At 25.3% G+C, this 134532-nt stretch overlaps 4 protein-coding genes across 4 annotated transcripts; 2 read left to right on the top strand and 2 right to left on the bottom strand.

The window, feature by feature from the left end:
• Positions 1 to 6631: 6631 nt before the first annotated feature.
• On the bottom strand, positions 6632 to 23341 carry LOC145830083 (nuclear pore complex protein Nup54-like). The gene is made up of 16 exons (XM_082937976.1): positions 23265 to 23341; positions 22648 to 22707; positions 18634 to 18678; positions 18173 to 18226; positions 17400 to 17459; positions 16259 to 16450; positions 12522 to 12578; positions 12078 to 12119; positions 11464 to 11654; positions 9600 to 9752; positions 9237 to 9480; positions 8675 to 8823; positions 7899 to 8006; positions 7699 to 7818; positions 7103 to 7235; positions 6632 to 7032 (listed from the first exon to the last, which is right to left on the bottom strand). Exons 1-16 carry the CDS (start codon positions 23296 to 23298, stop codon positions 6920 to 6922), a joined length of 1755 nt encoding a protein of 584 aa, XP_082794102.1. The 5' UTR covers positions 23299 to 23341; the 3' UTR covers positions 6632 to 6919.
• A 4082-nt stretch (positions 23342 to 27423) lies between these two features.
• LOC145837627 (uncharacterized) lies at positions 27424 to 66708 on the top strand. The gene is made up of 53 exons (XM_082945128.1): positions 27424 to 27447; positions 27682 to 27793; positions 36203 to 36366; positions 36524 to 36645; positions 38827 to 38978; positions 39061 to 39278; positions 39527 to 39671; positions 39748 to 39813; positions 39966 to 40101; positions 40242 to 40422; positions 40692 to 40827; positions 41015 to 41179; positions 41740 to 41822; positions 43064 to 43199; positions 44184 to 44330; positions 44896 to 45071; positions 45774 to 45951; positions 46019 to 46150; positions 46267 to 46420; positions 47841 to 47983; positions 48062 to 48205; positions 48616 to 48727; positions 48856 to 49040; positions 49901 to 50041; positions 51115 to 51278; positions 52710 to 52857; positions 52915 to 53054; positions 53121 to 53260; positions 53320 to 53414; positions 53665 to 53855; positions 54211 to 54330; positions 54622 to 54703; positions 54768 to 54882; positions 56074 to 56234; positions 56472 to 56609; positions 56954 to 57093; positions 57277 to 57386; positions 57518 to 57674; positions 57914 to 58093; positions 58326 to 58403; positions 58578 to 58689; positions 58857 to 59018; positions 59235 to 59417; positions 60069 to 60194; positions 61509 to 61717; positions 62890 to 63078; positions 63315 to 63495; positions 63621 to 63738; positions 63957 to 64105; positions 65048 to 65218; positions 65567 to 65746; positions 66499 to 66587; positions 66664 to 66708. The coding sequence occupies exons 1-53, from the start codon at positions 27424 to 27426 to the stop codon at positions 66706 to 66708; spliced, it is 7425 nt and encodes a 2474-aa protein (XP_082801254.1).
• A 2447-nt stretch (positions 66709 to 69155) lies between these two features.
• Positions 69156 to 93859, bottom strand: LOC145848462 (uncharacterized). The gene is made up of 19 exons (XM_082953931.1): positions 93771 to 93859; positions 93516 to 93555; positions 91626 to 91725; positions 90838 to 91017; positions 90009 to 90152; positions 89707 to 89836; positions 80357 to 80483; positions 76929 to 77158; positions 76495 to 76655; positions 75875 to 76055; positions 75665 to 75810; positions 75286 to 75452; positions 74813 to 74954; positions 73356 to 73490; positions 72612 to 72825; positions 72306 to 72435; positions 71248 to 71368; positions 70180 to 70318; positions 69156 to 69797 (listed from the first exon to the last, which is right to left on the bottom strand). Exons 1-19 carry the CDS (start codon positions 93775 to 93777, stop codon positions 69688 to 69690), a joined length of 2604 nt encoding a protein of 867 aa, XP_082810057.1. The 5' UTR covers positions 93778 to 93859; the 3' UTR covers positions 69156 to 69687.
• An 8406-nt stretch (positions 93860 to 102265) lies between these two features.
• LOC145845707 (aspartate aminotransferase, mitochondrial-like) lies at positions 102266 to 113693 on the top strand. The gene is made up of 11 exons (XM_082952803.1): positions 102266 to 102383; positions 103368 to 103533; positions 105240 to 105368; positions 105442 to 105501; positions 106591 to 106661; positions 108018 to 108105; positions 108185 to 108253; positions 108527 to 108713; positions 109238 to 109403; positions 112908 to 113058; positions 113278 to 113693. The coding sequence occupies exons 1-11, from the start codon at positions 102322 to 102324 to the stop codon at positions 113398 to 113400; spliced, it is 1272 nt and encodes a 423-aa protein (XP_082808929.1). The 5' UTR covers positions 102266 to 102321; the 3' UTR covers positions 113401 to 113693.
• The last annotated feature ends 20839 nt before the right edge of the window (positions 113694 to 134532 follow it).

Genomic DNA, 134532 nt, shown 5'->3' with positions numbered 1-134532 from the left:
TTAAAAAAAAATTATATACACAATAAAAAACACAGAAAAAAAACTATTTACAAAAATATTTACAAAAAACAAAGAAAAAGCTACTGACCGAGGGTAAGGGTTAGGGGTAACAGTAATAGTAAAATAAAATTAATAAAAAATTAAAGAATAAAATTAATAAAAAAATTATAAAAAAAAAATAAATAAATAAAAATTCAACTCGTGCAAAAGTGTCTTCATGCAAAAGTATCTTCGTGCAACTTTGTGCCCTATTGCAATTTTGTACGCTCGTGCAAACTTGAAAGCTACCCCAAAAGTGACGACACGTGCATAACTAAAGAATCGTATAAAAAATAAACTCTGTGCATATTTAATACCTAGCCAGGCTAAATTTGAGTAATTTATTTTTAAACATCTATGAAGTCTAAAAGAATAATAAACGTTAAAAAACAAAGTTACTACTTATTAGGTTTTTTTTACATGATTAGTTGCATTAAACCTATCTTTAAAAATAACACAACGTTAACTTAACGCAACAAAAAGTTAGCAACTTTAAAATCATTGACGAGGTTTTACGACTTTTAAAGGTAATTTTAGTAAACATTTTATTTTTAAGACTATTTTTATGCTTTTCCCCTTAAATTTTTATAGAAATCAAAAACAGTAGTAAATAAAACTTTTTCTACATATAGATTTAAATGCTGTATTAATTTATCGCATAGAACATGTTTCCCAAACTGAGCCAAGTGGCTCCCTTAGTGGCCATCACAGAAATTTAGAAAGCCATAAGCAGCAAGGGAGCCACGGGGGATCCATGAGGTTATAAATTGAAACATACAAATATTCTGGAGTTGACGATAAAGAGCAAAATAAAAAGTCTGTTTTTTTGATAAATCTTGTTTAAGGGGCAAAAGTTTTTTTTTAAATTTCTTTAAAGGGGGCCTTTTAAAAAAAAGTTTAGGAAACCCCGGTATAGAACCATCTATAAGTGTAAAATATTTTTTTAGAAACTTAACTAAGCTTGAATTTTTAAATAGCATTTTAAATACATATATACATTTTTTATTACAAAATACAAATAGCTTTTTAATTAAATAAAATGAGTTTTTATGTTAAAAAAAATATAAGTGGTTTTTTTTTTAAATCTTAAAGCTGTGTAACAAGTAATTCAAGTAATTCACACATTGTAAAGGTACTAAGCAAAAGTTGCTTCAAAAGTTTTCGGAATTTTTTTTCTATAAAAATGACCATTTTTAAATTGATAGAGTTTAGAATAAAATAAATCCCAGTTAAAATATTTAGTAGGGTGGAAAATTTATTGCTCAGTTCTGAAGATCTGAAAATTAAAAAAACAAAAGATATCTTGAATCAGCAATTTTGAAACAAGCATATAAAATATAGAAAATTTTGGTTCTATAAGATTTTGAAAAAATTAAAAGTTATCTGAAAGAAGTTTCAATTGAAAAAATATATAAAAGACAATAGTAAGAAGTTGAACAACTTGATAATGGTAAAATGTGATACTGTGGCTGAATATAATGTTTTTAACTTTTCTGAACGACTGTTAACAGAACAAGAAGTTTTGCTTCAAGTTTTCACTTCCTTTAAAATAATTGCATAAGAAAATGGTTTCTTTGGGATTTGAGTGTTTTACAAACACCTTTATATGTTAAAACCTAGATCTACAGATGAAAAAACTGCAACGAAAGTTAATTTGTTTTCTTTGGCTTATACTATTACAGTAAATCAAAACTTTAAAAAGTAACTCATTGAATTAAAAAATAAGAACTATAGTTAAAAATTTGAAAAATTTAAAAAAAATAATTGTTTTTGAAACTGACAAAGGTGATGTTTTTGTATTAATAAACAAAGCTGACTATTAAGAAAAAATAAATGTTATAATTATTGATTCTAAAAAATTTAAGATTTTAGATTTTTTGAACCAGTGTTACAACACACTTTTTACATATAGTTTAAAAAATCTATTAACAATAGTTTACAAAATTAGGGATACGGATGCAAACAATACTTTTATAGCGGTGTTTCACGTTAAAACTGTTTTTGATTATAAGCCTCTGGAAGAGGTCATTAAAATTGTTATTGTTACGTTGTATTAGATAAGTAAACCTACAATAAATAAGAACAACTTTAAAAAATGTTATAACTTTTAACTTGTAGCATTATTTCAGCTTTAATTTATTCCCAACAAGACGGGATAACCATGAAATTCCCCTTGGGGCCAATATTGACTAAAGTTTTTCTAGGCCATATCGAGTTAATTTGTTTTTTTTTTCTTTCAAAAATAAGTTACTGTATTTCAGGTATGATGATGATTGGTTTGTGTTGGTCAGAAGTGAGAAAATTATGGATAAATTTTTCAATATTTTAAATATTTTTAAATTCTAAACAGTTCTATCAATTTCACGATTGAAAAATAAAACAATAATGAAATTACTTTTTTAGATGTACAAGTTAAAAGAAAATAATAGATTTTTAACGTCCGTGTTTGTATAAAACCTTTAAACTTTTTTATTTTAATTTTTTCTATAACAGTATTTTAAAGAGACAAGCAAGTCTGATCAGAACTTTGTGTCACCGTGCACATAAAGTTTTTTTCCCTAAAGTTTTTTAAACTGTATTATATTAGTTTAAACAAACATGGATATCCTCAAGAGTTATTAAACAAAACAAATAATTTACACTAGAAAAATTTTGATAAAACCATTAGGACCTGAGAAATGTTTAGTTGTTTTAAAATTTCCGTTTATAACTAGTAATTCAGATATTTTAGAGAGGAAAATTAAACAATTATGATCAGAAAAACTTTATATGCAGCAAATTCAAGGGTTATTTTCGCGTCAAAACTACTAATAACATCAGGTGGTAAAGATCTGATATCCAACTTAATTAAAAGTATAGTAAATTACCAATTTAGCTGCTTTTGTAAAGTAGGCTATATCGGATTGACGATAAGAAAACCACTAAAAAAAATTATATAAAAGAGCATTCCAAAGAGTATAGAGAATTTTTGCTACATAAAAAAAAGGATTATATACCAGTTAAAGTTATAAATACTTCAAAACGTTTCTCTACTGGAAAAATTTAGTACAAAACCCTACGTGTGCAAATTTCTAAAGTTTTAACTGATTTAAAATAATTAAACATCATAATAACATTTTTGATTAATTAAACTGAAAGTTATTTGTACTTTGTTAAGGAAACCTGGATAATGTAAGCAAAAGTATTTAGCTTATAGTGTTCCGTCAATTTCCGTCCTTCTTATTTAATTTACAACTCTTGTTATTGTCATGATAATAATGTATAACTTTACCCTATATTTATTTTTTGTTGGTAAATTTAGTTAGATTTAATTGTTGCTGGTTCTTTTTGTATTTTAATGTTCTTTTGATTGATTTATGATCATTTAGTATTGCATAAGTTTAAAAATCTTAGCTGTTAATAGTTTTGTACTCTACTAATGAGAACTGCTGAAAATATTTTTAGTTTGCTGCATTCTGTTTTTTGTGAGTCTTGTTTTTTTTAATTGTATAGTAAATGGTCAGTAAAGTTTCAATATATTAAATCATAAGATATTTTAACAAATTATTTTTGTTTTGTATAACATGCTGATGTGTACTATGCTACATGTTTTAACAAAAATTACATAAAGTTAAAAGGATTTATAGTTTTAAACAAAAATATTAATTTACGTTTAGTTGCACAGTTAATGAATGAAGAAAAAAACTAAATAACTATGTGTAAATGTTATTAAATCATTTTGATAAAACAAAGGATACAGCTTACTTTTGGTATCAGTATGAAAACTTTTAAAATTGTTTGCTATTAAACAAAAAGCTGCTTTCTGTAATTTTATTAAATATTAGGAAAAACAAAAAGAAACAATAAGTTTAATTTTTAATTTAGTTATAATTTACTATATAAGAGACAATATTTCAGAAATCTTGGAACATTTATAACTCAAAATTTAATGAATTATCCCAGTAGTTAATTTAAAATAACATTAAAAGTTTTCATACTGACAAAAAAAGGAAGCTGTCTTCTTTGTTTCATCAAAATAATTTAAGAAATTTTACATTTAATTATTTAGTTTTGTCCTTCATACTTTAACTAATAGTAAAAAAATATTATTGTATAAAACTATTTATTTTATGTCATATTAGTTTAACAAACACGCTGCTGTTTTTTCCAGTGCAGAACCTAGTACACTAACATCTAAAATGACTTTTAAAATGTTTTTATATGAACGTTGTAAACTATTTTTAAATCATATACTTTGTACAACTTGATATTTACTACATAAAAGATAATTTTATGATAAGTGTAGTGTTAAAATCTTTTAACCTATTTAACGTGCACACTTTTTGAAGTAGTTTTTAGCAAACAGTCTAGCTATATATTACATGTAAACATTGTAACTGATTTCTCTTATAACAAATTTTCTAATACAACTAGGGGTAAAATAGTACAAATCGCAGACTGAATTGCGCCAGCACTGACCTTATAAATTTTTTTTATTCTTAAATTTGAGAGCAAATTCTCCTAAAGTTATTTCAAGGAAAATAGAAAGCTATGTACGATAAGCATATAAAGAAATGCTAAAATTATCAAATCAAATTGCACAGGGTTGCCAAAAGTTTTTTGGAAAACTTTTCCAGGTTTTCGTAATTGCTGGCAGATTTTTAAAAGTACAAGTTTTTGTCTATTACTAGTCTAAAATTAAGTGTAAGGGTAAAAACTGTTTTAAATAGTATAAAAATATTTAAAAGATACTGTACAAGTAATTTAAATGTGCTTGCAAAAAATTTTAAATACAGTGCTTATTCACTTATCCGGACACGTTGGGCAAGATTTTTCTTTAAACATGTCCGGATAACTAAAAATCCGAATAAGTAGAAAAAACCAATTTTATAATATAATAATATAGCTGCTGCATATAATGCAATGCATAAAAAAAGTGTTATGGTAAAAACAAATACATATTAGTTGTGAGTAACATATAATAATTTATAATAGCTAAAATTTAGGTTAACTAGTATATTCTAAGGTAGAAAAAAAACAGACTTACTAACACTCTGCAAAAATATACGTTTTTTGAGGGTCAACCAAGTAAAATTCATCATTTGTAATACCACCTGCACTAACTATTAATTTCAAATTAATTCTTGTTTAAAAGAAAATGTAAACTAAATTTATCCTTAAAAACAATAAACAATGTAAACCTATCGCTATCTCAAAAAAAAAAAAATTAACAAAAAAAAAAGACATAAAAAAAAACGAAAAACTTTGACTAAGTTTAATGTCAATTTGACGAAAAAATGTCACTCCTAACAAACTAGTTTTCATTGGAAGTTTTACTAAAATAAGAAAGAATAGACGTTTGTTTTATATTTATAGTTTTTTCACGTTTTCAGCAGATAATTTACGGAATTCAATAAGTTGTAAAACTTATTTTGGCTGACACTGATAATAAACTAAAAAATATTGTAATAAGTACACTAAATTTTTGATGACTAAATTAGTTTTGAAAAAAAGATAGAATGTAACCTTTAGTAGTATCATAACTCATAATAATTAACAAAATTGTAGAATTTATAAAATCACTTAAAATTTTCTTAAACCATGAAAGTTTAAATATTTGTATCATACCAAAATGTTATGTTTAATATTAAAAAAAATTTGAATTTTATACCGACCGAAACTGTCCGGATAAGTGAATAAGCACTGTAAAACAAAAAAAAAATTATACGATAGGTTTTTCATATATAATAAAAATTACATCTTTTTACTTGTAAAAACTAATAAAATTCCAGATATTCAGTGATTTCGGTTCAAAACTCTAGTTTTTTTTGCCTAAGTTGTCAAATTCCAGGTTTTTTGGCAAACCCTGATTGTGTTAAGCCGAAAAACTGCTGTTGGAAGTTAAAAAGTCTTAATTTTTAGGAATTGTACTTATTTACGAACTAGTTCTTGATGAATAAAAAATTGACTCAAATCTATGTATAATTTTTTTTTATGCAAAATAAATAAACCAGCTCTTAAGTTATAATTCAAATTTTTATCATTATTTTAAAGTTTAATACGTATTCAAAACAATATCAGATTGTGCTCTTCAGAGTTTAATATAAAAAAGTTAGAAAACAATGTTCATGTAAACTGATTTGTTTTGTTTTAAATTAAAAAAAATTATTTCTAAGTATTTTTAATAATTTTTTCAAGTATTAAATATTGGTGATGTGCGATTTTTAAACTTTTTTAAAACTACAACTTGCAATTAAAATAACAACAAAAAAGTAGAAATAATTCTGCGAGTGCTTTAAATTCAAAAACATAAGAACTTTTATAAAACAAGATTATCTTAGTTTCAGTTGCAGTAAGGCTAAGTATAAACTCATATTATTATATCAAAGGAAAAAAGTTAGACCAAATTAATTTCATTAGCAGTTATATTTATTTGCTGCAATGTAATAAGACAATCTTTTATACAACTTTAATTAAAGAAAACTATAAAATTAAAATTACTTTTCTGATGATTTTTAAATACTAAGTATACTGACAACCTAAAAATTACAATAGATGAAGTACACATAGAAAATTTAAAAAATTTAATAAATGTTTATAAAAAATTGACTATAAATAAAATTATTTTTTAATATTTAAAAGTACCCAGCTGCTATAAAACCTATATGTTATTCTAAATTAACAGTTTTCTTTAATAAAAACATTAGTCAATCAAAAAATAAGAATTATACAAAAACCAGTTTAATATTTAAGTCTTAGGTACAAAAAACATACTATAAGCATGATTTAAGCAAATACTTTAATCTGTTTTGAGTGTTTTTTAACTAATTGTCTTTAAATTAAGGCTAAAGTTAGCATACACAAGACATTTCCTACAAAAAACTCAAAAACAAATGAATTATCATCTGTTGTATGGGTAATTTTCATTTCTTATTGGCTCGCTTTTTAAATGTTTTTCAATGGTGTTGAGATCAACGAAATCTTGTTTTAAAATCGAAACTAAAGCATTCAGTCCTGTGAAGTATGTTCAGTTTATATACAAAAGATATTTAACAAACAAATATAAGCAAACCGTGTAACTAACCTTCCTGCTGTTTTTTGAGATGTGCACCGATGTCATTTAAAGTGTCGTTATCGAGAAGATTGTGTCCGTTCAACGAGGTGGTTTGTTGGTAGTGATGCATGCGAGTTTGCGACAACAACTCGTTTAACCGACCCTTTGAAGTTAATAGTTTATTTTTATATATTGCAATGTGTTTTAAATATTTACAGGCGACTTTAAAAATTTTAGAAAAGCTGCTTAGCTAAAAAACGATTAAACTTAAATTTAACTTGTAGGCATTGTAGGCACAAAGTCTAACATAAGTTGAAAGAAAATCAAATCCTATTATCACTAAATTAAAATATTTTACTTAAAAACGAAAAACATTTGAAAGTATCTTATTATAAACAAATATTTTAAATCACAATTTCTCAAGAAAAATTAAACGTTGGAATCTGTATAAGTAAACTTGTCTTGTATTTTCTTTACACAAAAGAAAAGAACAAAAACATACAGTAACAATTCATAATACAGTAACAATTCATAATATTAATCTTAAAATATCATTTCAAAAAATATATGTGACTAGAAAAAAAAATTAAATACTTGCCGAAACTAAAAATACTACTTTAACATACTTTGTACTGCATAGGATTATTAAGTTGTTTCATAATTTTATCCAAATTCACTCTCAAAACATCTTCTTCTGGTTGAATAGCAAGGCCACTTTTGCGCACAATTTCTTGCATGATCACTACCTAATTTGTAGATAATTTTTATTATATAAATATGCTACTCATAAAGTGTTACAATTCACCAAGTGTATAAAAGTTGTTACCTGCAACAGCCTGTGGGATAATTCGTGCAACTTTCTTCTGTACAGCTCTATTTTTGCTTGAGTGTTCGTCATTTCATTTCTAGCCTTTTCAAGTCCTTCGCTCATGATCTATTTAATAATAAAATTATTTAGGTGTTTTAAATTAACTTATAAACTTTTACAGTAATTTAACAAGCTTTTATTGTTTTAATAAGTAATGGGTTAATAGAATATAACTGTTCTTCATTTATTTTACTTCAAGTGTATTAATATAATATATAACTCTTATTATAAATCAAAATAGAGTTTTGGCAATCATTTCAATATTAGTGCTAACATTACCATAATAAATCAATCAACATTAGCATTTCATCAGTAATCTGCATAGTGTATATAATATCAATACTTTGATCTTTAACTACAATATTTGTAAATAGTCTACTTGAGTTTTTTTTTAATTGGTATTGAATATACATTGAAGAATTCTTTATAGCGTGTAAATCGCCGATTAATATATATATATAATGCTTACTTTATTGAATACGTTTAAATGACTAAACTAATTAAAAACAACGCCTTGAGTCAATGCTGAAAGAAGAAAAAATATAATAAGCACGTAACAAGATAACATAGATAATTAACTAAAAAGGATTTTTTTTTCTACAACAGACCTTAACAAGTATTACCAAAAGACAAAGTATTGGCAAAAAAATTAGAAACACTCAAATTATATATGCAAATCCCTAATCGTGAACACTTAACTCGTCTTGCGCAATTTTAAATACAAGTCAACTAACATCGAGTCTGGAGTGCTGCTGTTTGCTCATAATTTGTTGTAGCTTGAGTCGGCTGTTTAAATTGTTGAAACCAAGCATCGGCACACAAATCATATTCTCTGGATCTGGGTTGTCCTTTTTAGCTTGATCCCAAACTATCGGGTCTATACCTATTGATAGCAAGATGGTTTAGAAAAGCATGAGATACTTATGTGTTCACATAATAGCCTAACATTTAAGTTCGCTAAACAAGCGATTGATAACGGAACTTAAATAATCTGTAAACGTAACTTGCATAAAGTCGCATCTATTAAGAAGTTTTGTGTTAAATACAAAAAAAAAGTTGATTTAAAAAGAAAAAATTGAAATTTTAGAAAGCAAAGTACAGTAATTCCATTTATTAAGCAGATAAAACACGTTGTACTTTACAAAACATAATTAAATTAATTAAAAATTATGTAACATCTTAAATTTTTCGTCTAGTAAACCAGTTAAAACAAAATAAGGTAAACTCAGAAGGTGATAACTTTTATTTAGCTGATATTAGTATTAACATAAGCGAAGTCCCAAGTATAAAAATAACCTGCTGGTGGTTGCGCAAGAATTCGGTTTATTTGCTGAGAGGTCATTTTCAACTTGGGATTGACTTGTTCCACCATCAGCTGCTGCTCCAGTTGTTTCTTTATATTTTGTGACGTCAAAAATGCGTGAAGATCAGAAGACAGAACTCGCCTGCTGCTCACTCCAGTTACGCTTGAGTGCTCCACAACGAAAATGGTCAGTTCGCATTTGTCATTGGGAACCCCCTGAATTGATTGCAAGTTTACCTGTTCAAATTATAAAAAGTTGTTAAAAAGCAAAATTGTTTACTACTACACAGTTTATTAGTTTCAAAGATATCAATCTGACGATAAAATATAACATTTTTGTTACTATCTAATAAAACCTGAATGTTGTTTTGGCCACCGAGTATTTTGTGAATGGCTTGTTGAATATTCTTCTCACCGACCTTCGTCATTTCTTCTAATTTTTTCTTACAAACAAGAGCGACTAATCCCTGCTCATCTGATGACTGCGGCATTAAACTGTATCCAACTGCCTATAATTATACCTTTTAATAAAATTACTGATAAAACACAATATACTAAACAGTTTTATAAGGTGCTTAACATATAAATAAACACATATTTTAGTAAATTTTGCTTCTTTTCTCTTATAATCTTAACTTTTCGTAATATTTTTTGAATATTTTGCTTTATATAATTATTTGACAAATCTTGATAAAATGTCAAGATAGTAGCATCTCAACCCAACTTATTTTTTCTATTGAGGTTACTAACTTTTTGCTTACTTGAAGATAACAGAGTATACATTTACACGTATTACATATAATTTAATTTAACCATAAATGCTATAAAAAAAACTAATCATCTTAAAACTGTTAATACAATAATTGTATAAAAATTTAAAGTTGTTTACTGGGTGTCTGAAATGGATGATCGAAAAAACAAAAATTTCTGAACACAAAACAACCGCGATTGTGCAAACAATTATAACATATAGTTTATAAAAACACTTTGTATAAAGACTCGTCTTAACAGTATTATTTAATAAGACGCTATATTAAACAGGTTTGAAAATAGGTTTATATTTGAAAAGACAAATAAAAAAAGCGCATCAACAATTTGCAACCACTTAATTTTTTTTTAAAAAGAAGTACCATTTCGTTTCAAGAGTCAAACTTTTTTATTTCTTACATTAAAATAAGTTTAAAAAACCTTCAAAATGTTTAAGTTAGATATAAAGAAGTAAACAAACTTATCCCTTAATCACTAAAAAAATAGACTTAGGTACACCACAATTTTATATCAACCAATAAGTTTTAACTATAAAAAAAAAACTTTTACATAAAAAATCTACATAAAATACAAACTAAAACACCTAAAATATATATTTTACCTTTAAACTTTAAAACCAAAATTATACTGTTTTAAATGTATATAAGCCTGAAATTATATCTTAAAAAAACTAATTTATCGAATTGGAAAGTAGCCAAAAAAAATCGATTAAGGCCATAGGGAGGGGGTAGGCCATGTTTTTTTACAAGTTGATCTTATTTTATAGAGTTTTTACTAAGCTTCACGTTGCTTTTTACCGTTTTTAAAAATTCGAATTAGTTTTTGAGATATGACCGGCCAAAGTCGGGCCGCATAACAGGTTCCTTATGGGGAAGGAAAAACTAAAACGGCGAAAAAACACTAATGCATTCAAAATCTATCTCCTCCTTCATTTTTTAAGCAATCTTCTTTAAACTTTCACAGTCTATTCTTTATGCAATAACAAAAAAACGTTATTTGTGACTTTAAAAAATTTCAAGTAAAAATACTTTTTTTTGGAAAAAAAAAAAAATTGATAAAAAATCACTTTTTTTTTTGTCATCAAATTTTTATTTTTTAAAATTATTAAAATTCACAAATAACGACTTTTTCTCATAATGTAAGGAACATTTCCTGAAAATTTGAAGAAGATTCCTTGAAAATGAAGGAGAAGATAGATTTTAAAGCCCGTTTTTAAAAACTCGAGAAAAACGGCTTTAAAGTTACCCTTTATAAAGACAACCCTTTATATAACCGGTCATAAAAAAAAAAGTTACTTAATATTTTTAAAATCTAAAAAAAGCATCTGAAAGATTATGAAATTTACTATAATATAAGTCTATATGTTATTTTTGGTCAAAAAATGGCTTCTACCCCCCCCCCCCTATGGCCTTAATTATAACAAATGAAAACTTATAAAATGTATATACTAACTTTGAAACGACAGAAATATGAATCAGGTACAAATGTTACATGGCTGCCATCTTGCTTGTAAAAGCCACGGCCATTTCCCCAAAAGGCCTGCAGCTGATTCCATGAAGCAATTATCTTGTCCTTTTCTTTGTCATTGAAAAGAACTGGTGTACTAATTGCTTGCAGCGTTGAGTGAAGTTCTACTGCTTTATCTGATCACAAAAAACTTTTTTTTAATTCTTTAATAACAATATAATTATTAAAAATAAACTTTTAAAAGATAAGTTCAATAGCAAATCAACGTAATAAACCATATAAGAATAAAACTACAAAATTATGCTTTAAACTTTATTGAATAACTAACTTTTTGCAATAAGTTATAAATTATATAAGGTAACTTACACTATAAATTTTAGTATTACAATAAAAGATCCTTAAATTAAAAAAAATATATATGTTAAAAACTTTTTAATTTTTTATCAACTTACTGATTTACAGTTAGTTTATACCTAAAGCTAATAATACAATTAAGTATAATAGTTAAATTGATTAAGTAGCATCAAATAAGTATTTAAATAAAAACAAAAGATAAAATCAAACCATTTCTAGTTAAATTTGTGTTTATATTTACTTACCATTATTTTGTTGTTGGTTTGTAGTTGAAGTTTGACCAAAGCCTGGAAATGTAAAATAACTTTAATTTTACACTTACTTATTATCATTAGTAATACTTTCATCAAAACTAGTCATAATCTTTAAACACAAATAAATCAGTGTGGTTCAAGTTAAAAGGTATAAACGGATCCATAAGTCTTGACAAAAATTAGTGTTCAACACATTCAATTTAAAAATGTTTATATAAAACTTGAAAAACTGAAACTCTATTAGAACTTAGTCCATTTATTCTAGCAAATATATAAGAGCTTTTGAAATAAGGAATTTATACTGAAATAAACCATACTATACTACAATGTTTAGTTTTATAGAATAAAAAACTCATAAAAAAGAAGCAAGGGGTTCAAATTTAAGTCTGTTTTATTATTATTATAAAATCATTAAGTAACTAAATAAAAAACTACCTCCAGTTGTAGTTGTCGTATTTCCAAACAAACCACCAGAAGGCTTTGAGTTGAACACTAAAAATAAATACATTTTAGACACATTAAACCATTGTTACTAATTAAATAGCTTAAATTTTCCAATCAAAGTTTTTTCCACAAGGTATAAATACACCTGTTGCTTTAAATCATTTATTGAAAATTTTAAAAAGCTAAAAAATTGAACTACACTAAGAAATTTAATTCATAAACATTAAATACTTTTCGATATGTAATAATATATCTTGTTCTATAACAGGGGTCGGCAAACTGCGGCCCGCGGGCCAATTGCGGCCCGCGAAGGGTAAATCTGCGGCCCGCGAGCATGTTAATTTTTTGAATGGAATGCGGCCCGCGAAAAAAAAATTTGTGGCCCGCGAGTATGTAAATGTGGCCCGCTGAGCAAAAATATATTTCAAGTTAAATTTTTGGTAATTTGATTTAATTTGATTAGTTTGGTTTTAAGTCTCTTTATAATATTTGAAAATAATTAGAAGAAATTACTGCTTTAGTTTAAAAATGTGAAAAAGACAGGTTAGCATTCTAACAGGATATTTTTCTCAGTTTCATAATAACTTCTTTTTTACAACAGCAAGTAATTATCTGAAAAAAGAGTGCTTGGATTTAATAAGTTAGATATATAAAACCTATTTATTAAACAAACTAAATGCAAATGTTTTCCATTTTGTACAACAGTAATGCACAGTAATTAACTAAAGTGTCATTTCTTTATAGCTTAGATATTCTTTTTCAATATTTTTTATACCTTAATTTCGTTTATAGATTTTTTATTTGTAAGTGTTACATTTTAGGGTAAAAACATTTAGCATAACATAGTAATAAGAAATAAGGTTTATTTGATTTTAGTTTTGACACATTTTAATTCTTTAAAAGTTTTCTTTGCACTTTAAATTAATTTCTATGCACACCAACTTAAAAAGATGCTCATATTTCAAACCACTTTTTATTTAATACTTTAGTTAGTTAAAGTTTAGTTTATGCGTAATTTTCTAACATTGTTTTTGTACATGTAATATCTAAATTGTACACACACATTTAAAACAATATATATTTTTGTTAGTTATACATTTTAATTTTTCAAACATTTTTTTTTCTCAAACTTAGTTAATTTTTATGCCTTGCATATCAATACACACAACTGCTGTTTTTTGAAGCTACCTATTTAACATAAACTAGATTTAGGGATGGTAAGTTAATTAAGTTTGTACATTGTTAATCAAAATAGTTCAAGTTCAAGCAAATAAACAACTAAAAATTGCCAAACACTCAGACTATCACTATTTGAAGACTTTAAATCTCAGGCCAACTAAGTCACTTTTTAAGTTTTTGGCTATAACTATAATTTTGGTTTTGCTTTTTGTATACAAAAATATCAGGAATATTTTGTTGACTCAGACTGGCTTCTTTGCTTGAAAAAGTGCAGATTAAACTTATGATGTATGTTTTGCTCAATCAACAGTGTTAGTTTGAGCTATAATGTATGTTAAATTTTAAGTCTTGCAGCTAATAAAATTCAAAATAATATTTATATTGTTGTGTACATTTAAGTGTGAACAATCAGCCAAAAAACTTGAACCAGGAAAAGTTTTGAATTTGAAAATTTATGCTTAATAATTCTGAAAAAAAACTTTAATTTTAGAATTTTTGAAAAACCTGGAATTTCAAACAATTTTTACATGTAAAGAAATAAAATTTCGATTTGACACAAAAAACTTACCAAATAAATATCTTTCTATTGAAAAATATATAAAAGTAGCTTAACAGTATTTTCTAATATTATATATTTGTTAAGACATTTTATTCAACTTTAATTAAACTTTTAATAAAAATAAAAGAAGGAATTGTACTTCTAAAAACTTTGTTTTGGTGCATTGCACCTTTACTTGTAAAATTTCACCGTTTGTTGTGCATCGCTTTGAAACTAAACCAAGAAACTCTACTAAAATGTCAAAGTTAGTAAAAACATCTCTAATAAAAAATCTCAGATGAGCAATAGTTTTTTTTTATAAGTAGTCTCATGTTAACAGATTGATTAAAGTACTAATTTGATTTATGCGGCTATAACCTTAACGCATTTCCTAAACATGACTTCTAGTTGTCATTGAAGAAATAAACAAAAGCTTTTCATTACAGTACTGTTACAATAAATTCTTTAGAAAAGTTTTCAATTATAAACAGCATCTAATTTTAAGTAATAAGTTTTGCTACTTTATACCTTGCCTTTACAATTTTTCTGATCATTCTGTATTTACTGAAGATAATCATGTGCTTTGTTGGAGAACTGACTTTGGTGTTTTTTTTTTATCGTTTCTCGCAATAACTTCTAACTAACTTTTTTTTTTCTTGTAGCTCGTCTTATACTTTACAATTACTACTTTTAAATGCAATATTCTTATTTCAGATAAAGAATTGCTAAAATGCTTAATAAAAAACAAGTTTTTCTACTTTGCTAATGACTCAATAGAATTTTATACTTTTGTTAAATTTGTTTAAGAATCTTAATTTTCCATTCCAGTTGACTTATATATTTTTGGTATGTAATTTATATATTATTAATAACCTTCGTTATTTCTTTATGTTGTGAACTTTATTTTAACTGGGTTGCTACACAAACAGGCTATTTTAAAAGTTGAAAACTCAGGTGTGTGTGAAACTTTTATTTCAAACACTTTAAAGAAATCTTTCAATTCTCAGAATAGTTTTTATGACTGTAGTGTAGTTTACTAATTGTAATTTTTTCTTGTTTTCTTACATTTTGTGTACTTTTTGATAATGATGATATTTTAACTAGGTACTTAAGCTTAATTAACAACTATTTTTTAGCTTTTTCAACTTTTAATAAACTTAGGCTGGTTTGATACAACTCAGACATTTTTGCTTTTTAAGTGGCAACCATGTAAAATACTAATTACTAATAAGATATTTTATTGAAATTTTCGAGAATAAATTATGTTAAAGAGTTTGTTTTAGCTTTCTGGAATACAAACAGGTATTAATTTTATTAAGTTAACTAATTAATAAATTTTTTAATGAGTGTAAATTATTTAACACGCAAAAACTTTTTTTGAAGTAAATATTCTTAGAAATATGAAAAGAGGGTTGATAATATAACAAATGTATAAAAGTAACCCATAAATTGTCTTTAAAGTTAGGTTTTTATAGATAGTTAGGTTGTAAGTAAAAATACAAAAGTATTAACATTAAGTTTAAATTATTAAGTGCTTATAAAAGAACATAGTTTATTAACACTAAAGTATATTAGTCAATGTAAATTCTATTCTAATAGATATTAATTTAAATAGGCATTCCATGTATAGCTAAAAGTCATTTAAAATAATAAGGTGAAAAAAAACCTTTCTTTAATTGTGACTAAAACTAAAACCAAAACATTATTCAAATGTCACTAAAACTAAAACTGTGGCCCGCGAAGACTTTGGAAACTTGAAATTTGGCCCGCGACCACCAACTGCCTGCCGACCCCTGTTCTATAATAAAGAAGTTTCGCGTAATTTAATTACAGGCCTATTTTTTGTGTACTTCAACTATGCTTAACCACAATAGTTAAAAGTAAATGCTACACTACTACAAAACAATGCAAAGTTTCAAGAGTGAAAAAAATTGAGACACTAAAAGTCTAAATGCAAATAATTAAATCTACTTTATAGAAACCAAAATTTTTATATAAAATTATTACTAACTACTAGATCCAGTACCAAACAAGCTCGTGCTACCGGAACTAGAAGTTTTTGACCCAAACAGGCCTCCGGATGTTGAAGTTTGGCCAAATAGTCCAGTACCAGCCGTTGTACTCGACTTCTGTCCAAAAGCAGATGTGCCTCCAAATAAACCTCCACTTGATGCACTTGTTGTAGTGGTTTTCGCACCAAAACCTTAATAACATATTTGTTCTATGTAACAATAATATAAATATATAAAAGTATATAATTATATGTAAAAATTTAATTTAAGCAAACATATTTTTTTACATTGACTTCTTATTAAAAAAAAAAATTGTATGTAAATACTTTATTTATTTACTGCGTTTGGGTAGGCTGCAGTGATAAGATTTTTTCATTGATAAAAATATGCTAATGAGGTAAAAAGTAATAATACAGCAGTACATATATAACATCTAAACCCCTTTCTCTAACCAATTTTACTCATAGTTTTTACTCATATTGTTACTTATAGTTTTTACCTTTTCCCTAACAGAAGTAACGAAAAATTTAGCATGTAAAACGTAAAAAAAGATTTAATTAAAACTTAAAACTAAGTTAAGTAAAATTTTAGCAAATTAGAAGCGCCTAGAATTTGCAGCTGACAGACTGCGTTTTGCACATTAACTGCTCTACAGTATCTGTAAAAGATATTGTACTTGGTACAAACACAGTTGATTTGATTTTTCACTTTTTAATTTCTTCTTAATTTTTTTTTAGATTTCAAAAAAAATAAGATAGACTTCTAGTGAATTTTTAGATTTTTGAGAAAATTGACGATGAAAAACTGCAGTCTAAAGATTTAAATCAGAGATTTTTTAATATAACTAATTTCATAACCAAATAAAAATGTTCATAGTCTATAAAATGGTTTAGAAATTATACTTTCAGTTCTCATTTATGATCAAATAATAATTTCAATAAAAAAATTTCTTTATTCCCTATGCTCATAAAGTTTTTATTTTTTCTTAACAGGAAAATCCAAGAAACTTAAGAATTCAAACTAATTTACTTATCAAACTGACAAAAAGTTTTCTAATAACTTTTAGAATTTTCAAGGTAAAATTTCAAAGATTACTAGTATAAGTACAAACCTGGCATATTTCACAATAAGTTTTTTTACCTGTAGTATTTCCAAAAAGGCCTCCACTAGCTGTAGTTGTGGTTGTTTTTGCTCCAAAACCTTTTTTGAATCATTAATATTAGAATGCTGATTTAATTTTTAAAATAAAATTTAATTTAAAGTATGCAATAAAATATTTTACTAAAGTAATTAAAGCATGCTTACAGTAAAAAGAAATGACACTCATATTATATTTTTACAGGCTTTATTAAAATACTATATTCAAAATGGATAAAAAACACAAGTTAATAACCATTAAAAAAAATGAGCTTATTATAAATAAGAAGATTGCACCTAAATAACGGGTTTGACATTGAATTTGTTTCTTTAACAAGAAGTATTAAGTAATTTAATTGTAAATTAGTTATCTATGCTAAAATATTAGCATACAACATTTTGATGTAACAAATAAAAACTATTTCATACTTCAAAACTGTTGTGTCCGCATTTCAAGATTTTCTTTAATAAAGACAGATCTTAATAAATTTATTACGGATATTAAATTTTCTTAAATAATTAACTTGTTTTAATAAATTTCTTTAAAAAATATCGGGAAAATAAGTATCAAAACACTATATCCAAACTACTAAATAAGCACTTTATTATGGTATTTAGTTAAAATTATTTATATTTTTTTATGTTTTTGAAAACAACTTGAACTATATAACATGATTTTAGAAAATATTTTTTTCAACTCAGGCTTATTAAAATAATTTAATTTTTAGTACTTCAATTTATTCCAGAATAACATTAGATTAAATCAAAAATAAAACCTGTAGATCCAAACAGTCCACCAGTGGAAGATGCTGTACTTTTAGCTCCAAAGCCTAATTTTTCAAAGTAAAAATTTAATGTTAACCTATAGCTTTTAATTGCAAATCATCTTTAGCAAAAAAAAAAATTAATTCATAAAAACTTATATTTTAATTATTAAACTACTTACTAAAAGATAAAATCCTGTATTGAGATGCACATATAAGAGCATATATATTGAAAGTTCTAAATCAAAGTTTAAATACTTTGATTTAACTAAACTTTTTTTGTGAAAACTTTAAACAATATGTACTATTTGTAAATTTTCTAAAACTTAATAGTTTTAAGTAACTTAAAACAGGTTCTAACAACTTATTTTGTCTCAGAAACTTATATTTAATAAAAGTTCGAATTTTAAGTTAGATGTCAAATTATTAAAGTGATTTTTGATTAAAGACTAAAAAATAAATTAAAATAATACCTGAGGATCCAAATAAATTTGTTGTTGCAGCTGGTTTGGAAGAAGCTGCAATTTTAAAATAGATAAAACAGTAAAATATTTGAATTTACGTTCGTTAATATATATATTTTTTTTTTTTTTAAATAGCTGATAAAAGAGAAAAATACCTCACATGCACATTACTAAGTAAAACTTTGCATTTTTATGATTAGTGCATAGATTTTTAGAAAATTTTTAACTTAAACTATTATTTCTAAAATTGAACAAGTTGTTTTAGTTGTGTAACTTCAGGTTAAATTAGATTTTTTTTAATTAATATTTCTAGTTATATAAAACTTCAAATATTTATACTGATTGTTTAATGCAATCACAGATTTTGCACAATTTTACTTTTATAAAATAGAAAATTTAGCCATAAAACAAAATAAATAACAGAAAAAACAATAAATACAAAATTGTAAGAATAAAAAGTAGATAGTAATGGTTTGTATCTGTGTTAAATTAAGGGCATAGGGGACCCGACATTTTTTTACTAAAAATAACATTGGATTGAACATTGGATACGAAAGGTTGAAGTACAAACTACAAGCCAGTTTTTATAGAATTGACAAATATTAATTAACTTTTGAGATATTGTAGTTTTTATAAAAATTTTGCGATACAAACATATAGACTGCAAATCTATCTTCTCCTTCATTTTTTGAGCTAGAGACCTCAAACTTTCAGGAAACGTTCCTTTTATAGTTTAAAAGACTTTCAATGTTGGAATTTTAAAAATATTAAAAAATACAAATTTATTAAAAAAACAAAAAAAAAAGGTGTCTTTTTTTTTAATAAAAATTTTATTTTTCAAAATTATAAAATTCCTGCATTCAATTTTTTTTAAATTCAATAATACACTTTCTGTGAAAATTTGAAGAAGACTGCTTAAAAAATGAAGGAGGAGATAATTTTTTAGTTAAATGGTCTTTTTTTGCGTTTTTAGTTTGCACCTTCCATTAGGAACCTATTGAGGTCACCGACTTTGATTCATATCTCAAAAATTACTTTGAATTTTTTCAAGCGATTAAAAATGTCTGATGGCTCAGATAAAACTCTAAATAAAACTAACTTGTAAAAATCAAGGTGAACCCCCCTATGCTCTTAATATCTGTATTTCATAATTATTTTTTAAAACTTACTGTCTTGTAGTGCTAACAAAAATATTTCAGTTGTTTGTATAACAATTTAACAAATTAAAATAAAAAAAGGGTTTTAATATTTTTTTTCTACTTTATTTAAATATAAGCTAACTACATTTTTTGAAAGTGGTATTTATGTAATGGATAGCTATGCAAAAGGCAGGTTTTTCTGTTTTTATTAAAAAACTTATCAGAATTTCAAGATTTATAAAGTAACAGCCTTTCCTTACATTTTAAACATTAAGTTAAATCTGAAAAGTTATAAAGATTTTTATTTAGTTTAAAATTTTTTTTAAATCTATACACTTTTTTTTACATGTGTTATATAAACGTTTTTGAATTGCACTACTAAGTAGTTAAAGTATCAAAATAGTTAACAATTTTTCAACAATTTAATTTTCAATGTATTATTATACTTTATAAAAATAAAATCACATACAATATTACCAATATAAATGGTAAAGAGATCCATGACAAAAATAATACAGAATATGTAAAATAAATCTACGCTGAAAAATCATAAAATAATATATGAGATCAATGATAAGGTAATAAAACAGATAAATTGAAAGATAATAGTTTGTTATAATTACTTTATTAGAAAGTTTTCTTTTAATAAATTATAATATTATAACATACAGTGAACTTTTTATTTTAACAGCTGAAAATCTGAAATGTTAAAAGTTTATAGTTACAAATAAATAACATATTCAGACTTTACTTTTGCCTTGACTCATTTAACACAACATACTTACACGACCACACAAAAACTTTACAGATTATTATTACGGAACTAGTATTTTTTATATTATAACTGGTTATTAAAGCACCTTTAATTTATAAGGTTTATGGAATAAAACTGTCTTTGTAACTTGTCTATAACAGCATCAAATAAAAAAAATATATAATTTTAAAGTTTAACAAGATATTTTTCTAGTAAAAATTAAATTTTTATCTTAAATAGATTTTTAAGAGTTTGATCTAGTTCAATTATTCATTGTATTTTTCAATATTTTGTCAAGAACACACAAGAAAATTTATAATAACTTAAACATTAAGTTTGACATTTTAACTTTAATAAATAAATTTAGAAATGTTCTAGGTTTTAATAACAAATTAATAAATAAGAACGCATGTGCTACAAGAATTTGAATTAAATAGTTTTAATTTTTATTTCTGTAATCATTACTTACTTAACAACATACTTTTGATAACAATTTTTGATTATAGAGATGCTTTAAAACTTAAAAAAATAATAATAAAATAAATGCTTTCTATATCAAAATGACAGTTTATAAAAAAAGAATGTCTAACTTTTCTTTAAAAATTTAAGGTAAGTAATAACTAAAAAATTTTTTCATTAGTTTAATCATCTTGACTTGTTTAGCAATAAAAATTATTCTTCAAAATAACTGTACAACTTATTTTAAGACTTTAGTATATTTTTCAAATTTACCTTGACATTTTAACATAAAATGTCATAAATAACATAAAATGTCATAACAATACTTAACATAACTATTCATACTAAATATTAGTTTTTCTAATCAAGATAGATACTTAATTTATAATAAGAATAAGAGGTATAGATATTATCATGTATTATTAAACATCATCAACTTTACAAAACAAAAACTAACATGATAACTATTTAAAGAAATGCCTCCATTACTTTGTTTACATGTGATCCATCAAAATAACATTTATATAATCTCTGAACCTCCAGAGTTTGAATTTTTGTTTTGAAATTTTGTAAATTTTTAAAGGTAACTAAAAACTAGATATGTGTGATATTTGTAAAAGTTAAGAAGAAATTTCCAATTTTATAGTGATATTTCTAATTGATTCCATGAATAAGGTACAAGTAATATCATTAACTCTAATCTTTTGAATTCAAAATCTTTAAGTTTTACATCTAAAACTAAAATCAATTACTTAAGACAATTTTTACACATTTCCCTTTATTTTTTTATCATTGTAAAATTGATTTGATAAAAACATAAAAAATTCAAAATTAGCTTTTATAACAGGGTTTCCTAAACTTTTTTTCAAATGGCCCACTTAAAAGAAATTAAACGTCTATATATAATATAAATGATTATATAAATTAAACCCCCTCCAACAAGACTACTTAAAAAACTATCATTTAAAAACACATAGGACCTTTTTTTTTCTTTTCATCATTTTTGTAAATCAAGAATATCTAATGTAAGTTTAAAAATTTTATGATTGCCCAAAATTTTAAAAACTCCCCCTCCCCTATCCGCCCCTTTACTAGTTATTGCCCCCCGATTTACTAAAATTGCCCCCAAGAGGCAATACCGCCCAGTTTGGGAAACGCTGTTTTATAGTATAAACTCATTTCACAGTATAGATTATAAAAGCTAAGTTTAATTTTGCATTTTCTTTTTTTTTTTTTTAATCAATTTATTAATGATAAAAAAGTTAAAGGAGATGTGTTATTTTTTTGTTATCATTATAAAAATTTATTACAAAAAAAAATTTAAAATTAAACTTAGCTTTTATAGTATAAACTCATTGCTGATAATAACTAATGCTAGCTTAGTTTTAGCTTTCTGTTTAGTTTTGAGCCTGAATAATTTGTTCCTCTCAACTATTAGGGAAAAAAACAAAAATACTAATAGTACATGATAACTGTATCTTTATTATTTCTAAAAAATTAGATTCTAAAAGTTAAATATTCAAATAGTATGTCAAAAAATTTAACATTCAGAGTTAAAATCTAGTTCATGTACTATATAACTACTTATATATTTGTAAATTTGGTTTATAAAGACAAATTAAAGACATTAAAACAAATACTTAACAATTTAGTTTCAAAAATGTAACTCACATCCAAACAAAGAAGTTCCTCCACTACTAGTGGTTGCTGTTTTTCCAAAACTAAATGTATCTAAATTTTTTTAACAACTAAGCATAAGTTTATATTTTAAACTTATAAACAATTTTTGTAATTTTGAGATGAGCTAATGACAAACTTCATTAATTAAAAAAAAAAACACAAATAAGTCTTTTTAGTTTTATTTAATAATCTACGGCATTAAAAATTAAGCAAACTGTTTCCAAAACTATATTTAAAAAAAAATTCAATAACTTATCATTCACCATGCTTATTGAATGATGGCACCCAGCTTTGCTAAATATAGCCAAAAAAAACAGATAGTTTAAAATTTTTTAAAACAATTATAATTCTATTTAAACTTACACCTAAACTAGAAAACTAGTTATTTATTAAAGTATTTTTTTCTAAAAATATAATATTTACAGAAACAAAAAAATGCTTATTTAAAACTATCCAGTATTCAATCTTGATTAACTTTATTACAAAACCTATTTTTAGCTACTAACCATGCAAGAAAAAATATAACATTTTAATTTTTAATTGGTCTGATTTTTTCTTATGATAAAAAGTTTTAATTATAAAAATAACATAAAAAGTATATAACCAACTTCCTGAAGTAGACGAGGATCCAAATAATGACATGTTTTTTGGTTTATAAAATATAATTAGTTTAAACTATGAATCTGTTTTGAAAAGTTACCAAAATTATTTTCTTAAAATACTCTTTTTTCCAATTAATATCAATACTTGTTTCTAGAAAAATTTAAATGGAGAGTTCATTTATTTTTGTATTTTTTATTTCTTTTTCAATACTCACTGATAAAATCAGTATAAAAAATGCAATATCAAAGCATTTAACTTTTAAATCACTGAAACAAATCTTTATGGTAAAACTTGAAAATGAACTAAACAATTTTAGCAAAAGTTTAGTATATTTTGTTGCTTACATTAATTTTGAAACTTAATAATAAAAATGTTTAGGATATTTGTTAGTTTTATACTCATTAGCTTAAAATGTTAAACAATAAATCTGTTTCAAAGAACAAGAACTTGAAATGCAAAAATTTAAAAGATAAATTAGAAAAAATGAAGTTTATCATTATGAATAAACATTATTTAATACAACTAAAAAGTTTAAACTTGTTGTAAAAAAAGTTTGAACTTGCTAGAAAATACTTTTACTTTAAAGCAGATTCCTACTTATTTTTATAGCTCCATATTTATAACTATTTTTTTTTGTAAACCCTAAAAACTGACAATGTCATTTGGACTAATAAGGGCAAAAAATAGGTCCAATTTTTTTTTACAAAAAATTAATGACATAGGAGGTTAATCACCTTTTTCACAATTTAGTCTTATTCAACGAGTTTTAGATTAGCTACAAATTGATATTTACAAATTTTCAAAACTCAAAATAACTTTTAAGATGTAGCTGGTCAAAGTCAGAGACTACAATAGGTTCCTTATAGGAGGTGCAAACTAAAACAACAAATAACTAGAAATCACTAAAAATATATCTCCTCCTACGTTTCTTGAGATAACTACTTTAAACTTTTAGGAAATATTTCTTGCAGTATTTAAATAATTCTGTTGGAATAAAAAAAAAATTAAATAAAAAAATAAAATTTTATATAAAAATTAAACAAAAAATATGTTTTTTTTTTTGTTTTTTTTTTCTATATAAACTTTTATTTTTTAATTTTTTTTAATACTTTCAGACAGAATTTTCTAAATATTGCAAGGAACATTTCCTGAAAGTTTGAGGCATTTATCTCAAAAATTGTAGAAGATAGATTTTTAGTGAAATAGTCTTTTTTTGCTGTTTTAGTTTGCGCCTCCCATAAGGAACCTATTTAATAGTAATGTAAACTTTTTACCTGTTTAAGGCTTTGAAAATTAAGGAATTTTGTAAATTAGAACTGATAAATTCGAACATTTTGCCATTTTGACACAAAAAACTGACTTAGCCTGACCCATGGCACCCTGTTAATAAAAAGAAAAAATGTGAACGCTCACAACTAAGGTCAATGCATTGGTGTGGAAAAAGACCTTTTTATTATCAAGCTGCGCACTATTTGCTTGTAATTATTACTTTGAGATAACTTTAAAATAATAATGAAGAATATATAAAATAAAAACTTAAAAAGTAATTATATATACTAAAACAAATACTCAAGTTTAAAAACGGTAAGCACTCTATTTTAACCCATTACTTTCAATAATGACCATCAAAACAATAGTCTACCATGGACTCCACACGGTCTCCTCCCCAGGATTTAAATTTTTAAGATCATTTACATTCACATTTTTTTTTATTGCCCTTTCTACAAGAGCAACCACAAAAAATGTAACAAATAACTCAAAATTTAATAAGAGGGGAGAATTGGTAATGTCACTATAAATAAAATAGATAGTATAATCATAATACTGTAAAATCACCATGTTTTTTTAAAAGTACCTATAAATTTTTAGTACACTTAAACTATTTAGTCCTAGGACTTGGTGCACAAAAATCTTTTGGTTATTGAGCCGCGCACCACATGGATACCTTTTAACGTCTTGTCCAGAACATGTGCTTGTAGGTAGATAGAAATTAAAAATTATCAAGTATTTGCTTAATTTTTTTACTGATTTGTAAAAAATTCAGTTTAAATCAATAAAATCTAGTACTAGTAATTAATTTAATTTGTTTAAACTACATAAACCTACTTATTAGAGGTAAACGTTAATACAAATTTATTATTTTTTATTATTTTTTAAGTTTTACATCAAGTTAATACTAACCAGGGTTGCCACTCGCTTTTTCAAAAAAATTTCCAGGTTTTCCATATTTCTTCCAGGTTTTTAAAAGTAAACATTTTTAAGTCTATTTTTAGTTTTAAGCTAATTTCTATATAACCAGAAGTTTAAGATCATGAAAGAGAAGAAAAAGTTGGCAAATGCTAATCTTAACTCAATATGATCAATATATTGAGAAGATTTACATCAACGAGAACCTATCACAATTTAGTCGGGACCTTCTTTACTATACAAGAAGGTTCCAAAAGGCTAATGGCTGAAAGTTCTCTTGGTTGTCTGGTGGGGTTGTTTTGATGAGAGAGAAGGAAACAAGCAAGGCTGTCGTAGTTCATTGTGTAGAAGAGTTAAAAAAAATTCTAAAAGTGATTGTTAACTATCACTTAATTCTAAATATTAATATTTTTATGTACTTATTTATTTATTTTTATTTAAGTTTTTGTTGAGATTTTATTTAGTACTTTAAATGAGCTCATATAAGACAAAATTAGTTAAAACTGCTTTTGTTGAGATTTGTAGAGTTTGTAAAAATGATTTTAAACCTCCAAATTTTGAATCCATATATTGTGATGGATGTAAAAAATGGATACATTTAAATTGTTCTGGGCTATCTAAGCTTATTTAACTTCTATTCTTATAACAGTGATTTATTTAATTGTAAAAATTGTACAAATAATTTTAAGTTTGACATTGTTGGGAGTGAAGACTTTTGTAAAATTTGTTTTAAAAGATTTTCATCTAAAGATAAATGTGTGTATCGTGAAGATTGTTTTAAATGGATGCATTACAAATGTGACAGTATACCAAACAAGAGTCTTAATAAGATAAGTAAAAATGATTTACCTTTTTTTTGTAAAAATTGTGATTTGAACATGTCTGTTTGTTATAGATGTAGTTTAGCTTGTAAAGACTCAGAAAATTGTTCAACTTGTTTTTTATGTAATTTAAAATGTCATTTTGAATGTACAACTAGTAAAAATGTTCTGTACAAATTTAAAAGCAATAGTTTTAGATTTTATTGTGATCTATGTGAAAAATATGTTTTTTTATTTCAGAATGTTGATGATCTTGACTATGATTGCTTTGATAAACCTATTAAGATGAATATTAATAGAAGAGATATTGACCAATATTTAGACTTAAATTGTGTGAATTATAGAAAAGAAAACACTATTAGTGTTGTTTACATTAATATTAGAAGCATAAATGCAAATCTACATAAAATTGAGGAATTTTTTAATTTAGTGAAAAATCTACCTGATATAATCTGTGTTTGTGAAACTTGGTTGACTAGTCTGAGACCTTTTATGGGTAAACTGCATGGGTATGATTTTGTAAATAAGCTGTCTAATAGTAATCAATCTGGTGGTGTTGCATTTTTTGTAAGAGCTTGTCACTCTTACGAGGTTGTAGAAGAAGTGTCATTTAAACAGTGTGATGTAGATGATTTGTGGATCTCTATTAAACTTGGAAACAATAAACATCTTATACTTGGTAATGTGTACAGACACCTAAGCTCTACATTTAATACTTTTAAAGAAAATTTCGTTTAAGTTTTAGATATATTAAATGAAAAGAAAAAAGATTTTATAATTGGTGGTGATGTAAATATAAACTTATTTAATAGAGATCAGCGTACTTGTGACTATTTGAATTGTGTTTCTAGTGCTGGTGCTAAACAATTTGTTGATTCTCCAACTAGACTTTCTTCTGATTGCTCCTCTAGTTCTTTCATTGACCATGTTTATTCTAGTTTTGGGCGTGAGAAGCTAAATGTTAGTGTTGTAGATTATGATATATCTGACCATATGCCTGTTGCTTGTGAAATTAAATGTTTAATGAATAAAAATGAATTGTGTTATCAAAAATCAGTTCAAGATTTTAGTAAGTTTGATATTGGAGTTTTTTTAAATGATCTTAGAAGGAACTTGGGTAAATTGAAAATGAGTATTACAAAAGGTGAGGATATAAATGAGTGTTGGAATGAGTTTGAGAGTGTGTTTGGTAGCACAGTGTTTTATCATGCACCAATTAAAATTTTAAATAAAAAAGATCAAAAACTAAAAGCTAAACCTTGGATTCCATAGGGGATTATTGTTTCAATTTGAAAAAAATCTAATGTTTAAGTCTGCCATCAAAGATAAAACAAAAAATTCAATTACATTCAAAAAATATAGAAATATTCTGAATCAGGTTATTGAACAATCCAAAATACTTTACTTTCCACAGGTTGTAAACAAAGACAAAACAAACAGTAAAAAGTTGTGGAAAATAATTAACAATATTGTTGCTAACAAGCCTATCTCTCATTCAAAAATCAATGGTGTGCTTGATGTGCATGGTAATGTTGTTGTTGAACCAAAAAAATTGGTAATGTTATGAATAAAAATTTTGTGTCAATTGCTGATGATTTAATAAAAAAAAGAACACATGTTGCTTATGATTATGATGAGTTTTCAATATGCTCTATAAAAAATGGTTTTGTTTTTAAGAATATATCAGCAAGCAAAATTGAAAATTATATTAAAACAATGAACCCTAACAAGAGTTGAATGTCCCTATAATTTGTTTTGTGAAGCTTAGTGCAAAAAAAATTTCTCCCTACCTTTCTATGTTGTATAATAGTTGTGTTGAGTATGGTGTATTTCCTAATTCTCTTAAACATGCTGAGGTATGTAAATAATTATAGACCTATTTCTCTTTTGTCTCCTTTTTCTAAAATTTTTGAGTCATTGGTGAGAGACTGAGTGGTTATTTTCTGCCAAATGATTTACTGCACTGCAAACAATATGGGTTTAGAAAAAATAGTACGACTGAGTTAGCAGTAAATCAGATTGTTGAGGAACTAATTGAGGCTGGTGAAAAAAAAGGTAAATTGTTCTGTTTTCTCGGATCTTGCTAAAGCTTTTAATACTGTTAATCATCAAATTTTAATATCAAAACTTAAATGTTATAATATAAAATGCTCTATGTTAAATTTTATTGAAAGTTATTTAAAAGATAGAAGTCAGTCTACTGTTGTAAATAATGTTGTTTCTGAGCTAAAATTTGAATGTTGGGATACCTCAGGGTTCTTGTTTTGGTCCATTGACATATTTTCAGCTACAAATATTAAATTGAGATTGTTTGCAGACAATGCTTGTCTGAGTTATCAACATTGTGATATTGACCATGTTAATGCTGTTATAAATATGGAGTTGAAGAAAATTGATGAATGGCTGTGTAAAAATAGACTGTTTATTAATTATTCAAAGACTAAGTTTTTGCTGTTTAATAGAACTGCAAAAAAGAATGAATTTAGTGTTAAGGTAAATAGTTTTGTGATTGAGCAAAGTATAAATATTAAATACTTAGGTGTGGTATTAGACAATAATTTAAATTGGAAGGCACATTTGAAGTACCTTAAGTCTAAGCTTTCAAGAAGTTGTTTTATGATGTCAAAATAAAATAAAATGATGATTATTTGGATACAAGTACTTTGAAAATGGTGTTTTATAGTTTGTTTCATCCTCATATCCTGTATTGTATATCTGTTTGGGGTGGTGCTGCTAGTTGTCATTTGAAACCAATAGTTTGTATGAAAAAAAGAATTGTAAGATATGTTTGTCGCGTACCTAAACTGATTCCAACAAATTAATTGTTTTTAAAAACTGGTATTGTGAAATTTAATGAGGTGTTAAATTTGCAAGTTTGTAAGTTGATGCTGAATACTTTGAGAGGATTTGAGGTTGACCACAGTTGTTTTACTCCAGTAAGTATGGTTCATACACACTATACAAGACATTCAAAAATTAATAATTTAAAATCGAAGAAACTTTACATTTAGTGGAATTTAAGTTTTGCAATGACTGTTCTTTTTATTATTTATTATTTAAGCTTCATAACTAATTTATTGGACTTACAATGTATCAGTCTGATTCAACTGGCTTTGTTATAAATAATATTTGAAATTTTAAAAATGCTTTTTTGCTAAAATGTCCCACTTCTGCTTTGGTCCAGACTCCAGAACCTGACTATAAAAATCAAAATTGATAGTTTCAACTAATTTTTATAAACGATTTTTTATGTTCGTTATAGTTTAGTAGTTTATAATGATAAAAAGTATGATGACACATTTGATTTTCCTTTTAAAATTTTATGATATGGTTTGTATGAAAAAATAAAAATATACAAGATTGATCACATTTTTTCCTTCTTCCTTAAAAAATCTAAATAAATTAGTTTTAAAGCTTAAACAATAAATGTTAAAAAGAATAGTTACAACAAAACTTAAATTCCAATAAATGTTTAATAAAAAGACTCTTCGGTTTAAAACAATGACTAATTGATTTTTTTTAACATTAGTTAAAATTAAAATTTAAGACTCTTAATCGTAAAATTATAAGTTTTTAAGTTAAAGTTATTGATTTGAAAAATATTTGCTACAGCGAATTACTTTTGATTCGATCAATTACTTTCTTTAAACTTTTTTTCGCATCTCCGTTATATATTGAACTCATGTAAACGAAACTATTTTGAACTTTTTACGTTTTTACCTAATCCTTTGACTAATCGTTTGACAATATACTAGCTATAAAAAAAACAAATTATTTCTAATTTGATTTAGAAATTTTTTCCTAATTCATTTTTAAAGCAAAGCGTTATAATCGAAGATTTATTAATTATAGCTGTTTTAAAACTTCTAATCTGTTTAACATAACTAGTCAAACTCAATTTTTGTTAGCTAAGATCAACGATCTAAGTTTTTAAAAAGAAGCATTTAAAACCGCTAACTTACGTCATACACAATTCAGGTAACTTTGATCTTGCTTAAAATTATTTTTTACTTTTATATTTGAAATTCTATAATTACCCTTAATAAACTTTTTAAATTAATTTATTAATACAGAGGAAGTTTTTGTTTTACTTAAAAAATAAAAATTATTTATTTAACTTACTATACGTTTAAGGTCTTTTTTTACTAAAACGTTTGACTCTGTTTGACATAAAAAAAAGTTGCTATAAAGTAAACAAGTTTTTTCGAAAAATTATGATATGAATTTTAAAATAATAGTTAAAGAACTATGATTTAGTAATTTAAAACACAAAACTTTCACAATGTTAAAATTGATACAAATGTTTGTACAAGATAGTATAATAACATTTTTTAAGCCTACACTTAAAAATTAATTAGTTGAAACTAATAAGTAAAATGCTTAATAAATAAAGCAAAAGAAAAGTTAACTTTAACAAAGTGTTTGCAGGTTAGATAAGCAGTGAGTTTAAATTTTTAAGCACAAATTTGTTTAGCACCAGGGGTGCGTCTAGAATTTTTACAGTTGGTTGCACTTTTTTTGTTAAATAATAAAGTATTTTTTGTAATAGTTCTCAATTACACACTTTAGATTATTTTATAACTGTCTGAAATTTCTCAGGTACATAAAAATATATAAAGTTTAAATATTTTTAAAGTACAAGCAAAACAGAATGGAAAGTGTTGTTAAGTAATCCTGTTCTTTATTTTTCAATAAATTAATATAAATTTTAACTTAAGTCCTTTTATAATGACAAAGTAAAATTTTTGCCCTATATTGTGAAGCTATCATCAATAACAAAATATTTTAGACTAAAGAAACTAATAACCAAGAACTAATCAATACTATAAACTCAAAAAGTTTAGTCAAAAGACCTGGTGTACATACCTATTTGGATACCTTCTAATGTCTTGTCCAGGACTGAATCATTAGGTAATTAACTTGTCTTAATATATAAAAAAAATTTTTTTTAATTTGTTAATAAACTAATTATTCAAACAGTTCCAGTTAAAATAGTTTAGCTAAAAATCAAATTTAAATCAAAAACGAATTATATTTTTAAAAACAATCTAATAGCAGAGGTAAAAAATTATTTTAAATATTGATTAAAAAAAAAATAAAACTATGGTTTTTATAATTTATAAAACGTAAAAACAACATTTTATTTGGTCAAAAGTTTCCAAATTTAAAAATGAAACTCTTCAAGTTGTAAAGTCATTCAAAATTTTTTTTTTTTGATTGGCTAATTCTAAATAAAAAATTTCCCAACTCAAATCGTGCACATTTTTAATTATATTGTGTTAATACAACTTAAATAATTGTTTTTACAAAAAAGCTTATAAAAGTACGTCATTTTGGACGTAGTTCTGAAAAAAGCATGAACTAAACTTTACTAGATATCAAAAACTTAACATATAAATATAAATTCTTAGTAAAAAAATTAAAAATAAAACCATATTCAACAGTTTTTTATAAAGTTTAATACAGTTTTTTAGAGGTCGCACAGGAAACAGAAAACTAGTTAAAATACGCCCCTGTGAAGTACTATGAGGATAATACTTAAATAAAATTGAAAAAAAAAGTTTAGTTTACGATAATATTTCAGTTAAAATTAGTTTTATTATGATTTTTCTAAATATTGTTTTATATTTTTTAAGGTCTATTTTTCAATTAAATTTCTTACAACATCGTTTACAAAAAAAAATTTTTTCAAATCAGAAATTAAGCAATGTTTTCTTATAACTTGCAATTATAACGTACTGTAAATTAAAAAACTTGTAATATTTAAAGTTAACATAAACTAAAAATTCTCACTACTTAAAAATCACATCTAGATACAACTTTACAAAAAAAGTTGTTTTTCACTTTGTCTCTTGTTTCTAACACAAAAAAAAACAAAAGTGGAAGTCTAAAGAGCCTAAGCCTGAACTTAATTATAACCGAGACAAGCTTAGGTTAACAAAAATGTTTGATCTTAACACTTTGACTATCATACTTTGATATCGAATAGATATGATCAAGCTATCATGCTTGGTACAGTTAGAATTTAACAACTTTCATTTAAGAATCCTTTTCTGTGGAGTACAGATGCAACACGCACACAACTGCCTTCTATACGTTTTTAAATGATATTTTGTTTATGTTTTACTGTAGGGTTTTGTACTATAGCTTATGTTATCTTTAAGTAATTTTTGATAACTTTTTATAAATCTATTTGTGTTGCTTTTGGCTATGGACAAACATATAAACCAGGATTTCCCAAAGTGGCCCATATGGCTTCCTAGGGAGCCATTTCAGAAAATTAGGAGGCCATAAGCTGCAAAGCAGCCAAAGAAGGGCCGTGAGTAGTAAAGGGGCCACGAGGCTATAATTTAGAACTTACACTAGACATTCTCGAGTTGACGGTAAAGAGCAAAAAAAAAGTTGTTAGGCATAGATAAGGGTAGTTTTAATACTTATATTAAATATTATAGGAAAATTTCTAAGCTGTAAAGTGGGGGGCCAAATTTGAAACTCAGAATAGATAATTGAAATTGACGGTGAAGCAATTTGAGCAAAAAAAAAAGGTCTTAGGCAGATTTAACGTTTGTTTTTTTGAGAAATTTGTTGAAAATGGCCATAGCTTTTTTAATTTCTTCAAAGGGGGCCTTAAGAAAAAAAAATTGGGAAACCGTGATATATCCTAAGCTCATTTAGTAGTTAACATAAATATCTAATTTAGAAGAAAAAAATATGTTTAAAAAGCACAACATCTTTTAGGTGTTTGATTTTCTTGATCATGAATTATTTATTAACTGATTTTTTAAATAGAAATAAGCCAGGAAAACAATATGTTTATTAATTATTATTTAAAACTTTTTTAAATAACTAAGTTATTTTTTACTCGTTCATCACTACTTTTTTAGTTAAAAGAAAATGTTGATTATTGATTTGTGTTAATAAAACACGGTCGTTTAAGAAATACGTAGATAAGAGATGATCTATTTGTAGGACAAATAATAACAACATTTTAAAAAGTTTAAATAGATTGACTCATAATAGTTTCATCAAAATCTAGTAGATTGATGCTAGCATTTTGTTTAAAAGTTAGAATACTTAAAAAATTTAGTATAAGGGCTAGAGAATCTTAAATCATAAAACTTAGTTGATATGTTGTAAAAATAAAATGAAAATAGTAGAATCACTTTATTAAAAAGCTAAGTTTTCTTCATTATATTAGGGTATTAAAACTTTTTTAAACAAAAACTTAATAGACTTACTCTATTTATGTAAATTTAGGGTATACCAGTGCATAAAAAGAAAAGTGTAAAAATAAACAATATTTATAAAGTTGTTTATAAGTTATGTTTTTTTATTTTTACAACATATAGTTTTATTAAGGTTTTAGAATTTTAACAATAACTTAGTATTACTTTACTTGTAATATTTGTATTTCAATAGAATTTATTAAGATGTTTTTTTTTTTTAAATTTGTAAATATATTAGTCAACTGTATTTTTAAATTTAAGTTTTACTTCGATTTATTTTTATGTTTTTTCATAAGAAGTTGCGTCAGTATTTGAAACCCAGTTATTTTAAACTTCTGTGTTGCTTTCATTCAGCAACTAATTTAACGTTACAGTTGGGAATCTATCGATTAAGTATTAAGTTGTAAAAAGAAAATATGTTCTAAAAAAAAATATTTTAAAACAACTTTAAGTTATTTTTAAAATTTTACAAATACTTAAACTTTATTAGTAACTAATTGGAATTCAAGAAAGCCGTAAATCAGAGTCAGAACAAACAAGTAAATAAATAAAATTGTATACATACTTTTATAATTTTAGAAGTGTAACTTCAAAAATAAATATTTGCGATTAAGAAAAAGAAATCCAATAGAAAAAAATACTCTGCCGAAAGGAAAGATTTAAGGTAATTTTAAATTAATTTGTATTATATAACATTAAAAAGGTTTTTTAAAATTGAAATTCTTTCATATTTTTCTAACCAGTATGTTTTTTTTAATTCGCTAAACCTTGAATTTTGATTATGTAACTTTTACGAGTATATAAAAATAAAATTTTAATGCAATTTCTAATAACAAAGCTTTAAAAATGTGCATAGTCACAATGTGTTGCTTACACAGTAGTAATGTAAAAAGTTTTTAAAAATAAAAGCATATGATTCACTTTAAAACTAATTTTGTGTTGCTATGTTATTCCAAAACTTATACAACACAAAATTTTCTAAGGGTCTTTCTATACATCAGGTCCTTCGATAAACTTCGCAACCTTTAACGTTTTCAACAAACGAACCTATAAACCAGTTTACTTAATACAAACTATAATAAATTTTTTTTGATTAGTTTTATAAAAATGATTACAAATTTAAATTGTACTCGATAAAAAAATTACTTTGAGTATAACTACTTGTTGCAGTAAAATTTTGTTATTTTGTTATTGTCCTTGCAGTCTTTTTTCCAGTTTTTACCATGTTTTTTATTAAACTCAACAGATGATTTTTTAAATGATATTTTATAGTAAACTAAATATGTTCTAAAATAAAGTATTAAAACAAAATTTGATCAAAAAATGTGGTAAATAAACAATTTTGCTACGTTAAACTTTGTTTACATTTTTTATTTTAAATGTTTGCGTAAAAGTAAAGTTTACACTCATCAAAACAATTTTACTACATGAAACCACATGTGTGTAATATTTAACCAACTAATGCATAATTAGTTGAGCTTGTTTATGCAACAAGTAGCCTAAGTTAATCATAAATCAGGTAAAAACTTATATACAATATTGGTCACAAAAAAAAAACACACAATCGGTCACAAACATACTGCAGTGGTTGACTATTGTAAATAAAATAGTTCTGAATAATTCAAATGATTAGAATTTTTTACCACGTTGTTCTACTGATATTTTTTTCAGGTATTTTTATTTTGAATGGTTTTACCAAGTTTAAGTATTAATAAAACTTAAGAAACTTGTTTTTGTCATAATAATAACTTTCATACATAATTAAAATTCTTTAAAGCGCCGAGATTTCAAATAGTTAAAAACTATGTTGGTTGATGAAGAATGTTTTGACACTTGTATAAAAATTTTATAAAGGTTTTTCGAGTTAGAATCTAAATACTTTAAACTATTCTTTTATTAAATGTTTACTAAATGAACCATATGCCTAATGGAAAAACTATCATGAAGTTGTTTCTTCACATAACAAAAGTATTTTTGATAAAACTGTTTTGAAAATAAAAAAGTCTTAGAAGGTAGTAATACTATGAAGATATTTAAAATGTTTTTAACAAATTTATATCCAGTAAAACTAATTAAAAAAAAAAAAACATAAAAGTTAAGAAATTTTTTCAAATTTTTTTTTTAATACAAAATACATAGAAAAAATGCGAAATAAACTAACCCTCACCATCTATCTTAATCAATTTTAAAATATTAATTTAAACTTTTTGTAATACGCGTATAAAGTTTTAAATTACATAAAAGCATTTGTTACTCACATTAGAAAAAAAGACTACTATGTTTTACAGTAAAAAAAGTGTTTAAATGCATATAAATAAAAATAATAAACCTTTTTTTCTATGTTTTTTATGCTGAGACTTTAATAATCTTAAAACAAATGTATAGGTTTTCAACAATATAACATTTAAAAGTAAAACAAAAACTTAAAAAAGAAGTTATTTCGTAATTTATACTGTAACACCTAAACAAAAACAATTCACTATAGTAGTTTTCAAAAGTAGTTTTCAAAAGAATTAAGTTTGTTCTGTTTGATTTAACTGATTTATATTTTCTATACAGAAAAGATAAATCAGTTTTATCAAACAGAACAGAACAAACTTTACTAGAGTTAAATTAAGTATGTAGTACAAACATATAATGACAAAGATTACGATATTTGTTTAAAAAACAAACTTAATCTCATAAACAAGAATATTTATTGTTTTTTAGCAGTAGTAGTTAGAAGCGACTGTCCGGCGAATTGGGTACAAAATGGACAGTCATGTTACTACATTTCACAACAATTTAACTCCAAGCTTCCATGGCATGAAGCCCAGTCAGTTTGCCAACAACAAGGGGGAATGCTGATTGTAATTAATGATGATAATGAAAATGTCCGTATTCTAATTTGTTTGTAACAACAGAAACTTATAAAAAGCTTTGTCATAAACAGATTTTTTTGAAAGACTTTTTATTTAACTCGTGAACTTCTAAAATTTATTAACTAATTTTAGAAGGAAAATAGTAATTTAAAATGTATAAATCTTACAGAATTTTGTGTTTGATCAAATTAAGAATGATCAAGGAGTAGTACTAGCCACATGGATTGGTTTTCACGACCTCCAACAGCAAGATAGCTGGCAATGGGTTGATGGATCAGATAACACTTACACGTTAGTTTTTTTTTATAATAGTTTGTTACGTAATGCAAGTAAGATTTATCCTAAAGATAAGGAAACTTTTTCTTAGGATATTCTCTGTTGGAAAAAATACTTTTCAAGGCCTAAACTAACTTTCTTAAATAACCTCAATGTCACTTAAATCAATTAATGTAACTTGTCTAAAGCCTTAGTGAATTTTTAATTGGGTTGATTATACTAACAAAAAATATGATTGAAAAGAAGTATTTACAAAATATTAATTGTTTAATAAACAGATAAAACTAGCCTAAATATATTTTTAATTGTTATACGTGTTCTACAAGCTTATATAAAAAAATTAGTAAGATAAAGCTAAAAATAGACTAAAGTTAAACAAGAAAAGAAATACATTAAGATTAGTACAATTTATTTGTAGTAATAAGAGTTAACTACAATTTGTTTGTATTTCAAGAAATGGTAAATATCATAAAAGTATTTTTAGTTATTTTTTAACTTTTAAAGCGTTTTTTCGTCGATTTGTTATAATGTGCTCAATATGATCTTATCAGCTTTGATTAATTAAAATATACTTTTGATAAACTATAACATTTACTTCTACAAAGCTCTTAAATATCAACAAATAAAATTGTACTATTACTGATCATTAAAAATTGTAATGTTTACTTTAAGATTTTATTCCTTCCTTCATGTTTTACATATTATTAGTGATGAAATAAAATCTAAAAATTAGTATCCAGGTGTTTTCTATAAATCGAGATCCAGCCAGACTCGGTTCCTCATCGAGACAATTTCAAGTTTTCAAAATCATTTCTACTAACTTACATTCCTAATATCATTTGGTTTTTATCTGTAACATGTTCTATAAAATGATTAGATCTCAGACAAAAAAAATTCAGGTTTATTATTTTAAATCCAATAAACACTTTTTCAGAATAGTAGTTGCCAAACAGCAAAGCAATTTTTTTTTAACCGCAACGTATTTACCCGCAACGTATTTTTTAGTAATGCTTATATAATAAAGTTAGATTAAAACTTTGCTTTTAAAAAATTTAAAGTAAAATATACGAAATCATGATGAACTGAGAAAACTTACTTTAGTTACCTGGCTCGTAAATAACTTTTCTATTAGATGCGAATTTTACTTACTAAGGCTGTTGACGAGTGTTTTTAGCGTTAAATAAAATATACGAACGATAAAGTATTTAAGAGTAAAACAAACATTTTAACTTAAAATAGAACAAAAAAGTAGTTTGTCATGAAAAGAAGGAAGCTAAATCACTGTGAACTAAACAACATGCTTTTATTAGTCAAATTTTTTAAATTTGCCGTTGATTTACAACTTAATAGTTTGTTTTTGAATTTTTTAAAAACGCTTTTGTAACTTCTATAACAAATAAAAAATATTCATTTTTTTTATGATACTGTAGATTTATTAGTGCTTGGTTGTTTGAATAGTACTTGTATCTTTTTAAGGAACTTTTTGTTATAAATTTAGTGAGATTATTTCTTAAATTTTAGACATTTTGTTTCTACAGAATATATATAAATTCATTTTTTATCCAGTTAATCTGAATACGGTAGATCACTAATTATTACAAACATGTCATAATAATATATGCACTACAAATTTTAAACGAAAAAATATAAACACAGAACCACAGTATAGATATGTTTATTTATTTTATTTCTTTATCTAATTGTTTAAGTTTTAAGATTATGTAATTATTAAGTAACTTACATTTATCTAAATCTAACCAAACAACGTAATCTTCGTATACTAGTAACTTTAAGCTATAAGTTTTAAGTAGATTTTATTCAGTTTTTTGTTATAATTTTATTTATTTTCTTTTGTTTCAAGTTTAGCATAATGTATTCCTATATGTTATTATATAAATTTTTTACAGATTTTAAACAACTGAAGATCTCGTCTTCAAACGAGTGAAACATTGTTTTGTTTAATAAAATTTAAAATTTATACTAAACACAGAACCAATGAAAATGTGAGCAAACTAAACTTTAAAAGTTATTCTAAGCTTAACCTTTTTTAAAGCGTTTTAAGTTGACTGACGTGATGTAAAACAGGTTTTAGATTTTTAAACTCTTTAACAAGATTTCAAGTTTATTATTAAATAGTATTAACAAAAAAGACCTTAATACTAAACTTAGATTAAATACTATATTCAAAAACTGTAGAAACTGGGAACCAGGACAACCTGATAACTGGCAGGACGCACCTGCTGGTACTGAAGATTGTGCCGAGTTCTACGAAGGATACCCTGGAACTTGGAACGATCAGACCTGCGGTTACACGAGATTTTATGTCTGCGAACGAGACGTTAATGCAGGTATAATATAACCATAATATAGTTTTCTATTGCTTTCTAAAAACTGCAACTTGGCTTAAATTTAAATCAATTATTTCTACAGCGATATCAACTAACTGCAACGAAGCGGACGGTTGGGAGGAATTCAACGGAATGTGCTACAAGTTTTACTCGGACTCCCTTTCATGGACAGCTGCAAACAGTGCGTGCAAAGCTGCAAGCTCCGATCTTGTATCTGTTACTTCACAGCAAGAGCAGACTTTCGTAGCAAATAAGATAAACACTAACAACGCCAATTCATGGATTGGACTTTCGTCTGTGGTCAATAGTTACAATAGCTTGTTTATTCAATGTTTAATAAAAAAAAAAGATAAAAACAAAACGCTTTTCACTCTAAAACTATAAAGGATTCGAATAATTGATTCAAAGTTGTTTAGTATTTGTTTACTTAAACAGATAAAAAAGTTAAGTCACAAATACTTTTTTAATGATAAATATTTCGATAAAAAAACTTTAAAGGTAATACAAAAAAAATTGATCAGAAAACTAAATATAAAAATTATTTTCAGAATCACAATAGTAATCAGCTTTATTGGAGTAATAACTATGAGCAGTACAATGAAGGATCTTCATATAACAATTGGCTTGCAAACCAGCCTCAGTTGAGCCCAGATGCTACAAACTGCATAGAAGTTCAACCTTCAGCAGACCTAAGTATGTTAAATACTCTTAAATAAATATGTATATATACAGTTAATACAAATATTAAAACTAAAACTTATTTTTTTAGCTGGGCCATGGAACGTCAACAGATGTGGAAATTCAAACAATTTTATGTGTGAATCCCACTTTACAGGTAATTAAAACAACTGTATCGCTCAAAGTTTTACCAGACTTAAGACGCTTTTTTTTCGAAACACTGGAAATTAAAAAAAAAGTTTTGAGTTTAAAGTATTTGTTAGTATAAAATTTCTAACTGTGCTTTAAAATTCTTTATTTTTATAATAGGAACATGTGCTGATGGTTGGAGGCTGTTTATCGACAGGTGTTATTTTATTGCTGAAAACTCAGACCTTTTTATGAATTGGCCTGAAGCAAACCAGTTTTGTAAGGCTACAGGCGGTCAACTTCTTATGATAGACGGGTTAGACTATAAAGAAAAAACGATAATTCCTTAAGGATTAAAAGCATTCATATATATTTATTTTTTCTTTATTTAATAATAGTACATATTGTATACCGTACTAACTTTTTTAAATAGTACTCAAACAAGTATTATTTTAGAAATGAAGAAGCAGAGTACATTCAAACTAGACTACCATTCATGTCTGATGGAGGGGCTGACGGTATGTGGTTGGGCGTGTCTGACTCGGAATCTGACGGAGTTTTCAAGTGGTCTAATGGCATGTTGGACGAAGAAGTTCAGTATAAAAAATGGGGAACTAATCAGCCTCGCACAAGAGATGTTAGAAGTTACATATTATAAAAAACTAATACGAATGGTATACATTTAATTGACTAAAAAAAGCTTTACAGGTGTTGACTTTAAACGAAATAAGAGCTAATGGGATTAGTCTTTAAAAGTTTTATTCGTGTAAAATAGCTTAATATTTATTTAACATATTAACAAAGAAACTGTTGTTATTTGAAACAACGGTTTTTCTTCACAAAAAAAGAAAAACTTGACATGATTAGAAGTTTAAACTAAAATTATCAAATTTTGATTATTCCTAGGGAGCTTGGGATTGTGGTCAAATATATACGGGCGCAAAAAGTGGTATATGGGAAACAGCTGATTGTTTCAAGAGACAAGCTTTTGTTTGTGAAATTGAAACTGGTAAAAGTGTAACTCCAGTCGATCCTATTGCAGGTAAACTTTTTTTAGTATTTGTTCTCTTAAACTTTTAAATAAACCTTAGGATTGATTACAACTTTCAAGTTTTTAATTTTAGTTGATGTAAGTTCTATACAAAGCTTTTGTTTTACATCATGCATTAGTTTTTTCTTAAAAAGCTTTCAAGTTTTTAAAAACTTTAAGAAATATGTTTATGACACAGAGACACACGACGGATGTGATCCTGATTGGTTATGGTATAACGGTCACTGTTATTACTATGAGTACAGCACTCCACAAGCTTTTCAACAAGCCGAGAATACTTGTGTGCAAATGGGTGCACATTTGGTCAGCATTTTAAGCAATGAAGAAAATGCTTTTGTTTCAGGTTTTTTATTTTATAATAACTTTTTAACAACTACAGCTTGTATGAAAATTTTAGATTGCGTTGTTTTATAGTTTAAACTTGAAACAATTTTTAAATTGTACACATCTTATAGTTTTAAATAAACTGAAAACAATTTTAATTAGTATTTTTAATTTATTATAAATCAAAAACGACAAAACTTCGTATTTAAATTTTAATAAAATACTTTTATAACTTTTAGTACATTTTATTTTTGCTTTGGTTCCAAAGATATAATTTTATTAACACTAATGTAAACTTTTTTAGTTTTAATATTGACAGCCTAAAGCCATATTCTTAAAATATGTTATTTACAATAAATCGTTTTACTAACAATAAATGTTTGTCAGGCTTAGATGATATCAGATGCAATATTTAAATTATATAATGCATTTTAGATATCCTTTTATTTTAAAATGGTTTATAATTTATTAGATATATACATCTTTTAGATTTAAATTTAGTAATAAAAATGAAAACACCCTTTGTTGAGGATTTCATAAATTAGTTTTAAAACACTTAGTTTTATTAAAATATTAAAGGACATGCATCTGACTCTGCTTGGATCGGTCTTAACGATTTGGTTACTCCTGACAAGTTTCAGTGGACTGATGGATCACCCAAAGTAATACTTTTAACATTGAATTGTTAACATGTTTTGGCAATTTTTATTAAGAAATTTAGACACAAAATATCAGTCAATTTAAGAATATTGAAAAGAATAAAAATGCATTTTATTGTCTTGTGTTTTTGTAATTTTTTTTTGTTTATTTCAGTTTTAACGTACTTGTTCCGTATTTTTAATAGTGTTTTATTCTAATAATTTTCATTCTACAACTATACTTTAAACAAGTATAAGTTAAATCTTAGTTTTGTTTCGATTTATAATTGAACTCATAACAGAGAATTGATTTACATTTGTCCATTTATGACATCACAAATTAGACAAAGTTTTATAAGTACTACCATTTTTTATACAGTTTTGCCTTAAACAGCTACACAGTAGCAAATTAAATTTTCTAAATGTGTATGTAATCAATCTAAACTTTCTATGTTTTGTGAATTGACTGAAATGTATCTAAGTTTTTTCATATTAGACAATAAATACTTAATAAACTAATTAAACATTGATAATAGTTCAATTAAGTATAACTTAAATTAAAGTGTCAATTCACTTTATGTCTAATAAAACAAAAAAACTATATATACTAAATATAATAAATATTGTTTATTATATAATATCAGATTGTTATTTTTCAAAAACAAACTGAATTTTTATATCAGCAAACTGTTTTTTTTTGCTAAGTTTTTAAAATCTTCTATGATTTTTTCTGTGTAAAACCGCATAAAACAAGAGAATATAGAAATAATTTTATTTTATGCTTTAAAAAATACAACTGTAGCATTTTTGAGTATATTTAAATTTACGACAATATGTAAATAATTACTAAATTCAAACATGAAATAAATAAAAAACTATTGACCTAAGCAAGCTATTTAACTAAGTTAATATACTAATGTTGCTTAAATGAATGTTTTAAAATTCATAACATATCATACAAAACGTTGAAGAATTATATATGGTTTTTTTTTACTTTTTTTTTTCAAAAGTAAAAACGTTAAGTTTTTTCAAATATTTAATTTTAGTCAACATGTTTACTAATCGCTAACCATAACTAGTATACTTCGACTGTGTCTGATTGTTAAAAGTATATTTACTTATATTCAAAGAGTCAACTAGTTTGTTCAATATTTATTATCATATAAAACTATTAAGTATTTTTACATACTTTTTTGATTACGAATTTTTTTATCTAAATATTAAAAACAAAACAATAAATAGGTAAAAATAAAACTTTTAAACAGGCGTACACTGATTTTTACACTGGTGAGCCAAATGATTCTGGAGACTGCATTCAGTTTTGGATGGAAGCTGGGTTTGCATGGGACGATGCGAATTGTGCACTTCAAAAATCCTTTGTTTGTAAAAAGCCCGAACAAGGTAAACAATAAATAATCTAGATTTTTTTTGTGTTTATGAAAGCATTACTATTGAAAATATTAATTAATATCACGAAAATACATCGTGTGTATGTAAACATAAAGCACCTAAACAAATATATGTAGCTATTTTTCATTTTACTGTTTACACCAATTTGTTTACATACGAAATGTTGATAGGTATACTTTAATAAATAATTATTGATTAGCCCATTTAAATATTAAATAACTTAAAATTCTGCTTCTGAATAAAGAATTAAGATATTACCAAAAAGAGTTAAAAGCAGGGTTTTTACCAAAAATCACCATGAATTATAATTGAAAATAATACTAAATAATTCTTAAATTATTATGAAAGGTTTAGTATAGTTTTTTAGATCAATCAATGTTTTTCTCATTTATTTTTTGGATAGTGACAGTTTAACTGTAAAAGTTGTTTTTTCTTCGGATTTTTTTTTTGATTAAAACATTTGAATATAAAGAATTGTGTTATTTTTTTACTAAAATAGACAACGTTAAATCTAAATTTTCAACTTATTAAATAAATTTTAAATTCAATATCAATATGCAATTTATAAATGATAATTACTTAATCAAACTTTTATAAAGTTAAATATAAACAATAAAGTTTTATAAATAACATTCAGATATATTGTTATGCATACCATAAATTACGAAAGTTTATAAGTAAAGGTTTTTAATAAGTGATAAAAATGAGTACAAACGGTATTGATTACGAATACTCATACATATTTTGTTTTGTCTCACGTTGTTCTAACCTAAAATTAAACCTAAGACGCTTTTAGTTATAAACAGCCAAACAACATTACATGGTGAATATACAATTAGTTATTTAAAAAACATCTTTATTATTCATATTATAATTTTAATCCAACGATAAACAATTTATAATTACCTTTATTTATTTAAGAAAAACTAAATTGTTAAATTAAAAGTATTTCAAATGATTATAAAACATTTTTAGATTGCTCTCAGCAATTAGGCATGGAAGATTATACGATCCCTGACCAGCAGATAACAGCTTCCTCTATATACGGATCAGGGTTCCAGCCATATTTCGGTAGGTTAAATATGCCGAAAAGTTCTGGATCGAATGGTTGTTGGTCCCCAGGTTTGTTTAGATGTAAACTTGTTTGTCTGTGATTTCCAAAATGTGCACAAAAAAGTTTAAAGCAATAAAATGCACTATTCTTAACATTTGTTTTTTAATCTAACTTTTTATTTTTGAATAGTTTTAGCTATTTTTGCATGTATTGTTTATTGAAGGACAAAACAATAAGCGCTAAAAAATTTAGTCTAATGTCCTGGTACAAAAAATCCTTTCGGATAATGATTTACACACCTTGGGATACAGTTTGTTTTATTGTCCAGGACAACGATATATGAAAAACTGTAAAACTATCAGATAAAAAAAAAAACTAGTTTTACAATCTTTTGTACAAAGGAATTTCTACTTATACTTTGCTCTGTACAGTTTTAAAAATTCAGTAACTTCTTTATTTGTGATTGCGATTCTATAAGATCCTTTTAAAGAACGTTATTAAAAAACTGTAATAAAGATTGATTTTATCAAATATAATTTACAGTGATGTTTTATTCATAAAATGACTTTTTTTATCACATAAAATAATATTTTACCTGTAAAACTATTCTTATCTGTGTTTTGAAACTTGCAGCAACTGACAGTAATGAATACCTTCAAATTGAGCTGAACAGCAAGCAAACAGTGTCAGGAGTGACAACCCAGGGTAGACCGGCTGATAATCAGCAGTTTGTCAAATCATACTACATATCTGTTTCAGACGATGGTCAAGCTTTCACTGATATCGCTGGAAGCGACGGGACTAGAATGGTAAGTTGTTTAAGGACACTAAACTCTTATCAGTTTTCTAAAGATCTCAACGACACGAGTTCTTTTATGAAAAAGTTAAATTTAACATATATCTTTATACAACTTGTTGAATACTTTTAACTGAAGTTTCCGGAATTATTTTATTGCGCTCATGTGCTGTATATACTACACATACATGTATTTTATGTACGTGGGGCTTCTAGCTGATTAAAACTTGGCAAACATGCTTCCAACCACTACCGAAGAAATTTATACTAAAACGAGATCACATAACAAATTATCCATGTGAATCTTACATAATCTAACATAAACCATGTGAATCAAAATAAGAATATAAAAATAAAATTTTAAAGATTCTTACTTCTTAGTTTATTCTGTCAAAAACTTAAATATAAATATTTTGTTATATTTATGAAAAAACTATTAAAACTTTTATTTTTCATCTCAAAGTTTGTTGGAAATCTTGAAACATAGCCAATGATACTGGTAAACTTTAAACATATTTGTATACTAAATTAGTTATAAACGTTCGACCGAAATACTTCTTTTAAATTTATAAGATCAAAAGTTATATATAGAAAATGTTTGTCACAAGAAATTTTATTAAACACGATGCAAACTTATTTTACTTGTATGAAGTAAAAACTTAATTTTTATTTTTTAACTGAAATTCATTAAAAACACTTTGTTGTTTTGATTTAGATTTTTCAAGCCAACACTGACCACTTCACACCAATAACTAATCGACTTCCAAGTCCTGTAGTAACAAAGTTCGTAAGAATATACCCTCAAGACTATGAAGGCTACATTAGCATGAGAGTTGAACTTATTGGTTGTAGCAGTTCAGGGGGAGAAATACCTGACTCACCAACCGATTCTGGTAGTATTTTTCCCTTAAATTTCTTACCTCACCTAAAAAAAAACTAATAACTAATCATATGAAACAGCTTGTTGGTCTGTTGCTGTCGGAGATCGTCTCGATTGTGGATACTACGGTATCGGAGATCAGGAGTGCGTTAGCAAGGGTTGCTGTTGGGATACAACTGTCCCTGATGCGCCTTGGTGCTTTTATAAAAAAGGTTTATTTTAAAACAAAAATCAATAAAACTAGCAAAATATACTTAAATGTTTTTCTCTTTCTAATACAAGATAATTAAAAAAAAAAAATGTAAAATTTTATATTTATTTTTATAAGACGACTACGACCCTCGTTGCGGACCAGGTTTTATCTTTGATCCAGCTGGTTCATTTTATTGTTACCATTTCAACGAGTATGTTTATCGAAGCTGGGAAAATGCCATAACTTATTGTTACGATCTCGGTGCCCAACTTATCAGCATACATTCAAGGTATTTTATAGATTTATACTTTATTTGTGAGATCAGTAGTACTAAAACTTTTTAAAAGTAAAACAAAAATCTATGTGAAATGTTTGTAATATCAAAAGAATAAAACAGTTTTTTAAGTTTAATTTTTTTTACAGTTAAAAATATAATTAGTAGTTAATAATAAAAATAAAGGAACTTTGTTAAAGAGCATACGTTTATAGTAAAAACAATTTCACAGTGAGCATTTTGTTTAGCATGAAAATTTTTAACACATGCTAGTTTTTTTAACTATAAAACGTAAATCATTTAACTAGACAGAAGTTATAAACTTTAATAAGTACTTATTGATTAAAGTTTTATAAAGTAAAATGTAGATAAGTATCAGTTCCATTAGATAATCTAGCTTATGACAAAAAGCGTTTTTGTCGCAGAAAAGTTTAACAAATTTATAGCTGGCTAAGCGCCTGCCAGTTTACAGTTTTTTTATTAACTAAGGGAAGAAAACGTTTTAAGCCTACCCTAAATTATAAATTTAATATAACAGCTACTGTTAAGATTACCGCATTTACTCACTATGGTAAATGACACTTATATGTTTATTTTCTGTTGTGATAATTATTGCTAAAACGTTTAAAAGGTTTCAAAACCGAAGGCACATATTATTATTAAACTTCTTGATTATTTATTAAAATTACTTTTGATGTTAAGGTTATTTTTTCAATAAATGATGTTTTTTTTATTTATTTTTAGTCAAAAATGGAAACATATTTTTAAAAACTAAATTATGCAGTATTATAAAACAAATTGCATAAAATATAATAATATTTAATGAAAAAAAGGCTAAGTATGCTAAATAAGATATTTAAATTAAAAACTATTTAGTTTATAAAAAATTATTACATTATTTTTCAATATAATAATTTATAGTTGAATATACTAAACACTTTTGTAGTATCGAAAAAAAACCACTACATCTTTGCATAATAAACAGAACAATAACTATTGTAGATATATGGGTGCATGTTAATTAAGAAAATTTAATATCTGATTACTAAGCATTTATCTTTACGTTAAAAAGTATGATACTTTAATAATCTGATTATTCAAAACTAAATAAATATTTAATTTTGTTTTTAAAATGATTTACCTTTTTTTTTGAGTTTAATGTTGATACAGTTTTGAATAAGTGTTTATACTAATTATATTAATTGTATGCATTGCTGTTTTATAATTTAAAGTTCGAAAGAATGAAAAAAGTTCAATCTAAGCATATAAAAAAATGTAGCCACAAAAGCTGCATAGTACATATTAAGCTCGTTTGTTAAAAATAAACTCAATGTATAAACTTTAAAATACCTTATACATATAGATTAATCTATTTTATCTGAGGGTAAATAATTGTATGTTGAAAAAAGTATTGGTAAAGCAATTAAATCTTTAGAGAGGAGGATGCTTGGGTGACTGCACATCTTGCAGATAAAAGACTCACTCATTCGTTCTGGTTGGGTGCTAATAGTAGGACAACTGGAAAAGGCTGGCAATGGAGCGACAACACTGCATTCCAGTACTTTAACTGGGCCGATGGTCAGTTCTTTTATTTTAGTTTTCTATACTACAACAACTTTTTTTTCAAAAATCTAAAAAGTATATTTTTATGTTAAGGCGAACCAAATAATTATGGTGGAATTGAACATTGTGCTGAACTTTACATTGAAAATGCACAATGGAATGATATAAATTGTGAGAGTGAGCTGGCTGTTATGTGCAAAAAAATTTCTCCATTACAATTCCCTACCATCGACTCAGGTAAATCTAAGTTAAAACATTATACCCTTTCTAAACATTAATTGCTTAGAGAACCAGTAAAAGTACTTTATACTTTTCTATAGATCTTTTATGAGTAAACACTGACATTTTTTCTACTTATTTGTATATATATATATTAAACGCATATTAAACGCAGAAACAGCTGTACCAAGCAAAAGTTTATTTTGTGTATTTTAGTTCTACATATGTATATATGAACATAATATTATATAAATATTAAGCTCCAATTTGATTTGTCGAGCACTATCGATCAGAACTTTGTATAAAACCTTTAATATATATATATATATATATATGTATTTGGACTATTTTTCGAAAGAAGTCTGTTTTATATGAATTCTTTGATTTTTTGCATTACTTTAATATTGAATAAATTTTATTATTTTTAGATTCAAATTTTATTGTGAACGTTTGCGAAGGAGAATCTAAAACAATTTCATGTCCAGCTAACACTTTATTAATCATTCATCATGCATCTTACGGTAGAGCTAACACTGATGTGTACGTAAATTATAAATAAATTTTAAAAATAAGTTTGGTTAAGATAGATATCTAATTATTAGTTTTTATAAAAAAATATTATACCTATCTAACGCAACTGAAAATAATCAAAACCGCTTACTGTACAGTTGTGGTTACGAAGGAGGTGACGTACCACCTGGGGGCTGTGCAGCAGACAACGTCTACCAAATTGTATCAAAGGAATGCGACTACAAAGGCTTCTGCATCCTTTACGCCTCAAATTCATTGTTTGGGGATCCATGCTATGAAGTGTACAAATATCTCAATGTCATATATTCTTGCGAATATGATGGTAATTTATTTGTTCTACGATTTAAATTTTGTGTTTTAAACTAAATAGCGATTACTTTTTATCACATTGAAGTTTAAAAATTATTGTCTACTAATGAGTTTTCGACATATGATTTAATTAAATTGCATCTGTTAAAAAAAAAAGAACATATCTAAAGTACTAAAATCATTTAGTTTAATTTTAGATCTGATTCAAGCCAAAGGGAACTTGAATTTTACAATTTTTCTTCAGTTTTTTTTAGTAACGAGAATTAATAATTAAGTGTTTAATAAAAAGTTAGATACCGAAAAACAGTTCAATAATATATTTGCATATTTTAGATAAAGTATCTTAAATACTGTGGTACAGTTGAAATTTATTCAGTACTAGTACTTAGACATTCATATAAGCAAAGGATGTTTTTGAAAATTATTTATTTTTATATCTTATAAGTAAACACTAAACTTATAAATACTTTTGATTACATTGAGAATATATTAACTTAAGAAACTTCTGACATGAAAAGCAAAAAGCTCTATGCAAAAATCAGACAAAGTTGTAGTTAACATTTAGGACTTAATTTATAATTAATTTAATTTTGTTTATTCATAAATTAATTAAAGTTTCGAAAAACAAAAAAAAATCACTGGTTTAGGGAAAGTTATTAGGGTTTAATAAACACTTTACTAAAAGTAACCTAGAAAAGTACTAACATAGTTTTATTTTATACCAAGTTAATATTTTCAAGCTCAGAATAACACAGCTGTTTTAGACTAAACTGAGTGTTTCTTAAAAGTTCTGCGTACAGTTTTAATAAAGCTTACGAAATATAAAACAAAAAAGCTTATTTGTGTACTAAATTAGTTTATTTACTTTTTTAGATTGTTTTGTGCAGCTTGGTATGGAAGACAATACAATTTCTAACGACAAAATCACTCAATCAAGTTCTACCGACTCAAATCACGAGGGTAAAAATGGCAGACTTAACGGGCCTTCTAGCTGGGCAACTAATGAAGGAATAGGTTTAGTGTTTACTCTAAAACAAAAAAATATTGTAGATTGTTTGTTTCTACTTATGTATGACAGACAAACAATATAAATTTCATTTAGTTTAGTTTTTAAATAGTTGAAAACTAAAACTACATATTTTCCAGCTAATAATTTTGCTAACGTTGTGTTGTACAAAACATTGTAAAAGTTTTGATTTTGAAATTGAGTTTTGTATGCATCAACTAAAGTTAAAAAGAAATAAAAATTCATCAAAATAAAATTCATTCTATTAAACAATGTATAGACAACTTTATCATAAAATTTAGTATACAATATGTAAACACAACATAAACTAAAATAATTATAGTTAATAAACATAAACTATAATACAAGTAGAGCTGATTTTTTTTAATATCTTAAAAATCTAGACAATTTTAAAAGATTATAACAAACTTTAACCAAAAAAATTACTCGAAAACAGGTTATAGTTAAACTAATTAGCTAAAGTTTGGCGGTTGTAGGATATATTTACATATTTATCTGTAAATTGTCTAGTTATTTTGTTTTGCGTAAGTAAACACTGTTTAAAGTATATAATTATTATTAGAAAATAAAAATATGTTTCACACATTTAGGTTTCTATAAATTCTGCTTAGTTAAAAAAATATGATATTAAAATGTCCATAAAAATAATCAATGCAAAATATTTTAAAAAACTTTTATAATGAAAACATAAGCATTAAACTTATATAGATTAAACTTCAAAAAATCAAATAAAGACTATTTATGCAATCAGAGTTTCATTTTTGTCAGATAAATTTAATCTAAATAGTATTAATTTATTTCTAAAACTAATAAAAGCCTTGAGCTTTTTATATTTTAGTTAATAAACTGTATGCTAAGTTTTAGAATACAAACATAGCTAGAAAACTTTAAGGTGTTTTTTGTTTTTTATAAACAAAACTGAGTTTAAATGCTTATCACTATCTTTTCTAACAATGCATTCTGTATTGCAAAGATAAACAGAACCGATTGCTTATTTTTAAACTATGTTTTGGTTAGAACATAGTAAGATTAGATGAGCTTACAGAAACTATATTTTAAGGTGCGTTTGTTCAAGTTAACTTTGATCATCAATTGAGAATCAGCGGAGTTGAAACACAAGGTGCAAATGATGTGAGTAAATGGATTAAAAAATTTAAAGTTGGTTTCCCTGACATAAACGATGAAAATGTTTGGAACATGTACATAGACTATGATGGAAACGAGGTATTAGCTAATATTATAATAAAAAACATAAGTTCTTAAAACACTAAAGAAAATAACAACTCTTGGCTAACTTAAAATTAACAGCTTACTTTTATTAACTTTCTTTTTATATTTCACTGAAAAACTGCTTAAGTTTTCTTATAGCTTATACGGTTTACCAAGTACTATCAATCGATTTCAATGCAGATAAATGGAGTTAAACTGAATCGTTAAAGAAAATCAAAAATAAACTAATAGTTACACCTTAAGTCCTTATAAATGTTTTAATAACAACAGCAGTTTGCACAGTAATTGCTTTATTTAAATGAAGCACGTTTCTCTGTGTTAAACAAAAGACACAGTTTTACTAAGTTCTATAAAAGATTACTAAAAAAATAAACGAAATAAATAAAAATGTATATAACCTGTTTATTATCGATATTACACATATTTATTACACATACTCATCTTATTCACCTTCTTTTTTTTTGTTTGAAGTACTTATTATTTTGAGAACTCCGTGGAACTGTGTATTTTTTTTACCATAGAGAAGCGTGTATCAGTTGTACAAAGTAAGTACTATTAAAATTGTTGATATCATTGAACATTCCAACGTACTTTTTCGTTAGGATCTTTATTAGCAAGCTTTTAGCAATATTTATAGATGTCTAAATTTCTTAAACGCTAAAGACCAGTCAAGGTAAAAGTAGTTAAAGTTTTCTCGGCTTAAATATTTTAATTAAAACTATTGAATAAGAAATCAAGAGTCTTAAAATTTTAAATTGTCTTCTAAACTTATGTTCACGTTTAAAAAATATATAATTGTTATTGTTTTCTATTGAGTATTTTTTCAAACCTAAATATATGTTTTTTATTAGAACTATTCACGATCTATTTTTTTAAAATACTTAAACTAAATGTTATGAGCTAAATAATAATCATTAAAGTTCTTAAATTTTATTTAAACAGTTTTATGTAAACTAATCAAAAAAAAGGCCAGAAATGATGTCAATACCAAATATTGCAATGTTTATTATTATTATTTGTTTTTTTAAACATAAAACCAAATTATAACAAAAATTTGATACTATTTTACGTTAGTTCAAAATGAATTTTGATAATATGCGTAAAAGAAAAAATCCATTAAATATTTTGAATGTTTAAAAAGCTGTATTTGAAACTTATATTTTTGAACAAATTTACGTCGTAAAAAACGATATGTTAAAAATTTTTTTAGTAATATTAGTTTTATAAAGTACTTTGAGAACTCCATTTGCTATTAACAATAAAATAAGTGTTCAATATATCTACTGGTTATATAAAATGGTTATCAAATCTAACAACAGGCTTAGAATAAACAATTCTTAACACAGGTTTAAAAACAAAGTTAATAAGTAAGAATATGATAGAAGTCAAGCTTGTAGCGTATTTATAAGTTTAAAACTTTTCAAGGTTGAATTTATTGGTAATACGGATCAGCAAACAGTAGTTCGTAATCCATTCACGGAGCACGTTCTTGCAAACAAAATCAGAATTTATCCGACAGAATGGGAAAGCGGAATCGCTATGAGATTTGACTTAGTTGGCTGCAATGCTTACAGTAGGTTTGAATACATATTTTTTCTGTTTAAATTAAATAAATCTCTCAACACAACAGATCAAGTAGACTGTGAAGAAAGGTTTGAAGCTAAGCTTGACCAAAATAGTCCTGACGGCAAACAACGTCAGGTAGAATGTCCGGGGGGATGTCCAACTTACAGTAACCCTAAAGTATGGGGTACAGATGTTTATACAGGAGTTAGTTATTCAAGAACTTGTTAAGTAAAACTACTTCAAATACTATTAACACATTACATACAACAGGAATCTGAAATTTGTAGCGCTGCCATACACGCAGGATATTTGACATTGGTTAGTGGTGGTCCAGTAACTTTTCAAATTCTAGATGGACAGAACACCTACCTAGGAACTGAAAGGAACTTAGTGGTGTCAAAAAGCCACGGGTAATATCAAAAATTTAAAATTGCGTAACAAAATTGTTTTAACTGAGTTTCACTTACAGTTACTACGATAGCTCTTTTAAGTTTGTTGGTAACAAGGAAGCATGTGAGTACGGATGGACTCCATACAGAAGCGTTTGTTTCATGCTTATTACTGGTATGTAGTTAACAAAACTTTTTATTATGATTATTACCGTACACTTAATAATTAGAAAAATATTATTAAACCGTTTAAATTTATGACATTATCAAAGTTTTAAAATTATGCTTACTTAACATAATTGAATAAGTATAATACGAAAACATTTACAATTATGTTAATGTATATTTTTTCTTAAAATGCATTTTGTAAATGTTGTTAATTTCTGCAAGAAGGAATTTATGAATTTCTTAAAAACTTTTTTTAGGTGCACCACAGACTTGGGAAGGCGCAGTTGAATCGTGTAGGAGTATGGGAGGAGATTTAGCATCTATCGAAGATGACACTTTTCAAGAAGTTGTATGGCAGATCATTCAGAAAAGTGATTTCGGAGAAGCATGGATTGGTCTAAATGATAAACGTCAATACAATCAGTACGAATGGTCGGATCAAATTCCCGTAAGCGTCCTTATCGAAATTGAAGATTTATTTCAAAAAAAATCCTTAACGTTTTATTTTTTGAACTTATTTAGAAATTATATTCTTTAAAAGTGTACGATGCTTTATAAAAAAAGAAAGCAAAACAGTAGTATCAGGTTTTAAGATTAGAACTCATCTGATAAATTTAGTTTAAAATAGTTTTTAAAGTAAACAAATATAGTTTACATGTTATGACATTATTTGGTTAAGACTTTAAGAGTTGTATAACAAACTAAGAATATTTTCTTGCTTAGTTTGTTTAAAAATTTGTATCCTTTAGTTTAAAATTCTAAAAGTTCTTAAAAATTTTTTGTTTAAAAATTTACGTTTTTAGGTATTTTTTACTAATTGGGAGCCGAATGAACCAAACAATCATGAAGGTTCAGAAGAAAGATGTGTTGAAATGTACAAAACTACAGGCAGATGGAATGACCAAATATGTTCTGACATACAAGTAAGTTTATCGTTTTAATAAAACAATTCAAAAAATAGTTATACGAAAAGAATTAATCTAGTTGGATTGGTTTAAAGCTTTTTTTATCTACTTAAATTAAATATTGCTCAATTAATTTTATTTATTTTCCTAATAACAAATATAAAGTATATATTTAGAATGTTTAAAGCCGAATCTTTATTTCAAAACTCAAAAAATTTACTACTAGTTTAAAACAATTAGAGATATTTGTGGGAAATATTTTGTTTCAATTAGCTTATAATTGTAAAATAAAAAAGTGTATTTTTAAAGGATTACGTTTGTATGAAAGCAAAGGATTACTACTCTGCAGATCAAACAAATCCACCGAAAGACCCTGAAGGCTGTGATGCTGGTAAGTTCAGCTTTTGAAAAAAATAATTTAAAATTTAAAGGTTTTTATTAGTTTTAATGTTTAGGTTGGGTTGCACGTGAAGATAGCTGCTATCTTTTTGATAGAGTAAGAAAAATAGAACACGAGTCCCACCATTTCTGTGAAAGTTTTGATGCAAGCTGTGTACAAATAGAGACAAAGTATGTATAAATTGTTAAATTTGATATTTTTTAAGTTAAGCCAAATATATAAAACAACAACAATGTATTTTGCATGAAATAAAAGCTAGTTTGTATAAGTTCTAAAAATGTTGTATATAAGTAATAACAAACTAAGACTAGAGTTTGTACAACTAAAAAGGCTTAAATGAGATTTAAACCCATGACAAAAATGAACAAATTTAAATATTAAAGTAGATAAAGTTAAGTCTTAAACAGAACTATTTATTTTTGAGTGTTATAACATAATCCCTTAAAAAGCGATTTTATAGTATAAACAAACATTAAGTATTACTACCATAGAGATAAAGCTACAGTAGATCGTTTTTTGTAAACTAATGGTTGTATTTGATTATTTTTCAATACTTTAGGTTTAATTTGAAAAAAAAAAATTTTTTTTAATTGTTTAGATATCCTCATTAAATTCATTATCTATGTTTGATATAAAGATACACTATAATGTTTGACTTTAGTTTAGGTAAATATCTAATTTATAGAAAACGATAAAAGTTTGTACTCGAACAAACGTGTTATTTTTCTTAAATTTTTTGAAGGTATTGTTATTAGCTAGAAGAAAACCTTTAATTACCTAAAGCAGAACTCACTGACGCCTAAAGTTTAATGACTAATGAAACTTTTGACAAGCATGTGACAAGGATCATAAAAAACAGCCAGCAATTAAACTTTAAAGCAGTGGTCGGCAAACTTCAGCCCACGAACATGTAAATCTGGCCCTGAAAATGTAACTTACACTTAATATTATGAGGTTTATAATGAAGACTAAGAATAAATAAAAGGTCAGGTTGCAACTAAAACTAAAACTGCGGCCTGCGAAGATTTTGAATTTTGAATTTTGGTCCGCTACCACCAAATGCCTGTCGATCCCTGCTTAAAGCAATCTGTGCAAAACTGTCTTTATATAACTATATTGAGATTTAGACAACAAATTACTAGAAAGCTTGACACTTAAGGAGCCTATATAAAAGTTCTAATGAATTAATTGCTTTACAAATGTTTTTCGCTTACGCAATGGTCACAAGCAAACAAACCTTTATTTATGTAATAAGTATTCTGTTACTAATTAATGATAATTCATCTCATATTAGTTTGAACAATTACCCTCTTTAACAAACAAACTCCATCTTTATTAAAAACTGAAATATTCAAAAACAGTATAGAACAAAGCTGGATTCATCTAATGATTGGTCAGGAAGATGCTCGTTGGTGGATAGGAATAGAAGCAGAACAAGATGAAGATGATGCGAATCAGTGGACTTGGAAGTGGGAAAGCGGTGATCCCATTGAATATAGCAACTGGGGATACGGCGAACCAAGTATTAAATTTTATCATAATTTTATTATAAGTATAAATTTTGTTTTAATTTCATGTTTTAAAATGTTTTGTAACTGCAATAATACTTTTTTCTCCTTTAATTTATTTATAAAATTTAGTATAATTTTTGGTTTAATAAGCTAATCTAAAAAATAAAAGTTAATGAGTTACTAAGTAATTAAGCTTACAAGAATGCTTTTGTAATATTATAAAAGCCTAAAACGTTTCTATTTTCAAGAAATTGAATATGGAAAATGTGTTGCTTTCTTTGGTGGACCAAACGGATTAGGACTATGGTACAGTTCATTTTGTGAAGAACATAAGTCATACACTATATGTGAAAAGCAGAGAGTAGGATTTACTCCCCCACCTCCAAGTTTAACTTTTTAAAATCTCTAATATTATTGTATATATGTGTACACATGTTTGTTTTAGCCGAAACACGTACCAAAAGACAGCTAGTAACATTTTATGTAGCAGACCAAAAATTAGACTAAGTTATGATTTTTAACTCATTTAATATTTATTGTCACACGAAACTTCACTATCATTTAAAAAACTAACTAAAAATTTTAAAGAATATTAACCAAAGTGTTATGTAAAAGCAGTATATTTTGATAAAAAAGAAAAGTTCAAAAATTTACGACTAAGTACGATATTTGTAAAAAAAGAGATCTATAAACTAATAGAACAAAATACTAATAACCTTGTTTCAATCAGCACCCCCACCACCACAAAAAGGTTGTCTTGGTGATTGGGCTACACCAAGTGATGACGATGAATTTTGTTACAAGATTTTCCAAAGTGACACTTCAGGACAGTATGATATGAAAACTGTATGGAACGATGCGAGACAACAGGTAAAGTATAAAGAAAAACTAGTTAACTTCTGTATTTTATAAAAGACTTGATAAAAACTTTATAAAAATTTTCCCTTTATACTTAAAATGTTTATAGCACTGTATTTAATGTATTATATCAGATTTTCTGATGGTCAAAAACGCATTATTGATTAAAAAGTACTAAGTTTACGAAATTTTCAGTGCTTGAGCTACAACGCGGATTTAGTTTCCATTCATAGTAAAACTGAAGAAACATATTTGCTTTCCCAGCTCTTGAAAATGGAAGCTTATTCTGAACCTATTTGGATAGGGTTAAACAAAAGGTTTAATTATGCTATACTTATAATTAAAAGTAGGAGTTAAAAAGATGTTTATTTTATAAAAGATAAAGAACAACATTGTGTAAGTGCATTTTTTTTAAATCACTTTGTTTTTTCAACAGAGGAAATATAGGTTGGCAATGGTCAGATGGTAGCGCTACCGATTTTACTAATTGGCAAGGTGGTTATCCGAAAAATTCAGACCAAAACTTTTGTTCTGCTTTTGTTTACGATGCAGAACAAGGTAGTGGCAAATGGGAAAACTACAATTGTTTAGAAGTAGGTGTAATCTAAATAATAGCTACTAATAAAATTCTGTAAATGGTTTAACAATACTACTCAAAACGTATACAAATTTATATATGTTTTGTTGCTAAAAACAATGGTTATAACTTATTAACTTTATAAATAAGCTTTGTAACTAAAAGTAGATTATTATAACATTTACATGATTGATCAAGTTATATAACTGATTATTAATCAACCTACATTGTTAAAGTAAAGTTAAAAATAAACAGAGGTTTGATTTCATCTGCATGCACAGCAAGTACGATTTACCAATAACTCCGGGAACTCTACCAACTGGACAACCAAGTCAAGCATGTGGGAGTGAAAGTGATGGAATTTGGATGGAGTACAACGGAATGTGCTATTTGTTTGCTGACCAAATGGAAGTTGATAGCTACGAAGCTGCAGAAGTTTATATTAAAATTTATTTTACTACTTACTTCAGCTTTTTTTGAAAATGTAAACAGTACCATATAGTTTTGAAAGTTTAAGAAACATCGGTAAAAAAAAACATTAAATTTATTTTCATTTATGCCTTCTATACTAATGCAATTTACAAGTCGTACAACAGTTTTGGTAGATAATACATTTTATGTATAGACTTTTAAAAAATTGACTTATTAAGTAAATAAAAAATCGCAGAAATGTGGAGCAGTTGGTGCAAAGCTAGCTTCAATCCACAGTGTTGAAGAACAGGCATTTATTACTGGACAAATAAATGTTAGTTTTTTTTTCAATAATTTTTTTTTGTTATATTTTGTTTTCTTAAGTTTGGTGTGCGACTCGATGAACGAGAGGTCTTTTTGTGCACCCAGGTCCTTGGACCTAAATATTTTTGAGCATATTTTTTATTTTATTCTATAAACTTACTTAAGCAACTTTTTTTAACAACAGACAATGGATCATTTAGATCGTTACTGGATAGGACTAAGTGAATACGGCGCAATTGGTGGCGAATATACTTGGTCAGATGGAACTGTAGTTGATTATGTATACTGGAGTCCAGGTAATAATTTTATAAAGATCAGTAAGGTTCAGTCGAGACTAAATCTTGAACTTTAGTCAAAAGTATTTTTAGTCTAACAGATTAAAAAAAAAATTTGCGTTAATTGTTCAAAATAAATTTGTACAAACTAGTATTTATTTATTACGTAACGCTTTTTAAAATAACAGGGGAACCGAATGACTCAGGCGGTATTGAACAGTGTGTTGTTGTTTACAAAGGGCAAGGAACTTGGAATGATGCGAACTGCGGTGTCCACAAGCCTGGTTTTATTTGTAAAAAATACCTTGGAAGTCCTCCGATTATCCCAGCTACTCCAACTCCTCCTACAGGTTAATTTAATACTTTTTCAACAAAAGGTAGCTTTAAATGATATCTTTCGAATAGTTTTATTTTGAGAACAGCTTTAAAAATTAGAAAGCATTAATAAGGAAAATTACAGCAAAGCAAAATTAATTTGGCAAAAGTCCGAAATAATTAGCTAAAACAAAAACTTATTAAAATCAATTTAATCTTACACAGTATAAAGTTAAAAATAAAATATATAGGTGGATGTGGTTCTGGATGGTACATATATGATAACTTCTGCTATAAATTACATGGAAACAGAAATGAATGCAATGCAACTCAAACAACTGAAGGTTGCCTTGCTTCTTGGCAGGATGCAAACGATATTTGTAAAAAAGACGGAAGCTCCGGTCTTGCTAGTATTCACAATAAGTTTGAAAACGGTATGCTTCACTAATTAAACTGTTTACAACAGCTTCTGTTTTACATATGTGTTTTTTCGTTTTATTAATTAAAAGTTTTCAACACTTTATTACTTAACTTTTTATAATCTTTTTAAACTAGCTGCTTGATTCTACCAAGACTTACTTATTTAATTATAAATAATCACTTCAGGTTTATTAAACTTTCTATAAAAAAGTTATTAAAAACGATTATATAGTACTAAAGTACGTATGCAACAAAACGATTACTGTATTCCACATACACTAAACAAAATAACCTATGTACTTAATTAGTAATAGTATTAAGTGCTTCAAAGCGATATTATACACTATTACAACCTACTTATAAAATCACTATAAGAACTATATAAAAAGCTGTTAAAAAAGTAAGCAACCTAGACCAATTAAGCATAATTCAGGTTTAGCTGACTCTATTTTGTATGACTCAAGATATTTTGTCGTAATTTTTTTTAATGGCTTCTTAAACACTTACAAGTGTCACTCAATTTTGCTGATACACATATAACATTGACTAGTGTATTTATTTTTTAAACTTTTAAAAACTTTTTATACAACTGAGGCAATAATTTTTTTCAAGACCTTAAATTTAACTTATAACTATTTGAGGTAAAATAATTAAAAACTAAACAGCCTTCCTGGCGGCTCAGTCAGCTCACGCTACTCACGATGTTTGGATCGGACTGAACGACCTCCAGTGGTGGAAGAACTACGTGTGGGCAGACGGTGATCGCGTGGACTATGTTAATTGGAAAGATGGTAAAAACTTATCATATACGTAGATTATAATCATTTTTATTTGCCAAAGTGTATAAGTTTACAGTGTCAACTTGACACTATGTTTAAACTTTTTCTTCTGAATATGTAACAACTTCCAATTTCAGTAACAATTTTTCTTTTTTTCATAAACTTTTTTTTCATTAACAAGTAATTGTCGTTTTTGTTTTATCAATTTTTTTTACTACTAAAGATATTTTAATTTGGTGAATAGATTATATATTTTAAAATAAACAACAAGTAAATTAAATAGATTAAAGACTTGATAAATGTAAATTAGTGACTTTAATTGATAAAGAGAAAATTATTTTGACAGTGAATTAGTTTTATTTTTGAGAAATTGTATTCCAAATTAAAAGTTTCTTAAATTATTCTTAATCTATTAGAAAAATACTACTTCTGAGATTTGTAAGAAGGAAAAGACTACTTAAAAACCCTCTTAAAATTTTATATAAACTGACTGTAAAAAAACTTCAATGCTTCTATGTAAAAAATAGTGGTTGAGGACGTATACTAAAATCAATTAAAACTTATACAATATATTAGACAATATATTAAAGACAATATATTTACTTACGCTTTGCAGCTTATTTATCTTTTTTATAGAAGTAATAGTTTTATTCCACCGAAAAAAAAAACAGTTAATAATATGACGTAGATAAACAGCTTGGCAAACCTTGTACAAAATGCTTTAATTAATTTTGACAGACCATTTTCAAAGTCGGCTAACTAAAATTTATAATATTTTTATTAAATTAAGTACAGGGTAAAACTTAGTCATTCTTTTACTAACTTTATGATCAGATCGATCGGTTGACAATTTATTTTTTTAATAACTTTTAGTTTTAATTTAGTTAGATTATCTTAAATGTCTAAGTATTTTATGTAGGTGATTTTGGTATGCTAAAATCAAGTTTAGGTGCCGGGAACCAATATGTTTCTATAAGAATACTACTAGATCGTACTCTTTTAGTTTTGAAAGTTGCAATAATAAATCTATAAAAATAAGTTTAGTGACAATATTCATTATTTTAGTTGATAGTTGTCTGAAATTGGATAACTATCGTAATGAATGTTATAAAGTTTTTTGCGTTAGAGCAGCAAAAAAAAAAAAGAAACTGCATCAATGTAAAATAAAAAAATACAAATAACTTTTTTTGACAGAACACCATCGAATTTCAAAAGTAACAACAGAATAAATTCTAAAAACTTGTTTTAATTTATACAACAGATTGACAATACACTGATTTTAGTGCAGTAGACTAGATGTTTTCAAATTTGACCTTTAAAACACAGGTGAGCCGAACAAAAGCGAAGTTGACGATGAAAACAACCGGGAGGAGTGCGTGGAGATGTACAAAGGAGGAAATCAAGACTTGGGAAGGTGGAACGACAATAACTGTGGCAATATCATGCCTTTCTTCTGCAGAAAACAACAAAGTCCTGGTATTGCACTTGGCCAAGAAATAAATTCTAACAGAAAGTGTAAAAGCGGGTGGCTTGAGGTTAATTGAGCTAATAAAAAACTTTATAGCAAGTTTTTATTACTTTTTTCAATCCTAATAACTAATCTAGCTAAATCTTTTTTGTTCTGTAACAAGTTTTTTAATATTTTTTGATAAGCTTTAAAAGTAATACTTCCTTAATATAAGTTTAATAACAAAAAAACATTTTTTTTTAAATATAATAGCTATGTAGAACACACTTACATCTATTTAAGAATTAAAAACTAATATCAATGCATCAAACACAATAAACAATATTTTTAAATAATTATAGGGCTAAAACATAAAAATATTTTTAGAAATAAAAACAAAGTTTTATCAGTACAGCAATTTATAATTACGACTTTTGAGTTTGGTTTTGTTTTCATATTCTAGTTTTTATGACAAGTAATATTAAAAAAAGAATTAAAACATAGAAGGCTTCCTTTCTAAGATATTAAAAAAGTTAATGATATAATAAAGCAGAAGTCAGCAAATTATGACCCGTGGTCTAAATTCCACATCGCCAAACGAAAACTTTCGGTTTGCCACATGTATTAAAGTAAAAATATTAAAGTAGTTCGTTGAATGTTTTATTGCTATTAGGCTAAAACATTTTTGTCTATATTCATATTTTAGTATTTTCATTTAAAACGGTCCGCAGGTTATTTTTATTATTATTAAAACAGACCCCTGAAGTAAAGTTTATGAAGTTAATTTGTTTTTAAGTTCTATTTTATGTTTAAGGTTATCTTTTTATTGTCGTTCTTTATAATTTTTCATTTAGTTTCGACTTTTATGAAAATTAAACATTAGTATTTGGCAGATTTTTAATGAAGCAAGTATAATTTTAATACTACTAAATAAATTTATATATGCCTAGTATATTATACAATTGTATTTAAATTAAACACTTTAATACACTTTAGCTATAAAAATTTAAATTACTAAAATAAACTTATAATATAAGAGTTTTCCATGTAACCATCAATAATTAAAGGGTAAAAAATATTATTACTAAAACTATAAACCTAAATAATAATTATGTATATTATAAATAATACCAAATACATAGTTACCGGACTAAAATAGAACAAAAGTTATAATTCTTAAGTTTTTTATTAAGATTTGTTGGCTAACAAAATTTAAACCTTCAACTAGTATTTTTAAAAACCCTGAGGATATTTTTTTAGTATGTACACGGTAGTGGAGATTATTCATGTTTTCTTCTTGTAAACGACGGAAAACCATTTGATGGAGCTGTTGAAGATTGCAAGAAGAAGGGGGGTCAGCTTGCAAGCATAAACCATCATCATGAACAAATGTTTTTAACTAGTGTGGTTAGAGATACTCAAGCATGGATAGGACTCAAATTTGACGCAGTAAATTTCTCGTTGTGTTAAAATGATTTAAAGTTTAAAACTTTAATTTCATCGTTTAAAATATTTTAAGTGATTAGTAAAAACTTCCAGAAAAATCTGTTCAAACATTATTATATTTATTTTATGGATCTCTAAATAAATGCATTTTTACATCCACATATATATAAAGTAGTACAAAGTGTTTAACCTTTTTTAACTTTTAAAGTTTACAAAAAATGTAACCATTTTTAATTCAGGCTACCGATAGCTGGTCATGGACAGATGATTGGCCTGTTTGGGAGACCAACTGGGGTGAAGGATTTCCAAATGGTGATCCAACATTAGGGTGTGCTCTAAACAAAGAAGGAAATATTGCTTCAGAATGGATCCCAACAAGCTGCACTGAATCGCACGCGTATGTGTGTAAAACAACTTCACGTTAGTTATGTTTTATTTCAATAAATTTGAAGTTGTTAACTTTCTTATGTTTTTTAGTTCCAAGAAAACCTTGGTTTAAACAATTTTTAATTACGACAGTGTTTTTAAAACTCAAACGATAACAGAACAAAAACCAACTCAACCATCGTTCGTCGAGGGGTATTGTCGGAACCCGCAGTGGCAAGTGTTCGGTGCTTTCTGCTATTTCTTTAACATGCCACAAGGAAATGAAGAACAACAACCGTTAGTTTTTATATGAGACTTTAATTGAAAATCATCTTACTTTTAATTTTAGGTTTAATATATATTTGCTCTTCGAACAAATGAAAGTTTTTAAATAAAACATCGTAGTTGTCGCACAACCTAATGTTACAAAACTAATGTTCATGTTCTCAAAACATTTTTTGAAAACTCGACATTTTGTGAAAAAAATCTAATAAAAGTTTATTTTTATGTAACAGTGGATCAACTTGGGCAGAAGCAGAGGCTCATTGCAACAGAGAAGGTGGTAACTTAGTAAGCTTCACAGAACAAAGTGAGCTTGAATGGCTCTTAAGCTGGTACACAAACACCGAACCAGTATGGATTGGTTTGAATGTAAACGCAGATGGTTTGTTTTTAATATAAAATACTTATCATAAAAATTTAAAAAAAATGCTAAGATTAAATATATTTTGAAAAAAAAATCATTTTTATTTTAATAGATATTAGTTATTTCAACGTCAGAAATTAAATGTAGGTAAGAAATTTATACAGTTAAACTATAATCATAATGTAAAACAAAATGATCTCGCAAATCTTGTACTTTAGAGTTAAAAGCCAAAGGTAGTCAAGGGATTTATTTACAATCTTTTTAATATTAAGTTTTAAAATAAAAACTGTTAATCAAGTTTAACGAAACTTAGGAATACCATTTAGTTTTTGAAATATAGTCAACTTTGTAAAAAGCTTCGTACACAAACTTACAGACCGCATTTCTTTCGTCTTCATTTAAAGACCCTTTAAAACTTTATCTATTTTTTTAGAACTAAAAACATAAAGATTTAATGAATTTTTCTTATTTTTAAATAATATTTTAGCTTTTTTGGAATTTGAAAAAAAAAAGCAATTTAAGGTTAAAAGTTTCCAAAAATCCTTAATTAGAAAATTAAAAACTTTTTGACAAACTACAAAAATAATCGCACGTAATTAAACAAACAACTACTAAAAAATAAAAATTTACTAAAGTAAATAAACAATAAATTTCGGTGAAAATTTAAAGAACATTAGTAAAAATGTAGGAAAACATAGAGTTTAAATAAAATAGTCTATTTTTAAACTTTTAGCTACTATCTCCCAAACGTAACTTATTGAACTCACAAACTTAGATTCTCTGTTAATAAAAGCTATATAGAATTTTTTTAACCCATAAAAATTTTCTGATAGCTAGATATTGACCTAAACATAACACTAACTTATGAAAGTAAACTAGAACTCATGTGGACTTAATTACTTATTTGGTAGAAATTATGTAGTATTCTATACTTTATAACTTTGTAAAATTGTTTTTTAGGTGGATGGGCATGGACTAGCAATAGACCAGTAACGTACACGAATTGGAACAAGGGTGAGCCGAACGATTACAATGGAGGTGAGGACTGTGTGGAGATGGCGGGTGAAGATGCACTTTGGAACGACATAAACTGCGACAAGAAAATTGGATATCTCTGCAGAGTTCCCAAACGTAAAATATTTATATCTTACAGAGTTATTTAAGCATCTTGTCAGCATAGTTTTTAACAGAATTTAAAAAAAGTATAAAACATTTTTAACTCTAAAAATCAGAGTTAAATTAGTTTTTATTGTTTTTTTAAAGTTTCATTTGAATTTACAGTGTTTAAAGTACAATTTTTAAGTGCATAATATATAAAAAATTATAAAAAGATAGAAAGGAACGCAGAAACTCTAATTTAGAAACTACTAACGTTTTTATAAGAGCTTTCAAAATTTAGAAGATTTAGTAATGAATTTATAACATTTATTATTACGCAGTTTACTAACTAAAGCTATATTAATTTATTATTTTTAACAGTTTACGAAGATGACAACGGAAACACAAAATATGTTACAACACAATCACCAATCAACACTAACACCAACACATCAAACGCAGGGTTGATAGTTGGTGTCATTATCGCTGTCATTGTGCTATTGCTGGTCGTTGTTGGTGTCTTTAAGTACTGTAAAGACACTACACCTGTTTCAAAACTAAGTTGGTAACCCTTATTTCATAAATTATTATGTTACTTAGCGGCTTAGGGTCCTAATGATGGGATTATAAATTAAAATAATCAAACGTTGTAAGATCGAAGTCCACTAGTCGACACATATACAAAAAAATACTTTTTGAACATTTTGTAAAATTCTAAACTTTATATAAACACTTTTGAACATTAAATTTGAAATTTTATTGAAAATAGAAGGTTTAGTAATTTTTCATACACTTGTTAAAAACAAAAAAAATATTTTTAATAGCTGTTATCAGTTATAAAATTAGTAAAATTGTATAAGTAATAAAACCAATATTAAATCTTAATTTTTTATTAATTATACAATAGCTTATATTTTATTTAATAACATTTAAATAGTATATCTTAAAGTGCAAGAAAATCAGAATTTACATTTTTTGTTTATTTTTTTATCATCAAAAACACTTTTATTATAAACTAGCTTCTTTGTAGTTATGGAAAATTAAAAAATATCATTATCAAATAAACTTTTCCGTTATTAATTTATGTTTGTTTTATTATCTAAAATTATTATTTGACTGCTTAAGCATTTAGTGTGAATTGTTTGTTTATGAAAATGCATATGATTAACGATAATTTTCACTGATTAAACAAATTCCATTTTAGTTTTTGCTGTTTATATAAGATCAAGGTCGCAACTTTTCAAAAAATGTTTTGTTGTTATTTGTTTACTTGTGTATACAAACATTACTAACATTTGTTTTCATCTTAATAGCTGAGGGTGCTCAGGCTGCATCTGGATTTGTCAACAAACTGTACTCAGGGTCAAGTGAGTCAACCTCAGATGCACATAGTTCATCAAAGGTAAAAAAAAAACTATTATAATAAGTTATATAGAAATATAAAGTAACTAAATCTAATAAGTTTTTATTTATTTCAGGATACAAGTATAAGATTTGAACCGAACACGGATTCCGAAACATAGGCCATTTTTTCGCTGTTACTTTTTATTTATTGTGTCTTTGTAGTTTTTTTTTAATGAAAAGCTTTAGAATTTGCATCGTTCTTCTTTTTTCTGTTTTACATATTCTTAAAATTGACCATTTTTACAATAAATTTTGAGTTTCTCATCAGTTTTTATTTAAAAGATGCTAAAAGTATAATAATCTTTATAAAATTTTATTAATTTTATTAGTGCTCTAGAAATAACTATTCAAAATACAAATTTAAGCGTTCTCTTATAAAGATCCTAGCGAAACAAGTTCACTGGAAGTATAATAAAAACAAATTTAAAGTACTGTCAAATTTGCCGACCCCAGGTCTATACTATCGGTTAATAGTTTGTTTTTTAAAGATCTTACAGGTACACAGACAATGTAAACATCAACGTTGTACAACTTATTCCTATGCTTTGATTTAACTGAAATTTCAATTACATCTGTTTGTTAACTGTTTTTGTTTTCGATCAACGTTTAAATACTGAAAATAAATGAAATTGTTGTTTTTTAACTTCTTTGAATAGAATATAACATTTTGATGTACTGCATAAAAGTATTTTTTGCTTTAAAAATGTTTAAGCGAATTTTATGAGTAGTTAACTTAAACCAGACGGTTTTAGCCTTTTAGTTTTAATTTTTTATAAATATCATACTGATTTTTGAATTTGACTATAAAATCAAGAACTTTCGAAAAAAGTTGTTATAGCAAAAAATTCAAGTTAAAACGTATTAGGTGAAACAATAAGAGCTTCTCTAAAAACCAAAGTCGAATCAACATAGTTAATAATCAACAGAATTTTTTCTACACGATTAATAGTTTTTAAAAAAATCTAAATAAGTTGCAGAGATCCATGGTGATTAATAAACTAATATATTTTTGAATTTTCAATCGTGTAGAACTTGTTTTAATTATTACCTTTTTCATAAACAAAATACTTTAATAACTTTATATAAACATAAAAAGTTCGGTTTATGCTAAAATAAAAAACTAAAGCATATATAAATTGAAGCTAAAGGCTCAGCTGCAGTAGTAAGGTTTTTCATAAAATCACTCATAGTATTATGCAAATGAGATAAGGTATTAATATACCAGCACATCATTTACATTTAAAACTCTATCCGTAATCCATTTTACTAAAAAGGTTAAATTCAAACCGTTACCCCTAATCCACTTTCCCCAAACACATAACAATTATAGTTTTTAATAAAAACTTAAAATAAACAAAAATATAGCTTTGGCTAATCAGAAGGGCTTTGATATTGCAACATACAAGAAGCTAAAACACTTTTAAATGTGAGGTTTGTAAAAAAATAGGTAGTTAATAAAATTGAATTTAAAAAATTCACTCAAGATTAATATTTTTCTAAATCTGTTTCAAACAATACAAACAGAATTAACCATTCTCATATAAAATAACAACGCTTAAACTATTTGAAATTTAAACTTTATTACAATATCTTCACAAATTTAAATTTTTAATTAAACTTCTTTGTAAAATTATTCAATTAATTTTACAGTTTCTGACTTTCATACAGCAAACAATTTTTTGTAGTTTATTCCAACTTTAACTTTTATCTACAATACTAGATTAATTTTAACTTTATTTAAGTTATTGAAGTTTTTCTTTTCATTAAAATATGAATTTATAACTTCACAAACGAAATCATATATTACAAGTATTTTTTATTATGTCATAAATAAAGTACTATCAACAAATTTTTAGTCATACACATTTATTCTTGAAGTTTAATTAAGTTTTAAACATAACTCTAAGTTAAATGCTTTATATTTAAGATTTAATTTTTACTACAAAATATTTTGATGAAAGTTAAAATAATAAACTTAATTATGTTAAATTCTTTAAAGACATCGGCAGATTTATCAAAAAAAATGTTTTTCGGTTTTAATTAACTAAAATTTAAATAGTTTTTAGTAATTTTACTTTCTAAATCATCATGTTGCTACAACTTAAAAGATATCTGTTTTATTTATTTAAGAAATATTAAGAACATGTACGGACAAAAAATTATGCCCCTAAAGGTTTCCGGTTTTTATAAAACATTGACTAATACAAGACTAATTTTGTGACTTTTATGCTTAGATAAATTATAAATCTTGTAGTATACGTTTATTTCATTTGTAAGTTTAATTCCTCAGTTAAATTTTATAATTTGTATTCTACATATTATAAATAAACGACTTCTTCTAATTTAAAATACATTTATTTGTATTTAAGTTGTAGTTTTTTCTTACTCCTAAAAATAAAACAAACATTTTTGCCTAATTTATTTAAACTGTGTCAATATTGCAAACAACAAAATTATATACATAAATTAAAAAGTGCAGCTTTATACAAGTGATACGGGGATGTTTTATATATGTGTTTAATATATATATATTAATATCTAAACAAGATTTTTTTTTAAGGTTCGAGTTTTTACACTAACAGCTAAGAAAATTTTTAGTAATGAGTATCTTAAAGTTATAAAAGATCATAACTAAATCAGTTTTTACATTAAAAAAAACTTCTACTAGGATAAGATACACAGAATATACAAAACTAAAAGTGTTTATAATTTTTGTGAAGTTAACAGAATCAAAGTAAATATACATAATTTTCAAATTCGAACGGTGAAAAAACGAAAGGTGAAGTAAATCGCAACAACAGTGGAGTTATTAAAAATCAGCTACTAGCAAAATCTGGCAGTAATGAAATACTGCAAACACAGTGAAATATTGTTAAAAATTATTCAAAAATGCTGGAACCGGTCATGAATGCATAATTAACTAAAATTAAACAAACAAAAAATTAATTATTCCAAAAGCAAGCAAAAATTCTACATTTTAAAACTAAAACTAAGCATTTAGTTTAGCACAGTGTTTGAGATGAACAATAGTTCTAATTCACAGAGATATAACGTCATGAGTTCATTATCGTTAGAAAATAATGTAAAAGATGACAATTTTAATTATTAAACATAACTTTTCCTCCCTTTTTTAGGAGTTCTGTTTCGATATCTGGACTTGAATTAGACGGTAATTTCATTTCATCAAATACTTCAACTATTGCACCATCTGCATTAAAAACAACAACTAAAATATGTTTCAATAAATGAATCATATTATATTTTTGACAGAAATAGCTAAAAAACTTAGTGAAAATATACTAAAAACTCTGCAGACTGAAAACTCTTACACGATCAAAATTATTCAAATAGATTTGTTAAATGTCATAATGTTTAATTTTAAATAAAAGAGATCTTAAGTAATAAAAAATTACATAATTCAAAAAAAATTAATCACATTACAGCACAAAACATAATGTATATATATATATATGTATTTAAATTTTAAATGTATAAGTAATATTCAACTAATATAAATATTTTTATTAATTCAACACTTTAAAAACAAACTATTTAACTTAATTTTAAAACTCCACTAAAATAAAATTTACCCGGTAGTACAAGGAAATGTCTGTACAACTGCCGCATTCCGTCTAAATGCAGGGTGTGAATTGTGATATGTCGAGTGACTTCTCTGTTTATTTCATTTCCTTCACTTTGTTCATCCCATATATAATCATACACACATGTCTTAAAAGTTTGAATATGTTACATGTATCTTAAATTAAAATTACAAAGTTTTTGGAGCGTATTTTACAAATTTATATGTGTATTTTATCTACAATAAACTAAAAGGCAATATAAAAGAGCTTACAAAAAAGCTGGTTTCTGCATACTATTTTTATCAACAAAAAAAATACTTAGAATGAACCCAAATTTAGTATACTATAAGTACAAAAAAAGTTATTTTCAGATATAAACTATGACTGTTGTTTATATTTAAACTTATAATAAAGTTTTTGAAAATTATGTTTCAAATAAAACAATTTCTAAAAAAAGGAATACAGTGGCTTATTGAGAAAAAAATACACATACAAAGTATAACTTAATAATAAAGTTGTTTCAGTTTTTTTAGTAACTTATACTTTTTAAAAGATCAAAATTGGCTACATTTTAAATAGCTTTTGATGTTAAGTAAAAGGCTTGTAGTTTCATGACTTATTTTTATCAAATTGTTTAACTTTAATAAATTTGTATGCAATGAGTTTTTTTAAAGTTAAAAAAAAAAAAAAAGACCAACAGCTGATTTTACAAGTATAAAAGATGTTCACTTGGTTATAAATTATATCTTAAATCTTAAATTTTATCGAAAAGTAAAATGTCTGAACTAAAATCTTTCTGAAAGTCTTGATACTCACAGAATTAAAAAAATAATAATAATTATTAAAAATAAAATATGAAGAGAAAGAACTATTCCCTCCGTCCACATATAACAGCTTAAAATTAATGTTAAATTGCAATAAATTTATTATAAAGATATGATTTTAAAAAAGCATTAGTTACTAAAAATTTATATTTTGAATGTAATTAAACAAATAAAAACTTCTAAAACGAAACATTGCGCAAAATGTAGATATTTTATAATGAAAATTCTATTGTAAGAAAAAAAATGTTGAAACTTTTCTCCTTTCTCCTTCGTTCCCCCTCCACATTTCACACTTGTTGATGATGAAGGAGAGTTGCTCGTTGCTCAACTCCATGTCATGCGGAGTGAATAACTCCTCCTCCGATGCGTGTAATCTGCATGTTTGAGCTAAGTTTAGCATTTTAGCTGGTACTATCAATTAACTAAAGTAATTTCAGTTGAAGGATAAAAAAAAGTATTTAAAAAAATTAAAGTATGTTTTTTATCCAAAAGTAATAAAAATTACATTCAAATGTTTTAAAGATCTAAATATCTAAAAAAGTATCTCATAAATATGTATCTACGCATTCTAAACGTTTATAGATCCTTTCTTTGTGAAACATCAAAAGAAAAAAGTTTACAGTTTTGAACTATACTTATCAAAACAATTTAATGAGAAGACAGTTGTGTTTTAAAATAATAAATGATAAAACACAAACTAACTCAGTTTCTTAAATAAATTAAATTTTTGTTTTCTAAAAACTTTTTTTTTATCTATAGGATCCTGAAAATTATATTAAAATTTATCTTTAATTTAAACCAGTTAAATAGTTCTTTGAAAAATAAAAATTGAAAAAAATAACCAAGCAAAAAATTGTTTTTTAAATAACAAACCGGTTTTTTTATTAGTTTTAATTATTTTGTCAAACTAAATAAATATATAATATTTATAGTTATACATGCTATCGTACTTGTACACTATACTATTAAACTGTATCAACATTACAAAAGATTACTTTCAAAAACTTATTCTGAAGTCAAAAATTAAAAACTTTTTAATTTTAAAAACTAAGTTTGTTGGTTTTCAGTATGTAAATTTGTTTGAAAAATTATTTTGTATTATAACTTATAAAAGATGAAAAAAAAACTTAAATTGCTTTAAATTGTAACGATGCAACACCTTAAACTTGGATAATTTGTTGTAAATTAGCAAAATTAAAAGTTTAAAAAATTTTCATACTACAGTTAGAATAAAATTGTAACTTTTACTTAGTTAAAATATTTCCTTCACTTTTATAAAAACTGTGTTATAAATTTTTTAAAGTTTAAAACCTATGGTAAACATCTTGTATTCTGCCATTGTTATGTAGTTTAAGGAAGTAAATGTAGGTGAAAACAAGCGATGTAAAAATAATGACTGCGTATAAAAAAATTGTAAGAGGTATGCCCACCACTCCAGAACCTGTTGTCAATTATTATCTTAAATTAATAATTTGTATTGTATATCTACTAATAAACACTTACTCTTCTATTATATAACTATAAACACCTAAAGGTTATAATAAAGTACAAAAGTAAAAAACACTGTAGTAAAATTTTAACTGTGATATTTATTGAAAGTAATAAAAAGACGATTGCCTTCGATTCTGTAGAAGTGCCAATATAGTTTGAATGCGTCGCCAATCGGTTGTGTTGGTTCGTCAAGGTAACGCTGCAGACAACTGTCCACTATCAATATCATGATTGGATCAACTATTGTCCATATGCAAAAAAGCAAGATGGTCTTGGACACGATAAGGGGCAGTTCACCAAATATCACGTGACACATCCAAAATATCAACACAAAGAACATCTGCAAGCGAAATAAACATCTATTAGTGAAATTATAGTATGCAAGCAATATTTTTTAATAAATAATGATACTTGTAAATAATACAGAATAATACACCTAACTTATAATTTATACTTTTTACTAACTTATAAGTTTGTATCTCCTTTATTTCTCATATCGTAAAACTTTAAAAGTGTTTTTTTTACACTGTATTTTCATTTACTTGTTTTAATAATTGTATAAAATTCAATAGTATAAATTCAATTCATGTTTAATTAACTAAAACAAACAAAACAACTGTTTTGGTAAATCTTAAAACACAAGGAATATACGTAAGCTACACAGAAGTTTTGTTTGTTTAGTCTCCTCGTTTGTAAAACTACGTGTGACGATAAATTACATAGCTAAATACACGATACCTCATTTGAAGCATATAAAAATTTTACTAACATTTTTTCTTTTTTTTTACACAAACTTTTTAAAACTATGTAAAATAATTTGTTAAAGTTAAATAATTCAAGCAATTAATATCTTAATTATCTTTGACTAACTTGAAACAATATATTACTGAAAGGTCCCATAACAATGACGGCTATTTCTTCCGCGGTGCTCAGCAAATCTGCTTGATAGTTCAAATCGACGGTGTAAGGTTGAAAATTGAAAGAACTTACTGGAATACCGATTGCCTTAAAAAATTACAATTGAATACTATCACATATAATACTATCACATTTATGGAATTGATAAAATCAAGTATTATAAAAAAAACTAGTACAACTTACCGATAAAAGTTAGCAGGTAAAATTTTATTATAAGTTTCAAACCGCAATCACAGTTACTGTTATTTTTATTTTGAAACTTAGAGAAATAGATATAGTTTGTAGCATTCATAAAATTGGTGCACTTAACTTAAAAAAAAGCTGTTATAACTGAAAAATTCATGTAAAATTTATCAATTTCAAACTACTAACTGTTTAATGTATGTTTTATTCTTAATCTTTGCCTTAAGAATTATTCTACTACACTCAGTGTATTTACAAATTTACAGAAGATTATTAAAAATTTTAAGCTGAAATTTTTATTTTTCTTAATTCAAAAAAACCTTCAACCTTTCCGAAGTAAAGTCTACTGTTTAGTTACTAACTTATTGTTTAGTTCTTACTGTTTAGCACATTAAACTAAATAAAAATTAAGTTTTATTTTAGTAGTTGATTGATATCACGTAAAACACTCTGACTCTTATGCTAAGAAAAAGTTTGTAAGTAACGCTTAAAGAGCTTTAAGAAAAAGCGAATAGTCAAATTAAAAACTTACTTTAAAAATGTTTAGACTTTTATTGTGTTAGTTTAAAATTAAAACTGACTCAAAGTAATTTTCTAGTTATGATAAAATAATGTTTTTTAAATGGTTTAAAGCAAATAACTAACAAAATATAACTTTTCGATGGAAAATTTGCTTATGTGCAAACTAGTATATTTCTTCAAAAAACTATTGTGAGCAGAAAATAATTTTTGTGAACTAATTTTATATGATAGATTATAAAACATATATCAAACTACATTCTAGTTATTTTACTTAGTATTAATATTTCAAAAAATACAGATAACTAGAATAGGTTATACTTAATAACTGATTGAGCATTCTAAGCTTTGTAAATATCTAGTTTTTAGTTTGTTATACAAAGCTATTGCCATAATTCAAAATATCGATGTTTGTATTGTGATTATATATGTACAAATTTATTAAATTAGAAAAATAATAAAACTTTCTTAACAGGTAACAAGTAATATTAATCTACTATAATTTTTAGTTGTATACTTTCGATAAGTACCATTAAAACATTTAAACCCCATCATTGCAAAGAGAAAGTCAAAATTCAAGTGTGAAAAGCCAAAACTTCTTTGTTCAAGTTCAAGTGGAACTCTTGACAAAAATAAAAGTTCGACAAACACAACAAATTACATGTTATATTATTAATCTGAGATAAACGCAGGTAATTTTTTCTCACTTGGAGCAAAAGCCATTGACCGCAATAGTGAATATACAAACGGAGAAACCACAACACGCTCATTATAAATACTCCAATCCAAAACACTGGCTTTTTCCATTGGGAAAAACCAGCGTCTGCGACCAACATGCGACCAAGGAACCTGTTCGTCACGTTTAAAAAAATTATTGTTTGTTATGTAATTGGCTGTAAACTTTTATGTTATCATTTGAGTAGTTTTACAACTATAATCAAATTTAATAAACTTTTGTAGACCAAGATGTTTAAAAAACAGTAGAAGCATCGTAAAGTTAGACTTATTTTTCATTAACTTTTTGGTAAAATTTACTATTAATTTTTCAAATTTTAAAACAGTTTCTCCACAATTTAAATTCACTTCATTACAGACTTATCTAATCTAACTATAGCTATTTTTTAGACACTAAAACTAAGATTTTAATAAACTTATTTTAAAGAAAGTAAATAATTCTTACTCAGCATTTTGGTTGGACGACCGTTTTAATTTAGAAAGTGAGCTTTTCGGTCTGACAGACGCAGTATGCAAGTTTAATTGCTCGGCATGAGTTAATCTGACTGGCAAAACATTTTTCTTCGGGACATCGCTAATCTGCTTGACTGAAGCGTATTGTTCCGACAAGCTCTGTGCACATTATTTATAAAAACTTGAGTATACATAACTTTTTAATTAAAATGATTACAATTTTTAGTTATTTTGTTTGCGTGGCACAGTTTTTCAATTTCAAATATTTAAAAGTTGTTGACAAACTAACGAAATTATTTAAATCTCAATTATTAACTTAAATACAGAGTAGTTTTATTTAATAATACTATTATCTAAAACAAGTGGCAAACTTTGTATTTTAAACTCATTTTATTTTTTTCGTCGACATCAAACAAGTTTTTTTTCTTTGTGTACTCTTCATATTCTGCGTTTTTTTCTGACGTTTTTACATGAAACGACTTATGACTTTGTAAGCTCAACGAATCTGTATCTCTACCTAAAACAAATATCACTCGAAATTATTAAAACTCAATGTACTTTTACTGAAATATCACACAAACTTTCACGGCTAGACGGAGTAACTTGACTACTAGTCTCAGAATGATAGTCGGGTAGTTTTTCTCCATCGGCAGCTACCTGGTCGTCTTTCAATCGATCAGGAAAGCTGATCATCGCTGAAGAAAATTGGAGCTCGACTTCGTGTTCTTTCTGACCGGATAAGTATCTTGGTAAGCGAGTAACCTGTAATGTTAAATGTTTGTTTTGTTTTAATAAAAGTTATTTTGTAACCAAACTTACTTAACCAATTTACAATTATCATAAAACACTAGATAAATATTAAAGAACTGTCAATAAAAACAAAAAGTATAGATTAAATAATGTACAGTTTATTGTTTTATTTATACAATTTATGAGTAAGTTTCAAGCAAGGTTTGAAACCTGCAAACTAATTAAAAACTTACGCGTTATTTTTCAATAAACATCATTAAAGTAAACGTTTATAAACAGTTCAGAACATTATTTAGGATTTTTTTTATAAGTTTAAATAAATCGCAAACATTTTTTTGTGCGCTTTTGTTAAAAAACTTATATCAATATACTTATGTTTGACAAACATGAATAGTACAAAAGTTTAAATATTAAGTATCTGTTCATTTAACTCTTTATAAAAAAAAATTACATCAATATACAAGTTAGCAAGCCAGTGATCAACATCACTCGATAAAATTCTTTCAATGGTTGAATGTTTTGTAATTCGATCATCAATAAAACCTCGTAATAACGGCAACTTGAACTTTCCTCTTATTATTTCAAAGTTTTTATTGCACACGGGAAAGCAACCTAATAACAAGATTTCTTTAATATTTTGTAGCTTTAGTCATTAACGTTCTTTTTCAATAATACTTAAAATATAAATAAACTATTTGTTAGATAAAATATCTTACAACTCTTATGTCATAACAATTTCACCAAGTAGTGTAACGTATTTTAAAAAAATATTGTGCACATAAGCAACAAAGCAATAAAATTTCTTAACTCATTGTATCTAACTTAATGTTGTTTTAAGCACAATCGCAACCAACGTGACATCGTAAAAAACAACACCAAACAAACCCCAAGCCACTACTCGGTCGAGGGGGCTTTTCTCTCCTCTCAGTAGAAATATTTCAAACACGAGCACCATGCCCGGGTTGATATACCACTGGGAAGGTAAAACGGTGAACAAGTTTTGGTCGACGGTTACTTCCTGACAGTTGAACTGACCATTGTGGAAAACGGGTAAGGTGCTCCCGCTCCACTGTTGACCTCGAAGCTTGCTCCATTTCAGTGGGTGACCTCCTAACCTGCGAGTATTTTTTTGTTGTTAAATTCGCTTTAACATTACTTTTAGTCAAGTATGATTGATTTAAGAATAATACGAAATGTTATTAATTAACATCAAAGTATTTTTTAAACAGTATTATTTATATAAAAACTCCTAAAACCAAGTGAAACATTTACAACATTGAAAAATCGTAGTATTTCAAAGCACAACAAAGTTTTACTGTGAGTTTTTTAATTTATATATAATCTAGCGCAAATACTATATACTAACTAAGCTAAAATAAAAATTATAAACATATTAAAACTGTAAGTAATTTTTGTTAATTTATAATTAACTCTTATACATATTTAATTTTGATTTAAAAAAATTATTTAATAACAAAAATATAGAACCACATTCATTTTTTTTTTATAAAGTTAGGTTTGAGTTATTTACTACTAATGTTTTCAAACTTTGTAATTTTATAAGGTTTTTTAAACGTTTTAGCTTTTTATAAAGTTTATTACGGAATTTTATATTGAGAAGAGTTAATATTTATCTGAATGTAATTAATGAAAATCAAACGTACAAGCATAGTTGAAAACGTCTAACATAATATTACTAACTTTTCTAAGTGTTTGTAACAACATTAAATTTAAATGTAATATAAAAATACGTTATTAAACTTTTTTTATATAATTTGTGTGCATTTTACCTTGTGTTTATGTTTTTATTTACTTAAGAATACTGACCGACAAATTAGCCTATTTTATAGGCTAGTAAAAAATTATTTAAAAAAAAATATTGCTATTATATACTTTTTTAACTTTTCTCGCCTCACTCGCATTTCTTTTTTTTTATTTTACATTATTAGTTTCATAATACTTTTATACTATCATAACTTTTCTTTGTTAATGATTATTCAAGTCACTAGTGATATGCATTATTACAGTTTTGTTTTATTTATTTAGTAAAAGTTAACATTATATAAAAGCTGTAATTATATTTTTAATTGTTTAGTAAAAAAAAACTTTCAAAAATGTTCGCATTTGTAGAAACAAGTACAAACAAATACAAAAAACCATATTTTAAATATTAAAAAAAATTTAAATCACATTCGCATTTTCACAACTGTTTAAGAGAAAAAAAATTTAAATGTTTTTTCATTTAAAAAAATTAATAAAATTTTTGAATATTTACTATATAACAATTTTACACACATTGTTCAGGTGCACCTTTTTGAAACTTAAAAAAATAAATATATATAACTGTATAAGTGAGTGTGGTGCTTTAAAATGTGACAACTTTAGTACTACTTTATACAGAAAAAAGGGTTTCTAAAAAAAAACAATACAAGTTTATTTTTTCAGTAAGAACAAAGAAAACATCGACAAAATTCTATCAGGCTAAAGCCAGAACTTACGTGTGCCGTGAGACAAGCTCAAGTTAACATAAGGTTTGATCATACAAATTCGATCATTAAGCAAAAAGCTTTCAATAGACTTAGACCCGGACCAGCGAGTTAAAGTCTGTGGTCTGATGATTGAAAAGTATGACAAAACCTTTATGTTAAGTTCAAGTTAGAAAAACTAAAACTTTCGATGCAGTCACTTGAAATTAATCCAACCATGCTATATTGCTTTCCTGTATTCTACAAGATCAACAACATATTTTTTAATTAATGTTATATTATATGAATTTATACATCTACTATTCCTATTTTTTATATTTTTTAGCCAGTATTTATTTCGGCCATCGTCAACAAGTTGAGATGTTTTATGCCATCGAATATAAACAATGAACTTCACCGCACGGTCTACAACAACAGCATCCGAGACAATCCTACGACCGGTTTCGTCCTTATTAGGACTCATCAGGCAGGAATAGTCGCGAGAAACCGCTGTTGTGATCTAACCAAGCGGGCTTAAGTACGAAGTACTGAAGCTACCGTTTGTGGGTAAAGTCCAAAAAATTGACGCAGGCAAATCTTCACAGCTCAACGTCTTAGACATTGTCAGCTTAATGTGAGATTTTACTCTCCACGCTCGTTTTATCAGTTTTAAAATTCAATTTTCGATTTTTACAGTTCGTCAATTTTTTGGACTTTACCCACAAACGGTCGCTTCAGTACTTCGTACTTAAGCCCGCTTGGTTAGATCACCACAGCGGTTTCTCGCGACTATTCCTGCCTGATGAGTCCTAATAAGGACAAAACCGGTCGTAGGATTGTCTCGGATGCTGTTGTTGTAGATCGTGCGGTGAAGTTCATTGTTTATATCTAATTTTTATATGTATTATATAATTTATTATATTTTTTGTTTCTTGTTTTGCACTTTATGGCTTTCATTAGTAGAGAAGTACTTATCTATAAAGCATCACTAGTTAAACGACTTAAATAAGTAACAGCAATAAAACATTATGAATATACTGATAGTCTTTAATGAAGTTATTAAATTTGGACTTTACTATTGAAATTATTAGAGTTATTAAATTTGATGATGATGCTTACCCGACAATAAATTCATAGTACAAAAAACGTACATAAAAACTGTAAAAAGATAACAAAAAAGCTAGGTCTTTTTACGGACTAATCACATTCATAAATGAGATAGATACAAAAGTTTTGAAACGATGTACTGTTACACAAATTTTCTATTATGTTTACTTTTTATTATTAGCTGCTAAAACTACTTTAAACTTAAATATTCAAAAATCTTGCTTGTAATTAATTGATGTTTACCAAAACCAGGGGTCGGCATGCATTTATTGGTCACAAACCAAATTTAAAAAACCAAAATATTCGCGGGCCGCAGTTTTAGTTTTTATAACAGACTTCGAAATATCTAATGTAAGTTTAAAATTTCCCGTAAATTATAAATAATATTTTTTTGTTCTTCATTTCAAACCCTAGACGTCTAGTGTAAGTTTCAAAACTTTCTTTCGCAGGGCAGATTTACATGCTTGAGGGAAGCATTACCTTCCACAGGCCACATCACATTTATAAAAAAAACAAGCTCGCGGGCTACAATTCGGCGACCGCGTACCAAAGCCATGTCGCAAAAATTAGTTTCACATATTTTTCAAGATGTAGTCTTTATAAAAATATTAATTTACTATGGTAAAGTAGCCTAAGTGTTCTAGAATTTAAATTTTATAACAAAACTAGTTGCCATATTTCAAAAAGCTGTTCAAATGTAGAATATATCATCTAAAAAATATAAGTGCAAAGCAAACTTACTGGTCATACAAAGACACCATTACAGAATACCGACCACTAGGAAGTTTGTCTTTAACTCCTCTGATACAATTTATGTTAATTTGTACCGGCTGTGGGGTTTTCGTCCACTCAACTCTCCATCTTCTTCCTATAAATACAATAATTGAAGTTATAGCAAAAAACTTTAAATAATCACATCATACATATTAAGTTAATCAAAAAAAAGTGTTGAAACAAAAGTAGACAAGTAAATTTGTACCTTAAAAACTTATGATTAGAAAATTAAGCAACTTTTTCATAATAAAGTACGTTTATAATAGTTTTAGTACTTTACACTGTTTCAAAATTTTGGCAAAAATTAAACTGTATTTATCAAAAATGATTTAACAAACTTCAAATTTAAATAGTTTAAACCAAAAAAAAAAGACAGTTTAAACTATGCGAAATTATTATACATAAACCAAAACATTCGAAGGGTTTTATTGAGGTTATATAACAATATACACATATACTTTTAGTATATATTCGAAATTTTAAACAAAGAATTAATTCATTAACTTTCTAAATTCTTTTCTGAAACAAAAATTCTAATTAAATATTTGACAACCATAGTTGTGTAATTTTTTAGTTTCGTATATGTTATGTTTAAACTTTGTATTAAGTTTAGTAGCTCAAAATTGTGAATTACTTACTTGACTTATAAGTTATAATTGTATAAAGCTTTTTTAAACCTCTTGATGTAAAAACTTAGTACTTGGTTAAGATACTTTGATATTTCAAATCATAACTCAACACCTACAGAATAAATTATTTTGTCAGAATATTTTTTAACTACTCTTATAAAACCCTTAAAAAGTATGTTACTTTTACTCATGAAAAAAAAAACTTTAAATATTTATTTTAATGTAAATACTAATTCAATCTCAGAAATTAATTGTAAATTGTATTAGAACGCTTGCTCTTAAATCCAGAACTAACCTTAAAAAACTTCTTCTTTCAGAACAATTATTTTCTTAAAAAATATACTCTTGGTCTAAAAAACAATAAATAAATACTTAAATAAACAATGTTTATTTGATTTTTGTAACATAAAACAAATTTAGTAGTTTCTATTCTTTATAACCCTAGTAGTATCCACCAAGTTCGTCAGAAGCTTGTGTATTACTACTGTCTTCCTCTAAACTTTTATCAATTTGTATTTTTTCTTCAGTTTTGCTTGATTCTTCTGATTCAACTGTTTTCAGCTTTACAGTCTCAGTTGCCTGAAAAGTTAAGCATGCTTCCTCATCGTCTGGTACAAAACTTTTAGTCTGACCAAGGCCAACAACTTTGACGTCACCGTTTTTGTGCACTCGCAGGCTAGTTATGCTGCCATGTGCGAAACTGAATAACGCCCAGCTTTCAGGGGGGAGCTTCAATACACGACAGAGTATATAGGAGATGGATGCTGGAGGCGCTACAATGACCTTGCTTTCACTTTCATTGAGTGAAAGCAAAGATCGAAACGCGGCCTCTACTCTAGCCCATTGTTGAAAAAGAGTAGGTGAGCCTTCCATGTTTTCTACTTGCTCTTGCTGATAGTAAGGCTCCCCTAAAATTGTTATTGGCCAAGATAAAAATGGTTCGTTGAAACCTAAAAAAGAAGAAGTTACGCTTAAATCGATTTCAAAAGTGTCTTTAATGTCCTTTACTTCAACAGTTTTTACTCCATTAAGTTCGGGAAAGATGAAGAGGGTGTTATTTAGTTTTGAGCCAATAGCATCAAAAATTGAAGTTTTTATGGTTTCTATTTGCTTCAAACCAGTTTCGGTAAGCCATACACCGTCTTTGTCTCTGGAAAACTGAGGTAACACAACTAGGTGCAAGTTTGGGTTTAGTGTATCAAACTTCCCGACTTTAACATTTTGTTTACGGTGATCGCCAGTTTTACGATTTGCACTAAACGTTTTGTGATTATTTTGATTTAAAAAACACAAGCCAGTGGTGCCACAAACAAATATTTTCAATGCATTCATTTTGATCAGAACTAATTTAAACGTCTGCTCATAGCATGAATAATTATTGTTGTGTATTTATATTTAAATAGAAAAATACTGAAATTCTGTTACAAATGTTACAATTAATATGCATTTAATTAATACATCAAAATATATTACATTTAAAACAAATATGTTAAAAAAATCACTAGTTAAAAAACAAATATCAGTCCGAATATTACTTGAAGCTTACACTAAACTAAAACTTATATAAAATCATATAAATAAAACTATAAGTTCTAAAGTTTTTATATCTTGTTAGTTTATCAACTTTTTCTAACTAAGAAATACTCTTCAAAAATGTTTAAACAAATTTCTGACTGTCAAAACAAAAAGTAAAAGTTCATATTTTCCTTGGTCTTTCCTTAAACTCTTGGAAGGTAACACAGTCACCAATATCCACATCATCTCTTTTCAATTTAAATGTTTCCCCAACTCCGCATGCTCTTACAAAACCAGAGTCATAAACCTTTAATGTCGTGAGACTGCAATGTGGAAACTGAAACCGGCACCAACTTTCAGCGGGGTATTGCATCATTCTGGTGAAAATGTAAGCTATCGTTGCGGGGGGACCGATTATGATCTTAGACTCTTCCATGCACGCCGCTTCTTGTCTAAAAAGCGCCTCAGCTCTACCATACTGCTGTAGCTTTGTCTCTGAGTAAGTGCGAAATATGTTGTAGTAAACTGCGTCTTTTTTTGTATGGTAGGGCGTTAAAAGCCTAATTTCAGGGCTAGATGGATATGGGTGATTATAAGTTAACATTTCATTTAAACTTTTTACTTTGTTTTTAATATCCTTCAATTGAAAGAAGCTTGGTTTGTAAATGTCTGGTTCACTAGGAATATAGCTGTCAAACAGACTAGAAATTAGAGCATTGCAATCATCTAACTTCAAATTTTCCATACCTTGTTCGTCTTTAGAGTTTAATTTAATATCTGGTAAGCAAATAAGATAAAGTGTTTTAAATGCTTTTTTTGAACTTTCAAAGTCCTTAACATCTCTAATTTTTAAGGCATAATCAAAATCCCATTTACTTTCTGTGTTAGCAAAACTTTTTTGGAAAAAACCTTGTAGCACTTGATCACCAACACTTAATTTACCAAGAACAAAACTCGAAACTAACTTTGCTAAAGTTTTCATATTTTTTTAAATATCTGCTAGAAAAATACAAGTTACTAATATAAAAAATAATAAAAACTATCAAAAAAGTACTTTAAAATCTACATTTAAAGCTAATAATTCTAAATAAATAAAAAACTATTCAAAAACGACTAATTAAGTCGTCTTTGGAAATTGTTGCGACTTATATCTTTGAACAAACTTAAATTTGTTAACATACATGACAAATTACGAATTGATAAAGTATAAAAATAAACAAAATATGCATCTTTTAAGTGTTAAACCATTTGAGGTAAATGCTTAACTTTTTTTCTTACATAAAACTGTATGCTTTTTTTCAATTAGTACAATTTAAACTAAGTATAAGTTAGAACTTTTCAAAACCTAATTTGATAGAAACTTTAACAGAAATAGTTTAAAAAAAAACAAACATGCTTAATTAGAATTCTCTAATCAAAAACTGAAACTCATCATTACAAAAAATATAAAAAGATTAGAATAAAAAATGTACAAAAATATTTAATTGTTATAAGGTAAGAAAAAAAGTAGAATTAAAACCACCCTTGTTTTAATTTATGAATTAATATAAAAATAACTATTTATCCTACTTAAAACAAAGTCAGAATAAAAACTTAGAAATTTTAAACGAAAAGTAAAGTTTGTTTTCACATTCAAGTCTTATATACCTGGTTAGCAATTTGCTATCTTGCTGTTTGAAATATTTTTAACTTTTAAAAGCTTATATACATGTTGCAACATGACACCCTCATTGATGTCTAATGTAGTATAAAACAAGAAATTCTATCACATACAGCATCAGACTCATAACGTTTGCAGCAGCAAGTATGAGCTTTTGCCAATGAAGCAACAAATTGAAATTGAAATAATTTTAATCTTGATTTTCTATTGAATATGAAAACGAAAAAAATATACATTAAATGTAAAATTCGTTGAAAAAATTTATGTTGTATTTAAATATCAACATACTTAACTTGTGTTGGTAACCTTTATACTACTTAAATTTAATTTCCTGTACAACTTCCTACCCAGAAATAACATAAAAGATCAAATTTATTTGATAAAAAAATTAAATAAAAGTTATTTTAGCTAAATAACAGTTTTTGATAAACAATAATTACGTAACAAATAATCACATAAATACATTTAAAAAGTGTTAACTAAATAAATTATTCTTAAAAATAGCTAAAACCTTTTTATAATAAAAGGCTAATACTGATAGTTCTATAGACTATAATAAAAATCTGAATTTAATCATTACTTATATTTTAATAAGTTGAAAATAAGTTTAAATATATTTAACGGGAACGGGTCTAAATTGCACAAAGACAAAATTTCACGAGGTTAATAAATTACACGAGGGGACTAAATTGCACGAGAACAAAATTGCTCTAAGGGTCAATTTTGTACGAGTTACATTTTTGCACGAGAATTATAAAAAGCAGGAAAAAATAAAAACTAAAATAAAAACAGAAAATAAAACTAAAAGATAATTTAATAAATAAAAAACAAATAAAAAGTTACTAACCGAGGGTAGGGGTTAGGGGTAACAGTGATATTAAAAATAAAAAAACGACTAATAAAATTTAATATGAAAAAAGTATATTAAAAATAAAAAATAAAATAAAAAAACTTATCGACCGATAGTAAGGGTTAGAGCAGGGGTCGGCAAACTGCGGCCCGCGGGCCAATTGCGGCCCGCGAAGGGTAAATCTGCGGCCCGCGAGCGCGTTATTTTTTTGAATGGAATGCGGCCCGCGAAAGAAAATTTTGTGGCCCGCGAGCATGTAAATGTGGCCCGCTGAGCAAAAATATATTTCAAGTTAAATTTGTTTCGGTAATTCGATTCAATTTGATTAGCTTAATTTAAAGTCTCTGTATAACATTTAAAAACAATTAGAAGAAATTACTTCTTTAGTTTAAAAATGTGAAAAAGACAGATTAGCATTCTAACAGGTTTTTTTTTTCTCAGTTTCATAATAACTTATTTTTTACAACAGCAAGTAATTATCTGAAAAAAGAGTGTAAAGAGTTCTTGAATTTAATAAGGTAGTTATATAATACCTATTTATTAAATAAACTAAATGCAAATGTTTTCCATTTTGTACAAAAGTAATGCAAAGTAATTAACTAAAGTGTCATTTCTTTATAGCTTAGAAATTCTTTTTCATTTTTTTTTTACCTAAGTTTCTTTTATAGATTTTTTATTTGTAAATGTTATATTTTAGTGTAAAAACATTAAAAAAAAAAACACAGTAAAAAGAAATAATGTTTATTTAATTTTTGTTTTGACGCATTTTAATTTTTTAGAAGTTATCTTTGCACTTAGGTTAATTTATATGCACACCAACTTAAAAAGATGCTCATATTTTAAACCACTTTTTATTTAATACTTTAGTTAGTTTAAGTTTAGTTTATGCATAGTTTTCTAACTTTGTTGTTTCTGCATGTAATATCTAAATTTGTACAGACACATTTAAAACAATATATATGATATAAATTAATATAGTTTTTGTTAGGTATACATTTTCATTTTTTAAACATTGTTTTTGTCAAACTAAGTTAATTTTTATGCCTTGCATATCAATACACAATTGCTGTTTTTTGGAGCTACCTATTTAATATAGACTAAATTTAGGGATGGTAAATTTATCAAATTTGTACATTGTTAATCAAAATAGTTCAAATTCAAGCAATTAAACAACTAAACATTGACACACACTCCGACTATCACATCTGAAGACTTCAAATCTCAGGCCAACTAAGTCATTTTATAAGTTTTCGGTTAGAATTGCTTTTTGTATACAAAAATATCAGGAATGTTTTTGTTGACTCAGGCTGGCTTTTTTGCTTGAAAGAGTGGCAAATTAAACATATGATGTAATTTTTGCTCAACCCACAGTGTTAGTTTGAGTTATAATATATATTAAATTTGAAGTCTTGCAGCTGATATAATTCAAAATATTATTTATATTATTGTGTACATTTAAGTGTGAACAATCAGTGTCGCCAAATATCTTAATCCCGGAAAAGCTTTAAACTTAAAAATTTATGCTTAAAAACTCTGGAAAAAAACTAGATTTTGAGAATTTTTGAAAAAACCTGGAATTTCAAAAAATTTTTACATTTAAAGTAATGAAATTTCGATTTGACACAAAAAATTTAGCAAATAAACATTTCTTAATAAAAAATATATTAAAGTAGCTTAACAGTGTGTTTTATTATTGGTATATTTTTTAAGACATTTTTTTAAACTTTAATTAAACGTTATACTAAAAATAAAAGAAGGTACTGTACTTCCAAAAACTTTGTATTGGTGCATTGCACCTTAACTTGTAAAATTTTACCGATTGTTGTGCTTCGTGTTGGAACTAAACCAAGAAATTCTGCTAAAATGTCAAAGTCAGTAAAAACATCTTTTATAAGAATTCTTAGAAGAGTAATAGTTTTTCTATCAGTGATCTTATGTTAACAGATTGATTAAAGTCATAATTTGATTTATGCGACTGTATAACCTTAATGCATTTCCTAAATACGACTTTTTATTGTCGTTGAAGAAAAAAACAAAAGTTTTTCATTACTGCCAATATAAATTCTTTAAAAAAAATGTTCAATTTTAAACGGTATCTCATTTTAAATAATAAATTTTGCTACTTTATAACTTGCCTTAACAATTTTTATCTGATCATTTTGTAGTTACTGAAGATAATCATGTGCTTTGTTGGAACTGACTTTGGTTATTTGTTTTTCTATCGTTTCTCGCAATAACTCCTAACTAACGTTTTTTTTTACTTTTGTTGCTCGTCTTATATATTTACTAATATTTTTAAATGCAATATTCTATTGCAGATAAAGAATTGCTTCAATGCTTAGTAAAAAATAAGTTTTTCTATTTCGCTAATGACTCAACAAAGTTTTATACTTTTTTAAAAATTGTTTAGAAACTTAATTGTCCATTCCAGCTGACTTATATTTTATTGGCATGTAATTTATATACTGTTAATAACCTTCGTTATTTCTTTATGTTGTGAACTTTGTTTTAACTGGGTTGCTACACAAACATGATATTTTAAAAGCTTGATAACTCAGGTGTATGTGAAGCTTTTATTTCTAACACTTTAAAGAAATCTTTTAATTCCCAGAATAGTTTTTATGACTGTAAAGTATTTAACTAATTGTAGTTTTTTCTTGTTTTCTTACACTTTGTGATCATCACTTTTTGATGATGATATTTTTACTAGGTATTTAGGCTTGATTAACAACTATCTATTAGCTTTTTCAACTTTTAATAAACTTAGGCTGGTTTAATACAACTCAGACACTTTTGTTTTTTAAGTGGCAACCATGTAAAAGACTAGTTACTAATAAGATACTTTATGTATGTATTCGAGAATTAGTTATGTTAAAGAATTTGTTCTAGCTTACTGGAGTGCAAACAGGTATTAATTTTATTAAGTTAACTAACTACTAAATTTTCTAACTGATGTAAACTATTTAACACGCAAAAACTTTGTTTTGAAGTAAATATTCTTAGATATATGAAAAAAGGGGTAGATAATATAACAAATATATAAAAGTAACCCATAAATTGTCTTTCAAGTTTGGTTTTTATAGAGAGTTAGGTTGTAAGTAAAATCACAAAAGTATTAAGTTTAACTTATTAAGTGCTTATGAAAGTACATTGTTTTTTAACACTTAAGTTTATTAGTCAATGTAAATCTTATTCTAATAACGGTTAATTTAAATAGGCATTCTATGTATAGCTAAATGTCATTTAAAATGATAAGGTAAATAAAAGTAAAACTTTTCTCTAGTGTGACTAAAACTAAAACCAAAAGATTATCACTAAAACTAAAACTGCGGCCCGCGAAATTTTTGGAAACTTGAAATTTGGCCCGCGACCACCAACTGCCTGCCGACCCCTGGGTTAGAGGTAACGTTGATAGTAAAAAAAATAAAATTATTAAAAAATTTAAAAACAATTAACCCGTGCAAAAATGTTTCCGTGAAAAATTGTCTGCTCGTGCAAAAAAGACTCTTCGTGCAAAAAAGACCCTTCGTGCAAAAATATCTTCGTGCAATTTTGTGCACTTGTGCAATTTTGTCCTCTCGTGCAATTGTGTACGCTCGTGCAAATTTAACAGCTACTCATACTTAACTGGTGTTTTAAGTTAAACAAATAAAATTTAAAACTACAAACATCTAAAACCAAAAAAAAAACGGGACTCATTAATAAATGGATACCTAATTAAAATATTTCAAAGTTTAAAGAATTATTAAGGTATTTTAGCATTAACCAGAAGAATATGTGATTTAATGTGAAGAAAATAACATATTTGGTCAGTGAAGCGCAATAAGTGTTCTATTTATTTGTTTTAGCTACTAAACTACAATTTATTTCTTGTCTTAATGACAACACAGGTAATTTATTATATATAGAATACTGAGGAGTATTTAGAAGGTAAACATTAAAATAATTTCATGTAAATATTTCAAACAACACGTTTTTGGAGGTATATCACACGATTTTAGTAAACAATTTTTTAAAAGTAAACATTACTTCAGCTGAACTTATTAAAAATTTAAACTAACTACATCAAGGAGTTGCAATCAAAACCCAAAAAAAAAAACTACTAACAAAAAACTGTCTTTGATAAAACTTTTTTTCACTCTGCTGTCTTCTTACTTACGCACATTTGTACCTTTTACAAATAAACTTAAATATTTTGATCTTTTATTATTTCACTACTTATGGTTTTGACTTGTTCCGTAGCTTTGCTTCTCTCTTAACTTAATGTCAGAGATAATTTAAAATAAAAGACTAAGATCAAAACATTTTGTAAAAAACACAAACTTTTTAAAAATTATTGACCATTTGATCAAAAACACTGACTGTAACTGACTAAACGCAATTCTGTAAAAAAAAAGGTTGAGCTTAGACTAAGTTTTTATAAACATGTATTACTAAGTAATTAACTTAAAGTTTTTACTTAAACTTATATAATATAACAACACTTTAATAACAATTAAAAAAGTCTATATACTGAAGCTAATTACATTTACAAAAATTAAATTCAGATAACTTCTAATACTGGTAGCTTATTTGAAAATCAAGTAATTAAATTTCAATACAGTATTTCACTACTTTTTTACTAATATTTTTGAACTGCTAATTAAGAAAAAAGTATTTAAACCTTTACTTCCACCATACTGAGAATCTGCAGAGTCTAAAATTCCATAAAAAGCTTGGATCTCTGCTTTACGTTGCTCTAAAAATCTGAAAAGTTCACTCTCTGCTTGATTGAAGGCTTTTTGTAGATCACTCTTAATGATAAAATTTAGTTTTATGGCTGAAGCAAGTTTTTATTTCAATGAAAGACAAAAAATACTATACATACATGATATAAAAATTCGCTGTATATAAAACTTAATATAGTAGGTAGTTAATAGATCTTAAATTATTAATCAATAACTTTTTAGTAAAATTTTTACTAACTTGTAATATTTTTTCCTGTTGTTTCAACATGTATTCCTTGTTTAAAATAGACTTATTTCTTTCTTTTAATTGTTCTGTTAGACGCTTTTTAGCCGAATCAACTAAAAGAGCCAAGACTTGTTCTCGTTTTTGCTTAGATAGCATCTATATATTAAATTAATACGGTTATGCAAACCTACAATTACAAAGTAGTTGTAAATGTTTTACCAAAACTTATCAAATTTTGAAAAGTACTACTCGACAAAAAATATGTTTATTTGTGAAGATAAACAAATGTTTTTAATTTAGTTAGCGTAAAATAAATTATTGCTTATAAGTAGTGAACTATTGTACCATTCTTTTAAGGATGAAGTAAACAAATAATATGTATAATTAGAATAAAACCCATATACTATTTTAAAGAATTAGAAAAAACATATTAATTTTGATATTTTAGTTTTTTTTTTATGTATAAATATCATATAAGTGTTACAGTTCATATACGTTGAACTAAAAAAATATTTACATGTCCAAAACAAAATTTTCCAAACCAACATAACTTGTAAGGATATTTTGCAAAACATTTTTTAAATTAAACTGTCAAGTGTATAAATTAAGTACTAATAGAAACTGATGTATTTATATCCTACTCGAAAATAGCATACACTCTAATTAGCTTTAATATAACAATCAATTGTACTAAAATAATAAATTATTGCTTTATCACATAAGATAGTTTCTAAAATGTTTTATGAAGTACAAAACTATATATTGTACTTATATTATTATAATATACATTCAGAACTTTTAAAAAGCATACATACATATTTTTTAGTTAACTAATTTAAACCTCTAATTCTTGTTGCTTAATTCTATTTTCCTTCAATGCCTTTTCGTGCAGTTCAACTTGTTCAGCAGATAAGGAACCAATAAGCAGGACATCATGGCGAACAGTTTGTTCAAAAGAGTCCAAATACTCGTCTGTTGTTTGACATGTCTTAAAATCTTCGAACATTGAATTAACTTGAGCCTGGTAATTTGAAATAGGTTTATACAAATTTATTAGTTGAAAACCTAAACATAATAAAAAGCAAGACTACATAAATAAGAAATAACAAGAAACAACAATTTTCTAACTATTAATCACAAAAACAATTAAGAATAAAAACGCTACTCTAAAAACTCAAATATAATTTAAAAGTAAGCAATACATAATTTAAAAAAGTATTTTGATTTTTAATTGCATATACTAAAAGTGTATTGATTGTATAACATATTTCTTAAAAAATAAGATAGCTGTAGAAGTATTTATAATAAAAATTTAAATAAAAAAAAGACTTAATATTCAGTTTCTTGTTTAATTTTTTGGAACTTCAAATTTTTTTTTATAAATATTTAGCTTTCTTTAGTATTTAAAAATAATAAAAAGTGGATATATTTTCAGTAAAGCTATATAAATATATAATAAACATATTAAAAACAGTAGTTTAAAAAAAACTTTAGTTGTCAAATTTACTTGTCTTAAGATTTATTATTGATTTAGTAAAACAAAAACACTGTTTAAATGTAGCTACGACTAATTACAGTATTTCTAATAAAAAAGTTTTTTAAGTAGTAGAAAATCAAAAAACAATAAACTTTTAGCTCAGCATCTTCAAAATTAAGCTCTTCTTCCCCATCACTATCCAAGCTTACTAACAAATTATTCAATTCCTGGTCAGATTGAGCAGGTTCGAACCTGAGTTGAGTTCGTAATTAATTCCCATGTTGAAAAATATAACAACATATTAATGTCTAATAAATTAAGTAATTTTTAAACTCATTTAAGTATATTCAAATTTTTGTTTTGTCAAAAATTAATTTCAAAACACTTAAAATAGTTTTGTGTAATAATTATATTTTTATTAGAAATAAAAATATTTTTATTTATATATTTCCTATGATTTTAATAGTGTAATAATTTTTTCTTCATGTTGCATTTAACAAAATTTATTTAAAGTTAATTCCAAAATTATAATTTAAACTCAGCAAGTATACTATTTATTTTAGTTAAAGTTTATAAATTACAAACATATTTTAATAATTGTTTAACTAACTAAGTTCTTCAAAAGTTTTTAATTCATTTTACATTTAAATACTACAGTGCAAAAACTTCTCATAAAGTCAATAATTGTTTAAAAAGTAATGTTTGTAAAATCAAGATCTAATGTCAACTTAGTAGCTATAAATATGATAATTTATCCTTTACAGTTTAAAAAGTTTAAATTTTACATATAATTTCATTTACCCATATTTTATTTTAACTATTTTAATTATTTTACTTTATAAGGTAATAAAATTTTATTTTATAGTTTTGTTTTTGGATTATAATATGTTCTACTTATTTATTTTAATTACATTTAAGAATTAATTTATAATTTAAGAGTTCCACTGAGCATAGCAATGTGTTATAATAAACCATGTATAAACAAAATCTCAAATCAGTAAAGTATTCTTTTTATATATAGATAAGTTGAGAACTGTAATTGTACAATTTAAGATAAATAACATAAAATTAGATAAATTAAGTTTAACATGGTAAATATAAGAACTTAATAATTAACATTCACAAAGCACATTCTCCAAGCTGTTCACAAAAATTAGTAAAATATGAGTTTTGTTTACCTGTTTTTAAAGTTCAAGAAATATCTTTACTTAAAAAAAAGCATGGAAAAAATACTTTAGAAGGCTATTTTTAAAAGTCTGACAAATTTTGTTATACTACCAGTTACTTAATTAATTTGAAAAGATAAGTTGATTAAATTTTAGGCTATAGTAATTTTTCTAATAAAAAGGGATACAAATATATTTTATACAATGTTTTAAATTCATAATCATTATTTTCAGTCCAGCCCCATTTGGCTCAACTAAAGCCACGCATAACTTGCATAGAAATAACAATAACTTTTCTGTTTAGTAAATTTTAAGCACTTTATTTAAAAATAAATCAATGACTAGTTTTGTTATTTTAATCTTTGTAAAGAATGTTATATTTCATTGAAAGTATAATATGCAACTTTAACTATTTTAATTTTTAATATTAGTTCATGTTTACTTATTCCATTGTGTATAACAAATAAGCACAGTTGTTTTAAATAAATTTAGAAAAATGGTTTAAAAATTTATGTAAAACTAGTAACAAAAGTAATTAAAAACTTTTACTTAATTGATAATAACTTATCTATTTTACAATAATAGTACTATTTAAAAATATTTTTACGTCAAAAATAAATGTTAAGGAACTTACTAAGAGTTGTAGTGAATAGTTTGCTAAATAACAAAAACATCTTATAAGTTGTATAATGTATATTATAAAGTAATGGAAATATAATGTTTTAGATAAAGTAATGATGTGGATAACAAAAAGTTGAACAGTTTTTAAAACTATTAAAAAGATGATTTAAAATTGTTATAACGTAAAAGAAGAGAAATTTATAAAAATCAAACTAACTAAACACAAATATTATAAGCATTAAAAAAAGTACTAACCATAATTCTTTTGTTCTACTTGTAAAATCTGAACTATTACCTGAAATAAACCAAAAGAGTATGAAATTTGGTATTTTTATCTTTGATAACTATTTATTTTAATTTGTGTAATAGTAGTAAAATATTTACAAATAATTTTATTTAAAATAGAAAATTTTGACCAAAATAACTACTATAAAGCATGTCGTGTAAAAAAAATAAGTAAAAAATCAGAACTTTAGTCTTGAACAAACTATTATAATACAGATAACTCACCTTCCATTTATATTTTTGAATAATATTGTGTTTTCCAGTTTTGATGTGTTTCAACAGTATAAATTATATTATAAAAATAACTGTTCTTAAATAGCTTAATTTTAGGAAACTTTTTTTGTACAATATAAGTTAATATACTAAAACTGAACAAAGATGTAAATTAGATATTTCATTTAACCTATTTGAGTTCTATTTTAAATAAAACAATAAACTCCAAATAAAATTTTATTTGATAAATTATGTAATTTAAAGGTAAATAAAGTTTAATTAAATTAAATATTTGTAAATTTAATTTTTTTTTTTATAGTTTAAAAAAAACTTATAATGATAGGATTTTTATGTTACTAAAAAATAAATCATTGCTTTATATTAAAATGAATGAAAAGTATGAAAACCAACAGCTATGGTCAATGAACTTGCGTGGAGAAATTTTTTTTATTTATTGAGCTACACCTCACTTATTTAGTAAACATTATTTTGGATTTAATCAAAATTACACAATATAAAAATTAAGTATAATTGAAAATTAGTTGAATCTTTTATTAATAACATTAAATTATTTTTTCAATTGTAAGTACTAATTTTAAACCCATTGCTTTCCAAATTTATCATGGAAACATAGCCTACCATAAGCACCACACTATTTCCTTTTTAAATCTTGATTTTTATTGAAATTTAATTTGCTATAGCTATATTTGATATTCTGTCCTGGACAAGACTTCAAACTGAATCAGTAATTTATGAATCTATAACTGAAAGGTTTTTTGTACAACAGGTCCTAAAAAAAATTTTTGAGTGCTTTTTTTGTTGTTCAATAAACAACAAGTGTTATCACCCTCATATTTACTTGAAATACTAACAAGTTTTAAAATAGTAGTATAAAAGTAATTTAAGCAAATGAAAAAATTCATACAATTAATTAAAACAGATAACTACTGAATGTTATATTAATCGTGAACTATTGAAAATAAATATGCTTAAATTGTTCATATCTTTTCAAAAGACTTTTTTTATTTCAAATATTTTTCAGGAAGATAGCTGTAATAAACTCTTGGCAACATCAGTTTAAATAAATTAGTACTAGTGGATGAAATTTATTAAAAAGTTTTACAAATTCTTAAGGTTAAAGTTGCCTTAAAACTTTATACCAGGAAAAGTTTCTTTTCAGCAGTTTTTTTTTGTTCACTATAAAAATTTATTTTAACTTCATTAATTTAAAGATCGCAACAAAACAAAAAAATAGTGTTAAAAAAAACTTTAATATGTTAGCAAGTAATTAGCAGTTATGTACAATTTTGCTAGTATTTAAAACCACAGTTAAAAAAATTGGGAAAGTATATTTAAGGTCAGTATGAACTAAAAAAAGTTAAAAACGTGGGTCAGAAAATTTTCTGAAAGCTTTTTTTTGTATTTTTTTAATCTAACCCATTATCCCTAACCCAATTTAGAAAAACACTTAATTAAAATTAATTGAGAAATTAAGTTTTAATGATTAAATTATAAAAATCATGGAAAGAAGCTTTTATTTTTTAGCTCAGACTGACCTTAAATATACTTTTATACCCAATTTTTTACTGTGTTTTTAAATATTAGCAAAATTGTACATGATTGCTAATATTTTAAATTTTTCTTAATACTATTATTTTGTTTTGTTTCGATCTTTAAATTAATGAAGTTAAAATACATTTTTATAGTGAACAAAAATAAACTGCTGAAAAGAAACTTTTTCTGGTATAAAGTTTTAAGGCAACTTTAACCTTAAGAATTTGTAAAACTTTTTAATAAATTTCATCCACTAGTACTAATTTATTTAAATTTATGTTGCCAAGAGTTTATTACAGCTATCTTCCTGAAAAGTATTTGAAATAAAAAAATTCTTTTTAAAAGACTACTTTTATTTTGTTATTACTATTACAATAAATAAAGATTTCGTTTATTTGTTACTAAAAACAACTGTTAATTTAATAAGTATTTTTCAAAAACTATCTAAGTTTATAAAGTTTTGTTAGTATTGTATTATTAGAAATACTTTAAAAAAGTAGACAAATATATAATAACATTTACTAAAGTTTTTTTAATTGCTTCTTAAATCAAACTTTTTTAAAACAAATTCAAGCAGTTTTGTACTTGCAGAAACTAAATATTTTTGAACAGAATCCAAAACTTTCAATTTTTTACATAAATTTTCACAAACTGAATACAAAACTTATCAATAAGAATAACTTTACAATTATGCAAACATAAAGGCTAAGTCAATTATCCTTAAAATTATTTAAAGTTGTGCATATTAAACATTAAATACAAACTATTTTATTGTTAAAAACCGTTTTGTTATGTCTTACAGTTTTATTTTCAAATAAAAAAAACTTTTTACCAGTTCTAAAAATTTATTATCAAAAGAAGTTGATGTATATTACACTGTTATTTGTTTAACATTTTTACTACTAATACACAATTTTCTTGCACGCTATACACGCTATGCAGGTTTTAAAAATTACTGACTACACTACTATTTATCAAACTGCTGAACAATTTTTACCTGTTACACATCTTACGAATGTAAAATCAACCAGAAAAAAGATGCGTAGATAAAACTCTACATATTAAAAAGTTTCTGAAAGATTTTGTTTAAGCTATAGTTTATGAAATCCCTCATAAAAGAAATTTGAGTGATTTCATGTTCAAATAATGATAATTTTAGTAAAACGCGCATGGGTATTGTCTTACAAGAGTGGAGTCCAGTGGACCATTTAAAATAGTCATAATTAAGTATTAAAATAAGTTTAATTTTTTTTTTGATTCAGTCACCGTTAGAAAATAAAAGGTCTTTAAAATTTACAATCGGGCATATTTGTATATATTATTAAAGTATTAGAGATTTAGAAAAAAAATCAACGACCCTTGAGAACATAGCAAAGTAAGTATACTAAAAAATAATAAAAATTTATATAAATAAAAATTAATATTTTGGTTAAAACATCCGTTAGAGTTAAAACTCAAAAAAAAACATTTTTTCTAAGTGGCCTCACTTAAAAATTCAAATCCCAATCCAACGGATTTTTTTAATTAAAGACAAAGCCGCGTTCTCTTGAATAAATAAAAAACTTAAGTTAGCTTTAAAGATAAGGAAAATAATTGGATCTAAAGTTTGTACATTTATTAAAAATTGCAAAAAATGTTAATCGAGCTATATAAAAGCTCGTATAAAAATTAAGTGCAAAAAAAAGTTTTTAAAATAAATAAAACTTATGATAAAGTTTTACCGCTTTTAATAACAACTTTTGATCATACCTTGAATATCAGACCAGTCATTCAAGGAAGACAAACTTGTAGTCTTCAATCTACAAACAGTAGTTTTGTTGTATTGCTAAGCTACCGTTTGTTGGTATGATCAATATCATTTTTATAGTACCAGGCATAATTCAGAAAACTTTTTCGAATTTTTATTTAGTCTTATCATTAATTAGCATATAGTAGTCTTGATAGTAAACAATATGCCATAAGTTACACGTCATTTAGCAAGACCGATTTAATTTATAATACAAACAAACTAAACGTTTGTAGTAAAACATGATTACTGTCCGTTTGTAGATTAACAGATGTTATTAATTTGTAAATTAACAAATAAAAATGACATAAACGTTCAGTTATTGATAAGTTGTAATTGACAAAAACATTACAGATTTTACAATATAACCACAGAGATATGTTTTTAATACTGGTTATGTTTATGGTTTTAAATACGTTGTCTCCAATTACTTAGCTAAACTACAGGTGTTACTTAATAGTAGCTTACAGTACTAAATTTACAAATATTGATCTTACTTAAGATAACTTATTCCTAAGTTTTAAAATAAACACACTAAGAGTCGATGTACTTTATTATTAAAATGTTAATTACAATAATTCTGAAAGAAATTGTTTACTGTTCAAGTCACTACGCAAGTAAAAACTATCAAAAGTAAAAACAATCGTTAAAATTATAAATACTGACAGTTAAGACGAACTAATTAGATATTCTTGATCTCGAAACCAGATGCTCGATGTTCTTAAACTCATAGCTCTTAACTAGATGTTGAGTTTAAAATGATGATTAGTACGATCATGCGAACTTCATCGTAACTTAAGACGGCATACGGCACGCAGCACAATTCAACTAATGCGTATTGGGAAGCCAAACGCCGATATATACGCATCGAAATGAAATTAATTCCTTTGAAAAAAATATGTTATTTTGGGAATTGGGAAAGCTGTTTTGAGAAAGTTTATCGAATGTTTGTTGTTACATATAAAAAACTATAGTTATTCACACGCTTTAAAGTTATAAAATGACGAGTTCATTTCGTAACAACAATACAAAACTTTTATATTTTTACTACGATCGTGTAAAATTTCAATTCAAACTTCTCTTTAAGATTAATTCAATGGAAAATTATTTTAAATCTTCAGCTTATTCAGTGGAAACTTTTATGTATCGAAACGATGCAAGTATTTTATACGTTCTATTTATCGAGATAACAAGTTTCTACTATTCTATTGTTTTCTTTAAAAATTCCTGCGAAATTGACTTCTAAATTGCATGAAGAGCGTACAACACTAAAAAAATGACTTTTGTAAAATAAATAGTTATATCAGTTTATTAAAGTTATTTATCAAAACGATAGTAAATAATTTTGAGTTGCTGTAATTGTTTGTGAAAAAAGTTCCGTAAAAGTCAAGTTTGTTAAAATAAAACATAACTTACGATAAGTTTTTACATTGTAACTTTCAAAATATTTGAGACTTAGAGGTTGATAACTTCTAGATTGGTTTTAAAAGTGAGCTGCTATTTGTACTGGGTTGAACAATTAAGATATGAATTAAGTTGAGTACACAAAAAAAAAAGTGATATAGATTAGAATTTAAGGTCAAGAAATAAAAAGGTGATGACTCTAACGTTGATGACTCTGGTTAGGTTCAGAATTAACTATATTAATAGTATTTCAAAATAGGATTTACGTATTGACCTACTGCTGAAAATTTGATAACTAAACCTAAAATTTTGTTGAAAAAGTGTATCCTTTTTTATTTATTTTAGTTTTTTAAATTTGATTTATTTTTTTTATTGAAGTTCAACAGTACTTATTAAACTTTAGACTGTTTAAAGTAAGTTTTATATTTAAATTAAAATCAATTCAACTTAAGCCTAGTGGGCTCAGTTTAAGGACCGTTGTTATTCCTAATAAATATAAATGACTTACAGAACAATACTAGTCTTAGCGTCCTCAACTTTAGAGATGATGAAATGTTATAAAAACCGCATACTTAAATGACAGTGAAAACTTTAATACAGAACTAAGATAGGTATCAGATTGGCTTGTGGTAAACAAACTTAAACTAAACTTTAATAAAACCAAAAGTATGTTTCTACATTAATCAGAAAAAAAATTCGGAAAAATGTAGACCTTAATGTAAAAGTAGGGAAAATACAAATAGTTTTAAATATTTGGGAATAATTATAGAGAGAAGTTTAAAACGGTCAGAACAGATGAAAACTCAAAAAAAACTACAAAAATATTGGGTGAATAAATAAAACAAGAAATTTTTAAATAAAAAAGCATTATATTTAATATCTATTTTTTGTTTATGAGAAATGTTAGAGTTGTTTGCCTTGTTGTGCTAGGGAAGAGTAAACAAAAAAAATTATATCAATGTTCTCATAAACAGAGCACTTAGATGCATACATTTTAAAAAATATCGGTAGTGTTAGAATTGTTGAAAAAATTGAAAATCTAAATTTATATGAACTAGGTCTTGTTATTTTAAAATATAACAACAATTTGTTACAAGCTATTTTTAACAACTATTTTTAAAATGTAAAAAACATCAACAAATATCCATAAATATCATACGAGGTCTTCAAAAACAAACATTTTTCTACCTAGATTCAACAACAAGAGTTGTCACAAATAGCTAGCCTACCAAGGTAGTAAATTATGGACTGAGCTATCATTAAGTTCAAAAAATTTAAGTCATTTTGGAAATTACCAGGATAAACTTTAAAATTATCTATTGAAAAATTATCATCAAGGTCATGAGTGATCATTGCTACTCGACTATTTACTTTTGTTTAAGGAAATAATAATAATTTTCGTTAAATACCCAAAAAAAATTGTTAAAAAGGTGATGGTTTGGTTATAGTAACAGGGGTTCAGTTTAAATTGCAGCATTTTCTATTTTGCTATTCTTTAAATTTTTTATCAAAATTGTTATTTTGATTTAACCTAAGATTATTTGAAAACTTCTTCTAATTTTCCTAGCATGTCCATATAGAAATTCAGTTATATATGTATTTATTGAAAAAGTGAGTTGATTATATAAATAGTAAGCTTAGATTACTGTTTCAAGTAAACTTATAATAAACTAATTTACAACTCTGAGGAAATCAAGATAGACTTTTTTTAAAGGCTTGCTAGTATTGTTTGCTTTTAGTATTTTTAGGCTTAAAAAAGTATTCAAAAAATATATTATATAAAAAAGTATACTTTAAAATAGAAGAAAACTTGTTGTTGTCATTGTTAGTATAAATTATTAATGTTTTTTCTCATTGAAAGTGTGTAAGTGTTACAGTAAGTATTTTTATATTTTTATTTATCAAAGTTAAGTTGAGCTTATGGTTGAACTCACTTCTGAAAAAAGTAATAAAATTTGCATAATAACTTCTTTATTCAAATATAAATTTCTTTAACTATTATAATCAAATTATTATCAAAATGATTTAACGCTAAATTTTTAGCACAAATACTGATAAATTTAAAGTAACATTTTTTCAGCTTATTATAACTTTACTTCCTTTAACGAAGTTACAACCATTCTTTTAAGTATTTTTCTATTTACGATTAGTATTGCTTATTTTGTTTTATTAGTTAATTGAAAGTTAATTATTTAGTTCGATAAATGTCCTCTACTTTTTTTTTTTTTTATTTAGCTTGTATTTTAGTTTTTATGTTGTTAGATAAGTTATTGAGTACATTTTGTTAAAACATTTTTTAATAAACTTATAACTTAGTTAAATTTTGTTAGTTTTTCTTTCTTTTATGCATTTTTTTTTGTTTATTAAGGTTCAAAAGTTTAGAATTTAGATTACAAAAATAGATTTTAATAGCTCTTAAGACGTCCGTCCTTGACAAGACGTTTAAAGATATCTGTATTCCGTAATCTGTGGTGTACGACTCGATAACCGAAAAGTTTTTCTTGCTCCAGGTTCCAGGACCAAATATTTCGTCGTTTAATAACCTTATAATAAGAAGTAGTGAAATCATTTGAAGTACGACTTGATAACTTAAAAGTTTTCTTGTAAACAAAGTATTTATCCTTATTTCAAGCTTTTTTTATCGTTCAATAAACAATACTTTTAAAATATTTTGCTTAAAAGTTTAAGTACATTTCAATAAAAAAAATATTCATTTAACAAAAGAAGTATAACATTATATGTTAAGTATACAGAGTGAGCCAAACCAAACGTTTTCTCTTAGCAGTTTAAATAGGATCATTTTAGAAAACTAAAAACAAAAATTAAACATAATATATTTAGGTAAACAATTATTAATTTTAAAAGTTTTTAATGTTTTTTGTTATAATTTCAGAAGTATTACTATCCATAACGATAATTAAGCATAGTTAAAATTAATAATTTAGCAAATGAAAAATACATTTAAAATACCTTTGAACACCAGGTCTTTAAACCAAATTTTTTGAGCGATTTTTTTATCGTTCAATAAACAATATATAATACTTTTTTATATGTGATATTTTTGATAGAACTTTCGAAGTGTAATAATCTACCGAGGCACGCAGCGTTTTCTCAGATGTTATATAACGTCAGAAGAGATTCATTTAATTTTTATTAGTTTGTCAACGAAAAAAAAGACCCTTGGTCAAAATATTTGGTTCTAGGACCTTGTGCACAAACAATTTTTTAGTTATTGAGTCGCACATCTGTTGGATACCTTTTGACGTCTTGTTCAGTACAAAAAAGCTAAAGAATAGTTTTCATACTCTAATGATTTAGTGAGCAGTGCACAGCAGTGAGCAATACACTCATTGAGCATAGTATTTATTTTCCAGTAACTTAGTGAGCACAGCTTTTTAAAAGGTTGAAGACCACTGCACTAATTAACTCGATAAACCTAACAGCCATTTTATCTAACAACGCTGGCTTTTTTATATGGTTTCATAATCATAATACATTTTAACATAAGGTCAATAACATTGAGTTAACTAAAGTATATAGCATTAAATTTTTACAAAGTAGATGTAATTCAAAAATTTGTAGTTGTAAATTTATAAAATTTGTTTATACACTCATTTGCTACTATTTAATATTATCATGTTTATTTTTGCAAAGGGCTTATGTTTGAGGCTAATGTTTTCTATTATATAAATAGTAGTTGTATGAGTAAGGACATATTGCACTATCTAAAGTTCATGAATATAAATTAAGTTGCAAATGAATATTCCAATTGAGTTTGAAATTGAACATATTTTAACAGGACTGTGTTAATCTTAAGTCATGCTGAAACAATTTTCATCAAAAGTTTCAATCCACAATGGACCTGCTGTTCAAAGTTTAAGGTTAGTTAAAATATATAATTCTAACTTTGATTATACCAAAGTAAATTGCTTACTTTTTTTTACTATATTTTTTACTTAGCCATTTCTTTATTAGATATTTTTAGTTAAGAAACAATATATATTAAAGAATATTGCATAACTAAATATTTAGTTTTTGATAAAAGAAAAAGATTAACAATGACTGACTAAATAGTGTTCACATTCTCTCAAAAATGATTTGAAATCTTAGAATTCTGAAGCTTCTCCTAGTCTATATTCTAAAAAAAAATTTTGTCTAACTAAATAATTTTTTTGAAATAAATATATAGTAGTCATTTGTGATTTTAGTATTTAATAATAATAAATAAACTATTATTACACTGATTCTTATTTTTAATCAATAAAAGGTTTGAAATGGAAAATTTAAACTTTTTTAGCAGCATAATAAATATTATTTAGGATTACAACATATATATAACTAAAAAAATTTTTGGCTATATTACTAGGAATTTAAAAACAAAGTTAAAAGAAATACTAGAAAACATATATGAACCTGAAATTTTGAACAAAATTGTAGAAAACTTTTAACAATTTTTGTTAAAAAAAATTAAAAATATATAATAAATGAAATGACTATTATGTAAAAACAATGTTTTGCCCTGTAGGCCTCTAGCTATAAATGAAGTTAAAAATATTAAATTAAACAAATGGGTAGAAGATATTAAAAATCAAAAACTTAACAAGAATCTAAAAATGGTAATTAGGGAAAAATAAAATAAAAATTTAATTAAGATAGTTTTTACCTGTTATTTGAAATTTTATAAATTTACTTATCTATTTTAAGCTAAAATTATTCTAGAATATAGTCAATGCTGCAGTTATTATGCTGTCATATTAATGGCAACTATAGCACAAAATATTGCATTGAATATTTACTTGATTTAAATTTAATTAATAGAGAAGTATTTTGATTAGTAACCATAACGTAATACTTTAAATGTTTAGGCTTATGACATCATGGTGGGGTAATGTTGAAATGGGACCTCCTGATGCCATTCTTGGAGTCACTGAAGCATTTAAAAGAGATACAAATCCGAAAAAAATGAATTTGGGAGTTGGTGCTTACAGGGACGATTCTGGAAAACCTTATGTTTTACCCTCTGTTAGAAAGGTAGTTTAGTTTTATTATTACTGTTTTTTTTATTTTATTAACATAAAATTAAAACTAGTATGCAATTACTTTTAGATCGTTTTTAGTATAATTGTACAATTAAATAGTTTAGATTCATTTGTATTGACGTGTAACTAGTATTTTACATAGGTATCAAAATGAACATCTTTTTATTACAAGATTATCAAAAAAGAAAGTTTTAATTTTTATCTTTTAAAAATTGGTAAAGCTGTATTTTTTTTATAAGTTTAGTTTCTTTTTCTTTTTTAGGGTATAAGTTTTAATCATTGAAAATGTGTAGTATTTAGATAGTTTGAAAATCTTAATAATAAGTTAATTATCAATAGTATTAAATTAATATTAAATTATTAAATTGAAGTTAATAAACAAGTGGTTCATTAAAAAATTATTTTAAATATTATCTTCATTCAGAACTTTAAATTTTTCATTATTCTTAAAACATTTTTCATTTTTTTTTACAGTTATTGTAAGAATAATAAAAGTTTACATTCTTAATAATAATTAGACTATACAAAAGTTTTCTAAAATTTTGCTTTTGTTTAAAAATGTTACATTTAAAGAGTTTCTGTTGTTAAAGTGCTTGAAAGATTTTGTATTTAGTTTTTTGAAATAATTGTTTGTTTGTTTTATAATTAAAAGTCAAGTTTGGAACTTTTGATTTCCAACTCTGCTTATATAAAACATAGTTAAATAAAAAATTGCCAATAAAAATCAAAATTTTAACCTACAAATGTAAACTAGTGTAAGTTTTACAGAAACTTGCTGCTCAAAATATTTTATATTTGAAATAGATTTTGTTAATTTTTGAAAAGTATGTTGTAGTTAAAATAATGATTTACAAGATACAGGGTTGCCACTTTACCTGGAATCCTGGAAAAACCTGGAATTTGACAATTTAGGCAAAAAAAATTTTGAAAAACCCGGAATTTAAGAAATTTTGATAAAAACCTGGAATTTTGAACAAAAATTACTAAAATAACCTGGAATTTTAATAATTTTCACATGTTCAGTAGTAAAATTTCGATTTGACTCAAAAATTTTATCAAATAAATAAAAAAAAATTGTCATCATCAAAAACTTATTTTATTAAAAACATATTTAAAGTAGCTTTACAGTATGTTTTCAATGTTTGTATAATTTTTATATTTAACAATGATATTTAACAAAGTTTCTTACCTTAAACTTAACTTTAAACTAGAAATAAATCCAAAAATGTGTACTTTTAAAAACCTGGAACAAATTTGAAAAACCTGGAAAAAATTTAAGAAAACGAGTGGCAACCCTGAAAATAACAGTGTTTATCCTATATGACTCTAAATTAGGGGGTCCAGCTAGTGATTAACTGTATAATCTTTATATATATAGATGTTTCTGTTTAAAATCTACTTATAAAAAAAGTAGATATTAAAAAGTACTTTTACTTAACTCAAAGATTAATCTATATAACTATAGAGCTTAAAAGTTAAAAAAAGTACAAGTTTACTGTAGAATAATTTTTTTTATACACTTTGTTTAACTTTAACTGAGTATAGAATAAATTTTATATATATGTTGATTTTATATTTGTTTACTTTTTGGATTACAAATTGTTATTTTTTATCTAAAAATCAGAAACATACCAATTAATTTAAAACTAAATAAAGTTTTTTAAATAACTAATTTTTTGTTATAGATGTTTTTTTCAGGCTGAACAAATTGTGATAGGAAAGAGCCTGGACAAAGAGTACTTGGGAATCACTGGGTTACCTGCTTTCACAAAAGCAGCTGCTGAACTTGCATTTGATGCTTCCAACCCTTTGCTTTCTGAATCTAGAGTATGTATGACTTTTTTTTCTATTAATATTTTTGTTGCTAAACATGTTTTTAATAAAATTAATTAAATTTTAGCACGTTACTGTACAAGGAGTTTCGGGTACTGGCTCATTAACAATTGGTGGATATTTCCTGGTATGGTTGTTTAAATAGTATTGAAAATTACATAAGTTATGGTTTATAATAAATTGTTTTTTAATTGTTTAAAATTTTTTTATAAATTAAAAAATTGTAATTACATTTTTATATTTCCTGTAAAATGCTGTAAAATTTGTTGTATCTACTTAGACATTGTAACATTAAGTTTTTACTGTACCTTATAAATATTTTTTAATATCTACCAAAATGATATAATTTTAGGTTGTAAAGTCTGTATAAATTTAAAATGTCTTTTTTTATACTGTTTATTATTGTACTCTTATCAAGCTCTATATACTTTGGTACTTTTCTTTAGCTATACTTCAAAGTTTCAGCCACATATAAGTTCAACTTATTCATATGTAAGAAAAATAAAATTCTTGACACATTTTTTTTAAAAAGTAAATCTAATTTTAAGGGTTGTTAAAACACTTAATGATTCTAATAAATAGTGACGAATACAAACTAATCTCAGTTAAACCTTTTCCTGAAATTTGAGTTAATTCGCATATTAATTTTGATATTAATTTTCATTTTAAACACTCACTTATTATAAACTGAGTATTTGAAAAGTTTTGTTTTGGTACTGATTTTTTATTAAAAAGTGTAAACACAAATCACTCATTTAAAAAAAGTTCGTTTAGCACATCGACAGAATAAGCTTGCTAAACACTGATAAGTATATGGTGTAAATTTAGTTATAAATAATGATTTTTAAATATCTAGCTAAAAATAGTTACGTCATAAAGAGTTATATTTGAAAATCTGTTTAAAAGGTTTAAAGTTATACTTTACTGATTTGAAGTTATTTTGAAAACAAAATTTTTAGAATAAAATCATTTAAAACTGTAGAAATTTTACTTAAAATTTAATTTAAAAAGTACATTACAAAAAACGCCAATAATAATAATAATAACACGCTAATTATATAGTTTTTAGTTGTAGAAATCTCGTTTTTTACAAATTTTCAAAACAAAAAATTGTTTACAAAAAACAACGAGACTTCTAACACAATATTTTTTTTTTTTATGTTGATTAAATTTTTTTTAGTATCATTAAATGTTTCTTATGGTATTAACTTTCCAGGGAAAGTTTTTTGAGTCTAAAGATATCTACCTACCAACTCCTTCCTGGGGAAATCACACTCCAATTTTCAAGTTAGTTTTATTCTCTTTAGTGTTTTATTCCATTTTACCTGAAGTTTAATTTTTTTTTTATGAACAGAGTGTGTATTTTTTTGAGTGGAATTGCTTTCAAAAGATTATTATAGAATTACTTAATTCAATGGTTTTATCAAATTACTGTTAGATAAAATGTATATATACAAAATAAAATTTAAAGATTTTATTCCAGAAATATTTTTGTATTACTAAAAATAGATTGTAGTTAGTTATCTATTAAATGATTTAATTATGAATTTTATTTACAAAATTTTAGTATTTTAATTATAGGCATTATTTTAAGTATAAATTACCAAAAGTAGATAAATATTGCTAAGACAAAATGATATATATTTTTCAATATATAGCTCTTAGTGTTATATATATTTTTTTGTCAGTCGATTAATTAATGAACAAAAATTTAAGGCCCTAGGGGCCCAAATTTTTGTTTTTAATTAAGATTGGCCTATACATAAAAGCTTAAAGTATAAATTACAAGCCAGATTTTATAGAACTTAAGCTTTTTATTTAATTTTAAGATATTTTAATGTTTATAAAAAGTTTCTGAAACAAACGTTTGGTCCGCAAATTTGTATTGTAAATTTTCTCTAAAATTTAAAAATTCTCTAAAAATCTACTTTCTCCTTCATTTTTCGAGCTAGAGGAATTTTCAGGAAACTTGTTTCATTTTATTGCTTAAAATATTTTGACTGTTGGGTTTTTAAAAATATTAGTAAAAATTTGATAATAAGAACAAAGAAAGAGATTGTTTTTTAAAAACAATTAAAAAAACAGATTATGCATTGAATTGATTTAAATATTAATAACGGACTCTTTGTAAAATTTGAAGAAGATTTGTAAAAAATGAAGGAGAAATTGGATTTTAAGTGAAATATTCTTTTTTTTTGCGCTTTCCATGAGGAACCTATTGAGCACAACCAGTTTTGATCGCTTATATCTCAAATGGTACCTTAAATGTTTTTAAGCGGTTAAAAATGTCTCATAGCTCAGATAAAACATTTTAAAACAAGATCAACTTGTAAAATCAAGGTGGATCCTCCTATGGCCTTAAATGTAGATTAAATTATGTTCATTTAGATCTTCTAGCAATTATATAGCGAGCCAATATTAAATGGTAAACAGCGATCTTACTATTTTGTATCCCTTTGTTTTTGAAAATTTTTGCATTAGTTTTTAAATGTAGTTGAGAACTACCGTTTTGTATTGGTACTAGTGAGTTTTATTATAAGTTGGTTTTAACTTACATATACCGGTTTCCAATTTAATTAATGTTTCCAAAATAATTTAATTTTTAAATTAGTCATAAAAGTTACATTTTGTTTTATATTACAGGAATTCCGGTTTGAATGTAAAAAGCTATAGATACTACAACCCCCAAAATTGCGGCTTTGACCATGCTGGAGCTTTTGAAGATCTTAATGTAAGTTTAAGTATTTTGACAAGTCATATTTTAACTTTAGTTTCAAAATAATATGTGTTTTAACTTGATTTATTTTCAGAACATTCCATCGGGTTCCATTGTAATGTTCCATGCATGCGCTCACAACCCTACTGGAGTTGATCCTAGGGTATGTTGTTATGATTTATTCCATTTTTATTTTATTTTTACAGTATTGTTGTTTACTGACAAATATTTTATTGAACTTCAAAACAAATCATAAGGCGAGTTGAAAAAAAATATTTGGGTTAATTGAGCTATATTTACTTAAAATTAATTGAATAAATTGAACTAAAATACGTTAATAATTAATAGTGACAGTCTTTTAAACTTAGTTTTATAAAAACAGAATTATATATTAATCACCTCAAATATAGTCAAATAAAAGTTACTGAAAATGCAGGAAGAGCAATGGAAAGAAATGTCAGATATTTGCAAAAAGCGTAATTTGCTCCCATTTTTCGACATGGCATACCAGGGATTTGCTTCAGGTGACATTGATCGCGATGCTTCTGCTGTTCGTCACTTTGTTGCACAAGGCCACAACATTCTCTTATCTCAATCATTCGCCAAAAACATGGGCTTGTACGGTTAGTAATTTTAAGTCATTTCAAGTTATTAATTTTTTCTAATGGTTTTTAGCTAGAACTATATGAACATCTTTATATCATGATTGGTAGTTCTATATTGTATCTATTAATTATTAGTTTGCTTAAATCAAGAGTAAAAATATGTCTATTTTCATTGCGCTATTTGTATATTTATACACTTTTTTAATTTGTTCTTACAAATATAGAAAGCAAATTTTTGAATCATATGTCTATTTTTATGAAAATGTAGAATGCTTAAAATTCAGTATATTATAATATCTTTTTTTCCATACTGGACTAATCGATATTATTGTTGTTGTTACTTTTTTGCAGAAAATGTGAAAGAATCTTATTATCTTTTTTACCAAGAGACATTTAAAATTAGTTTTTTAAAAATTAAAAATAAACCAAAACTTAAACAAAAAGTTTATCATAAACTCAAAGTATATCTCAACTAAATATCTATAATAAATATATAATATTGCTTAATGTACTAAGCAATTCAGGCTAACTGTTTATTGTAGGGGAGCGTGTTGGAGCATTTACAGTGGTTTGTGCAAACCCAGATGAAGCTAAAAGAGTAGAGTCTCAGTTGAAAATTATAATCAGACCGATGTACTCCAACCCACCCTGCAATGGTGCAAGAATTGCTTCTACTATCATGAATGACGCTGACCTTCGTCAACAATGGTAAGTTTTTTTATGCCTTATAAAAAAGTAATTTATTTTTACTAATAAAAAGCGAACTTAGATGTAAATGATGTTTTTTAAGTTGGTGGTTTTCTCATAAAAAATATTATATTAGTAATAAATTTATCTTTTTTTATAATTTTAGTATTGTGACTTTTGTTGTGAGCAATTTAGTATTTTTTACAATATTTTTAATAACAGAGCTAAACAAAACAGTATATATGAGATATATTTTGCTTTTTTAAGTTTAACTTTTAGTAATTTTAAAGATCAGTGCAATATATACCAACTATTTAATTATGTTAAAAGTTAAGGTTAAATCAATTACTTGAACTTATTGAAATAAAATAATGTATTCTAAACACTTAAAACATATAAAAAGACAAATACATAGTCAAAGTCATTAATGAAAATTTAAGAAAAGTATTTTTAAAATTCCATTTATAGTTCACCCAATGTTAAACACAAAGGCCTTTTATGTTAAAAGCTTTCTTACTTAAATCTAAAGTTTAAGATTACAGTTTTAACTATATAACATTTTATTGGAAGAATTTTTAGCGATTTATTTTATTTTATTTTTTAATATTTTGTTTTATATAAATAAAACCCTATGTTCAAAACATTTTTAATTGTTATAATAATAATATTTTAAGTAAAATGTTTCTGCCATACATCATATAATTAAAGGAGTGTATACTTGGTTATTTAATTTCAAATAAAAGCATTAATTTTGATGTTGCTTTTAAATACTTGCTGCTACTTGCAGCAATTATAAAAGCAAAATAAGGTATATTTAGAGAATAAGCTTTTTTCAACTTAAAAAATATACATTAATTGTAATTTAAACAATTTATTAAAAGAAGTCACAATTACTAGAGCTCTCTGTATTTTATGATACTGTACCTTCATAAAAATTAAAATGATTTTTTTTTTACAAACACTCATTACTATTGTAGCGTATTAAACTAATTATTTTAAGTTAGTCTTGTTCGAAAGTACTAAAATCAAGCGTTTTATGTATTGTTTGATCTTGATTAAACCTATTGGTTTTTGATTTTTTTGAAGTATATCTTTCATTATTTAAACAGATTTTTAACTTTCTTTTGTTCAGCGATAATTCTTTTGAACTTTATTCTCATTTTCAATTGTTTCTAAGCTGCATAATTCACACGTTTTGTTATTTTTGTAATTTCATATAGTTCAAAAAAGTGTTTACTATTATAAATTGTGGTTTATTTCGAAGTGTTCATTACCTATTATAGTGTCCTCAATAAGCGGTAATAAGTTTTAAAACTTAATCAACCAAAATTTTTACTCAACTTAACCCAACCATATCACAAAATACTTAACAGAAACACATCAAAAATATCGTACGGTTGCTTGAAAAATTGCAAATCAAAAAATCTTTAGCACAACAAAATAATATTAAAAAACCCAAATTTTTTTGAATCAAAGAAAAGCCTGCTATTGCTTAACAATGCCCACTAAGTAACAACTGCTTAGTATCTCATCTACTATGCTCAATAAAAGCATAAAATACTAAAAAAATTAACATAGACTCCACTAGAACATTGTTCAAAAGTAGAAACCATACAACGAGCTTTATCAGCTTATAACAAAAGCTATTTAATGGAGAACTTTATAATCATATGTGGAGTTTAGATACGAAAAGAAAGTACAAATTAAAATGGTAGAAACTTTGCCAAACCAAAAAAAAATCATTTAAATTATGCAACTGAAAAAGAAGGAGAAAGTTATAAGAACTTTCGCTAAACAAAAGGAAGACAAAAACTCTGTCTCCATAAACAAACATTTTACTTCAAAAAAAATAAAAACCAATATCTTAAATCAAGAGCAAATAATACATAAACGCTTGTATATTTAAGCACTTTTGAGCTAGACTAACCTAAACTAGTTTGTTTAAACATCACCATCGTAATGTGTGTTTGCAATATTTGTAAGATTTTTTCTTGTAATAAACTTGTTTTGCTTTGATAATTGCTGCAATTAGCAGCAAAATATTTGACTACAACATCAAAATTGTAGTTTTTATATATACTGGTTATTTAGCTCTGCTGCATTTGAGTTACATAAAATCGCTTTGACATAAGTCAATAAAAAAAAACAATACTAAAATTCTTAACTGTTTTATGTATATGTATCTATAAATAAATAACTATACATTTTTTACTTGTTTTATTTTTTCTTCTTATTTTAAACTCATTGGTAACCTGAGAAAAAAAAAACCTCTTTAGGTTCTCTAAGAGGTCATCAGTTGTAAAAAATCTTGTCCAAATAGATTTTGTTCGTAAATTTAAGCTAGAAAAAGTTTTGTATAAAAATCACCATGCACTATGTTATTAAGTAATATCAGGCTTAAGATAAAAGAAATAAATTATAAATAGTTTATTATTACTTTTTCAGAACATATAAATACTGATAATTAATGTGTGCTTATATTTTAAAGAATCCATAGTGTTATAGCTATAATGAATAACACACGACTTTTTACACGCTGATTTAATTATGTTGATTTTTATCCTGGATAACTCAGCTTCAATAAGTTCAAATGATTTTTCTAGAAATAGTAAATATATATTGATAAAATAGATTTAATTCAATTTTTCAAACTAAAATAACAAAAAGGCTAATTTATATAAAAGTATAATTCTCTCACATTTCTTAAGCAGTTTTAGTAAGATTTTCACTGTTTAAGTACAACTAAATTGCAATTAATAACAGTGAAAAAAAAATTTGAACTTTAAAAGTTTGTAGAATATAAACATTTAAAAAGTTTTAAAAAAAGTTCTGAATGTTTGAGATATATTACTCTTATAAATACTAAAAGAAATATATTTTTATTTAAACTCATCATTTTGAGGCAGTTTGTGAGTTTAAAGTACATTACATTCGTATAAAAAATTGTTTCAAAAGTTACTGAATCTCAAAAGTCAATTTTTTATCTAAACATAGCTTATCGCTTAAACTTCAAACTTTTAAATTAAAGCAAATATTAGTTATCCTATACTGGCAAAAACCCATAAGACGGTAACTGCAAAAAGTTGAATTTTGGTCTAAACTAGTGGCCTTCATCTTTTTAAAAAACTGTGTACAGTAACTTGCTGAAACTAAGTTTTTTAAGGCCACGAAAAGTAATAATAATAATGTAATTAAAAAACACTATTTTTGTGTTTCTTATTATGTAAACAAAGTGTTAACAACTGTAAATTTATGTTATAATTAAGTTTTTCTTTTAGAAAAAGATGTCATTATTATTTTTATTACTTTTCTACATTTTCTGTATTCAACGCCGTGAATGTCAATGGTTCAGACCAGTTTTTATAATTTGTATAAATAGTGATTAATAATTCTTGTGCACATAAAAGTTTTTTTTTGTGATTTATTGTGAACTTCTTTTTTGTTCTAAGTAATTTCAAACCTTTGGATTTAATATTAAAAGAAAATAAGTTTTATGCACGAAATAAGTTTTAAACATCGAAACAGGTTGAGTGAAGTGAAAGGAATGGCTGACCGCATCATTTCAATGAGGACTGAGTTGAAAGACAATCTGGCAAAAGAGGGTAGCAGTTTGGACTGGTCGCACATAACTGACCAGATTGGAATGTTCTGCTTTACTGGTCTCAAACCTGAACAAGTATTTTAACTTTTGTACATGTTTTAAAAACTATAACTATGTACTTTGAATTAAAATTTAGCCATTGTACGAATCTTTCAATTATTTAGTTACCTATTCAGATTGTTACTTAGTCAAAAGAAGTAAAAAAAACCTAAACATTAAGTATTACATCTCATAAGAAAATATTAAAGTTTTCAACATAAATCAAAAATATAACTTGTGACTTCATTTTCAAAGGTTCAAAAAATGACACAAGATCATTCAGTTTATCTTACTAAAGACGGTAGGATCTCAGTAGCCGGAGTATCCAGTGGAAACGTTGGGCATTTGGCGTATGCTATGCACCAAGTTACAAAGTAGAAAGTTTTATGTAACCCATGTACTAAAATGACACAACATTAATTTTTTACATTAGCTTAATTATTTGAACTAGATTGTATGAACTTATTTAAAATGTTCCCTGTAAGTTAATTTGTAATATCTTGTTTCTTTGAATACAAAACATTGTTATCATATTTTTGAATACTTAAATCAAGCTTTTATTTGTAACACTAAACCAAAATTAGATCATGTATTTTATATAAGTTGTTAATAAATTAGAAAAATATATAACTATTCTTATTAATGTTAGTAAAATAAAAACTGTACTACTACATTTGTTGTATATATTATAATTAGTTTATTTTATTAATCTTTATTACTTGAATTTAATTTAAGATAGTAGCTTGTGAATAGTATAGCTATGCTATTAAATGGTGTTTATTTATACTAATGCCCTACCTAACTTTAAAAAAATGTAATCAAAACGTAAATTAAATTTTGTTTTCGAGGTTTAAATAACACTGTCCACTAAACCTTGTTGTTCTTATTTTATCATAGACCACTGTAGATTATTTAAATTAACTCAAATACACCAACAAGTTTTGTTTACTTAAATAAGTTTAATAACCTTTTTCTATTATGTTGAAAATGTACCACAGTTTTACAGAGTTTTAAATTGTTTTTGATACTCCTTATTAATATAAAATCCATTAGTTTAGAATTTTAGTCCAATTAATCATTTGCTGCGAGCTCAACCTTTCAAATAAATGAAAAAATTCTGATTTATGTGTTGAAATAAGAACTAAATATTTTAACTTGAATTAAAACAAAAGTACTGCCTGAAAGTTAAAATACTAAGCAACAGTTCAAGTCTAAAACAACGATAATGTTTAAATGTAAAGCATTTAGTTTTGATAATTGTGTTAAACAATTTTAACTGTTAGCTTTATCTTTATGCTTCTATACACTTAAAAACATTAGGTTGGAAAATTTAAGAAAGTTCAACATTTACTAGTTGTTGGGCAATATTATTACTTGAACAGTTTTGTATAATAGTTTATTTGTAATGTTTTAAATTAGTTGAAGAATATACTTTGTATCAATGCGTACAACATAATAAAGCATTTTAGTGTTCAGATTAGAATTTAGACTAGTTTAGAACAGCAGGTATAGTGTAAGAACAAGTTTATTTGTTTAAACGAAATTTTTTTATAAATTACATGCATATATTTTAATAAACGTTTTTTATTAAACAAACAGGTATCAACTTTTTGATAAAAAAGAGATTTCGCGAATATGAAAAGTCAGAATTCTATGCCAGACAATGTTTCGTCGAAAGAGACTCCTCAATTACAAAAAAAAGTGTATTAATAGATAACTTTAAAATTAATACAATAAAGTGATATTTATAATTAGACTTGTAATATATAATAATCACCAGTTTAAATTATTTAAGAAAACAAGAAAACTTTACAAATATTAATAACGTGCTTATGCATTAAAAGAAATACATCAAACTACCTTTAAAAAAGTTATTATATTTGAACAATTGGTAGTACAAATATAAGCTAACTAAAAAGCATTAGATAGCTAAAGAATCAATTAACATAAGTATTGTTTAAATTTCCGACATAAGTTATTCTACTTGATTATACAACTTTAGACGAAAAAATTGTGCTTTGTCTTGATTTAATATTACAAGCGATAGATATTTTCTTATTTGTTAAGTTTTACTAGTCTAACATTGTTTATAGAAAATAGTTTAGAAGGTCGTATACAGCTTTTTATAATGTAAAATGATTGCCAGTTTTATTTCTGGTTAATTCAACTTGAAAAATACTATACAGTAAGCATAAAACTTATTTTTGTAAAAAATCTACGAATACAGAATACTATATAAATTTTGCACAACGTGCGACTTTAGAAAAGCTAATTGGTTTTACAAATCTGCTATGTAGAACTTATGGCGTTCAATACCCTGATAATTTGATTTCTTATATCTGATTGTTCTTTTTAAACATATTCAACTTGACACCAGTATTAAATAAAATTTTGTCTAAATATATCGAAATGTTTTTTTAGAAATAAATTCATTAGGTAATAATAAGTTTGTTTTTGTTTCATAGCTTAGAATGCTCAAAAGTATTTGAATTTTCTATTAACTAAAACAAGTTTGCAAGACGGAACTTTAAGAATTGTTGCTAACATTTACTAAAAATAAAACTGCTCAAAACTTTATTTTTGTTAGTTTAAGATCATATCAATACTAAGTTTGCTCGAAGAAACTCTTGTTGTGCATAAATAGTTGTATTTTCAATTCTATTTATTAATTAACTAATTAAAAACTATATTTTTTGATAAGAAATAATTTATCTTAATTGCCAGATGTTTGATTATTTGTATGAAACCTTAAAGCGTTTCCCATGAAAAAATGTCCTGTGGACAATAAATAAATTTTTCTTCGTACTATTTAAGTTTAATTTTATAGTTTTTACATTCTTTTTACTGTGAATTTATGTAAGGACGAGGTTTTCAGCTACAAGTATAAAAAGTCTTCAATTAACAATTTGTGTTTTTAACTTGTTTTTATATATTTTTTATAATTTAGAATAACATTTTATAAAAATCAGTTTTAAAAAGTTCTAAAAATTGATACACAATGAGTGTTAAAGTCTTCTTTTAACAAATTAAAAACCTAAACATCTATCAAAAAACTAGCAGTTAACTATAAACTAAACACATATCACTCATAAAAAAGGGTGAATACAGATATTTTCTCAGGTAAAACTTTGTATTTACAATATACTTTAAACAAAAAACTTTGTTTAAGTTAAAGCAACAAATACAGTATTAATATTAAAAGTGTTTTTTTTACATAAGTACGACAAGAAAAATTCTTTTGTCTAATAAGTTGTACCCTTTACAAAAAAATTCTGAAAAATCTAGTCTGTCAACTTAACAATTACCAATTAAACTGTTCCGAATAGTTTTAAAAAAATAAGAATCGTTAGAAGTTATAAAAATATTCTCGTCTACACTAAAACATTACAACTTTTTTAATAAATCAGTTTTATACCATTCTATAAGTCTTTTTTTTTTTGTTTTGATTACTACTACGACATTTTTCTTTGAAATTTTATTTTATAACTCTATTACTTACAATCTAAATAGTTGAGTTATTTAAAGAACTGGTGCCAAGCTATTGGTAAGTTATTTTAAAGCTGGTTTAATTTTTGAAGTTCTTTTATATTTTTGTTTTTTTTTTGTTCGAAAATTGATTTGTTTGCTTACAGTAACATTGGTTTAGTCTAGGTTTTAGCATTTTCTATCTGGTTATTTTTTCAGGTTATTCTTTAAGATTACTATTTTGAATTAAGTTCAGAATACTTACAAACTTTTTTTTTAGCATGCAAATGTTAAAAAATTTGTTATATATGTGTTAACTTTAGCTGAAAGTGAAGTTTTTAAATAGTAAGCTAAGATAACTGTTTTAAGCAAACTTAAGTTAAAAAATCTCTTTTTTTTTGAGGAAATCAAAGAAGAAATTCTTCTTTTTTATGTTTGCAAATGTTGCTTGCTTTCTGTTATTACAGTTTTAAACTTGGACAAGTAATCAATAAAAAAGTATATTTTAAAATAGAGGGAAATTTGTTGTTGTTAACATAATTTTTGTTAAAATTATTATTGTTTTTTTTTATTAAAAGCATAAAATTTATAGTACTTATCTTCATATTTTCATTTGTAAAAGTCAAGTTTAGTTTTTGTAAAAATCATTTCTTTAAAATTCTTTAAAAAAAAGTTTACAATAATTTATTTAACTATTCAAATGTAAAATTGTTTTTACTGTTCAAGTTAAATTATTAAATAAAATAAAAATTATCTTTTTAGCACAAAATACTTTTAAAAAATTTCCGTAAAAATATTTTAGTGTATTACATTTTACTTTCTTTAAAGAAGTTTTAACCTATAATTCAAGTATTAACACGTTTTTTATTAGTGTTGTTTATCTTTTTTTTAAAGTTAATTTAAAGTTATATTTTTAGTTCTTATGTTACTAAACAAGATTCAAAATACATTATTAAACACAAAATTCAGTCAATTTTTGTTTAGTCTTATTTTCTTTTATTTTTCTTTTCGTTTAACTGATTGTTTTATTACTAAAGATTTAAATATTTAAGTGATAAAAACAACTATGTGTAATAGCTCGTAAGAAACTTTATAAGCATGTAGTGTACGACTCGAACCGAAAGGTTCCTTTGTACACCAAGTCCTTGGACCAAACTTTTTGAACGCTTTTTTTTTATTGTTCAATAAACTATATATATACATATAAAAAAATTAAGTTATTTAGTTGTACTAAAAACTGTAATAAAAATTTAATTCTAAACTGTAAATTTATTAATCTACGAATTTATCTAAAAAATAATGTTTGACTCAGTCAATTAATGAGATCCTCAATTACAATATATTTTTTATTCAATTATAATTTTAAAGTGCTATTAATAGTTTAAAAACTTTGCTTTACAGAACTTCAAAAACCTACTATAAATCATAATAACTGACAAGGATTTATTTTTTTCTATCATTAAAAGGTTTTTCGAAATAAAACACAAAATTTATTTATATATTGCAATTTTAAACCAAAAACTGTTATAACCACAACGTTTTCAGCTTTTAGAGAAAAATATATTCTGATTTACTTTAAACCAGGGTTTCCCAAAGTGGGCCAAGTGGCTCCCTAGGGGGCCATGACAGATACTCAGGGGGCCATGAGCAGCAAAGGGGGAAGAGGGGGGGGGCCATGAGCAGTAAAGGAGCCACAGGGGGGCCATGAGGCCATAACTTGAAACTTACACTAGATATTCTCGAGTTTCAAATGAAGAGCAAAAAAAAAAAAAAAAAGGTCTTATGTGTATTTTATTGTAGTTTATGAGTAATCTATATGTTGAAGGGGGCCATTACTTTTCAAACTCTTTAAAGGGGGCCATTAGCAAAAAAGTTTGGGAAACCCTGCTTTAAACTTTTTGAAAAGAAAGTTTGAAATTAAAAATATTGAACAACTTGTAAAAAAAAATCGTACAGGTTTAAACTTCATACAGTGTAATTTATATTTATTCATCTAACAAAAGACTTGATATTTTTCAATTTCTACTAAAAGAATATTATCTCAAGATGTTTTACACTATTAACAACTTTCTATTTTTAAAGTATCTAGACCGTTTTCGATTAATCTAGCATTTTCTTCATTTGTATTTGATATACGTTGGTTCACTTTATCATAGTATTCTTCAATAAGATTTTCTTTTCTTTTTCTTTCTTCTTTAACTACTTTTTTCCATTCTTTAGAATCTTCATAATTCTCATAAAACGGCTTGAACTGTTATCAGTAAAACACAAAAATTACGTGTATTATATACATATACATTTAATAAGCTAAAAAAAAGAAGAAAAAAAGTTAGTATAGCTACTCTAACTATGTAAATTAAAAATTTTTTTTAATATGTATACAATATGAATTAAGTTTTTAAAATTTTGTAGCTTGTAAAACCAAAATGATAACATTTAAGTCTTAAGACGATTTCAATTAACTTTTAATAGATATTGAAACATAAAATAAAGTTATACATATATCAAAACAACTTTTCATAAAAGCTTTAAATATTTTTATGTATACGAGTTGAATTAAGTTTAGTCCAACTAGGTGTATGATTATTTATATGCATGAGTTATCTAAAATGATGTTCTTTGTATTAAAAAAAAAAACTGTGCACATTTCATTACCCGTAAAAAAACTGTTAAGTGTGCAGATACAAAAACAGTTGCATAGCTCTTAATAACTGTTACTTTAAATAAATTACAATTGTCTAGTTGTTTTTGGCTGATAAAAAGTCTGTTAATGGTTTTTAAAAGACTAAAAAACAACTATTCAGAAATAATATTTAAACATACATGTATTTCAAATCTTCTGATAAAACTAAATAGACAAAAATCTTTATACTGAACTTTAATGTAAGGCAACATAAAAAAAAAACTTATTCTCAATATCAAATCCTTTAACAAACTTAAATAACATAGAACACTGACTAATGTTTCTGGCATTACTTAAACAAACTGACATTTAACATCACTTCGCAAAGCTTTTAAATAGTTTAACACTTGAGGTTATGTAGAAATTAATATAAACAAGATTTTCAATTGTGTAATTTGATTAAAATTTTTAATGCAAACTACTATTTATCTACATTTTCTACATACGTTATATAACTAAATTTTTGGTTACTAGAATAAATATATTTTAACTAGTTTTGATTAGTATTTTTGATATTGAAAAAAAAATAATAATAAGATTTTACCTCGTATTGCACATACTTAGTTTCCCATGATTTTTCTTGCAATTCAGTGTACTTGCTTAAAATTTCCTTATACTCTTCACAGGTATTGGATAACAAATACTATATAAAATTATATGAGCATCGTTTTTTTTTTGTATTTTATTCTATTTAAAATATAATTTTAAAACAGACAAAAAAGTTTAAAAATTTAAGTTCAACAAATCAAGTATTTTATTTTTTTTATTAATGACTTTTTAAAGTTTCAAAGTTAAATAAAACTTTTTCTTAATTTAAAAAGAACAACGTTTCCAAACAAAGTATTATGTCGCTCACTTGACAGAAATTTTAAAAACTAATGCCACCCTTTACTAGATATTACCCCTTTATTAGCTAATTACCCATTTTCTGATCCTTTACTGGTTATTGCCCCATAATAGCCTAAAATTCCCTAATTTACAAAAAAGGAAGCGATATTGCATCTTAGGAAACACTGTTCAAAGTGATTTATTGTAAAATATTTAAGTCTTTATGGAACAAAAAAGTAATCGATTTCAAAATAAAAATAAAAACTTTAAGAATGTAACCAATGTAATGATACAAAAGTATTAAGCTCTAACAAAGTCTGAATTTGAATGAAAATAACCCAACGAGTTTTTTTTTTAATTAACTTTTAAGTAAGTAAAGTTCCAAAATTAAAGTATTTTTGTTCAGGAGTAAAAACTGGTAAAATTTTTGCTGAGATACAAACGCAAAATCTATACATTCTTTCCATTACACATACTTATAATTTAGAGGTTAACAAACTGAGGCCCACAAAGTAAAAATTTGCTGCCCGCGATGAACTTTTCAGCTAAAAACAATAAAAAACTGTTTTTTGGATAAAAGTTTACATTTAGGTTCTTAACTTGATAACTACTTTTTACAGTTATAAATGATGAAGTGATGAACTTTTCAGCTAAAAACAATAAAAAACTGTTTTTTGGATAAAAGTTTACATTTAGGTTCTTAACTTGATAACTACTTTTTACTTACTAATGCTTTGTCATTGCTTATCTTATCACATTTTTTGTTTTTAACATTTAAACAGTAAAGTTAAAGCAATTACTTTAGTTTAACAAATTCGGCCCAAGGAATATTTTTATATTGTGGCCCACAAAAAAAAAATTCTTGAAAAACTTGTCCGCGAATAATAAAATGCTGACGACCGCTGTTGTTAGTCGTACTTATTTTTTAAAAAACAGACCATAGAAAACCTTTGTTATTACAGGCTTAGTTTAAAGTTGTACATAACAAACTAGTTTAAAACGATTTACTTACTTAAAAAACTAGTTTAGAGGGAAGTTTGTTTATTAAAACTCAAGGTAACTAAATTTAAAAATTTGATATAGTTTCTAACACCGTTTGAAGAAACTTCGGTCTACTTTAAAAATCAAAACACAAAAAAGTTAAATACTTGATAGTGATACATCAATGGTCTTTATATTTACTTTAAAACATTATTAAGTAGATATTTATCAAAGAAACTAACAGTTAGTGGAGTAGGTAATTTTTCAATTTCACTTTCTCTTTCTTCTTCAAAACATCTTCTTAATTTTTTTCGGAACTCATCAATTGTCACATTTTCTGGAAACTAAATAAAAATATATTAGCCAATATTAAAACATCTAGCTTGTATTAACTTTATCAGTTTTAAATTAACTCAATAGTTTTAGTATTTCCAAAAATTGTATTAGTTAAATATAAATTTATTTTAATAGACTTTTCATACTAATTATTAAAAAAAATGTATATAATTAATTTTATATATACAATATTTTTTATAACTTTAGTTGTAAGTTTTTAGGTAGTAAAAAGCTTAGTTGACATAGTTCAATATACTTTAATCTAGTGGTTTAAAATACTACAATACTTCATACTTAGATTGTAACAAGTCTATAATTGGTAAATTTTATAGAAAAAAAAGAGCTGCTAGATATACAGAAGCTTCATTTAAAAAAGCCTGTTTTAAAAACTAATTTTTTATAAGACTGTTTAATATATTTGCCAAGTGATGTATATATACGTGAAAAAATCATACAATACTTTTATAGTTTTATACTTATTAAGTTAAAGACTTTTTTATCTGACATTAGCTAACTTAAAAAAAGTGATTTATGATTCTACTTAAGATATTAGTTAAGTTTTTATATCTTTTTTTCATTTATATTAAAAGCAGTTTAGGTTATCTCGAGAATGTAAACTAGCCTGATAAAATTATCTTAACATCTTTATAAACAAAGAAAACGTAATGTTTCATAAAATTAGTTGTTTAACTTAGTCAAAACACTAAGATGATAATTTTCTTAATTTATTTTAAGCCAATATTTCCAAATACCGATATAAGTTCTTAGTTAGCCTATTTAAACTACTGATTTTTATTTGAAAGAAACGGCTAAATATTCATATTAATAAAGTTTGTTTCTTGATTAACCCCGTTCGAAACTAAACGCCATTTAGAACACAAAAGTAGTTATTTTTAGTATCGACTTTTAAAATATTTAGTACAGCTTAAACACATTTTAAGGCCTTTAATTTTTAGTTTTATACATTATACTTACTTGTGCTTCCTTTATTTCCACATTTGTATTTATCTGAAATAACAATTTAGTTTTATAACTTATATTTTTAGTCAATACAAACTTTTGAAACGAATGTTTTACATACTTCTGGATGCTTAGAAAATAAATTCAAAAAATAAGTAAAAAATTAAATTCCAAAAAAAAAATTATTATAATTTTAATATGTATATAAAAACAATTAAGAAGCATTTGTATGCGTCGAACTTTTTAACTTCATTGTTAATTTATATGTTTTTTAATTATATTTTTAACCCAAATAGTAAATTAGGTTTTTGGAAATTTTAATTTCTTCTTTTTGTTTTGTCACATAAATACTTATACTTTTATGTAAATGACAAAGCAAATGGACTTTAAACTTAAAATTAAAAGACAGACTTTTGTAACATAAAACACACTCTAACACTTTCATAATTATTGTTGCTGTTATAGGTATAATAATCATCGGCTGATTTGTATTCTTTATATTGATAATTGTTGTTGTAATAACCTTCAGAGTTCTACAAGTCAAATAAATATTATCAACTAATTATTTTTAAGGTATAATGGATTTAACTTTTACTAGAACAACATATGAACTTACTTATTTACATATGTAATGTTTATAATTTACGATAAGAAGCTTAAAATTCACAAAAGTATCTATATAATAAATGTGTAATATATTTTCAATACTTGAACTAAACCTAATTAAGTTTGATTTTTTAGTTTATGAGCTTATCTAACAATTAAATTTTTATCTCATAAAATAATTCCTAAAAACATCGGCGAAAGTCAGCAGAGCAGAAGCCTGGACTTTCGTTTGCCGTGAGACAAGCTCAAGTTTAACAATAGAGTTGATCACGCCAATTCGATCATCAGACCACAAGTTCGGTAGACTGAGACGAAACCGGTCTCAGTCTACCGAACTTGTGGTCTGATGATCGAATTGGCGTGATCAACCCTATTGTAAAAATAATTCCTAGTAAGTTTTAAGAAAATTATGAAAATCATTTTGTTTTGATAACACAGATCAAAGAATGTTTTTAATTTTTTTACACAAATATATTACAACAGTTTTCTTCAGTGCGTACAAAATAAAAATAATAAATAAACTGTTATATACTTTTAAGGCGTTAATGAAATTAAAAATGATCGCATTGAATCAAGCGCAAAAGTGTAATAAACAAAGCTACAATAAAAAGTTAAATAGTTAAATGTGGTTTAACTAAGTAAGATATAATCTTTAACGTAAGTTTATAAGTGTGAACAAAATAATAGCTTTAGTTTTTAAGTCCAAAACATTAAAGTACTGTCTTTGGATACTGAAACTGGAATGACTAGATTTCTTTGAACAACTTGAAGTTTTCAACGACTTTTTAACTAGATCCTTTCAATGCACAAACAGTTGTTATAATAACAAATTTTGATTGATTTTTGATATGACTCTCATTAAATTCTTGAGTATGTTATTTTATTGTGATTAGTAAATATCTAGAGTTTGGACCAATATAACTCTTTGTACAGCAGCCTTTAAATTACAAACCACACAACTAGTATACTTGTTGGACATTTTTTGATTTAGTCTTGGAATGAGAAACTGAATATAAAGTAAGAATTAATCTACTTTTAGTAACAGAGTAATAATTTTCCTTCATTTTGCTGTATTATATAGAAAGCCTACGTTTATTAGTCAATGTTTAAACTTTTAATTTTATTGCAACTAAAAAAATGAGTTAACTAAATTAAAACACTTAATTGCAGAGCTCGAAATAACAGCTCTGCTTAACTATTTTGAAAAATTTAAATGCAATAAAAGAGCTACTGCTAAAAATAATGTTGAAGGATTATTGAAAGTTTTGTCCTAAAGAATAAACCTTAAGATATGTTTTGTGACTAATTAGTATCCAATGTTATTAGTTTCTCCATTTGTAGAAGATAAACCAATTACTTTTGAACAAAGATGACGGAAAAAACTACTTTGTTGTTAAATCTTAATTAACAATAAGGTTATAACACTTCACTCGATTATTGATGTTGTGCAAACATCTATATAGCTTAGGTCTTTAGATATTTAGACACCAGAATGAAATAAATACTCCAATAAATATCAGATTCATATCCATAATCACATGAAAGTTGTTAAAATTGCAATTATTAATGCAATGAAAATGCTTAGCACCTAGTAAAAATTTTAAATTGTGCATACAGTTATAGAGATTTAAGTTTAGATTTCATAAAAAAAAAACTTGAAGTTTTTGACTTAATTAAAAAAAAAGCTATTCTTTTTATTTACAATTGAAAACTATTGAATACTATGTGTAGATCTATATCAAAGTTGTAAAATAAAAAAAACTAGAGAATTTGTTATAAAAACCATTAAACTACATACTTGGTTGTTATCTTCATAGTTTCCATAAAAATCCGGAGTAACAAACTCTGGTAAATAGTCGTAATTATCTTCTCCGCTTTGATAGTTGTTATTTACATTTGTTTCAAATACTTCATTTTGAAAATTATCGTCTGATTTATATAAATAAGAATCATAATCGTCGTAGTTAAGATTAAGATTAGGTTCATAGATGAAACTTTCATTATTATCTTCATGATTTTTATATATTTGAGATGGTTTAACATCAGCGATAAGACACAAAAAGCTAACCAAAGCTAAAAATTTCATTTCTAGAGTAATAGTTATAGTTAAAACTAGTTTTCAAAAAACGTTTACCTTTGGTAAAATATATATAGTCAGACAGTTATTGTTGTGGTTTAACAAATATAGTAATAAACTATCAGGTAATCAAGAACAATGGTTGTTCATCACACTGTAAAGCACTTTTAACTATATCTAACATTTGTCTTAGTTTTCTTTTATCTGTTTCTAAACAGTTACATTTTTATAAATATTGTTTGGAAATTTTCAAAAAAATATGATTAGTAAATAAGAAGATTATAACTACAATTTGATAAACGATCAGGTTAATAGTAAGCAACTGTTTTATAATCTGCGTAGTTTGCTGTATATTTTCAATCATTCCGCAAAGTCGGTAATCTTTGCTACACAATAAAGCATAGAATTAATTTTATATGTGCAGTGCAGTAAACTCGTAAAAGTTTTTGATAAAAAAACTAATTTATACAAACTTAATAATAAACAAAAAGTAGATAAATGTTAACTTGTAGTTAAAAAATATTATACTAGACTTTAATAAAGTACCGAAATTATAAAAAAAAGATTAACACTAGTATGTCTATCAAAAAACGCTTTTTTAGAGATTACTTTAAAAACTTAAGTACTTCTTTAAAAAAATATGTTTTCTATAAAACTAGGTATCCAACCATATCGTAAACTGTAAAATGAGCCTGCTGCAATATCTAAACCTTAATTAACTTTTTTAATACAAAATTGTAGCTAAATTAACTTTAATAAATATTTGTTGCATAAGTAACGTTTTAAAATGTATATATAGATTAAAAGATGTTCTTCAAATCTATGAAATTAAGATTAAAAACCATACTATAGTTATTTTAAATGAAGTTTTGTTAAACTTTCTCTTATACTTTTTGATACATAACTATGTAACAGCTTACTTTTCAAAATATTTCTAAAATGAATGAATATGAAAACTTTTTTAAAACAGTTAACTTCTTTTAATTATCATTTAAAGTCAGTTCATTTTTTTTTTAGATTCAATTTAAAGTACTTATAATCAATTAATATAAAAAGTTTTTTTTTGAAAGTTCCAATACTTAAAACAAAATATTATGAATAGAAACCGAATATTTTATATAGTATTCCTCAAAGTATTATCTTTCATCGAAAATTTGATCACAACAAGTTGTTATTACTGAGAGTTATGTTAAGTTAAAACCTAATATAATTTTACCAAATTATTTCACTTTCTAAATTTTGTTAATAATTAAAAAAATTAAATGTTCTACAAGAATTTTATTTTATTTTTTTCGTATTATGAAAAATTAACCTCTAAAATTTATCAATTATTACAAAAAATTAAGTTATTAAGAAATATTTTTTAAAGGTAAAAATATAATTTGCAAAAAGTTAGTTTAAATTCACAAACTTTCAATTTCCATCACTAAAGTGTTTTTAATTCCATTGTTTTAAATAATTATATTAACAGCTTGTACACATTAATAACTACTGTTACTATAACTTTAACTTGTATATTTTTAAATTGTAATTGCAATAACTTGTAAGTAAACAAGTCCCTATATTTTATGAATATTTGTAAAATTTTTAAAACTATTTTAAGTTGCAGAAATCTATAAACTCCATGAACGTGACTTTGTAAAATGACGTCATACAGTAGTTTTCAATCAAAATTATGTTATTTAAACGTTAAGTATTTATTTATAGTTATTTTGTTGTATTTTACCGAAAAAAATAAAAACATTTTATATTTAGAAAATTATTCAAAACTTTTTCTACAACAGTTGAAAAACATTTAAATTGTTGTCTATATTTAAGCCGCTATAAACTATTGTTCACTATGCTTTTAACAGTACATACTTTTTATTTATTAGTATGATAAATAGTTATAATGTTTTTAAATGTAACATTAAATTGTTTGATATATTAACATGTATAAACTTTCGTTTTAAATTTTTTTAAATAAGTCTTTTAAATATTTAGTACGTGCTTTTGGTGTTTTATTTAATAACTAATGTAAAATTTTTAGAAATACTTTATAAGAAAATCATAGTTTATGTGAGGACTGTAGTCTGATATGTTTATATATATATATATATACATATATTACAATTTTAGTTTCTACCAACATAAAATTTTTCGAACTAACTTTTTTTTATAAAATCAGTGATTGAATATATTTTTGTATTAACGTTTTTTTCTATAGTTATATACTTTATAATTTGTTGCAGTAATAAAATTGTGAATTTAGTATACACCTTTTTTCTTCTACTTTACTGCTGTTCTAAGATGCATCTATTTGTAGTATCGAAGCAGCCTGGTTTAAATTTTGCAGCAGCTACAACGAGTCAAAAACTTGTCTTCTTAGTTTTACTCTTTTCTTTGTGTTATATTGATCAAGTTAACTCTTTTAAAGATGCACAAGTTAAAAATCTATGTTGGATAAAGCCTAAAACAGCTTATTTTTATTTACATCACCAGTTACGATCAACTTTTATTGAATTTCTCGACTTGGGTACTTCTAATGGTCAATTTGCTTTAGTAGGAGGTTTATTACCAACTAGGTTAAAAATTCACTACTTTGTCTGTGATTTTTCGCTTGCAATAAGTATGATTCAAAGAAATACTACTATGTTTTTGACTGCAAATCCACTAGATCGGAAAGTTTATTTTGTTAAAGGAAGTTTAAGGACAATCGGTAAAAACGATCCAAGACTATTTTTTTACTATCTAGATTGGAAGTCTGACAAAAACATAATTAAAAACAAGCTAACTGGTCTTTTCCTTCGTTTTAAAGAACTACGATCAAGTTATATACATGTAATGGAATTAACTGATCCACGATTAGCAACCGATGTTTCCATGAATCGTTACTCGGTGTAAAAAAATAAATAACAAATTTGAGTGTTTTGCATATAGTACAAAATAGTTAATTATACTATTAATGAACATAATTGTTATATATATTTATTTTTTAATACGTAATTTTGAGTATCTTCAAATTAATAAAAAAAAATAATTCAAGTTACTAGTGTAATATGTTACTATGTTTATTTTTTGTTTAAAATGCTCAATACTCTATAGACAAAGTAGAGCAATATATATCTAACTTAAAATAAACGCTGATTTACAATGTTTCTGATTTAATGCTTTATTTACCAGTTCTTCCTCAAAACTATTATTCGTTTGATTCAAATTTCACATATATATTTAAAAACTTGAGTATATGGCTTAATGATCAATAAGTCAAGTTTGGTAACGCGTTTTACTAATTTTTTATATGTAAATAGGCCCGCTATCAGCCGAAATCGGCTATGCGTATCGTTCTAAAAAAAAGTAAACACGTATAAAATAAACAAGACTAAAAACAAATACAAACACAGTAATGCAACAAAATGATAAATAAAAGAAATAGTAAATATATGAATAATAAAATAAAACATCAATAAAAAAGAACTTATTTGAAGCAATTGATTAGTTTTATTCATACTAAAAATTTGATTATACTAAAACAGTCCCCTTACTTCTTTTATTATGATAATTTGATATTGCATTTTAGATTTTTAAATTTGATTTTTATAGTTTACTATAAAATGCCCATGTAGTTTCAAGTACTCGGCCACGACAATAGTAAAGTGTAATTTAAAAATGTTCACTTTAAATTTTTATACCAAAATACTTTTTGTTTTTTATCATTTAAATATACTTTAATTTTATTTCTAATTTTTTTTTTAAGTGACATGTAAGCCTTTAGGAATTTTATTACTTAAAACTATATAATTTTATTAACAAAAAACATATAAGTATAAAGGAAGCTGTTATTAAAACTTTAAAGAAAAACGGATGTATTTATTTTTACCGATTAGCTCAATTAGCGAAACACTGTTTAGTTTATTTTTAAAACTAAAGTATAAAAAGTATTTATAAAAAGAAAATTATAACAATATTATATTTATTTAATAAACATAAGTTTTTACTTTATACTGAAAATAAAAAATATATGAATAAAAATGTCATAATAATAAACATTCACTATGTTTTCTAATATTTTTTTATTATAAGCTACAAAAGAAATTAATCTATGGTTGAACAAAAAAGTACTACCTTACTAAAAAAAAGTCTAGACATGCCTGTGATACAAGACTAGACAGCTCGTTTTAATACAGGTTAAATTATAGTTTGAGACAATCTATATTTGCAGATAAACAGTGATTTTTAATTAAAAATAAAGTTACAAAACTTCTACTTGACTACTTTAAATAAGTAAACAAGAAAAAAATAGATAATATTCAAGCTAAACAATAAAAACTTAGTAAATCAAAGCAAAAAAAAAAATCAATCTCAGATAACAGCCAAATTAAAAGCTTTATTCTTTAAATAAAGTTAAAATATTTTGAATGTTTTTTGAACACCATAAATAAATCAACGCTCAAAAATTCCGGTATTAATGAAAGTACATTATCTGCCTGCAGAAGCATACGATAATTTTCAAAATGAAGTATTTGAAACAAATGTAAATAACAACTATCAAAGCGGAGAAGATAATTACGACTATTTACCAGAGTTTGTTACTCCGGATTTTTATGGAAACTATGAAGATAACAACCAAGTATGTAGTTTAATGGTTTTTATAACAAATTCTCTAGTTTTTTTTATTTTACAACTTTGATATAGATCTACACATAGTATTCAATAGTTTTCAATTGTAAATAAAAAGAATAGCTTTTTTTTTAATTAAGTCAAAAACTTCAAGTTTTTTTTTTATGAAATCTAAACTTAAATCTCTATAACTGTATGCACAATTTAAAATTTTTACTAGGTGCTAAGCATTTTCATTGCATTAATAATTGCAATTTTAACAACTTTCATGTGATTATGGATATGAATCTGATATTTATTGGAGTATTTATTTCATTCTGGTGTCTAAATATCTAAAGACCTAAGCTATATAGATGTTTGCACAACATCAATAATCGAGTGAAGTGTTATAACCTTATTGTTAATTAAGATTTAACAACAAAGTAGTTTTTTCCGTCATCTTTGTTCAAAAGTAATTGGTTTATCTTCTACAAATGGAGAAACTAATAACATTGGATACTAATTAGTCACAAAACATATCTTAAGGTTTATTCTTTAGGACAAAACTTTCAATAATCCTTCAACATTATTTTTAGCAGTAGCTCTTTTATTGCATTTAAATTTTTCAAAATAGTTAAGCAGAGCTGTTATTTCGAGCTCTGCAATTAAGTGTTTTAATTTAGTTAACTCATTTTTTTAGTTGCAATAAAATTAAAAGTTTAAACATTGACTAATAAACGTAGGCTTTCTATATAATACAGCAAAATGAAGGAAAATTATTACTCTGTTACTAAAAGTAGATTAATTCTTACTTTATATTCAGTTTCTCATTCCAAGACTAAATCAAAAAATGTCCAACAAGTATACTAGTTGTGTGGTTTGTAATTTAAAGGCTGCTGTACAAAGAGTTATATTGGTCCAAACTCTAGATATTTACTAATCACAATAAAATAACATACTCAAGAATTTAATGAGAGTCATATCAAAAATCAATCAAAATTTGTTATTATAACAACTGTTTGTGCATTGAAAGGATCTAGTTAAAAAGTCGTTGAAAACTTCAAGTTGTTCAAAGAAATCTAGTCATTCCAGTTTCAGTATCCAAAGACAGTACTTTAATGTTTTGGACTTAAAAACTAAAGCTATTATTTTGTTCACACTTATAAACTTACGTTAAAGATTATATCTTACTTAGTTAAACCACATTTAACTATTTAACTTTTTATTGTAGCTTTGTTTATTACACTTTTGCGCTTGATTCAATGCGATCATTTTTAATTTCATTAACGCCTTAAAAGTATATAACAGTTTATTTATTATTTTTATTTTGTACGCACTGAAGAAAACTGTTGTAATATATTTGTGTAAAAAAATTAAAAACATTCTTTGATCTGTGTTATCAAAACAAAATGATTTTCATAATTTTCTTAAAACTTACTAGGAATTATTTTTACAATAGGGTTGATCACGCCAATTCGATCATCAGACCACAAGTTCGGTAGACTGAGACCGGTTTCGTCTCAGTCTACCGAACTTGTGGTCTGATGATCGAATTGGCGTGATCAACTCTATTGTTAAACTTGAGCTTGTCTCACGGCAAACGAAAGTCCAGGCTTCTGCTCTGCTGACTTTCGCCGATGTTTTTAGGAATTATTTTATGAGATAAAAATTTAATTGTTAGATAAGCTCATAAACTAAAAAATCAAACTTAATTAGGTTTAGTTCAAGTATTGAAAATATATTACACATTTATTATATAGATACTTTTGTGAATTTTAAGCTTCTTATCGTAAATTATAAACATTACATATGTAAATAAGTAAGTTCATATGTTGTTCTAGTAAAAGTTAAATCCATTATACCTTAAAAATAATTAGTTGATAATATTTATTTGACTTGTAGAACTCTGAAGGTTATTACAACAACAATTATCAATATAAAGAATACAAATCAGCCGATGATTATTATACCTATAACAGCAACAATAATTATGAAAGTGTTAGAGTGTGTTTTATGTTACAAAAGTCTGTCTTTTAATTTTAAGTTTAAAGTCCATTTGCTTTGTCATTTACATAAAAGTATAAGTATTTATGTGACAAAACAAAAAGAAGAAATTAAAATTTCCAAAAACCTAATTTACTATTTGGGTTAAAAATATAATTAAAAAACATATAAATTAACAATGAAGTTAAAAAGTTCGACGCATACAAATGCTTCTTAATTGTTTTTATATACATATTAAAATTATAATAATTTTTTTTTTGGAATTTAATTTTTTACTTATTTTTTGAATTTATTTTCTAAGCATCCAGAAGTATGTAAAACATTCGTTTCAAAAGTTTGTATTGACTAAAAATATAAGTTATAAAACTAAATTGTTATTTCAGATAAATACAAATGTGGAAATAAAGGAAGCACAAGTAAGTATAATGTATAAAACTAAAAATTAAAGGCCTTAAAATGTGTTTAAGCTGTACTAAATATTTTAAAAGTCGATACTAAAAATAACTACTTTTGTGTTCTAAATGGCGTTTAGTTTCGAACGGGGTTAATCAAGAAACAAACTTTATTAATATGAATATTTAGCCGTTTCTTTCAAATAAAAATCAGTAGTTTAAATAGGCTAACTAAGAACTTATATCGGTATTTGGAAATATTGGCTTAAAATAAATTAAGAAAATTATCATCTTAGTGTTTTGACTAAGTTAAACAACTAATTTTATGAAACATTACGTTTTCTTTGTTTATAAAGATGTTAAGATAATTTTATCAGGCTAGTTTACATTCTCGAGATAACCTAAACTGCTTTTAATATAAATGAAAAAAAGATATAAAAACTTAACTAATATCTTAAGTAGAATCATAAATCACTTTTTTTAAGTTAGCTAATGTCAGATAAAAAAGTCTTTAACTTAATAAGTATAAAACTATAAAAGTATTGTATGATTTTTTCACGTATATATACATCACTTGGCAAATATATTAAACAGTCTTATAAAAAATTAGTTTTTAAAACAGGCTTTTTTAAATGAAGCTTCTGTATATCTAGCAGCTCTTTTTTTTCTATAAAATTTACCAATTATAGACTTGTTACAATCTAAGTATGAAGTATTGTAGTATTTTAAACCACTAGATTAAAGTATATTGAACTATGTCAACTAAGCTTTTTACTACCTAAAAACTTACAACTAAAGTTATAAAAAATATTGTATATATAAAATTAATTATATACATTTTTTTTAATAATTAGTATGAAAAGTCTATTAAAATAAATTTATATTTAACTAATACAATTTTTGGAAATACTAAAACTATTGAGTTAATTTAAAACTGATAAAGTTAATACAAGCTAGATGTTTTAATATTGGCTAATATATTTTTATTTAGTTTCCAGAAAATGTGACAATTGATGAGTTCCGAAAAAAATTAAGAAGATGTTTTGAAGAAGAAAGAGAAAGTGAAATTGAAAAATTACCTACTCCACTAACTGTTAGTTTCTTTGATAAATATCTACTTAATAATGTTTTAAAGTAAATATAAAGACCATTGATGTATCACTATCAAGTATTTAACTTTTTTGTGTTTTGATTTTTAAAGTAGACCGAAGTTTCTTCAAACGGTGTTAGAAACTATATCAAATTTTTAAATTTAGTTACCTTGAGTTTTAATAAACAAACTTCCCTCTAAACTAGTTTTTTAAGTAAGTAAATCGTTTTAAACTAGTTTGTTATGTACAACTTTAAACTAAGCCTGTAATAACAAAGGTTTTCTATGGTCTGTTTTTTAAAAAATAAGTACGACTAACAACAGCGGTCGTCAGCATTTTATTATTCGCGGACAAGTTTTTCAAGAATTTTTTTTTTGTGGGCCACAATATAAAAATATTCCTTGGGCCGAATTTGTTAAACTAAAGTAATTGCTTTAACTTTACTGTTTAAATGTTAAAAACAAAAAATGTGATAAGATAAGCAATGACAAAGCATTAGTAAGTAAAAAGTAGTTATCAAGTTAAGAACCTAAATGTAAACTTTTATCCAAAAAACAGTTTTTTATTGTTTTTAGCTGAAAAGTTCATCACTTCATCATTTATAACTGTAAAAAGTAGTTATCAAGTTAAGAACCTAAATGTAAACTTTTATCCAAAAAACAGTTTTTTATTGTTTTTAGCTGAAAAGTTCATCGCGGGCAGCAAATTTTTACTTTGTGGGCCTCAGTTTGTTAACCTCTAAATTATAAGTATGTGTAATGGAAAGAATGTATAGATTTTGCGTTTGTATCTCAGCAAAAATTTTACCAGTTTTTACTCCTGAACAAAAATACTTTAATTTTGGAACTTTACTTACTTAAAAGTTAATTAAAAAAAAAACTCTAAAATAGGCAAAAATAGACTATTTTACTAAAAATGTATCTCCTCTATTTTTTGAGCAATTGTTTTGAAAATTTTTCTGAGTAATCTTTAACAAATTTTAAACAACTAGTGGAAAACAGATTTTTAAACTTTTGTATAGAAAAATATACATACAAGAAACAAACAAAAAAAATATTTTATTTTGTTGATAATTTTTTTATGTATTTTTCTAATCTGCTTCCTACAAGTAGTTAGTAATATCAAAAAACACATTTGCTGAAAATTTGAAGATGTTCAAAAATTAAGGAGGAGGTAGACTTTTAGTGAACTTTTCAAAACTCCAAGAAAACTTTTGATTTCATACGGTTGTATTTTATTTTTTTCACAAAACTGTTATATCTCAAAAATTAATTGAAATTGTTATGCTCTTAGAAAGTATCTTACAGTATATATATATATCTTAAGCTTTTAAATAAAAGTCAACATTACTTTTTGTAAAAAAAATGTTGAACTCCCCTCCTCTATGCCCTTAGGGGACAAGTCAAATATGCATGAAGACACTTTTGCACAAAAAGTCATTTTTGCATTAGAATAGAATAAATAAGAAATAATGATATTAAAATAACATTTATAAAAAAAATAGCAACC

The sequence above is a fragment of the Thalia democratica genome, chromosome 1 (assembly GCF_965202585.1).
Source record: "Thalia democratica chromosome 1, ktThaDemo2.hap1.1, whole genome shotgun sequence".
NCBI classification, from domain to species: Eukaryota; Metazoa; Chordata; class Thaliacea; order Salpida; family Salpidae; genus Thalia; species Thalia democratica.
This window is presented reverse-complemented; position numbering and strand designations above follow the sequence as displayed.

Coding starts and splice junctions, on each gene's coding strand:
- LOC145848462 (XM_082953931.1), bottom strand. Junction 75,453..75,664: donor AAATGAGTTTAAAATACAAA/GTTTGCCACTTG, acceptor TAATGTGCACAG/AGCTTGTCGGAACAATACGC. Junction 69,798..70,179: donor ACATTTCCTTGTACTACCGG/GTAAATTTTATT, acceptor TTTTTAATGCAG/ATGGTGCAATAGTTGAAGTA.
- LOC145837627 (XM_082945128.1), top strand. CDS start 27,424: ATGAGTGTTGGAATGAGTTTGAGA. Junction 41,823..43,063: donor GGACTGATGGATCACCCAAA/GTAATACTTTTA, acceptor ACTTTTAAACAG/GCGTACACTGATTTTTACAC. Junction 44,331..44,895: donor GAATGGTTGTTGGTCCCCAG/GTTTGTTTAGAT, acceptor TGAAACTTGCAG/CAACTGACAGTAATGAATAC.
- LOC145830083 (XM_082937976.1), bottom strand. CDS start 23,298: ATGTCATTATTTGGATCCTCGTCTACTTCAGGAA. Junction 22,708..23,264: donor ATCCTCGTCTACTTCAGGAA/GTTGGTTATATA, acceptor AAAAAAATTTAG/ATACATTTAGTTTTGGAAAA. Junction 9,753..11,463: donor CATATTTCTGTCGTTTCAAA/GTTAGTATATAC, acceptor GTATAATTATAG/GCAGTTGGATACAGTTTAAT.
- LOC145845707 (XM_082952803.1), top strand. CDS start 102,322: ATGCTGAAACAATTTTCATCAAAAGTTTCAATCCACAATGGACCTGCT. Junction 102,384..103,367: donor CCTGCTGTTCAAAGTTTAAG/GTTAGTTAAAAT, acceptor TTAAATGTTTAG/GCTTATGACATCATGGTGGG. Junction 105,502..106,590: donor CAATTGGTGGATATTTCCTG/GTATGGTTGTTT, acceptor TTAACTTTCCAG/GGAAAGTTTTTTGAGTCTAA.